General features: G+C 38.8%; 6 protein-coding genes across 7 annotated transcripts; 2 read left to right on the top strand and 4 right to left on the bottom strand.

Moving 5' to 3' along the window:
* Positions 1-5,093: 5,093 nt before the first annotated feature.
* LOC306883555 (protein FAM199X) lies at positions 5,094-18,008 on the bottom strand. Of its 2 annotated transcripts, none has more exons than XM_079438892.1 (7): positions 17,881-18,008; positions 14,923-15,096; positions 13,850-14,069; positions 12,435-12,587; positions 12,095-12,256; positions 11,100-11,306; positions 5,094-8,838 (listed from the first exon to the last, which is right to left on the bottom strand). In XM_079438892.1, exons 2-7 carry the CDS (start codon positions 15,087-15,089, stop codon positions 8,665-8,667), a joined length of 1,083 nt encoding a protein of 360 aa, XP_079295018.1. In that variant the 5' UTR covers positions 15,090-15,096; positions 17,881-18,008; the 3' UTR covers positions 5,094-8,664. The 2 variants fall into 2 exon arrangements, with proteins under 2 accessions (XP_079295018.1, XP_079295019.1); XM_079438893.1 differs by having other exon boundaries at positions 5,095-8,838; positions 14,923-15,153; positions 17,881-18,005.
* A 14,753-nt stretch (positions 18,009-32,761) lies between these two features.
* Positions 32,762-43,334, bottom strand: LOC306883811 (uncharacterized protein). The gene is made up of 6 exons (XM_079439302.1): positions 43,205-43,334; positions 40,290-40,508; positions 39,571-39,633; positions 39,409-39,472; positions 38,836-39,015; positions 32,762-34,047 (listed from the first exon to the last, which is right to left on the bottom strand). The coding sequence occupies exons 2-6, from the start codon at positions 40,480-40,482 to the stop codon at positions 33,345-33,347; spliced, it is 1,203 nt and encodes a 400-aa protein (XP_079295428.1). The 5' UTR covers positions 40,483-40,508; positions 43,205-43,334; the 3' UTR covers positions 32,762-33,344.
* A 12,114-nt stretch (positions 43,335-55,448) lies between these two features.
* LOC306883192 (E3 ubiquitin-protein ligase RNF128-like) lies at positions 55,449-58,658 on the bottom strand (the record flags this gene model as incomplete). The annotated part of the gene is made up of 6 exons (XM_079438314.1): positions 55,449-55,567; positions 56,383-56,497; positions 56,584-56,671; positions 57,719-57,801; positions 58,272-58,343; positions 58,434-58,658. 6 exons carry the CDS (start codon positions 58,656-58,658, stop codon positions 55,449-55,451), a joined length of 702 nt encoding a protein of 233 aa, XP_079294440.1.
* Positions 58,659-65,088: 6,430 nt separating this feature from the next.
* LOC306883161 (uncharacterized protein) lies at positions 65,089-70,646 on the bottom strand. The gene is made up of 6 exons (XM_079438279.1): positions 70,515-70,646; positions 69,777-69,803; positions 69,620-69,649; positions 69,214-69,261; positions 66,017-66,139; positions 65,089-65,809 (listed from the first exon to the last, which is right to left on the bottom strand). The coding sequence occupies exons 1-5, from the start codon at positions 70,527-70,529 to the stop codon at positions 66,035-66,037; spliced, it is 225 nt and encodes a 74-aa protein (XP_079294405.1). The 5' UTR covers positions 70,530-70,646; the 3' UTR covers positions 65,089-65,809; positions 66,017-66,034.
* On the top strand, positions 70,602-79,320 carry LOC306883160 (adapter SH3BGRL-like). The gene is made up of 4 exons (XM_079438278.1): positions 70,602-71,521; positions 73,714-73,899; positions 77,692-77,772; positions 77,949-79,320. Exons 1-4 carry the CDS (start codon positions 71,477-71,479, stop codon positions 77,982-77,984), a joined length of 348 nt encoding a protein of 115 aa, XP_079294404.1. The 5' UTR covers positions 70,602-71,476; the 3' UTR covers positions 77,985-79,320.
* Positions 79,321-80,518: 1,198 nt separating this feature from the next.
* Positions 80,519-103,724, top strand: tbx22 (T-box transcription factor 22; the record flags this gene model as incomplete). The annotated part of the gene is made up of 9 exons (XM_079438315.1): positions 80,519-80,576; positions 99,510-99,539; positions 99,668-99,733; positions 101,152-101,311; positions 101,784-101,885; positions 102,132-102,306; positions 102,409-102,576; positions 103,403-103,461; positions 103,640-103,724. 9 exons carry the CDS (start codon positions 80,519-80,521, stop codon positions 103,722-103,724), a joined length of 903 nt encoding a protein of 300 aa, XP_079294441.1.
* Positions 103,725-144,179: the final 40,455 nt, after the last annotated feature.

Genomic DNA, 144,179 nt, shown 5'->3' on the forward strand with positions numbered 1-144,179 from the left:
AGTGGGTTACACAAGCATTAAAATAAATGCTTCCTACACATTTGCTATTAAGAACATGAATCTGAATTAATTAATTTATTAAAGTACTAATATGTGCAATTTGATATTTGTCTGAAGATTGTCAAAGAAAAATGTAGTGTATTGGACTATTGAAAAATTAGCTACGACAAAGTACACCTGCATAGATAAATACAGTAGTTAGTATTATTTTATTTAATTTTTTCTGGTTTATAATGAATGGTTTGCAGACATTGATTCCTCTTGCTGTTTATGCCAACAGTACCTTGTTACAAGCAACAAAAAGCCAGCTCTTTACTAAAGCCTTTGCAGACTGAAAAATATTGTTTATTATGTGGCTCCCCATAGTGGGCTAAATTGATAGTACAGTCTTTACTGTATGTCTCTGTATTCTTTCCTGTGATGTAGGGGATTACAATCTGGGCCTTTCTGATTCTGATCACAGCCAGGAAAGTTACATACTTGTTAAGATGTGCTCACATTTTCCATTTGCTTGGCAAATGTTTGCACGTGAAATCCAGTCATTCTCATAGAATTTCAATCATTTTCAAGTTGGTCACACAAATTTGCATTAGTTGAAAGCTGCTTGGTTTGAAAATGACTTCTGCTTGAGATGTGCTTCATACTGCAATAGGCAGTGTCTCATGTTTTTGTCAATCAATCAGACTCCAACCTCTCCACTATGGGCAAGACCAAAGAGCTGTCTAAGGACACTAGGGACAAAATTGTAGACCTGCACAAGGCTGGGATGGGCTACAGGACAATAGGCAAACAGCTTGGTGAGAAGGCAACAACTGTTGGCGCAATTATTAGAAAATGGAAGAAATTCAAGATGGCTGTCAATTTCCCTCGGACTGGAGCTCCATGCAAGATCTCGCCTCGTGGAGTATCAGTGATCCTGAGAACAGTGAGGGATCAGCCTAGAACTACACGGGAGGACCTGGTCAATGACCTGAAGAGAGCTGGGACCACAGTCTCAACGGTTACCATTAGTAACACACTACACCGTCATGGATTAAAATCCTGCAGCGCACGCAAGGTCCCCCTGCTCAAGCCAGCACATGTCCTGCCCCGTCTGAAGTTTGCCAAAGACCATCTGGATGATCCAGAGGAGGCATTGGAGAAGGTCATGAGGTCAGATGAGACCAAAATAGAATTTTTTGGTATAAACTCCACTCGCCGTGTTTGGAGGAAGAAGGATGAGTACAATCCCAAGAACACCATCCCAACCGTGAAGCATGGGGGTGGAAACATCATAATTTGGGGGTGCTTTTCTGCAAAGGGGACAGGACGACTGCACCGTATTGAGGGGAGGATGGATGGGGCCATGTATCGCGAGATTTTGGGCAACAACCTCCTTCCCTCAGTAAGAGCATTGAAGATGGGTCATGGCTGGGTCCTCCAGCATGACAATGACCCCAAACACACAGCAAGGGCAACTAAGGAGTGGCTCCGTAAGAAGCATTTCAAGGTCCTGGAGTGGCCTAGCCAGTCTCCAAACCTGAACCCAATAGAAAATCTATGGAGGGAGCTGAAACTCCGTGTTGCCCAGCGGCAGCCCCAAAACCTGAAAGATCTGGAGAAGTCCTGTATGGAGGATTGGGCCAAAATCCCTGCTGCAGTGTGTGCAAACCTGCTCAAGAACTACAGGAAACGTCTGACCTATGTAATTGTAAACAAAGGTTTCTGTACCAAATATTAAGCTCTATTTTTCTATTGTATCAAATACTTATTTCATGCAATAAAATGGAAGTTAATTATTCAAAAATCATACAATGTGATTTTCTTTTTATATTCTGTCTCTCACAGTTGAGGTGTACCTATAATGAAAATTAGAGATCTCTCCATTCTTTGTAAGAGGGAAAACTTGAAAAATCGGCAGTGTATCAAATACTTATTTGCCCCACTGTACATGTTGCTGCTGATTGGGCTGACATTTTTGACACACCCACCAAACAAGAGAAAACATATCTCAAACCCCATTGCACACCGTTTCCAGGAAACATGTCTTTCAACCCGGAAACCGGAGCAAAACGTTGAACCTGAACGTGCCGCTGATCTCTTCCTGTTTTTTTGAGTAAAGAAAATGCTGCACTATTATTATTATTATTATTACAGACAAAGAAAAAGTTTTGAAATAACGTTATTAAGCTGTATTTTATTCTAGCCAAACCAGTTGCAGAACAGTAATAATAATAATAATTCATTACATTTATATATAGCGCTTTTCTACTTTTCTAAGCACTCAAAGCGCTCTACATTGTGAGGGGTGGTGTCTCCTCGTCCACCACCAGTGTGCAGCATGTCCCCGTCACTACACTGGGGCGTTAGGACCCACAGAGACCACAGGATGAGCACCCCCTGCTGGCCTCACTAACACCTCTTCCAACAGCAACCTAGTTTTCACTGGAGGTCTCCCATCCAGGTACTGACCAGCTCAACCCTGCTTAGCTTCAGTGGGCAACCAGTCTTGGGCTACAGGGTGATATGGCTGTAATAATACAGAGGAACGCAGGAACCGAAACTTAAAATACTGATTCTGCTCTGAGTGAACCGATTGGATTTATTTTTTTTCGTTTTCAAGCCCTTCATCTGTTTCTGATTTCAAATGAGAAGAAATCTAAGAAATGCAGCGATCTGTAGGTAAAATAACTGACGAAAACGTACTGTTATTTTCATCACAAACAAAATTTGCACTGCAGACAGCAGCATTTATACCTTTTAATGCCATATTAGATTGGCATGTGGTAGAAAAAAAGCTTGCACACTAGTGTTCCAATAAGCCATGTTGAAACGGTCTTATTTTATGTTCTTCTTTTAACATACTCTGATTGAGACAACATTTAGGGTAATTTGGTTGGTCTGACAAGGGTTTTTATGTAGTTTCAAGAAAATAGCATTTTTTAGTATTTGAGACACAAAAAGTTTGGTAAACTGGAAAACATGCAATTGCATTTTTACAGTGCGCTAGTGGCTAAGATGACTTGTGCTGGGCAAGCCCTTCTAGATAAATTGTCCTGGGCTGAGGAACGTCCTGAACCTCAGCTTCTGCTGGATGGGGATAGAGATGCTGAGGCAGTCCTGGATCTGGGCATGAAGGGAACCCTAGAGCATTTCTTGGCTAGCCTCATCCATTTCCAGACTTCTGACTGGATCATGATGTCCATTCTTCCCAGGGTTAGTTTGGGACTAGAAAGGTCTTAATCTCAAGTGTTTGTTAGTTCTGTCAATCTTGTCTAGTTTCCCTGTGCGCCTCACTGTTGTTTTCCCCTTCCGTGTGAAATCCATACAGCTCCTGCTTGTCCCGCACACGCTCCCTCTTCAGTGAATCTTTTAGGAAAGATGACCAGACATGTCCACTTTATATCCTTTGTAAACCCCACCAATTTCTCCACATTCAGGGACATGCTCCTAATCCTAATGTTGACACTCATTTTTTCAAATCTATTGTTTCCTCTTATTATTGGTGTAACCTTTATTACAATAAAGAATTCAAAAAGGGCAAATTACATACAACAGTATACCAACTCCTAAATGCTTAATTAGGTTAAAGCCAAAAATATCCTATTTTTCTGAGGGTTGGGGGGGTGGACACATACACTGGTTATTTGGCAAACAAACAAACAAAAAACATTTGAAAATGCTCTTCCTTGAAACTACCTGATAAATAAACGAATAAAACAAATTGGTACACAAAGTGCTGCACACGCAAAGAACGCAATGACTGTAGCAACTTTAACATTTGAAAGGACACTACGGCAAAGTTACTGCTTTCCTTATTCAAACTGATTTTTTTTTGTTCATGAATATGATTGACCTGAGAAAAGCAAGCTGTATCATACACAAACAGGCTTTAATATGACTATATTTATATATAACCTAATGTGAGGCAATAATAATTGGCTCAAATCAAGTATCAAAACCAAGTAATTACATGGTTTTATTGTTAATTACATGGTTTCAATGTTAAAATAAATGTAATATGCCTATATTATATATTAAAAAAAAAGAAATCTGTGCAGGCACCAACAGCCTGGTGATGTTTCCTGCGATTCAACGACGTTTAAATCCATTTCATTTTAATGTCTGGCCTCATGCAAAGTCAGACACTTTTATTTTGAAAGCGCGATGTACAATCAATTGCATAATTATAGGTATATAATATAGGGTATATAAAGGTATATAAATGATTTACTCACTGCATGCAGAGGAAGAGTTTAGCCCCTTTCACACATACGGTCTTTACTGGTCAATTAAAATCCTTTTCAAAACTACCGGTAAATTTGTTCTGGCAAGAGTTATTATGGAGATGACGTGATTATTTTGAGCTGTTTACAAAGCTCTGCTGCTTTTAAATAGCTTTTCTATGTAAATATGGCGCTAGAGCCATCTTTGACCATTGCCCGTCGCAGCTTTTTCAATGTGTCGCGCGCTCGAGCTGCAGCCGCTTCTTCTTGCTATAATGTGTTTATAAGAGCAAAGACTTCTGCTGGCTAGCAATGGCAGTTTGGTTGAGAGTGAAAGCTGTGTTCCTCATGAACTCGAATGTGATATCAACAAGTTTATTTAAATGTAGGACTATCTTTATTACGCAGCCAAACCCCACACGCCGGAGATCCAGCACGGTGCCGGAGAACTTTAAAGTGAAGAACAAAAGTGAAAGTGAAGTGACATACAGCTAAGTATGGTAACCCATCCAGCGTGCACACACACAGCAGTGAACACACACACACACATACACACACAGCAGTGGACACACACACACACACACACACACACACACACACACACACACACACACACACACACACACACACACTCAGTAGTGAACACACACCCGGAGCAGTGGGCATTTATGCTGCGGCGCCCGGGGAGCAGTTGGGGGTTCGGTGTCTTGCTCAAGGGCACCTCAGTCGTGGTATTGAGGGTGGAGAGAGCGCTGGACATTCACTCCCCCCACCTACAATCCCTGCTGGACCTGAGACTCGAACCCGCAACCTTTGGATTACGAGTCCGACTCTAATCATTAGGCCACGACTTGCAGAGCAAGTGTTGTAAAAAAAAAGTATTCTATAAACTTTCATCAAAGACAATTTATTTCTATAGAATAAGGTGTACTGATGAACTGAGCACAGTAAGACCAGAAATTAATTTTGTTGAAAAAAAAAAAAATAATTGAATAAGATTCTAAATAAATGTTTAGAAACATTACAAATGCACAATTATTCACAAGAATGTGTCAAGACTAGCAAAACAAAGCATTAGCTTTACATGAACTACCAAAAGAAACTAAATCATGGATTTAAATGCTTAAAAATAATGTCAAGACAGCACATCATTAACACAAAAGCAGTCTGATGTTCAATATATTTCCCATCTCATCCACGTCATACTTTGATTTAATTCTGTTAAGTCATACTTCACCTTATATATTTACGCCGGACTCATCCACGCGGTGGTCTTATAAATGCTGTAACCAATACAAACTTTATTTAGACATTTTGCAACTAAATAACATTGTTCGAATTGTACATTTGCAATAAAACAAAGCTTACATTTATAAAGAAAGCTTAAATAACACGTATGCAAGGTTAATAATGTTATCAGGATGTTACAGTTGATACTCATCAGGATGCAAACCAATGGGATGCAAACACATTCTGACCTAAACAAAACACGCAAGACAATGATTGTGTGTAGCTTTTACACTAAAACATATTCCCCTCACTTCCACAGATTATATAAATATAATCACTATAAAAATGATGAAATATTACTTTCTCTGATTTGCCAAGGAGAGCACAAGTGATATTCTGTAATATTAGGTCAATGAATGTGTTTAAAGGTATTGTGTACTACTAGATTTTCAGATGAAATTATGTCAAAAAGTTCCAAAACAATTTCATGAGATTTCAGATGAAAGTAGAGACACAACGGAGGCGATGCCTTCAGCTGTCAGTGTTCCCTCTATGCCTGAGCTCAACATGGACTTCCACAAACAGCGATTAATAATAACTTATGCATATATTATGAACAAATGATCCGGGAAGATGTCAGTGTAAAGCATGATGAAACACAAACGCTCTTCTCTGTCCTCTCAAAGCTGGTGTTGTTTGAGGTGTTGTGCTTTAATGCAGACGTCCAGCACATATTTAACTGCGCTGTTATAGAAAGGTGTCTTCTGGGTAAGAGCAGGATGTATTTGTCTTTCTACAGAATCATTGGTACCAAGTATGTTTTAAACTTTGTATCACATACGATTAGGGTTTGTCTAGTGAAGAGTGTTTAATAACACAGTCAAACCAAACGTTCTTCAGACAACAGATATTTTTACTAGTGGGTGCAGGCAGGGCCGCATCAAGACCACACTGGGCCCCGGGGCCATGACTTACCGCAGGGCCCATCACAATAATTATATATAGCTTTAAATAGGATTTTTATCCTATCAACATTTTTGATGCACTGAAATTTCATAATTCTTGTTACTAATTAAAATATCACAAAAAATAATACTAGCCTAAATAAAAGCAAGCTTAATGAAGACGAGTAAACAGTCACGAATGACAAGAGAACAGATACATAAATCAACTTGGAAAAACTTAAAGCACTGAATCAAAAACATTATATTGTATAAAGTTAATGTAGAAATAGACTGAATAAATTCAATATAGATTAGTTCTTCTTTAACACAAGTGATTCTCTTTCTGATGTTGGATTCACATTATTGACACAAATGGCCACAGCAGCTATATTAGGCTGCTTTCGAGGAAGAGTTCACCTAAAAATGAAAATGAAGTTTCTTAACCTGTATGAGTTTCCTTCTGCTGTTGAACGCAAAAGAATATATTGGGAACAATACTGGTAACCAAAAAGCTGCTGCATGACTTTCATGTATTAAAAAAATTAAACAAATATAAATACATACACTATTGAGTCAAGGGGACCAGAAACCTGCTGGTTATGAACATTGTTCACCTCATCATAAAAGAAGATATTTTGAAGAAAGACATTCATACAGGTTCAGAACAACTCGAGGCTGAGTAAATGACAGTATTTCCATTTTTGGGTGATCTATCCCTTTAAGATCCCATCATACAGTTCCAGGAATACACCGCCTACTACACCACACAGGCTTTATCTTTAACTATCAGGTTCATGTAAGACACAAATGACTGTTTATGAGGATACTCACAAGGACGGCCATGTTGCCACATAACTGTGTATCTGAACATTTGAGCTCAAGGAGTGGAAAAGAACAGAAGATTAGGCAGGTGTTTTACGAGCAGGTTTCAGGCTGTAACGCGTACATTTGCCAAAATTAACTCTGCCCCGCTTCTTAATGTCCCTGAACAGTTACATTTGTTTTTAAACCACAATGTTTAAAATGAGTTTAAATGATAAGCTTCATGACGCACAAAACGATTGACATTTCTACCGGATTATTGCTGAACCCAAAAGTGAATATAGGCCTCTAGAGTTTGTTCAAACAAGCAATATACCTCCATCAAGTTAATAATCAAACTAATCTAAAACCTGTGGCGACGATGGCGCGGTGTTTATCTGCTCATGTGTCAGGTCCACTCCATCATCAGCGCTCGTTAAACACCCTGATAGCTGGGAATGTTACTGACTAACTCCTGTTTTTCCCTCTCCACTCATTTTCCCTCTATACTCTCACTTTTTTTGTCCTTTAGAATAGTTGACATGTTTGCTTCTCGAAGATTGTTCTTTGCCTGACCATTTCCAGATTACGCCAGAGCGAAGTGAAGAGAGGCGAGTGTGGACACAGCGGTCTCCTGATACACAGCTCGTTCAAAAGCAAAATATAAAATAAATGCATTTGATTGGTAAAACAAATTCATGTCGTTCGGCGCTACCAACGACCAATCAATCTACTCAACAGCCAATCACAGGCCTCCTCCTGGCTGCAGCCCTGCCTGGCCCGATGGTTAATGCAGCCCTGGGTGCAGGACACTATTGCTCATTTCTGTACGTGAGGATAGCAAAAAGCAAACTGTGACATATTATACCCAAACATTCTTCATACATTGGACTAGCAGTAACATTTGGGATCAAAAATGATCTGGACACTTTGAGCTGATCATGTTTCGCAGAAGTGTTTTTCTTTAATTGCTAATGTGATGTTTTTCCACACAGACTGAACAGAATGAAGCATTGCTTGGTGATTGGTTGAGCTAAATTGGTTTTATCTAATTGTGTCTTAAATACCTATAAAACCCAATTCATTACATACCTTTATATAAAGATAAATTAGTTCTGACAGTTTAACTCCGTTCTTCTCATATTTTATTACCATTTTCTAAACTACAGCAAATAAACTGATATAATGTGAGAAATGTTGAAGGTGTCTGAATAAATTGTGGTTTGACTGTTTTTTGCTGTTGTGAAACGTCACTGGCATTGTGTTCCCCGTGTGTATGATGTCCAAACACTATTAGTGTTTTTGCTGTATGTTAGTCTAGATGTATTTGAATGCTTGGTTCATGGGGTCAGTGTATCGTGACAGAGGTCACCGGTGACTATCAGTGCTCTGAGGCTCCACTGCTACAATCAAACCTGCTGTGTGTGTGTGATGCTGAGGGTGACGGGTCCGGCGTAGAGGGAACACTGAAGGGTTCACTCGGGTCACATCAGCACGTCCAGGTCGTCGCAGCGGTCCTCCTCCTCCGTGACTCTGAGAGACAGCACCTCCTCGTTCAGGAACAGGCCGCTGAGTCTCTCCTTACGAGCCTGTCTCTGCTCCTTCAGCTGACGCTTACGCAGGGCCTTCTGCTGCAGCTTCCTCTGCTTGGAGCGTTTCTGCAAAACACCACACAACAATCAGTCCAACTTAAACTAGTTCTCTCAAAAGTCTTCTCAACTTTCTCAAGATGCTGCCGCCCATTCACATGCATCAGACAGACTCACAGAGATCGACTGAAGTAACGGACTCGAGCCATTCCAGCGTTAGCGTAGCCATAAGACCCCTTTAATAATGCATCATCAATATTTTTGAAATAGAAAGCAATCATATTCCTTTTAGATGTTTAAATACACTCAGTTAATGCACAAGTGAACTTGAGCGCGCTAGTCAGTCATCCCTCATCGCGGTCACTTCTGGTTACTCATCTCAGGAGCTTTCTTCTGAATGCGTTTCATAATCTTAATGATGACTTCTTGTCATTGTGGTGGGAATTTTTGGTGGAGAATGAAATGTTTTCTTTAGAAGAGTGGTGAATGCAAGTGACAGAAAGGTCATACTGTTGTGTATAAAATGCCTTAAAGTTTTCCCAGTGTGTTATCTCTAGTGTGTTTATTTTGTGTGGTAAATATAGTCTCTGGCTCATTCACATGTAATTAAGGTCATGATGAAACCGAAGTAGCATCTGTTCATTTTACCAGAAGATCGAGTTATGGCATTTTGGTTTAAATGTAACAAGGTTTCTGTTTAAAAAAAAAAAAAAAAAGTAATGCGGTTAAAAAAAAATACCAAAAACAAGGTGAATTTTCTTTTCTTGCCAACTTAAGAGATAAACATTAGTCGGCTTTGTTCTTTAAAGAGAGTAAGCAGTTATTAAAAATCTCAACGAAAGAGTATAACTGGTTGTCGAAACCTGAAGTTAATCAGCAGTCATTTATGCAAGCATCTTGAGGAATATAGAGTATGGTCTTCATTTGAATCAGTAATGCAGTCCCATGCGAAGGACTGTTCCTGACAGGAAGGAAGAAACTCATCAGGATGCAAACCAATGGGATGTAAATATTCAAACAGGAGAGTTGCTGTAAATTCAGTTCGTTTTCTCTTGTTAACTATATGCAAATATCTAAATTAGGGATGCACCGAAATAAATTCTTGGCCGAAGCTGAACAAAATTAAACACGAACACGTTTTTTCGCATGTTTTCCCCATCTATTTTTCCTTTTTGTTTTGTTTTTTACAATTGCATAAATTAAATAGCCAAAATGTGCTTTTTACATTTTTTTCCTGCTTTTCAAATAAAAAATTACAAAACAACAATTTAAAATATTTACTTGACACCAAACATTTTTTAACATTCTAGCAGACAATTTAACAAGTTAGTAAAATAATATTTTTTGGCCATTTTTGAGACCCCTTCTTGAATCAGGCATGTATGTTTTACTGCACAAATAAATGCAGCCTTGCTGAGCAGAAGACACTTCTTTTAAAACATTAGAATATATTACAAATCCCAATGTGAACACTATGTGTGAATATAATAAATGTATAGAGCTGTCGTAGGATAATTATTATTTTCATTATTATTGTCTTTTATTTTATTCTACAGAACAACAGTAAAATTACAATTATAACATTTATGAATGTTGATGGAGTTGATGTTTTTCCTCAGCTTTTATTTTGGCAGAAGCCCGCAGGAAGATCTTAGTGCTTCTTTTTGTTGACAACAGATTTATAAATTATTCTCATTATGAATTTGGGAAGATGTTAGTTGCACGCCTTTTAAAAACGTTACCGAGCAAATGACGAGTAACAGTGTTTTAGTGCAGATTTCTCTCGCGGTTTGGACTCTGAACCCTGGAACTCGTGCAGCGCTGTTTGAAGACATGCAATCTGTGTGTATTAGAAAACATAACATTCTGCAGTTTATTTACTAATCGTTTGAGGCCATTTTGGGATTTCAGTCATCATACAGTAACCAGAAACAACAACCTCTTCCTCTTCTCATCCAGACATGAGATGCAGCGCTAAACAGTCTCTTGCTGTCGGGGCTTTTAATGATTTTCTCTGACAGTATTAAATGCTTCTACACTGCAGAGTGTTTGCTGCATTAGTGCACGCCTCTATTTGATTGTGTCATGTCATTGTTCAGTACAATGTACTCTGTCTTTTCACTAATTCAGCTGAACACCGAAAGGTTTTTTTTTGCCATTTTCAACCGAACAATTTCGGTTGCCGAATATTCGGTGCATCCCTAATCTAAATCTTAAATATAAATATCTGAACACACAGGTAAATATCAGTCCTAAATAAAAATAAACTTTGCTGAAGGTTAGTGTTGTACTGGCTCATCAGCGGCTGGCTGTGTGTTTGCGAGGAGCACCTTGGAGTCTCGTATCCTCTCTGCAGCGGAGGCCAGGTTCCCGTCGCTGTGAGCGCGGCTGATGCTGGATGCTGTGGAGGCGCTGCTGCTGCTGACGCTGCTCACCATGCTGGCGTCACTGCTGCTGTGAGCGCTCACGCTGCTCGCCATGCTCCTCTTCACGCTGCGCTGCTGCCGTGGGCCGTGCTCACGGATGTAGCTCCGCACCTGCAGCAACCGGACACACCACATCAATCTCAACACTGGAAAACAACACCGCTTCCGCCCTGATTCCAGTCGACACTAGCTGCCAAAGCTCACCCATTTCACAGAAAATCACACGATGTGCACAGACTCTGATTCCATGTCTGATATTTCATGTTTCTTTGTGATTCCATGTTTGATGTTTCTTTGTGAGTTTGTTTTGTGTTGAGATCGATCTCAAACACTAGTAGTGTGTGAGCCCAGTTCTTCTCTGTTAACCAGAGTGTAATGCCTTGTGCTTTAAAGGGGTCATCAGATGCCCGTTTTCCACACATTGACATGATTCTTTAGGGTCTTAATGAAAAGTCTGTAACATACTTTGGGTAAAATTTCTCAATGGTAGTGTAAAACACCACCCTATTTACCCTGTCAAAATCAGCTCTGCACACAGCAAGCGGTTTTGTTGCATGGCTCTTTAAATGCTAATGAGCTCTGCTGACCCCGCCCCTCTCTTCTGTGGAGTGACGAGCCATTCACATCACAAGAATCTGAGAACGGCTTGATTTGAGAAAGGGGTTATTTTGAGGATTTAAAAAAAAAAAAACACTGAGTGGACTTTCATCATTATAGGGTGGATGCGTACACACACTACCAACACACATTTATGTGCAAACAACATGTAAAAGGGAATTTAGCATTCGATGACCCCTTCAGAATGTGTTTAGATTTTAAAAAGTCGTGTACGGATGAGTGCTGTTTGTTTGCAGCAGGTGTTGAGGGACTTCTTCAGAAAGCTGAGTGTAATTAATCACCTGTTTGAGTTTTTCATCGGTGAGGCAGTTCAGCTCGATGATGAACTCGCTGTCTGTCGGCAGAATCTGTGCACTCGGGTCGATTATCTTTATGATGTCAAGCTGCTCCCGAAGTCCCATCTCGGTGCTCACTTTTCGACTCAAATATTCAATATATTCCACCTGAAAACAAAAATAATCAAAGTGAGCTCACACAGACATTAAAAGACACTTCACTGCAAAGAACCAAAATAAGCAAACGCAGTGAGACTGCTGCCTTTCTTTTCATTATAGATTAGATGTTGACCATCAAGCTGTGACAGCGTCACGGAGTAAACTGAGAGGAGTGAATGTCTCTGACCTGTTCGTCGTTGGTCATGGCGCTCCAGGGCAGCTCGTCCAGGTTTCGGTGTGGTTTGGTTTTTTTCTTGGAGGCGAGGCAGGGTGAGCTGGGCACGCTGGGAATGATGTCTGACAGCACATCGCTGCCGCTGGCTAGATCACTGCCGGGTAACTGCGATACAGATTAACCGTATTAAACATTATTATCATGATTATAGTGACCAAAATCATTAGCAGTATTATCACGGTGTGGTTAAAATGTGCTGGAAATTTTCAAAAAGTAAAGACATAAATTGTTTCACCAGGTTTTATATTTAAAATCAACAACCAACAAGTAAAATGACTTTGTTTGCATAAACACAAACTATTACATACCAATGATGTTCGGATTTTTAAATGACAACAAGACTGATGACAGTTTATCTAATAACACGTACGAAATGCTCAAATAAAACTTTGAACAGGTGAGGTTTACTATTTTATGACACATTTCAGCCTTTAAAGCACTGCAACAGAACTGTGTGCGTCTTGTGGAAGAACATTGCAGCCGGATCTACTTCTCTCTGTTGATGTCTATGACGAATCACGCAGGTACTGGGCTACTCCGCAGCGGTACCTACCAGAACCAGTCTAAAATAGTCCCAATATAAACACTTATTATCGGTGTACCGTACTGAGTCAGGACAAGCCAAAAACACGGTTTGGAAAATGGATTCATGGTGTACTCGCTTATTATATAAATTGTGTACATTTTGAACACAAAAAAAAAAAAAAAAGTTACGGACTGCAGCTTTAAATAAAGAAAAGTGTTAAGACAAGATGATAATTGATTAATAAATGATTATATGTATTTTATCTGCTCCATAAATAACTCTAGATAGCTTCTCAATAGTTTAAATGAGTATAATCCACAAACGCTTGTTTTTCATCAACCGGTCATAAATTAGAGCAGGGCATGTCGATCCGGTCTGTGTTTAGTCCAGACAGAAGCTGCACACAGACTGAATGTGAATATGAGTCTCTGTAGATCCTCTCTCTGACAGCAGGTGGTGCTGATGGAGCAGCAGAATTACAGCTGTTTCCCGTAAAGAACACTACTTTATTAGGTATTACATGGAGCGAAGATGAAAACAAAATGCCTTCGAATCTTTACAGGTACATTCATACAATTAATTCATTCATATTTGTATAATTCCCTTAGCACTCGTTTTCACACAAAACTAAACTACTCCGTGTGTTCTACTGTTCCTGAAAACTCTGCTTTATGCTGGACAGTATTTATCCTCAGTTATTTTAATATGGTTTCAATAATAATTAATATGAAATGGTAATACTAACCGTGGGGAATTTTACCATGATTTATCATCAAACTGATAATGGTTCCACTCCTAATCTACAGTCTATCACACAGCTTTAGCTCAGCCAGCCGCTCACCTGCCACTCGAACTCGCTGTCGGACCAGTCCCAGTATGTGCTGATGGAGGAGGACACGTCGCTGCACACGCTGCCCTCGGGGAACAGGTCGAAGGAGGCCAGCTCCTGCTCGTCCAGCAGCGAGTAGCAGTCGTCCTGATCGCACACAGACACGGAGGAGAAGAGCTCCTCGCTGCACTCCGAGCTGGCCACGCTGGTGCCACACGAGGTCAGGTTCCACCTGTGAACAGCACACAGATCACTGTCCAGCAGCCCAGCTCACCCTCGCCAAGAGCTCACAGATCACCGCGTGCATGCTCTACATGTGACCCGGGCCGGCAGAATGAGTGTGAATGTGACCGGGATCAGTTTGAGCAACGGGCAAAAAAAAAAACCCGCAAAAAAAAAAAAAAGGAGATTTTTGCTCGAATTTGAGATGTTCACAAAAATGAGTTCATTAAGCCCTCATCTAGCGATCCCAGATCTCCAAATAGTAATTAAACATCAAAAAGTATCTTTTTTTGTACATATTTTTTGTTTTGGGAGGAGTACCTTCTCTCCGCTCGTTTCTCGCACTGATTCTCATCCGAAGTGCACAGAATGCGCTCCATACACAGATTCACAGCAGCCTAAATATATTTAAGTACTCACACAACCATAATCTGCTATATCTTAAGTGAACGTTTGGGGAAAATCATCAGATGTGTAACATTATATTTAGATCCATGCATTACACCATGTCTTAATATGCAGGTTGTGTGTCTCTGATATTAATCAAACAATAAAAGAAAAGAGAGAATCCCTCATTGCTTGATTGAACTGCTTTTGTAGATTTAATGAACACACTTAAGTGATTTTTACACTTTACTATTTGTTTTTCTTACTTGAATGCTTATGATTAGAGGTAAAATGAAAAAGTAGGTAATAGACTCGTTTCTCTCTTATATTGGTTTATTTTTTTGCATTGGTGATTTTGCTTTGGAACCTTCAGAAAACTATTCAGTTTTTCTCTAAACTGACTCCAACCTCAAACAGGTGTAGCTCAGTCATTTTTCGGCCGATTCGAAGCCTCAGCCCGTGGCTGGGTCACTGACCTGCTGCTGTGGAAGCGGTGAAGTGGATCTGTCCGGTGACACGAGGACAGCTGACAGCCGAAGTCACTGACGTCCAGCGTGGCATCTTCACTGAAGTTCCCTCGCTGAGACAGCAGCGGAAACGGCTCTTCAGGAGCCAGGAACTTCTCGTAGACGTCCTCAGACATCTGGAAGCTGCACCACAACAGACCGCTCATCAGAATGACCCCCGCAGTGTCTCTCTTTTATAAACTGTGGTAAAAGGTGTTATGGCACGTGTGATTCAAACACAAAGCATCTAAAGCAGTTAGTAAATGGAGTTTCATTCTCTCCAATCCTGAAATCAGCCTGCAATCTTAAAAAATTATCATTTGATCAGACTTGTTATTCTTTATGACAATGACTTTTGTTCATTTTAAACTTCTAAGGTTTTGCCATTCAACAAAAAGACTATTAAATAACAGCAAACATGATTTATCCCTGTTTGCATCTGGACCGTATCATTACACATGGTTAAAGACAGTAAATGTACTTGCATCAACTGGAAAACTAATACGTACCCCATTGGGCTGCTAATTAATACATTTAAACAGTGCAATATTTGATGTGGATGTTGTATACAGGACAAAATGATTGACAAGCAGCCCAATGATGATTATAGACAATAGATTATAGACGGTAATTGTTTCTCAGGGGGACGTAAGTGATTTTCTCCATATTCAGGGGGTAGTTGGTGATTTAATTGCCGCCCGAATGCAGCACGTCTGTGTTTTTCTCTCACCGCCCCTGTAAAAATCCCCGGCCGAATTACCTACTTTGACAAACACCAAGGTCGTATGATAATTTAATTGCCGTCCAAATCCACATCTCTGAGTTTACGAGAAGAAATCGATTCAAAATTCAGCGTTTAAACCCTTTTTGAACACTCCCGAACACCGTACGTCTGTTGTACTTCGGTGTAATTTGCATACATATTTATTTCTGAAATGCTGGAAAGTATTGAAAAGAACAATACTTCATAACTGCTCCACCACAGGAGTGAGAGCAGAAAGAGAAGAAAAGCACGTAAACATTAGAAATGGATCTTTATTATGGCAGCGGCAGGTATGCAGTACAATTTTAAAATGTGTATTATAAACAGATATATCGCGCATAATTATATACAACTAAAGTGCATATTTTACTATTGTTAAACAGGAGATTTAAACAATCAAATAATAAAAAGGATTATACATTATAAAATTAGTTTGGAATAATAAGAATATATTTTACATAAGTATTTTAAAATACATTTTACACAATAAGAATAAATTTGTAAATAAAATAAATTTTATTTACAGCACACAATCATGTGACTGGCCCCGTGAGCATCACAGAACTTGCTCCTCCTCTCTGTCAATAAATCTCCATCTGAATCCATGAGTTTGATCACTGAGGTGATATGTTAATTCATTTTTACAGACGTCCATCTGAGAAACAATTACCGTCCGAATCGGGCTAAAGATGACAAGCCACTGAGCTGGAAGTTATACTATTATGAATTTAACTAACTAATAATATATATATATATATATATATATATATATATATATATATATATATATATATATATATATATATATATATATGTGTGTGTCCCTGGAGCACAAAAGCAGTCATGAGTAACACAGGTATATTTGTAGCAATAGCCAACAATACATTGTATGGATCAAAATTATACATTTCTCTTTTATGACAAAAATCATTAGGATATTAAATAAAGATCATGTTCTGTGAAGATATTTAGTAAATTTCCAACGTTATATCAAAACTTAATTTGATTAGTAATATGCAAACTTAATTTGAACAACTTTAAAGGAGATTTTCTCAATATTTAGATTTTTTTGCTCCCTCAGATTCCAGATTTTCTAATAGTTGCATCTCAGCCAAATATTGTCCTATCATAACAAACCATACATCAATGGAAAGATGATTTATTCAGCTTCAGATGATGTATAAATCTCAATTTTGAAAAAAATGACCCTTATGACTGGTTTTGTTCTCCAGGGTCACAAACATACAATGACCAAATGACACACACACACACACACACCTGTATTGTGTTATGGCTCATACACACACAAGCCTGTATTGTGTTATAGCTGATACACATACACACACACACGCCTGTATTGTGTTGTAGCTGAAACACACACACACTCACACACCTGTATTGTGTTATAGCTGATACATACACACACACATACACACACGCACGTATTGTGTTGTAGCTGAAACACACACACACACCTGTATTGTGTTATAGCTGAAACACACACACACACCTGTATTGTGTTATAGCTGAAACACACACACACCTGTATTGTGTTATAGCTGAAACACACACACACACACGCACGCCTGTATTGTGTTATAGCTGATACACACACACACACACACACACACCTGTATTGTGTTATAGCTGAAACACACACACACACACACACACACACCTGTATTGTGTTGTAGCTGACACACACACACACGCGCGCGCGCCTGTATTGTGTTATAGCTGAAACACACACACACACACACACCTGTATTGTGTTATAGCTGAAACACACACACACACACCTGTATTGTGTTATAGCTGAAACACACACACACACACACACGCGCCTGTATTGTGTTGTAGCTGATAAATAGATGCTGATCCGCATGTAAACAGACTCCAGGCCTAGCTCTCATTCACAGACTCTAATCATCTGTTAGAGCTAAAGATCATCACTACATTCTCTGCTGAACAATCAGTAACGTGTCGTTCATTTAGTCGGACTATAAAGAGTAACGTTACACATATTTGTTGTGTTTCTTCATTATGTTATGATCGGATCTGATGATAGCAGAGATTAGCCTCCTCCGTAAACTCGCTGCTAACGGCTCTCTGAGCGAGATAAACACTGATCAAGCATCACATTAGTGTCTATATTTCACACATACCTGTGTCTGATGTGCTTCAGGAGTTTAGTGTCTGGTGTGTTTCAGGAGTTTATAAAGAGCAGCTCAAACATCGGCTCTCCCTCGATCCTCTTCCGCTGCTGACGTCACGACGTCTCCTCTTCTTCTGTGGTTTAGTGGCGAGGCGCGTCGCGTGCTGCCGGGCTGAAAAAATATACATATCACTTTTAGTGTCTGTTTACATTGGATTGATCTGAATAACTTTAATGTACTTGAATTGTGCACCAAACACTAAGAATATATATCTATCGGACCAGGACTCTTATCAGGGACACAAACACCTGATCGGGACATCCATAATACTTTCTATTCTTCACTATATAATGTTTTATTTTATGCATGTATGATTTATACTGCATTTATCCTCATTCTTCCAGAAGTCATAAGGCACCTTCCCCCAGAAATACTGTCTCAAGAAGATAGTGATCAGTGGCTCAACCATAAACTCCAGCAGAGAAAGATGAAAGGGAAGTGGTTGTGCTCTGCATTTAACCCATCCATCGTGCACACACACAGCAGTGAACACACACACACACACACAGTAGTGAACACACACACACACAGCAGTGAACACACACACACACACAGCAGTGAACACACACACACAGCAGTGAACACACACACAGCAGTGAACACACACACACAGCAGTGAACACACACACACACACACAGCAGTGAACACACACACACACAGCAGTGAACACACACACACACACAGCAGTGAACACACACACACAGCAGTGAACACACACACACACACACAGCAGTGAACACACACACACACAGCAGTGAACACACACACACACACAGCAGTGAACACACACACACAGCAGTGAACACACACACAGCAGTGAACACACACACACAGCAGTGAACACACACACACACACACAGCAGTGAACACACACACACACAGCAGTGAACACACACACACACACAGCAGTGAACACACACACACAGCAGTGAACACACACACAGCAGTGAACACACACACACAGCAGTGAACACACACACACACACAGCAGTGAACACACACACACACACAGCAGTGAACACACACACACAGCAGTGAACACACACACACACACACACAGCAGTGAACACACACACACACACACAGTAGTGAACATACACACACACACAGCAGTGAACACACACACACACAGCAGTGAACACACACACACACACAGCAGTGAACACACACACACACACAGCAGTGAACACACACACACACACAGTAGTGAACATACACACACACACAGCAGTGAACACACACACACACAGCAGTGAACACACACACACACAGCAGTGAACACACACACACACACACACACAGCAGTGAACACACACACAGTAGTGAACATACACACACACACAGCAGTGAACACACACACAGCAGTGAACACACACACACACAGCAGTGAACACACACACACACAGCAGTGAACACACACACACACACAGCAGTGAACACACACACACACAGCAGTGAACACACACACACACACAGCAGTGAAAACACACACACACACACAGCAGTGAACACACACACACAGCAGTGAACACACACACACACACACAGCAGTGAACACACACACACAGCAGTGAACACACACACACAGCAGTGAACACACACACACACAGCAGTGAACACACACACACACACAGCAGTGAACACACACACACACACAGCAGTGAACACACACACACACAGCAGTGAACACACACACACACAGCAGTGAACACACACACACAGCAGTGAACACACACACACAGCAGTGAACACACACACACACAGCAGTGAACACACACACACAGCAGTGAACACACACACACACAGCAGTGAACACACACACACCGTGAACACACACACACACACACACAGCAGTGAACACACACACACACCGTGAACACACACACACACAGCAGTGAACACACACACACCGTGAACACACACCCGGAGCAGTGGGCAGCCATTTATGCTGCGGCGCCCGGGGAGCAGTTGGGGGTTCGGTGTCTTGCTCAAGGGCACCTCAGTCGTGGTATTGAGGGTGGAGAGAGCGCTGGACATTCACTCCCCCCACCTACAATCCCTGCCGGCCCGAGACTCAAACCCACAACCTTCGGATTACGAGTCCGACTCGCTAACCATTAGGCCACGACTGCTAAAGAGAGAATACTCACACACTGACATGAGACTCAACATCAGACATGGATTATTGGAATAAAGTGACTTTCACAAAAACAGCTTCATCATTTCTGAATGTCTTTTAATGCATGGAAGCTTATTAAATGTAAATAGATAATATTACCAGAAAGACTCTATATAGATCACATTTTCTTTACACATCTTAATTTTGGGTTTCTAAATGATAATTTTTAATAAGTTTTGATGACCTTTGCCCTCACATGGAGTTCAAAGTGACATACCCTTACGGAAAGAAAATATATTTTACTATATATGAATGGTCAGTATATTAAAGAATTCTCAGTATGTTGGTAATTATATAGAATAATACATTGTGCTAATATATTACAATATACTGAATAATACATCAGGAATTGGCGCTTTCCATATATTGGGGAATATATGTCAACATATATGGTGCTCATATAGTCACATTTATGTATTACCAATATATGACCACAATTCAAGGTATATATTTATTTTAATTAGTGCTGTCAAACGATTAATTGTGATTAATTGCATCCAAAATAAAAGTTTTTGTTTACATAATATATGTGTGTGTACTGTGTATATTTATTATGTATATATAAATACACACATATACGGTATGTATTTATATTTATATTACAGATAAATATATTTCATATAGAAACAACATATTTTTCTTAAATATTAACATGTGTGTGTATTTATATAGACATAATAAATATACACAGTACACACACATGTGAACAAAAACCTTTATTTTGGATGCGATTAATCACGATTAATTGTTTGACAGCACTAATTTTAATATATTTTCATATATGGAATTACATATTTGTAAATATATAAATATTGGCTACACATAATATATATATATATGTAAAAATTGATGCAAAATATATGTATCCAGATATTAACAAATTTATTGTGTCATGTATGTGTGAATATATATATATATATATGTCACAATCTGCTACTCTTGTGTCAGAAACAAGGAGCGCGGAGATGAAGGAGATTCAGAAACAGTCTTTATTAATCCACACTGGGAAACACAGGGAGGCCAGGAGTCACACACATAGCACAAGGACATTTAGACATGTAACAGCAGACAAAGGAAGCTAAACAGAACACTCTTTAAATACACTACACACAAGGACTAACTGAGACTGATTGACAAGAAACAGCTGGATTCAAATCAACACAAATGGAAACAGGAATGGGAAGAACCAAATATGGTCATGGAGGGAGAAAACTAGGTAATTAATTAAACCCAGCTGAAACAGAGGAACAATCAAACATGAGGGAACAAACTAGGTCAGGGGGATCACACAGAGACAGAAAACTAACTCAAAACATACTGAACATGTGACAGTATTTATCTATCTATACAGTATATGTGTATGTGTGTGTGTGTGTGTGTGTGTGTGTGTGTGTATGTGTGTGTGTGTGTGTGTGTATGTGTGTATATATACAGTGCCCTCCAAAAGTATTGGAACAGTAAAGACAAAATTGCTCTGTTGGCTGTGGAGTCAAGACATTTACAAATATGATTAAAAGATGAATATGAGCTAAAACTACAGAATGTCACATTTTATTATTGGGTGATTCAACACATAGATGTTTTATCAGCTAAGAAGTTCAGCACTTTTAGAGTTCATCCCTCAATCTGATGTGAGCATAAGTATTGGAGCAGTTGCCTCTCAGGTCTTTCTAAGTGATCAGCTGTGTCCTGTTGCATTAATTCTTCAGATATTAAAAGCAGGGAATGTGTCGTATCAGTTATATCCATTACTTCTGTATTCTGAATCTTGCATTCGATGATGACACACAAACCAGGATGAAGACGAGGGAGCTGACTTTGAGAGAAAAGCAAGCAATTTGGATGCTAAAAGAAAAGAGGAAGTCAGTTAGAGCTCTAGCAAAAACAAAGAGCATGGAGAAATCAAGAGTTTGGAAACCACCAGCAACCAACAACGACCTGATCGACTGAGAAAACAACAGTAGTTGATGACAGACAAATCATAAAAGCTGTGAAAATGAACCCTAAAAGACGTGTCTGTAAAATCAGCAACAACTTCCAGAAAGCTGGATGCTCTGTATGCATGTGATTAATTGGCTCATCTTACACCAGGCTAATATTAAATTGCTCCTGGTCAGTAATTAAGACTAGCCAACTGATATATTTCAGTAAAGCATACACATCAAATATTTTTTTTATTTGTTATTGATATTACACATTTTATTTAAGAACAAATTATTCTGGAACAGTCTTCAGATCTGGGGAATTTAGCATTTTCTACAGACCATCTGTCCTCCACATCAATATCTCACATTGCAGTCTTTGCAGGGCAGGACTTATATGGGGCTGGGGGCCCTGGGCTTCAGGTTATGTTTGGACCCTATACCTATACACTACAAATGCCATCAACTAGAACATCATTATGGAGTAACACAATACACAACAATTCAAATATGCTTTGAGGTTCATACATAGTACAATTAATATGCCTCATGCTTTTCCTAGTCAAAGATTAGATGTAATATTAAAATGAGATTATAATACAATAAGCAGGATGTGTTCTCTCAGTTGAGAGAGCAAAGCCCTGAAATAACACTGAACAAAAAAAGCCAGATATATTATAAAAATTGTACGTGTCCTCCTATCTTATGTCAGATTCTTAAATTTAATCAATAAGTTAAATCTTTAAATACACTACACACAAGGACTAACTGAGACTGATTGACAAGAAACAATCTTTAAATTTTTGAAAAGATGGCGCCGGTGAGGTCGGCTGCCGTCACGACTGCTCCGACCACCTTTTCTTTGTTTTTGTCTTTTAAGTTAGTTTTCAGTGTTTTAAAATCGGCAAAATTATCACCATTGCGTACATTAGGTATGACAGAGACACTCTTGTTTCTATTGGTGTACAATGTACTCACAATTCGACGTTTTTAACTCCGGATCCGAGCTGGCCGAGTGAGATCCTGAGGGAGAACAATGGACGCGACGCGGAGCGGCGGCCTCGAGGGAAACGAGCCGGCGTCAGGAACAGGCTGAGAGCCCGTGCACACCGCACGCCTCTGTCTAGCATCCTTCTCGCCAACGTCCAGTCACTGGAGAACAAGCTCGATGACCTCAGGGCCAGGATAAAGTTTCAGAGAGACATTCGGGACTGCAATCTCCTCTGCTTCACCGAGACATGGCTGAACCCAGCGGTGCCGGACCACGCCATCCAGCCGGCCGAGTCCTTCTCGGTTCACCGCATGGACAGGACGCGAGACTCGGGGAAGTCAAGGGGAGGCGGCGTGTGTTTAATGGTGAACAGCAGATGGTGCAACAGCGCGAGCGTTGTTCCTCTCACACGCTCCTGCACACCAAATCTGGAAGTACTGTCCGTCATGTGTTGTCCTTTTTATCTACCTCGGGAGTTTACATCGGTCATAATCAGCGCCGTTTATATTCCACCACAAGCGGACACGGACACTGCCTTATGCGAGCTGCATGAGGCACTCACACAGCATCAAACACAACACCGGGACGCTGCGCTTATTGTGGCGGGGGACTTTAACAGGGCCAACCTCAAACGCGCAGCGCCAAACTTTCATCAACATATCTCCTGCCCCACCAGGGGTGAAAGGACACTGGACCACTGTTACACTACAGTCAAGGACGGCTATAAGGCACAATCTCACCCTCCGTTTGGCAAATCCGACCACGCCGCCATCTTCCTCATGCCAAAATACAAACAAAGGCTGAAACAGGGAGTCCCGGTTCAGAGGGAGGTCGCGCGCTGGACGGACCAATCGGTGGCCGCGTTACAGGACGCACTTGATGACGCAGACTGGGACATGTTCCGAAACAGCTCCGATGATGACGTCAGCGTGTTTACGGAAGCGGTTGTGGGATTCATCGGGAAACTAGCGGATGATACCGTGGAAAAAAAAGACTATTAGAACGTTTCCCAACCAGAAGCCGTGGGTGGATAAAACCATCCGCGACGCTCTGAGATCTCGCACCGCTGCCTATACAAGGCTGCATCATACAACGTCCGGAAGGCGGTGAAAGAGGCGAAGCAGCGCTACGGGAGAAAACTAGAGTCACAGCTCCAACAGAGTGACTCTAGGAGCCTGTGGCAGGGATTAAGGACAATTACGGACTATAAAACACCAACAACCGGTATGACGAACGTGGACGCGACTCTGGCAGATGAGCTGAACACCTTCTATGCTCGCTTCGAGGCTGCAGCTAAAGCCGCTAGCAATGCTAATGCTAACGACGCTAACGGCTACAGACAGGAAGACTCTGCCAGTACCGGAAACGCGTTCATCATCTCCGAGCATGACGTGAGGAGAGCCTTCAAGAGAGTGAACACCAGGAAAGCAGCAGGACCAGACGGCATCTCAGGTCGTATTCTCAGAGCCTGCGCAGACCAGCTAGCACCTGTGTTCACAGAGATATTCAACATCTCTTTATCTCAGTCGGTGATCCCCACATGCTTCAAAGAGTCCATCATTGTTCCTGTCCCGAAGAAACCTCATCCTGCTTCTCTCAATGACTATCGCCCTGTAGCCCTCACCTCAGTAGTGATGAAGTGCTTTGAACGCCTGGTCAGAGACTACATCATTTCTTCACTACCGGACACACTCGACCCACTACAGTTTGCATACCGCCAGAACCGTTCCACAGACGATGCAATCTCACATCTCCTCCACACATCACTTACTCACCTGGACACTAGGAAAGGGAATTATGTTAAAATGCTCTTCATCGACTACAGCTCTGCATTTAATACCATAATTCCCTCCACACTCACCACCAAGCTGGAGCACCTGGGACTCAGCTCATCAATGTGTCAGTGGATCTCCAATTTTCTGACTGGCAGACCACAGGCAGTAAGGATGGGCGGACATGTCTCAGCCTCACTCACTCTCAGCACTGGAGCACCCCAGGGTTGTGTTCTGAGCCCCCTGCTGTACTCTTTGTACACCCACGACTGCGTGGCCACTACCAACTCCACCCTCATCATCAAGTTTGCTGACGACACTGTCGTGATGGGCCTGATCACCAACAATGATGAGTCGGCCTACCTAGAGGAGATTGTAAATCTGGAGAACTGGTGCCAGAGGAACAATCTCCTCCTGAACGTCAGCAAGACAAAGGAGCTGATAGTGGACTTTAGTACAAAGCAGGAGAGGAACTACCAGACCCCCATCATCAACAGGAGCCCAGTGGAGAGAGTGGACAGCTTCCGATACCTCGGTGTTCACATCACGCAGGACCTGTCATGGTCCTGTCACATCAACACCGTGGTGAAAAAGACCCGGCAACGTCTCTACCACCTCAGACGCTTGAGAGACTTCAGACTGCCCTCTAAAGTGCTCAGGAATTTCTACTCCTGTACCATAGAGAGCATCCTGACGGGAAACATCACGACCTGGTTTGGAAACAGCACCATGCAGGACAGACGAGCTCTACAGAGGGTGGTGCGATCAGCTGAGCGCATCATCCGCACCGAACTCCCTGACCTGCACTCAATCTACAGCAAGCGGTGCTGGACCAAGGCCAGGAAGATCGTAAAGGACCTCAGCCATCCCAACAATGGACTGTTCTCTCTGTTGCGGTCTGGGAAGCGATTCCGCTCCCTGAAGACCAACACAGAGAGACTGAGGAGGAGCTTCTTCCCGCAGGCGATAAGGTCTCTCAATCACACCATCACACAGGAGTAATATCTTTGAAACATTGACATTGACTGGACAATCATGGACACATTCATGCAATACATATTTATATATCTGAACCATTGCACATGACACTTCATAAGTCACTTTAACGTTTCATAAGTCACTTTTGCATTGCCACTTTAAATTTTTTTTATATATATATATATGCCCTTATTTGTACAGTTTATTTACTAGTTAAATTTATTTTCTTTTGTATTTCTTCTTATTAATATTTTTTAAGGTCACTGGCTGCCGTACAAGCATTTCACTGCATATCGTACTGTGTACGACTGTGTATGTGACAAATAAAATTTGAATTTGAATTTGAAATCCAAATAAAAAGAAATGTTAACTATTATCAATCAAATGAAATCACTATCAACAAAATCCATAGATTGATTTTGCATAAATTGTGTTGTTTAAATATAACATTTTAATGTAGACAGTATATTAAAAGATTGCAAAAATGAAAATATGAAGCTACAACCACCAGTAGGTGGCAGCAAGGGACTGTCTTAATGAGTGAGTTTAATACTTAAAGGGGTCATCAGATGCCCATATTCATTACGATCACCGGTGACTTGACTCGACTCTTTAACATCGACTGTGACTTTACTGAGCTCTTTAAGATCAGCGGTGACCTTACTTGATTTATGAATGGCAGTAATGACGTGACCGGTGGTTGTGACGGCCATTTTGTGAGTGCGCTCTGGTGCCGTCACCATTTCAGTCATAGATGCGGTGTTGCGATCTTCATCCGTGACACCTACAGTGAATAGAGAGCCAACAGTCAACAAAGCAAAATACCACTCAGTGACGAACGCGGACCCTCGCGTCTAAAATGAGATTGCAATGGCGGATTAATGCCATCACAAAATATCTCAATCAAGACAATGTCAGGTAAATCAGAATAATGAGTGATGGCTAAAAACTCTCTAATATGGTTCTCCAGTGATCGTGGGCCTTGTTTAAGGACAAACAATAGTCTTGTAGTGTCCATACCTGACAAATGTCCGTCTGAAAAGTAGCTGGATCCTTGTGGGGCCGAGTATTCTGTAACGGGGTGAACGAGACGTGAGACGTGCGGATCCAAGTGCAAACTTTTATTTATAAACATAGTCAATACACAGGCAGGGTCAAACAATGGCAAACAGATATGGCATGGGCAAGACACAAGAGTGATCCTAGAGCAGGGCAAGGCAGAGAGATAATCCTGGTACACGAGCAATGATCCAAACGAGGGGCAAAGAAAGTCCGAACGGCAAGGCAATGGGTTAATCCAGGAAACACGGGCAGGAATCAAAACACGAGAAAACTAGCAAGGAAAGACTAACAACTGAAAGGGCTCCGTAGAGTAGCTATCGCTAAGATATAGGCTAAACAATACTCGGCCGAGAGGAAGTCTATGTAGAGTGTGTGATCAGTGCAATCAGCTGTGTGTGTCGTCAGTGCAATGGATGATGGGAATTGTAGTCTGACGCCGGTTTCGTAAGAAGCGCGCATTTTTTTCGGCGCCCATGTTAACGGATGAGAGTGTTCACACAGCACGCAGGGGCGGCGCGGCAGCGTGTAGCAGGAGCGATCGTTTCGGCGCCGAGTCTATTTTTGCTGCGCTGCTTACGCTCAATTAAAGTGACAAAGCATTGATTATGGACAAAATACACACGAAAAGTGAAATTTTTCCCCAGAATGTAAATTAATGACATCTACTATGTTGTAAATAGAGTATAAACTGCAGTAAAAAAATAATACTATATATTACAAAAAACTAAATAAAATAAAGTTTTTGCTCTAATCCAGGGATGGACAACTTCGGTCCTGGAGGGCCACTGTCCTGCAGAGTTTAGCTCCAACCCTAATCAAACACACCTGTTTGTAGCTTTCTAGTGATCTTGAAGACATTGATTAGCTTCTTCAGGTGTGTTTGATTAGGGTTGGAGCTAAACTCTGCAGGACAGTGGCCCTCCAGGACCGAAGTTGCCCATCCCTGCTCAAATCACTAAAATTAGTTTAAATAATTTATACTATTATTTCAGCTTAAGTCACTGGTTAATTGTATTAATTATGTTATATGTGTTATAACTATATAGTAAGTTGCCGTAAGAACAGGTGTCATGTTGACATCATGATGACGGTACTAGTGCTAAAGAAGACAATCATGGACGACACTCGTCTAATCGTGGAGGCTGAGAAGCATACAGTTATTTATGATCCTCATAATTTACTAAAGACTTGCAGGCGAAGGAAAAAGCATGGGAGGATGTTGCATCAGCACTCGGTGCAGAAAGTAATAACCTTTCTTACTTTTTTGTTTTCAATTTTTAGCATGCCCACGTACAAACAAATGAATAGCTAATTAACTAAATACAATAGACAGAATAAGGTCACACATGCTACATACATCTACGCTGTAGACTACTGTATGTCTATTTCAGACTTAATTCTCCATAAATTTATCATTATAAAACGTGTCTATTAAGAAGATTAATGTTACTTATTACAGACATTTTTTGGATTTTCTATGTTTTTGATGGGTAATGTATGTACATTTTCTGTTTATAAGATAGATAAAAACTACAAATGATTTTCTTAGTAATGTTTTTTTTTGTAATGAAATAGGTCATTATACCATAATTCATATATCAAAATATTAGCATTTAAATTATTCTACACATATATAAAATATGTAAAAGCAATTACTGTGCAAGGTTAATGACAACCTGAAAAGCACTGTCAATACTACAATAATAATGTTCAGGATAAAGCATTGTGTTGGCCTCAGCCATGCAAATCCAATCAGTACAGTTTCTGAAGTATTACAGTCAGTAAAGAAACAACACTGATGAAATAAAAACATTTATTTAAAAATGGATACTTTTCACACAATAATCACACATGTATAAGAAATGATATATGTATACAATTAAATGTTTCAAGTTTCAAGTTGAGGAGGAAGGTAGGCTATTCTTCCTTCATCTTATATTGTGTGTAAACTGCATAGAGTACCCAAAGTCTGCGTCTCATCCTTTGTCGTAGTCTTCTTAACAACATATATAGCGCCATTGCCTTCCTTCTGTCAACAACTCTCACTACACGCAAACAAAGCATAAAAGAAAACTGAAAACAAACTTATAGAGAACTTATAAATACCCATTATTGAGAAATCTGTAGGCCTACTTACAGATGTCTGGGTTAGACGAGCTCACCTGCGAGTGTGTTCTTTCACTGCATGATTCAGTATTATAATGCATGAAGAATGATCAGGAAATTCAGGATATGGGAGAAGAAAATGTATATATAATTTCATATAGTTTAACTCGAAGATCGAGCGACGTTTTTTTTTTTTTTGCTCCAAAAAGCATCATGATTACAAATGTGATTTATAACAGTTCAATAAACATTAAGTTAACATTAAGAGACTTATGTTTTAGACACCATATGTCCTGTTTTTGCTCTGTTTCACCAACAAAAATAACTCCAAACACAGCCACAGCACTGTTCTGCGTCTCGGAACAACAAGACAGTGTTTCATTCCTTTAATCAACCGTTTAAATGATTCGGTTCAGTCTCAATTAATCACGTATTAACAGTGACTTGCTGCCACCTGCTGGTGGTTTTAATTTCACATTTACAGTATCTTTAATATTTAATTTCAAATATCAGTATTCCAACGTTTTATGAATCAAAACATTATTTATTGATTTGTAACTGCAGATAAAAGCATCCCATGTCCCTCAGAGCTGCATTAACAGAGGATAAATATATATATTCCACTTCAGATGCAGTTTCTGTGTTTCCTCTGCAGTGCAAAGATTTTGTTTGGCAACAACTCTAATTAAAAAATTAAAAATTTAAGTTTATATAAAGAAGTAAATATTAGCATTGAATTTTTAAGTTAATTGTAAAATAATTGTATTTGTAATTAATACTCCCTTTTTATTTTAAAATACAACACTTTTATCACACTTTATTATTTTTTTCATTATTTTATTTAAAACGAAAATCTAACTAAATAAACTAAATGTGTTAAATAATTATATTTATAACTCAATTTAAAAAAAAAAAAAAAAAATTATCTCTCCGGGCAAGTAACTTTTATACTTGGACAAGTAAATGACAAATTTACAACCACATGAGAATGCTTAATGTCAAGCCCTGCTTTTGAAATAAGACAGCTAATGTTACTCAGCCCAGACATACAACAAACTATTTAAAACATCTACACTTGCAGGAAGACTGAAAACGACTACTGCAGTTTTTAGCTGGAGATCTGAAGGGAAACATCCAGTGTGTGTGTGTGTGTGTTTGTGACCACATGACATAAAGGCAAATGGAAATAACATGTCAAATGTTGTCTGGGACAGTTTGCAGCAATTTTGCAACCTCACGTGAAGAATAAAGCAAAGATGAAATAAGTTTCTCTTTACTAGATGTGTAGACTGTTCGGTGTGTTTTCTACAACAACGGCTCCATCTGTTGGAAGAGTACAGTTATTGCACTGATAAATCAAAATATTACAGATATAACATTAACGGGTTAGTTCACCCAATAAAGAAAATTACCCCATGATTTACTCATCCTCAAGCCATCCTAGGTGTATATGGCTTTCTTCTTTCAGAGGAATACAGTCAGAGGTATATAAAATATGTCCTGGCTCTTCTAAACTTTACAATGGCACTGAGTAGTGGTCGAGACTTTGAAGCAAAACAAAGTGCGTCCATCCATTATAAAAAGTGCTCCACATGGCTCCGGGAGGTTGATAAAGGCCTTCTGAAGTGAATCGATGCATTCATGAGAGAGTGGAGTTCAGCAGATGTAGGACGGCGTAGCATAAGCTCTGGAGAGAAGTGATAAATGTAGAAGTGCAGAGGAGAGAGCAAAACCAAACACCAGAATTAGAAGTGCAAAACGAGTATTTGTAAAGAAAAATGTCAGAGGATATCGATATAAACCAAGAGGAGAGTGGTTTTCCTTTGCTATAAACAAAACTTGGTTCTCATGAGACTAGCATATTCTTACCGGAGCTTACTTCATCCGCTGAACACCACTCTCGTGTACGTGCGTTCAACAGTTAGCAGAAGCTAGAGAATACGTTTTAAAAGGTTTTAAATATGGTTATTATTCTCACACAAATGCATAATTTCACTTCAGGAGGCCTTTATTAACCTCCAAAAGCCATGTGGAGTAGTTTTTATTTTTATTTTTATAATGGATGCACTTTATTGGACTTCTATTGGACTACAGAATATCAACAGCCAATCACTGCCATTATAAAGCTTGGAAGAGACAGGACATTTTTTAGTATAATTCCAACTGAATTCGTCTGAAAGAATTACTGTAAGTCATATACACCAAGGAAGTTTAAGTGTGAGCAAATCATGGTGTAATTTTCATTTTTGGGTGAACTATCCCTTTAATTGTTTAGATTGTATAATGGATTATCTTCTTGTCAATCCACCAGTTAACATTTAAAAAATATGGGTCAATTTTATCCTTGGTTTGAACAAAAACAGCAGACGGGCTTATTGAAAATGCTAAGTCATCCTCTGCCAGTTTGGAATGGCAGAAATATAGAAATTTTCTGGGTAACAGCAGTACACAAAGCAGTGCAGCACCTGACTTTGAAGTGTGCAGTGCTCATATTTATTCAATGAAATAATACCCTTTTGATGTCTGATTATCACATTAAGCCATATCTCAATTCTCGTCTTTCCACCCCTACATTTAAGACGTCTTGAAATCATAACTAAGACTTTCTTTCTTTCTGCTATCTAGCTACTGGGGTGCCTCAGGGCTCAGTGCTTGGACCACTTCTCTTCTGTGTCTACATGACATCACTAGGTTCTGTCATTCAGAAACATGGCTTTTCGTATCACTGCTTATGCTGATGATACTCAACTCTTTCTCTCATTCCATTCTGATGATCCAACAATAACTGCTCACATCTCAGCATGTCTAACAGACATTTCCTGCTGGATGAAGGATCATCACCTTCAACTCAACCTTTCCGAGACCGAACTGTTTGTGGTTTCAAGAAGCCCATCACTTCGTCAAAATTTCTCCATCCATCTATAGGCACAACAACCATAACTCCTTCCAGAAAAGGCAGGGCCAATTTAGTGATTTAGGGGCCACAGACAAGATATAGGAATGGGGCCCTATACAGTTGCACACATTTACCTGAATCAACCTTGAGGTTCCTTTATCTGTTGTGATGCTTGCTGCTGCACAACGGTGCCCCATAGTTGAAAGGTTCAACAGTCTTCATGTATGTTATAAAAGCTTTCTTTCATGTTGTAGACCACAAAGGTGAAATCACACATGAAAATGTCAGAGCGATGTGGTGTGGCTTAGACTTGCCATGTCATCATTTTTATCCCATCCAGTGTGGTAATCACAGTATTCACATTTAAGCAGGTTATGTATTAGAGTAGATTGGACACTAGGTGGTGCTTTGGTGTAATCTTTTTATGGTACAGGTTTTTTAATGTTTAATGTTTTTTAAAAACTTTAGTTTTTAGTTATTTTAACTACAAATTTAAATGAAACTGAAAAAATATTGAAAAAGCTTAATAAGCTTCTTGTATATGAAAATAATTTTAGGGGGTCCTTGACTTTTGGGGGCCCAAGGCAGTTGCTTACCTTTGCCTAATGGGTAAGTCCACCTCTGCAGCCAGGAACCTTGGAGTTATGATTGATGATCAGCTAAGTTTCTCAGACCACATTGTTAGAACTGCCCAGTCCTGCAGATTTGCTTTATATAACATTAGGAAGATCAGGGCCTTTCTATTGGAACATGCTACACAACTCCTTGTCCTACAAAACTCCACAACCCCAGACACACTAAAAATGGAAGTGGAACAACTGTCACTCAGAAATTGCTAATAAATGTAACAAATTAAAAAGAATTGGCAAGTAACATTGAATTAAACATGACATTTTAAAGTAACAAGACTAATACAGTTTCTTGTAAAAGTATTATTTGTTTATTTGCATCTTTAAAAAATATATGTTTTACAGTGCACAAGCGTAAAGGATCTGGATGATTATTTTATTAGACTGTATATACACTTCCAACGCACTAGGATCCTTTAGAGCTGCATTAGGGTGTGGTGCAATGGACTCTTTGCTTTAACAGCATGAATTTTCCTGCTTTTATTGTGTTGTTTTAAAGTTGCATGAGGATATTATGAATACATACTGTGTATCGTTATCTCTGTTGTATGTCTCATTCTTTTAACAGCCACAACCTCACACAGTACGATCTGACCCTGTTTCAACATAGGTAACATCAGCCGGTTTAGAGACCTGACCTGTGTGGAGGAAGCCGCTGTACTCACTTATGTTGAAGCTGTTGAAGCTGCTTTGTAAAGATGTGAACAGAAAACCATCAAAGTGTCAATATAGTCTATTTTATTTTTCAATTGGGCCCCTCGTATATAGATTTAATATTCAATGAATTCACTTATAAATTGTATTACTGGTAAAAGCAGTGTTGTGGCAAATTATAAGTTTTCCAATTGAGTCTTATTCTCAAAATACACCAATTTGTTCATTTTGAGGTTATGTGCTGATTGTCTATACTCTCCTGACTACCTTGTCCAGTTTTAAGGTCATCACGTGTTGTCGTATCATCTCTGTTGTCAGTGTTAGCTGCGGCTGGGATGATAGTCTCTTCCACAGTCCGTACCACAGAAAACCTAGAGCAACCATTAGAACCATCACCAACAATCCCTGTTGTGTTTGCACTTATTTTGTCCTGTGGTTTCTCATTTAAAGTGGCTTCATCGGTCTTCTGGTTCTCTGGGCTGCCCTCTCTCACAGTCTCCTGTAATTGACTACCGGAGGCTTTATTGGAGTTTTCATCTAAAGCGGTTTTGGTGGGATCTGTGGGAGATGCTGCGCTGGAGCTCCAGCATTCAGATAACTGATCTGCAGTGCTTGACTCCTCCTTGTCCTCCACAAACACCTCCTGTCCCGCTTTAGTCTCCACAGCATTACCAGCCTTATAGAAGCCCAGCAGTGTCACACTTTTCTTGCGTTTGCTGAGGTTTGGGACTTTGCCGTTCACTGCTCCAGCTTCTTTGAACATGTTGCGGATGTTGTATTCCTCCTGAGATTTTTTGGAAGTGTCTTTAAAGCCTGTCCTGCTGTCTGAGAGCGTTGTGTCATTCGATGTGTTTCCAGGCTTTGGTGTAGGAAGATTCATCGAACCCTGCAGGCTGTTCCTCTTCTCCATGTGAGTGACACGAAATCTGTCAATTTATGCAAGTACAAAGATGGTATTCAGCTTGGCTATAGTCTTTAAACTTACATGCACGTAATGCACATCTTAATTATAGTCTACTATTAATACCTCCCATCCATAGATAATATTCTGTAATACTTACAGGTGTAAACAGTAACACACAGTCAAAAGTCTGGACACACTTTTCTCATTATCCTAAAATGCTCAAAACCATCAAGAATAATCTTTAAATGCTTGAAATTTATTTTTTAGACTAATATAAATCATGATCAACTTATGAATTTATTTACAAAACCGGGTCAGTTTTAGTGTATTTTAAAGGGGTCATGAACTGCCTTTTTATTATTATTATTATGTACAGTTTTCTTAACTTATAATGTTATCAAGATTTTTACATAAAAACATCATAATTTAGAAGTAATAGACTATTTTCTGTCCTGTTTTTAACCCCCCCTCATCAGGACGCTCAGTTTGAATAGATGTGGAGGATTGTAGACTCAGAAATAAACGCCCCCTGCTGTGATTGGGCGTTAGTTGTGTATGATTGACAGTCTACATTCCTCACAGATGGACGCTGCTGTGATTTATGTTAAAAATGCATAAATACTCAATACATATCAAACGAACTGTAAAAAAAAAAAAAAAAAGTGAACAAATGACCAAGTTCTTACTGACGCGATATGGATCTTCATTAAAAATAAAGTTCATCCACTCTTTCCTAACTTTGGGATAAGAAGGAAAGCAGCGCAAAGACTGTGTTTTTCCATAACTTGGCACTATACAGCATCTCGTTGTCTTTGGAGCTATCTTTATTTTTTGGTTTCTGTGTAGACCTGCTTTTGCCAGTCTCGTTATTTACACTACAGGCGCGAATTGGTGGGTGGGGCTAAACCGGCAGTGCTGTAGAATCGGTGGGCGGGGCTAAAGAGGCAGTGCTGTAGAATCAGTAGGCGGGGCTAAAGAGGTAGTGCTGTAGAATTGGTGGGTGGGGCTAAACAGGCAGTAATGTAGAATCAGTTGGCGGGGCTAAAGAGGTAGTGCTGTAGAATCGGTGGGCGGGGCTAAAGAGGCAGTGCTGTAGAATCAGTAGGCGGGGCTAAAGAGGTAGTGCTGTAGAATAGGTGGGTGGGGCTAAACAGGCAGTAATGTAGAATCAGTAGGCGGGGCTAAAGAGGCAGTGCTGTAGAATCGGTGGGCGGGGCTAAACAGGCAGTAATGTAGAATCAGTAGGCGGGGCTAAAGAGGCAGTAATGTAGAATCAGTAGGCGGGGCTAAAGAGGCAGTGCTGTAGAATCGGTGGGCGGGGCTAAACAGGCAGTAATGTAGAATCAGTAGGCGGGGCTAAAGAGGCAGTGCTGTAGAATCGGTGGGCGGGGCTAAAGAGGCAGTGCTGTAGAATCGGTGGGCGGGGCTAAACAGGCAGTGATGTACAAGCAGGCGTTGATCTTCTGCAGACCTCTTGACATCTTATATGTCAAAAGATGAAGGAAATTTTGATTTCTCAGTTCATGACCCCTTTAAAAAATGTTAGGGTGTCCTGTACCAATATTATAATGAAGGAAAAAAATACATAAAAGATATTCTTTAAAATAATTGGTATAGCATAAAAATAAAAAATAAAACAAAAAATAAAAACTGCTTATAAATATGAAACTTTTGAAAGAAACCCTGCTGGACCTCATGTGATACTATATCATGATTGTTTCTCTCAAAATATAACATTAATTGGACTTTTTATGAGAAAATTATATTGATATGAATTTATGATATTTATACATTTCAAGTCACATTTATTTACACAATGTTTTCTACATCTGAGCTGTTTTGAAGCAGCTCCATAGTAATAAATTATATTGGAAATAGTGTTAATGTTATGAAATTTATCATATATATATATATATATATATATATATATACAGTCCCCTCCATAAGTATTGGAACAGTAAAGACAAAATTGCTCTGTTGGCTGTGGAGTCAAGACATTTGCAAATATGATTAAAAGATGAATATGAGACAAAACTACAGAATGTCACATTTTATTATTAGCCGTTTCAACACATACATGTTTTACCAAATAAAATGAACAGCACTTTTAGAGTTCATCCCTCTATCTGATGTGAGCATAAGTATTGGGACAGTTGAACATAAGGCAGATATAAAAGATTAAAAGCTATTATTTAGTTGCAGATCCCTTGCACACAATCACAGCAGTGAGTCTGTGACCCATAGACATCACCAGACTCTTGGTCTCATCCTTTGAAATACTTTTCCCAGCCTTTAATGCAGCCAATTCCAGTTGTTGCTTGTTTTGGGGAGTTTCTGCCTTTACTCTCCTCTCCAGCTGGAGAAATTCATGTTCAATCAGATTTAAATCTGGAGATTGACTTGGGCAATATAAGACTTTCCATTTCTTTGCTCTTATAAATTCCTTGACTGAACTGGCAGGGTGTTTTGGGTCATTGTCCTGATGCAATATGAAGCACTTCCCAATGAATCTGGTGGCATTTTCTTGAATATTGGTAGGCAAGATGGTTTTGTACCCTTCCAAATTCATTCTGCTACTGTCATCATACATTGTCATCAGTAAAGTTGAGAGGGCCTGTTCCAGAGACAGCATGCATGCCCATGCCATGACACCACCTCCACCATGCTTTACAGATGAGGCTGTATGCTTGGGATCATTGCAGTTCCATTTTTTTCTCCACATTTTTGCTTTCCCATCACTTAGATAAAGGGGCAGTCGTGGCCTAATGGATAGAGAGTTGGACTTGTAACCTGAAGGTTGTGGGTTTGAGTCTCAGGTCCAGCAGGGATTGTAGGTGGGGGGAGTGAATGTCCAGCGCTCTCTCCACCCTCAATACCACGACTGAGGTGAGACCCTTGAGCAAGGCACCGAACCCCCAACTGCTCCCCGGGCGCCGCAGCATTGGCTGCCCACTGCTCCGGGTGTGTGTTCACTACTGAGTGTACACTTGGATGGGTTAAATGCAGAGCACTAATTCTGAGTATGGGTCACCATACTTGGCCACACACCACTTCCCTTTCATCTTTGTCTCATTGGTCCATAAACATTTACATTTATGCATTTAGCAGACACTTTTATCTAAAACGACTTACATTGCATTCAAGTTACAGTTTTTTTTTTACATTTTATCAGCTTAAACACAGTTCTGGCTCACCTTTGTGCTTTCTTGCAAACTCTAATCTTGCCTTTCTATGTTTGGTGCTGGTCAGAGGTTTGCATCTTGCTGTGTAGCATCTGTAATTCTGTGTCAAAGTCTCCTGAGGACAGTAGATTGTCAGAGCATCACCCCAGCTTTCTGGAAGTTGTTGCTGATTTTACAGACACGTCTTTTAGGGTTCATTTTCACAGCTTTTATGATTTGTCTGTCATCAACTACTGTTGTTTTCTCAGTCGATCAGGTCGTTGTTGGTTGCTGGTGGTTTCCAAACTCTTGATTTCTCCATGCTCTTTGTTTTTGATAGAGCTCTAACTGACTTCCTCTTTTCTTTTAGCATCCAAATTGCTTGCTTTTCTCTCAAAGTCAGCTCCCTCATCTTCATCCTGGTTTGTGTGTCATCATCGAATGCAAGATTCAGAATACAGAAGTAATGGATATAACTGATACGACACATTCCCTGCTTTTAATATCTGAAGAATTACTGCAACAGGACACAGCTGATCACTTAGAAAGACCTGTGAGACTCTAAAAGTGCTGAACTTCTTAGCTGCTAAAACATGTATGTGTTGAAACGGCTAATAATAAAATGTGACATTCTGTAGTTTTGTCTCATATTCATCTTTTAATCATATTTGTAAATGTCTTGACTCCACAGCCAACAGAGCAATTTTGTCTTTACTGCTCCAATACTTATGGAGGACACTGTGTATATGTATTCAGTTTTAGCTCTAATACAGCTCTATAAAAGTTAATAGTGTCATTATTCAGATTAATTCAGATAATTATTTCTGTTAAGTCTAATAACTGTTAATGTTGCAAAGTTCATGAACTATGAAACTACTTCAACAGAAAACTAACCTGTCATTGTTCAGAGCAATTAAGTTTCGATAGTGCAGTCAAATCAAGAATATTCCTGAAGATTAATTGTCTTTCACACCTTCTTATTTGTCATCCAACTCATATTTAAATTGCTGAAGTGTCACGTTTACATGGGAAGTCCTGTATAATGCTGTTACAGGTGCTGTTTACATGACACCATTTTCAACTAAAAGCTATTTTTCCTTGTTTTGGTCGTTCAATTACATGACAACAGCGTTTTTAGGGCCAGAAAACACACAAAAAAACGTGTTTCAAAATGCAAGTTTTTGAAAAACAATACCATTATTGTCCTCAGTGTAAACTACAAAAACCTAAAATTGTGAAAATAGTGAGGTCATGCACATGTGTATTACGTGTTCTACTGGCCTGGCATAAATAATACAGCGCTTCTAGCTGTTCACAGATCCGTTTTGACAGCACTGTCATCTGTATGCAAAACTTTTCAAAAACACAAAGGAATAACTTTTCTATTTTTAGTACAATCTTTGTTGTGTAAACATACCCTAAAAAGCATCCTGGGTTCTCATCTTTTTTGGCAGTGTGGTTAGCATTTAGGTTTTCTACTGAATGTATTTCTCATCTATTTCTAAGTCTTTATATTTGTTTTCTATGTGTTGTGTTTGACACGTGACAGTTTGATGTTCTTGATGAGTTTAGTATTGTTCTAAAGTGCAGGTCAGTAATAAAAAGTGAGTTTGACTGGTAGTGCTGTTGAATCAGATGAAGAATCTCACCTGCCCACAGAAAGCACGGTCTGCTCTCCCGGCCGGGCTCTGCTTCGAGATACACGGCTCCTGCGGCGTGATTTTAACACGCGACTCTGCATACAGTGAACACACGAGCTGATCTCGCCTCCCAGATGAACGGTGTGATGGTGAAGGGGAAGACCTCCGACGCTATCTTTGTGACGCAAGCTTTGTGAGAAGAAAGAGCATTAGAGAAATATCTCCAGCCTGTGCTCCTGTATTACATCTGCACTCATTCAGAGATCAGTGTGGACACTAATTCTCTCAATTACATGCCTTTGCTTGTCCTACATCACTGTGGGGGGTATACAGGACCGATGCTGAACTCAGTACTCAACAAAAACATTGCTTTTTAAACTTTACATTGTACTTCAATATATTACAACTAAAATATTTGCAAACAAACTGGAAGATAGTAAATCATCTCAGCTTGTGTCATATCAAACAACATGCAGACCTAACAAAACATTTTAAACAATTCTAACAAAACATGTTTATGAATTGGTGTTTCTCCGTTTATCCGACAAAATATTTAAAGAGTCACAAAATTAATGATCATACCGTGGATCGTGATGTTCGCAAACATTTTGGCCAACCAGCATGTCATTGAAAGCCTCCATATTGGCTGTAACACAAAAACAACAGCATTTTTCAACCACAAATATCATTTAATGCAGTGCAATAGTAAATACTGCAGAACAGAACCGAGTGAACGATCAGTACCTTCATTCTCAATGATGCATTTCAGGATTTGTTCCACTGTGTCTTGACTGTCTTCTGATTCATCTGAGGGGGAAAACACAGTTTTCTAATTTGATATTTCAATTATGGTAATGATGATCTTACAAACAGTTTCTTCCACTATTTATGTAAATAGAACTATAATTACAGCCACTGCCATGTTTTATTAAAGTCACAAAATGTTGCAGATGTTCTGTGTATCAATAATGAGAATACAAAAATGAGAGTGAACCTCATATCCTGCACTGCAAGGTCAGAAATCATTAAACAAGTCTAACTGTTGTTCTAATATCCCAGTTATCCATAAATGTCTGCTCAGCAGTATGGTGGGAAAAACTTGAAAGGTCAATGGAAAAACAGTGCTTATTTTTGGATCCTATGACTAGATTATACAAGCATATAAGAAAAAAAGTGATTCTGAGGGATTTCTTGGTATTTCGCCAAGGAATCTGAAGACAAATAAAAACCTCCATGGGATACAGATGCAGAATATGTTTTCTTCAATCTCTCAATATTAAAGATGTGTGCCTCAGCAGTTTTAGGGACCCTTAAAAAAATGTCACAACGTTCCCCTCAAATTTAACCTGCTGGCATAGGCATCAAGTGCATGTGTCAAACTGTAAACTAGGATTTATAATGTATTGTAATTATCTTTAAACAAGTATGGATTTCATTTAAAAAACTAAGGTTGAAAGACTTGCCATCTTGCTTTGCCCCCAGCTTGTCTTCACAGTCTTCTTCATCCTCTTCCAGCTTGCAGCGGTAGCCCTTCTTCTTCAGACAGTGACAGATCAGGAATCCCAGAAGGCCTGTGGTGAAGAAGAGAAACACCAGGAGGAAGATCATGTATGATGGAGGTGGATCGCCCACGCTGAATGTCTCCTGGTCTGTCATCACTGTCTTCTTCACACAGCCGGCTGCTGTAAACGAGGCAGAGGGATGCCAGTCAGGTAATGAGCACACCACCTAAAGCTGCTTTCTCTGCAGCGCTCAGCAGCTTGTCTCTGTCACGCCATCACACTCTCTTGGCTCCTATAGATAATCAGACACTGAGCTGCATCAGGGTATATTTCCTGTGAATGTGTGGGGTTATCTTTCTGTGCAGACATATGTTGAGAGGATCTCAACCCACACCCTCTGACCGATGCACACACACACACTGCAACACACGCGTGCACACACACACACCGCAACACACACACTCACACACACCGCAACACATGTGCACACACACAAACAAACCGCAACACACCACAACACACACACACACACACACACCGCAACACACATGCACTGCACAGCACTTCAAATGATTCACGATTCATCAACAACTGCCAACGTACAGTACAGTCCTTTTTTGGAAATAAAAAACTAAGAATGCAATAAATGCATTACGTGGACTGAAACCCGACGCAAACCATGTACTGTTCATAATCTGCTTATATTGTTCCGATTCAGTCCAGTTTACTGAACAGGAAGTGTGTGTGTGTGCGCTAATGATATGTGATTGCTTATTCAGCTTTCTGCTTGAAGTTCTTTTATTGTAATTATCATTAGTCAAATTATGACATTTGGTGGTTTGCAGTTTGTGTTCCAGTAGCCAGCTTCTCAAGGTCTTTCTATGGAAATTGCTGAATTAGTTATGACACTGGATCATCTTACAGAGCGTCTCACCTATTGAAAACAGGAGAGCGTGAGTGAGATCCTCTGCAGAATGACTCAGCATTCTCATGACCTCCAGAGGAAAACACACAGGAATCATTCTCATCCTCGACCACTGAAACACCATCTGCCCTCATCTTCAGTGTGTTGTTAGTCTGTGCTCCTAACTCCAACTCTTCATTCAGACACAATGCATTCAGTGTTTTCATGTGGGTCGTGAACAAAATAATAACACAATCTAATATGTACATATCCTGCATACAGGAATCTAATACAACATATTTTATTAAAAATGTCTCTTATCGCAGGAAAACTATTCAGCTAGTGATGGTGAAATGTACACAACAACAAGGACTGGACATTTTTTATATTCAGCATTGTAAAACCTCTATTGGCCTACCTGCAGAATTCAGCTTTATGATCACTGTTACGTCCATAAATGTCCTTGTGGGAGTGCTTGTGTGTGTTTTTTAACTCTGCGCATAGAAACCCCAGGTAAGAGGTGAACACCACCCCTGTATGTTTAGTTTTTTTGTTAGTTGAGAGTAGAGAATATACGGCTGAAGATTTCTTTTCTTTTTCTTGCTTTAGTTAGGTTAGAGGTTTAAATAAGGTACAACTGTTTTTCTTTCTTTGTTTTTGGCGTCACTAGCGTCTCCTTTCTCTCGGGTTGATTTGTGTAGTTTTTGCTCATTTTCTTTTTTTTCTGAATTGCAAATTTGTACAAATTGGTGTTTACTTTATTGATTTATATTTCGTAAATATACTTTGTAATTATTTGGATTCTATTTCACTTGGTATATTAAATCACCTTTGTTGGCAGTTTGTTGTATTTGCTTTTTCTCTTGCCTCCATCACTTTGCAATTTGCCACAATCTCAATGTTACTCCTTTTACCCGCTAGACCATCTTAAAAGGGTCGTAACAATCACCTACTGAATTAACTTGAATCAAAACCTTGGAAAATGACAGACAGGTACTGGATATCAGATACAGCCCTGCTGAAAAAAACAATAGAACCCATCACAGCAATTCTAATGTTTTCCACCATATATACCATTACAAACATTACAAACCATTAACGTTTAACCATTCAAATCGTTAAAAATGGTTTTCTGTTGTGTATTTTGGGACATACTCCATAATGATTTATTGGTTTTAACCAGCCCTGGACAGAAGGTGACACATTCCCAATAGAGACCCACAGGGACATTAGTTTCCATTAAAACCACTAAAACCATCACAGATGTGGTGTCTTTTTGTTTGTTTGTTTGCTTCAGCAGGAGTTTGAACTAAACGTACTGCAGCCAAAAAATATGCAGATGCATCTTCTCATGCATTTTATTATAAACGATCAATTAAATTATTCACTGATAATCAAAAGAGACAAATAAACCGCTCAAACAGAGAATATCGTCAGTGCACGGAACAATACATGTGAAATATCTGATCTTCAGCTCTTTGTTGATGTTTTTGTGACGCGCAGATGAGGACAGCACATTTCATATTTTCAGCACATTTAATATTTTCAGCACATTTCATATTTTCAGCACATTTCATATTTTCAGCACATTTCGGACTTTTAAGAAACGGCGCAACTATATTTATTTTGAGACCAAACCTAATGGGCTGCTCTTTGCTGCAACTCGAGGACAGGATATATATATATATTATGACCAGCGTTCAGAGGTTCTTAGTTCGCAGATACAGCTCTTTATCCCCATCTCTATAGCGGTCCGCTGTTATTAACACACACGTTTCTGTTAAACACGGATCAAATAAGCGTGTTATTGATTTGTTTCATGATGACTTATGATCATGATTATTGTGGCGTGAATTCGCGTGCCATTTAAATGTCTGTATTATTCCGACTAATAATATTAATCCGACTTTATAACGCAGAAAAGTCAGAGAGCGTAAACAAGAGCGTTAATGATGCGAGGATGGTCACTCACCAGAGCTTCTGAGCAGAGTTTCTGATGCTCTCAGGATGACATTGAGACTGAAACAGCAGCAGCTGGACTCGTGCAGGCCGATACTATATTTAAAGCAAGATGACACGAGAATCTCTCTGGAGCAGCTCCTTCACTTCTGCACAAAAACAGTTTTCATCAAACAGATAAAGATATTTAGAAACAAATATTCTGTCTCCATATAATGTCTATAATCCACATAATGTGCACAAACAAACACATAAGCAACTGAATGAATGACTAATGCATCTATTGGAGTTATGACTACCAGCAAACTACACTACGGGTTGTTTGTTGTCTGTCTCTGGTTCAGTGCCAGCATATTGTTTAATATGGGTGCTCAGAAGTGGTTCTTAAGATTATTATCAGTAGATGTTGTTCTAATCACAATAGAAAACATATTATTCGGCTACATTCAAAATCCACTTGGCTCAAAATCTCAAATCGATCTGAATGTGCCTGATGCCTCTGACCGCATGGTATTATGTTATAGTTTCTACGATATTTATTAAACGCTGGAACTGCTTTCAAGTGCTCAGTAAAAGTGTTTTATTTTTGACCAACAGGTGGCAGCAACCTCAATACATGATTTAAGAGGCTTGCTGCTTCAGAAATCTTCAATAAAACTTCTATATTCTATTGTATATTATTATATTATTATTCAATATTTTAATTTTATTATTCAATATTTAATGTATTTTTTTACACCGCAGTCCTAGAATCTGGCTTTGGCTTTTCCAATAGAGGAGATCTGATTCAAAACGGAAACAAACAACATAAATTACACACACTCTATAGAGTAGCTCCTTAACAGATAATCAGCTAAATAGCTGACAGAAAAGGGAGATTCGAGATTGTTCTGTAATTAATTAAATCTTTGGGGTCAAGTTGTGTTTTTAATGAGAGGCTTAATAACAGCCAGTTTGAAGGTTTTTGGGACATATCCTAATGACAATGATGAGTTAATAATATTCTCTCTTTTAGGAGCTTAGATGGAACAGGGTCTAAAATACAGGTTGTTGGTTTACATGATTTAACAAGTCAAGTCAAGTCACCTTTACTTATATAGCGCTTTTTACAATGCAAATCGTGTCAAAGCACTGCACAATATCAAAAAAGGAAAATAATGTGTCAAGTTTAAATAGTGTCTTTGCAATCAGGTCGACGATATCGCTGGAAATGAAGCGTCCCCAACTAAGCAAGCCAGAGGCGACAGCGGCAAGGAACCAAAACTCCATCGGTGACAGAATGGAGAAAAAAACCTTGGGAGAAACCAGACTCAGTCGGCGGGCCAATTCTCCTCTGGCCAAACAAACCAGCAGTTCAGTTCCAAACTGCAGCAAGTCAGATTGAATGGGCTCAGCTGGTTCCAGTGGTCTTTTCCGATGGCTGTCTAAGTGGCGGGGTCCTCAATGGGGATCTGTCTCTGGCGTTCATCCAGGTGTCTGGCCTCTGCCTACGATCAGGGACACATACGTCATCTCCTGGCGCTGATCCTCCATCTCAGGTGTTCGGTCATCTCAGATCATGTAATGGTTGGATCCAGACTGACGCATCATTTGTATTATCAACGTGAATGTTAAATTCTCCGACAATTAGCAGTTTATCAACATTAACCAATAGATTTGAGAGGAAATCTGCAAATTCTTTTAGGAAATCTGTATATGGCCCTGGCGGTCTATACACAGTAGCCAGAGCAAGAGATAGGAGAGATTTATTTTGCATATCTGACAGTGTAACATTAAGCAGAAGTATTTCGAATGAGTTAAACCTCCTGTATCCTGTTTTCTGAGTAACATTGAGAATATCACTATATATTGTTGCCACACCGCCGCCACGACCAGTCTGACGGGGCTCATGTTTATAACAGTAGCTTGGTGGAGTAGACTCATTTAGACCAAAATATTCATTTGGTTTAAGCCAGGTTTCAGTCAGGCAGAGTAGATCAAAATTATTATCTGTGATCATTTCATTTACAATAACTGCTTTGGGTGCGAGTGATCTAATGTTTAGGAGCCCACGCTTTAAAAATTGTTTTTGTTCATTTATTTTGCGTTTTTCTGGTTTAATCACGATCAGATTTTTTCTAGATCCTGCATTAAATGTATATTTTAACCTCGCTATTCGGGGAACAGACACAGTCTGTATAGATTGGACAACGCAAGTACTTCTATCTTTTAAGTGGGTAGAACAAAAGTCATCATAGCAGTTATTTGAGAGTTGTCTTACTAGTCAGATGGAGCGTAGCATCCTGGAGATGTTGTCCGACAGGAGTTCCGCTCCGACTCTGCTGGGGTGCATGCCATCTCTTTATCTCTAATAGTTTTGATCTTGAAAGTAAAGTAGTTCATAAAGTCATTACTACTGTGCTGCTGGGTAATGTCTGCACCTGCTGATGTTATATTTTTTGTTAATTTAGCTACTGTATTAAATAAATACTTGGGGTTGTGTTTGTTTTCTTCTAAAAGAGACGTAAAGTAAGCAGATCTAGCAGTTTTTAATGCTTTTCTGTAGGATAGGGTACTTTCCCACCAAGCAATACAAAATACCTCTAATTTAGTTTTTCTCCAGCTGCACTCCATTTTCCGGGCTGCTCTCTTTAGGGCCCGAGTGTGCTCATTATACCACGGTGTTGGACTCTTTTCCTTAATCTTCCTTAAGGGAGGGGGGATGCGGGGGGATGGTATCCCCCTGGTCGAAAGAAATGACAAAAAGCATCCCCTCTGTAAAACTACTATCCCCCTTACCATCCCCTTTGGATTATTAATTTTGTGTATTATGTAAAACTTACAGTGTTGTGCAAGTTACTTCCAAACTGTAATATATGACAGATTACTTGTTACTGTTATTTAAAAGTAATCCCTTACCTTACAATATTACTGTCTCAGAATTGTAATGCGTTACATGACTCCTGTATTACTTTTGATATCTACAGAATATCTACAGAAGTAGAACTTAACATTCTAAAAGGACAAAATGTACTAGAGCCCTGCCTTAATTTCAAAGTGTTTATATTTTGTTCCGGCTTTTTATTAAGTTAATTTCGAAAAAACGTTTGGAGCATTTTTTGTTAATTAAATAAATTTTTTCTTTCTTAAAGTAACGACCAAGCGGCCAGCGGCAGACCGGCAGGCTGATCATAGCTTATGCTTGAATTTAGCCTTCTCAAATCATCATGACTTGCCTAAAATAAAATCTATAGATATACTAAAACAGTTCAAGCATATAACAATGTTTAAATGTTAAACCTAGATAAATGTGCGCTGCATCAGTAGTTTGTGCGGAGAGTGGAAGCTAAAGCGCAGGACATGGAGGCGCCAGCACAATTTTTTTCAATGGAAACAACTTACGCCATCATTTTTCCTCATAAAGGTAAGAGTAATACATCATTCTGAACTCTAAAGTGTCTACTTTTATTTGTGTGCACTCACAATATCAACAAAACATTGTGCTTTTATCTTAAACAGGAGCGCTTCACATAAATGAACCTAAAGTCAGCGACTACATGCCTCACAGACATGATAAATATATCTATAGAAAGCTTTAAATTACTACTTAACAAAATAAATAAAAACTAAAGCAAAAACTATTTAATATAATCGTTATCAATGAAGATGCTCTTCTCTCTAAAGGTGCATCTAATGAGGAGATGGCGAATCCTTACTATTTCCCCCGGACACATTCATGGTAATTACTTTTGCTGGGGTTTTTCTTTATTGCGTGTATTTGAAGCAGAACTCTTCATCTGTTGTAAAAAAATGTTTTAAATTAATTATCCTTTTAGACAAAAAAGTGTTGTATGTTTTAATTCTCTCCTCATTAATTCATATATATTAATATATATATATATATATATATATATATATATATATATATATATATATATCAGAATCAGAATCAGAATGAGCTTTATTGGCCAAGTATGTTTACACATACAAGGGATTTGTTATAGTGACAGAAGCTCCACAGTGCAACAGAAGGACAGTAACAGGACAGGACACAGATAATAAAAACAAAATAACAAGAAATAGCCAATAACCAATGTACAAAGCAGAAAAGAATAAATAAAAAACGAAATATAATGTAGACAACTATGTATGTACAGGTCAGGTATGGGCAAATTAGAAATGAGAAAAATAAAAATAAAATAAGTGAGTGTGGTGAATGGATAATGTATTAGTTGTGTGTTCTACGTTTATTATTGAGTGTTCATGAGATGTATTGCCTGAGGGAAGAAACTGTTCCTGTGTCTGGTCGTTCTGGTGCTCAGAGCTCTGTAGCGTCGACCAGACGGTAACAGTTCAAAGAGGGAGTGTGCTGGATGTGAGGGGTCCAGAGTGATTTTACCAGCCCTTTTGCTCACTCTGGATAAGTACAGTTCTTGGAGAGTGGGGAGGGTTGTACCAATGATTCGCTCAGCAGTCCGGACTACCCTCCGTAGTCTTCTAAGGTCAGATTTGGTAGCTGAGCTGAACCAGACAGTTATTGAGGTGCAGAGGATGGATTCAATGATGGCAGAGTAGAACTGTTTCAGTAAGTCCTGTGGCAGATTGAACTTCCTCAGCTGGCGAAGAAAGTACAACCTCTGCAGGGCCTTGCTGACAATGGAGTCTATGTGAATATCCCACTTCAGGTCCTGAGAGATGGTGGTGCCCAGGAATCTGAATGACTCCACTGCAGTCACAGTGCTGTTCATGATGGTGAGTGGGGGGAGAGCAGGGGGGTTTCTCCTGAAGTCCACGATCATCTCCACAGTTTTGAGCGTGTTACGCTCCAGTTTCTTAAGACTGCACCAGACAGCCAGCTCCTTAACCTCCTGTCTGTAAGCAGACTCGTCACCGTCCTGGATGAGGCCGATCAGTGTGGTGTCGTCTGCAAACTTCAGGAGCTTGACAGAGGGGTCTTTAGATGTGCAGTCGTTGGTGTAGAGGGAGAAGAGCAGTGGGGAGAGAATGCAGCCCTGAGGAGCTCCAGTGTTGATGGTTTGAGTGCCGGATTTGAATTTACCAAGCTTTACTAACTGCTGTCTGTCTGTCAGGAAGCTGTTGATCCACTGACAGACGGAGGTGGGGACGGAGAGCTGAGTTAGTTTATTTTGAAGGGTTTCTGTGATGATGGTGTTAAAAGCGGAGCTGAAGTCCACAAACAGGATCCTCACATAAGTCCCTGGTCTGTCCAGATGCTGCAGGGTGAAGTGCAGTCCCATGTTGACTGCATCATCCACAAACCTGTTTGCTCTGTAGGCAAACTGCAGGGGGTCCAGTAAGGGTCCAGTGATGTCATTCAGATAAGCCAAAACCAGTCTTTCAAATGGTTTCATGGCTACAGACGTTAGAGCCACAGGTCTGTAGTCATTAAGTCCAGTAATGTTGGGTATCTTTGGGACAGGGATGATGGTGGAGCGTTTGAAGCATGCGGGGACTTCACACAGCTCCAGTGATCTATTGAATATCTGTGTGAAGATGGGGGCCAGCTGGTCAGCACAGGTTTTTAGGCAGGCTGGTGACACACCATCTGGACCAGGTGCTTTCCCTCTTTTGTTCTTCCTGAAGACCTGGCACACATCATCTTCGCTGATTTGAATTGTAGATGTGGGGGAGAGAGGGGTTGCTGGAGGTGTTAATGGTTGTGTGAAGAGGTGTTCTGGGCGGGTGTGGGGTGATCGTTCAAAACGACAAAAGAACTCGTTTAAGTCGTCTGCCAGGTGTTGATTCTCCGGAGTGCTGGGGAATGGTGACTTGTAATTGGTGATATTCTACATTCCTATCCACACTGCAGGATTACTGGAAGAGAGTTTAGTTTGTTCCTTAGCTTGTCAGAATAATTCCTCTTTGCCACTCTGATCTCCTTTTCCAGTGTGTATTTGGCCTGTTTCTACAAGACTTTATCCCCCTTTCTGTGAGCATCTTCTTTGGCCTGACGGAGCTGTCTGAGTTTGGCAGTGAACCATGGTTTGTCGTTGTTGTAGATTAGATGAGTCCTGGTAGGAATGCACATGTCCTCACAGAAACTGATATAAGTTACAGTCTCTGTGAACTCGTCCAGATCATTTGCAGCAGCTTCAAAAACAGACCAATCAGTCAGGTCGAAACAGGCTTGTAGATCCCGCTCTGTTTCGTTAGTCCATCTTTTAACAGATCTTAATACAGGCTTTGCAGACTTATATATATATATATATATATATATATATATATATATATTCGACCTGACTGATTGGTCTGTTTTTGAAACTGCTGCAAATGACCTGGACAAGCTCACAGAGACTGTAACATCTCATATCAGTTTCTTTGAGGACATGTGCATTCCTACCAGGACTCATCTAATCTACAACAACGACAAACCATGGTTCACTGCCAAACTCAGACAGCTCAGTGTGACAAACATGCAGAAAAATAAAAAATCTGGAAGGGGCCAACACCACTGTATGTGTGTGTATATATATATTACACTTTAATGTTTCAGATCATAAAACAAATTTAAATATTAATCAAAGATAACACAAGTAAACACAACATGTCTACTTGTGTACCCCCCCCCCCCCCTTCTCCCTGTTAAAACATAACTGTGGTTTATCACACCTGAGTTCAGTTTCTCTAGCCACACCCAGGCCTGATTACTGCCACACCTGTTCACAATCAAGAAATCACTTAAATAGGACCTGCCTGACAAAGTGAAGTAGACCAAAAGATCCTCAAAAGCTACACATCATGTTGAGATCCAAAGAAATTCAGGAACAAATGAGAAAGAAAGTAATTGAGATCTATCAGTCTGGAAAAGGTTATAAAGCCATTTCTAAAGCTTTGGGACTCCAGCGAAGCACAGTGAGAGCCATTATCCACAAATGGAGAAAACATGGAACAGTGGTGAACCTTCCCAGGAGTGGCCGGCCGACCAAAATTACCCCAAGAGCACAGCGACGACTCATCCAAGATATCACAAAAGACCCCACAACAACATCTAAAGAACTGCAGGCCTCACTTGCCTCCGTTAAGATCAGTGTTCATGACTCCACCATAAGAAAGAGACTGGGCAAAAATGGCCTGCATGGCAGAGTTCCAAGACGAAAACCGCTGCTGAGCAAAAAGAACATAAAGACTCGTCTCAGTTTTACCAGAAAACATCTTGATGATCCCCAAGACTTTTGGGGAAATACTCTGAAATACTGAACTTTTTGGAAGGTGTGTGTCCCTTTACATCTGGCGTAAAAGTAACACAGCATTTCAGAAAATGAACATCATACCAACAGTAAAATATGGTGGTGGTGGTAGTGTGATGGTCTGGGGCTGTTTTGCTGCTTCAGGACCTGGAAGACTTGCTGTGATAAATGAACCATGAATTCAGCTGTCTACCAAACAATCCTGAAGGACAATGTCCGGCCATCTGTTCGTGACCTCAAGCTGAAGCGAACTTGGGTTCTGCAGCAGGACAATGATTCAAAACACACCAGCAAATCCACCTCTGAATGGCTGAAGAAAAACAAAATGAAGATTTTGGAGTGGCCTAGTCAAAGTCCTGACCTGAATCCTATTGAGATGCTGTGGCATGACCTTAAAAAGGCGGTTCGTGCGTGAAAACCCTCCAATGTGGCTGAATTACAACAATTCTGCCAAGATGAGTGGGCCAAAACTCCTCCACAGCGCTGTAACAGACTCATTGCAAGTTATCGCAAACGCTTGATTGCAGTTGTTGCTGCTAAGGGTGGCCCAACCAGTTATTAGGTTTAGGGGGCAAGCACTTTTTCACACAGGGCCATGTGGGTTTGGATTTTGTTTTCCCTTCAAAATAAAAAACTTAATTCAAAAACTGCATGTTGTGTTTACTTGTGTTATCTTTGATTAATATTTAAATTTGTTTGATGATCTGAAACATTAAAGTGTGACAAACATGCAAAAAAATAAAAAATCAGGAAGGGGGCCAACACTTTTTCACACCACTGTACATATATATATATATATGTGTGGCCGTTGTGCTGTGGCTGCCGTCGCATCATCCAAGTGGATGCTGCACACTGGTGGTGGTTGAGGAGAGACCCCCCACATGATTGTAAAGCGCTCTGGGTGTACAGCAATACACAATAAAGCTCTATATAAATGCATAATTCATTAATTCATATATATATATATATATTTGGGATGGCATGAGGGTGGAAAGGATGGAGTTTCCTTTTAATCCCTTTCCCTGCAATTTTTGTGTGTGTTTGTGTTCCGCTGTGCTGCATTTTAATTGTTATCACTGCACTAGATGTGTGTTTGACCTGTGCCATTGCATTTTGTTTCGTTTTCTCCCTTTAACCAAACCTCTGTCTGTCAGAAAAAAAATAAATAAATCCTACTTTTTTAATACTTGAGTACAATTTAAAGTAGTACTTTTTTACTTTTAGTCAAGTATGTTTTTGGCCAGATACTTGTACTTTTATACTTTCACTTGAGTACAATTTTTGAGTACTTTTTACACCTCTGGGGGTGGGGGTGAGTTAGGAGGTGTGCCCGAAGCATGAATCCATAATCAGAAAGGCATGGAAACAAATAATGACAATCCACTGACAATCTAATCTGGTCAAATGTGTTGTAAGTACTGCCGCTCCATAGTATAAACACAGTACGTGCCATACATCTCCTAATTATTCAAACTGATTGCACTACCATCAAAACCATCTATGATGGTGATAATGCTAGTTCCAGACACAAACACCTGGGCTTTCTAATCTCATCAGTGAGGCTAGCTGCCAATGCAAAACTGCAATACAGAAAATGCAAATAGCGAGGTTACTGACAGTGTGCAGCAGGTCGAAGCTGGCGACGGGAAAAGTGTCCTTTGGATGCTTCTCGGATATAATTACAATGAACTGTGCAGCAGCGACTCGGACAGTGGGGTAAAACAACTTTCTTAGAGAACAGGCTCCTTTGCTTGAATACACTAGATTGGTGGATTTCCACAAAATTGTCACGACTGTTAAAGGGGTTCTTGTGCAGGGCTTCTGATCCATCAGAACTCATCCATGGCTCCCAGCATGCACAGCAACGAATGTTCTGAAAAAAAGTCAAGGGTCAAGCACTCTACTAATCACCAATAATTATAATAGTAACTCTAGATGTTCGAACTTTACATTTCAATAAAACATCAACATTGACTAGAGCTAAACCTCTCTTAATCCTCAATAAGAACATTTATAGACATATGAAAGCAATAATAAAATCAAACTGTGTTATAGCTTAGTTGGACCCCGGGATGCTGTCGGAGAAACTTATTCCTTTAGTGCAATGTCACTTTTATCACCATATCGGCACACAAAACTCAAAGTCAGACAAACCATTTGTGTTGTTCAAGTGACTGGACCGACAAAGAGAAAATGTCAGTCATTTGTGTTGTTGTGCTTGGTTATATATTTTATCTTGTAAGTGAAATGTTTGTATTTTATATTGCCGTGAAGATTTGTTTAAATGTGTATAAGTGATTGAATGTTGTATTTACCTGTGAATAGTACATCTTTAGAACAGGCAGAGTGTGACCTATACAGAGGGAGGCCAGACTCACATTCTGTGCCTGTTTACCAAGTCAATGCGAGCTTGCAACTGCGGTGCCATGAGCAAACCCTTCCAAAGTGTGTCGACTGAGGACACCCTTTGTGTTGATAGTGTGTATATACTGGACATCTTCCATCTTTATTTTCTAGTTTGCTGTTTCTTTGCTACTTTGATTGTTTTTAAGTGTTTTGTGTTTAATTTCACATCATCACTCATGGAACTTTAAGTATATTTTCAGTGCTGTAAATAAATGAAAACTTGCACAACAGTGCTATTGTGGGTAGAGCCATCTTTTTTTCTCTTCCCACAAGTGAACCCGTCACACTACTCAAAGCTGGTCCTGAAAGGTTCATTTTGTGACATCAGGACATTACATTTTTCTATGGTCCTCGAACAAATCACACTTGGCACATTCCAACTTCCTTTAGAATTCCCATCAAAGAGATCAACTTCCTGTTTGCACCTCTTTGTCACTGGTCCATTCTCATGACACATCATATATACCAAACATTTAAATTATATCTCAGCCAAAATGAATTTTAACAGCTTTAGTCATGTTTTAAGATACCATTTTAGTCAGAGATGCTTTAACTTATATAATATCTTCACTAACTCATGTGCACTGACTGAGAAAAGGACAAATAAAAATACAAAACCAATGTAGTATTTTATTTATTTATTTTCATTTATTGCCACTGTAAAGATTAATGTATAGAAATGATGTGTGAATAGATTAGATGAATGTTATGGTGTGTTTCCCAGTGTATTTCACTTTGTCCGACTCCATTTGGGCGATCAGATATGATTTTTCTCATTCCTGTCTTACATCATCACCGACTCTCACTATCATTTTAAATGTACTCTACCGATTATTAGAAATGTTAAGAAATGGTCTCCTGATGCAATCAAGATGTTAATGGACTGCTTACAGAACACTGATTGCTCTGTTTTTGTGGAGTTATGCCATGATTTGGATGTGTGCAGGGATGTGGACGCCTCCATATGCATTTCTCTGAGATGATGTGCATTCCTTCCAAGATTGTTACCTTATACAACAACAACAAGGCATGCTTTAACAAGAAGATACAAAGTTTACAGAGAGAGAAGCACAAGGCTTTTATGACCGGAGATAAAGGGATGTAAATGAAACTTTGTAAAAGCTGTCAAAAAAGCAAAAGGTGATTGTAAGTGTAAGCTGGAAAATAAATTAGGGGCCAAAAACACTTATGGCTTATGGTTCAGAAACATCCTCAGCAGACCGCAATCAATAATAGCCAATTTAATAACACAACTGAGGGACAGGTAGGTCTGTTAACATTGCTAGTCCCATGACTCACCTCTTTATGAATGAGGAATATCAAATTAGAAACCTGCTGTGTATGCAGAAAAAAAGCAGGCCAAGGCTTCAAATCAGCTGCATTTCTAAAGTGAGATGCTAACACCCTTGCACCAGTATGATATTTTCAGCTGGCTCTTAAACATATGCAGAGTTCCAGCATGTACAGCAGCTCGTCACTGGGGCAGGACCCTCAAAATGACACCTCTGTAGCTTATTTACCCCTAAAGGTACAGTATATTAGTATACTTACAGTAGTAATGTGAACCCTTAAGACAGTAATATGTACTCTTATGGTACTATTATGGGTAGTGCCCCAGTGACAAACTGTTGAAGCCCAGAAGGTTTGACATATTTTTATGACAGCGATATGTACACTAAGAAGTGTATCTCATACTCTGAGCCTGTTTTGTTTTTTTTGAGTTAGCGGATGACAAATTGAGCAGCCTGATAAAAAACAACAGACAATAATGAATCAGAAGGGAAGTGTTTACATTGGTTGAATGACTTTAAGGGGACATAACACACTGATTGCTCATTCACTACCTAGAGAGTAGTGTTGCATTCTTCATATCTCCAAAGAGTCTCTAGTTTTATCAGATTTATAAAAGAAAGATACAGCTTTATGATTCTCTCCGAAAACAGCTGAGCTCCTGGAGGCTGTGGGCAGACTGTCCATTGACATAATATATCACAAATTTAAATAAAATAAAGCCGCTTAGTTGGCTTATGCCTTGAGCCGGCTCTGGGGCAGAGCTAAAGAGTAATGAGCACTGGAGCACCGACTGCCAACAAAACACAGACATTTGATGCAGAAATGTTTGACACAGAAATTTTACTTGTGGATCTTGCTCTCGCTCTCGCTCTGGAGTGCGTCTCCCAAAAGCAACCGTGGAAAGTTCTGTCGTTACCAATAGAGTTCAATGGAACTTACGACCATAGATAGCTAACGATGCTTTTGGGAAACGCACCCCTGGTCGATGTGTGTGTGTTGTATGGGATTTAACTATGGGATAAATGCCCATACAAGGATTTCAGCCCTTCATGACGTCATACAGGGCCATGCCTGAAAAAAAATCGTTGGCCATGTTTAGCATGAGAATCCAGCTCTTTAGCCGTGTAAATAACTCAGAATGCATGAGTTAGACATCCCATTTAAAAACAAAGGAAATGGTGTTTGATTTCCAGCAGACTAAATGTTGTTCTGCTTTTAATAAACAACGTTCAGAATATTGAAATGTACATCGCTTCACTTTTGTATTTGGATATGTCTATTGTTTTGACACTTTGCACACATTTTGCCTGTTGGTGATGTTCAAATGCAGAAATATTTGAAACAGTAGTGTTACAGTATATTACAGTAGTGTTAATCCTGGCTGTTGATGTCCTGATGCTCTGTTCTCTCTGCTTCTTCTTCAAATGCAATGTTCTCATAAATATGTTGTGTCTGAATCTCCGGCTCACTGTCTGATGGACGTCCAAGAGCTGCGGTCATAAAGATAAATCATTAAGCACCAGCCATCAGTAAACAGCAGATACACATCAGTCCAGCACGCCACTGATAACAGCAAACACTGATCAGCTACTGCTGGATCTCTTCTTGTTTTATTCATTTAGATTTTCTTATTTATGTATCACCCTTTCTCTACAGCACAAATACATTTTTTGTATTAATTTCAGAATCAGAAAATCTATTGCCAAGTGTCATGCACACAGAATATTCATCATTCAGTGGATAATGAAGCTTTCAGTCCACATTATTAACACTTTAGTTTAGGGACCAATTCTCACTATTAACTCGTTGGTTATTAGCATGCTATTATTAACATAGTGGCTGTTCAATCGTTGTTTTTAGTATAACTGCATAATATTTCTGGAAGTACTATTTTAATTTGTCTTGTTTTATTGTGTTTTTACTGAATTAATAATAATAATAATGAAATAATAATAAAAAGAATAAAAGTATAGATGTCCACACACTGAACTTCCAGAAAGTGTATTAGTAAAATAGTGCAATATTTACTACACTGTCTGATGAAGAGCTGACTGGTTGAAAAGTTGTGCCGTTTTACTAATAAACTTGCAGGAGCTGTAAGAACATCTACTTCACTGCTAAACTACAGTATGTACTACTATGCAAGAAAACTAAATATCTGTTAGAAAAATTGGTACAGCTTGAATACTTATTTAATTGAATGTGTAAAGAAAGCGTATTTCCATGCAATGAAAGTGTTTTGTTGTTCATCGTAATCCACTAATCATCACAGACCTGAAGAGAGAAGAGAGCAGATGTGACTCACTGTCTGTGTTTTCTGATGTGAGGAGCTGCTCTGTTCTGATCACAGCTAGACGGAACGTGTCACCCGATGATGATGATGATGATGATGAAGGTGGCTCATCGCTCTCCTCGTCAATCTGAACACGTACAGCAACAAACCATAAATACCACAGCATCCATCATTCCTGAATGAAGACGACTCTGCAGGCTTTGCCAGACGCACCTTGTATTTGAGGATGTGAAACGTACACATGGGGCAGGTGGGGTGTTCCAGCAGCCACGGCTCAATGCACTTCTTATGGTAGAAATGTCTGGAAAAGAGAATTTTCAGTAAAACTTTACAATAAGGTTCATTAGTTATCAGAGGTGGGTAGAGTAGCCAAAAACTGGTAATAAATCAATATATTATAATGATTTCTGAAGGATCATATGACTCCGAAAACTGGAGTAACAGCTGATGAAAATTCTGATTTGCATCACTGAATTAAATTATATTTTAAAGTCAATTAATTATGTATTATCCTATAACCTCTGACACTGAAACCTCTGAAAACACCTCACATGACTGCTCTGAACATAACGAAACAAATGCATATCGACGGATCTTCTGTTCTGCAAAATGTAAGTGTAATAAATGCATTGTTCATTCATGTTAAATTAATACATTAACTAATGTTAACAAATTACACCGTATTGTAAAGTGTTACCGAATTTTCATTCGTTTTGTTTTTCTCATTTAATTCATGTTTTAAAAACAAAATTAATTAAAATTAAATAAAAACAAACAAAAAACCCATAGAAAACAACTAGTGCACTGTGCATTTAAAATACAACACAATAAAGTTTAAATAGTTAGTGTTAGTTAAAGATACTAAACAAAATATGAGTAATATGTTTGTTACAGTATTTACTAATCTTTGTTAATGTTAGTTAGGAAAATTATTCACTGTTAGTTCATGTTAGCTCAGGTCCTTCATCTAATTTGAACAGATGCAACTCTTAATGTCTTAATAAATGTTAAAAAATAGCATTAACTGAGATCAGTAAATGTTTCTAATTTGTTAATTCATGTTAACAAATATAGTTAACCAATGATAGCAAATGATACCTTATTGTAAAGTGTCACCAATAAAATAATAACGTTTTTATATTTGATGTCTTCTCCAATTATATGCCTCATGTGTGGCACAAAAAACACTCCTTTCATTCAACAGAATCTCTGCTTGATATAACATCTAATGCTCTGACAAAAGCAACGTACAATAATGAAAATAGTCAAAATGCATGGAAATTCAAGCGCTGTACTGACACTGATGTTCTGAAATGTCTGTGATGTTGATGTTGTCCTCATACTGCACCTGCAGGGTAAAACAGTGACCCGTTCATGGTGTCTGAACGAGTCGGTGCACACCACACAGCTCACGTCCTCCGATTCCACCTCCTACAAACACACAGACTAACTCAAATACAGTTACTCAACACACTCGTTTGTGACCCTGGACCACTAAACCAGTCATAAGGTTACAGTTTCCGAAATTGAGATTGATACATCATCTGAAGCTGAATAAATAATCTTTCCATTGATGTATGGTTTGTTATGATAGGACAATATTTGTCTGAGATACAACTATTAGAAAATCTGGAATCTGAGGGAGCAAAAAAATCTAAATATTGAGAAAATCTCCTTTAAAGTTGTTCAAATGAAGTTCTTAGCAATGCATATTACTAATCAAAAATGAAGTTTTGATATATTTACGGTAGGAAATTTACTAAATATCTTCATGGAACATGATCTTAATATCCTAATGATTTTTGTCATAAAAGAGAAATGGACTTATACCCCAGCAACTTAAGACTGGTTTTGTGCTGCAAGGTCACATATCTCTCTGATCCGTCTGTAAGGCACAGTACCGGGTCGCCCGTCCGCAGAGTCCGCACTTCTAACTTTGCTATGGCCTTCTCATTCTCTCTCTTCATCTCCCTCTGCACAGAAATGAATGACACAACAGAATGAGTGAGATTTCTGAATTTGACTCTGAACTCCAGTGACTTCAGAGCGGCTGAGCGCTGTACCTCTTGCATCTGGAGCTGCTGGTTTCTGTAGATTCGTTTGATGAAGACGAAAGTGAAGTAGAACATGGTGCTGGCTGTTACGCCGATGAAGGTGAAGGACAGCGCGTATGCCCATCTGCTGCTGTGCCACAGGCTGTGAGGATTGGCCACTGTGATCCCCACGTACACATCTGAGCCATTCTTCACCAGGTTAGCCATTTCTGTGCCTAGAATATTGCCAACCATGATGGCAACTATGTATCTGGTATCTGTAGACACTGCAATATTAACCACGACAGTTCACTGGAAAACTCTAGTATCAAGGATCAAGTTCATGCATGCTGTTGGACTCTTTGTGCATAATGTACCAAAAATCTCACTAGATGATCAAATAAAGTGTTACCTATAATTCTCCATCACTATGACAAATTCCTGTCGGTTGGACTGCAGAGAGGCCGTGTTGATTATTTGTATGATTAAAATGTTTGTCAAGCACTGCAAAACGTATCTGTTTTATTTCATAGATTAAAAACATATTTAAAACTATATTAAATAACAATAGAAAATCCATACTAAAACACCTTAGCTTAAATGGTACTGGTCTGTAAAACACTGTTGGTCAAAGGAATATGACTTCATGGCATATGGAATATGTTGTTGTTGTTGTTTTGCTTTAATCTCTGGGATTTTGACCATGTTTAGAAGTTTGTAGATGTAAACTGATATTGCCAACACGTTTTGGCTGATGAAGTCTGTCGGATTTAGTCTAAAAATTACAATTATCTAACATATATAACACTGACTGTATAAAAATTAGTTGCCAGATATACAGTTTTTTTGTTAACCTAAAGTTTAAGCTAATTGACAGTTATTTTATGATATGATGCCACTGAAATGTAAAAAGCAGAAAGTAGATTTAGGTTAGGAGTTATTCATACAGTAATCACATGCTCCCAGGGTTGTCATGACTGTATATGGTTAGGTTATGATCATATGAGCAGCTGATAGTCCTGCAATCATGTAAAAACAAAGCTCTTTATAACCCACTCAGAAGGCATCAAACACTGAACGCATTGCTTGTCATTACTAATGGTGCATTCGCTAGTTCTTTAGCTAGCGTTAGCATTGCTGTTCTTCATGTACTTTAAGTGCCAATAGCACAAAGATCAAGTTTTATGTAAATTACACTGATACTAGTGAGTTTGGTAACACTTTATTTTAGGGTCTCTTAACTAGTTGCTTATTAACATGCATATTACTAGAATATTAGCCCTTTATTGGTAGCACTTTTATACCATTCAGATGACTCTTTACATAATCACACACTATATATATACTGTATATACACACAGTATATATACATTTAATATGCAAAACTTAGGATCATACTACTGAATGGACCTTTAAGATGCAAAAAGGTATCTGTAGACATTGCTATATTAATTATATTAGAATTTTATAGTCATGAAATTGGAGTAGATAATTGTTGTCATTATGACATTAAGAGAATAAGATGGGAGATCTTAATTAATTATTTGCACTCAATTAGCATGTAGCTATGTTTTTAATAATTAGCAAATACATCTGAAATGTATGTTTAACTCATTGAATTATTTAATAATAACACTCAAATGACTGCCTGAAGAAGAAGCTTTGAGGTGAAATGTGATTGGCTGACCAGCTGTCACATGATAAAGTTGGGATTTATCACGCGTTCACTGAGCAAAACCCCTTCATTTCAATCTGATCCTCACATAAAGATGTCATATGACTTCACAAGAGTTACGTTTGTACTTTTTATAGACAATAATTTAGCAACAGTAAATTGTTGTGACTATATTTTTTTATCTGCCTGTTGTGCGTTTTATATTGTTGAGAAATGGTTAGGTTTATGGTATGGCCAAAAATAGTTCTGAACGCACACAATATATATATAAAACTAATTTTAGCCATGTATTTAAGGCAAGTAATAGGCTTTAGTCAGGTTAATGCAATGTTTAATTTATACATTTTTTTAAAGAATGAAAATGAGGTTTGAGGGACAGATGCGTTCAGTGGATTGTAGTTTAACCACATACCAATTATTCAACTAAATGTTTTTCCAAAGAAAAAACCCTCCATAAAACAGTTTTGTAAGTTGTTGTAAAAATGACATGATCTATGACCTTTATCCAGAGCATCTGTCCCTCACAGCCTCGCTTTCATCCGCGCTAGATTCAATATGGCGTCTAAACTGATTAAAACAAAGAGTCTGTTAAAAACAATTCATTTCTCAGTTGATATAGCGATATCTTCTCAAATGAATACTCACTCGCAAGGTGCTTGACCATGCTTTTATGCCTTGGGAGTAAGAATAAGTCATCATTTAGAATGAGGTTATAATAAGATTAAACCTCTCAAGGTTATTTTCTTCCACTATTTAAACATCTAATGGAGTTGTTTACTTGTGAGAATGACCTTAGCCTTGCTCTCTGCGTGCTGTAAGACACTCCAGCACAATATTCTGTAAGATACTTTAACACAAACTGACTTGTCTTGGATTGCCAGACAGAGAAACTCTCATACCTGCATGGGCCATCAGGTTAGTGTCGTTGCCCGTCCCATCTATGTTGTAAATTACCACCGCAGAGGCTCCTTGTTGCTGGGCAGCTTGTATCTTCTGTGAATGTGTACAGTGTCCTTTTTTGATCAGGGCAATCCATGGCTGGTGTTTTGCGGTGAAAGTAGTGTTCTTCGCGCACGCCAGAGGATCTGAATTGGGAAGCACAAGAAGCCCAGAAGCTGAATCCAAGAGTGAGTCCGGTTCAAACAAGCCACACTCACATATACTGCCCACTGTTTCATTAGATACTCTGTCAAAGTATCTGACTTCAACATAGGCAGTCCAGTAAATCAAGGAAGCGCTTAGTTGGAAGCAGCACTGGAAAACAAACACCGACAGCCAGATACATGAACGCCCATGTATTGCTCTAAGCTTCAGGTTGGCTTTCATTGTCTCAGGTAAACACACCTGTGTTTTGACATTACTCTGTGGCCATCAATAGTAATCAGATGCCTTCTTGGTGGTAATATAAGATGTTTTTATGTCAGGTGAGGTGTTATTATCGCAGTGGACCTTGAACACTGGTTAAGATAATATTCATTTCAGAGGGTTGGGTTTTAGTACTTTCTTTTCAGGAAACTGCTGCTATTTAAGCCCTCTGTAACTCACAGTCAGGTTTACCAGCTTGCAAATTAATGAGAATCAGTTGACATGTAGTTGCAAAGTTACTTATAGTTAGTAGAATGTCTAAAGTCGACCATCAAAATAAAGTGTAACAAAATATTATTTTTTCCCCACCCTAACTCCTTATATCAAATTTCTAATCTAAAGGGGGCACCCTAAATCAGTTTAAAAAAAAACACTAATAATTCTAGTAAAAACATCTAATAAAAATGCTCCAAAAGCTTTTTCTAGAGGCCGAGTTTACTCCATCTCTTTACTTGTAGTCTTAGATCATTTGACTAGATGGCAACAAACACTAGAATTGTTTTTCTCTTCTATACAGATATGAAGGCAGGGGCTGCAACAATGTGTTTTGTGAAACTGACCTGTCTATCCGATTGTTTTGATGTAACAGAAGGTAAAAGAAAAAAAGAAAATCTAGTGTTTGCTACCACCTGAAGGAATCCTTCCTTCAGGTCTTTTGAAGGATAAAAGAATGGTAAAAATGGGTCAATTTGTCCCTATAAGTACAATAGTGGGACCGGACTAAGAACAATGGAGGATTTAAAGAGAGAGGCTTTGCCGCACAATGTTCCATATGAGTATTGATATTGAAATTGATATAAACCAGTTGTAGCTGGTCATAGAAATAAACGATAAACTATAAACTAACTGTGATCATTGTATCTCACTTCCGCATTCTGAAGTTTGCCATTAGCCATTACATCATAACTGTCATGCCAACACCAGGCTCTTCTTCTCCACTCATTCTTCCCAGACTACTGATCTTACACACACGTTCCTCATTCACCTTCAGTCTGTCTGCATCTCTCTGACTACAACAACAAGTAGGGAATTTGAGCGTTTCTTTCAACTGTCTGGGTATCACTGTGGCATGAATCGCTCGTTGCATGAAAATGTGTTTTTTACTGTGGAGCTGGCATCCATATCATCTCTGAATGCTGTGCGAAACCTCCTCATCTTCTAATAAGGGGAGGTGCTAGTGTGGGGAGAGACCTGCTTCCAGGAGGAGGTGTTGAACCAGGAATACATATATATCCCTTGCCACTTCAAATTTCTTCTTCGTGGTCAAGAAAGGTTTGAGGCCTTGCATTGACTATAGAGCTTTTAACAACATAGCCATCTAATATCCTCTTCCTCTGGTCCTCCACAGCTCTCAAGCTACTTTGAGGAGTGACAGTGTTCAAAAAGCATTAGGATTGCTCAGATAGTATCGTGTATCAATGATCTATCAGTGTTTTGTTGTTCAGTGCCCATGCTCGCTGACTGAATTCAGCTCTCTTGCGAATTCTCTCATCATAAACAACAAAGTGCAGATGTACGTGCGATGAAAGTATAAGAGATGTATTCATCATACAGTGTAGAAGGCTTCACTGATTATAATGGGAGTGTTTTTTAAAGTGCATAAACTTGCGCTAGATTAAAGCCAGTGATTATGTTCTTTGGTAATGTAAATGTTCTTTGCTCATTTTCTGTAGCCGCTTTTTGAATAAATAAGGAAATGTAAGCATAATTGGTAACTTACAATGTTTCTTTTAAATTGCTGTCAATGTCAAATACAAATTCATTCATAAACATATTTTATGACAAGACATCCATATGCTACTTGATTAATACAATATAATGATTCCACTAACATTAGGCTGTTTTTATCCATACTCTGGAGTTGGTTCACTATCCGGCTATGAAACTAATTAAGTAAATAATTAAATAAATGATCACGATAATATTGTGTATTGCCGATCTCACAGGCTGACGATAGGACGATATGACCATGGAGTATGTCGCCAAACACTACAAAGCAGGTCTTAAACAGTGCCTTCAACCGTGACAAGATACAGGAGGGAGATGGGTGGAAGACCATTTCTGTGACCTGCACTGGCCATTATGAATATAAGATCAGGTCGTATGGCCTGACCAACGCTTGCTCTGAATTCCAGTGATTCATGAACAACTTGTTCGGGGGGAACCTTGTCATCATCAACATTAACAGCATCCTCATCTACTCCTGGAATGAGACATGGTCAACATATGGTGCTTGTACTGGGAAAGCTGTGGGAGCATTCTGTGTTTCATTAAACTGGAGAAGTGTGAGCCCCTTCAGCCATCTATCCAGTTTTTTGGATATAACATAGGTCCTGAGGGGAATAAATACACCAGGGGAAGGTCCAAGCCCTTGTATTTTCCACTTGGTTTGCAACTTGCATCACTCTAAAGCTACCCCTTATTGAAACTGTTTATTAAAAAACAAAATCTAAAACCAGCTGTTTTATCACATTTTAGGCTTTTGTCAAAGATTCTTGGAAGGAAATAACATATTTGAAGTATTTCATTCTGGTTTTATAAAATATCCTTCTACTGAGACTGAGTTGGTTACTGTCCTAAATGATCTGTTTCTGACTTCTGACACTGGTTACCCTATAGTTCTTGTTCTTTTAGATCTTAGTTCTGCTTTCAAAACAATGAACCATAACATTTGTATTGCTCGATTAAAGAAGTGTGTTGGTATGTGAATAAAGACAAGCTTCTCTAACGTTTGGAGAATACTCCTCAAATTCAGCTCTGCTGTTGTGTGGTGTGCCGCAAGGATCGATTCTTTCCCCAATTCTGTTTTGTTATTTTCGTCATGCCTTTGCTCCCTTCTTTTTATGTTGGTTTTCAGTTTCATTGACCCTTGGGACAAAGTGTGTCCTTCAGAAACATCAGTGCTGATGCATTACTCTTCCATATTTGGAAGAGTAAAGCAAATTCTCTGTTTCAAAGCAGTGAAGTGTGCATTCCTCCTCTCCATGCATTGCCAAAATGTAGTTTTCAGTCATTTGTGTCCATGTTCCAAACAGAACGGTAGGTTCACAAGGACATTGTTAGTATGTATGAGAAAGATGAACTGCACTGTAAAAAATAAAAAAAACAGTTGAGCCAACTTAAAATTCTTAGGCAACCAGTTTCAGCAGATTTTTCTCAACTTTTTTTTAAAGAAAATTTCTCAACTTGTTTTTCTCAAAACTCTGCTGAAGATGGTTGCCTTAATATTTTAAATTGGCTCAACTTTTTTTTTTTTTTTTTAGTGTGCCATGGCATGATCATAACCAGTTTGTTGTGTAGTCAATGTAAATCAGCAGAGATTACACACAAATGATGCACATGTCAAACATGGAAAACAAACTTACTCTCTCTTGCATGTCTATTGCCCAACATGATACAACTCCCCCTAGTGGCCATTTCCCAATCTAATCAATGTTTTGAGTTAACATTATGCTTTATTAGGTTAAGCAATTGCAAAACATGCAAGCTTCAGTCTGTCTCTTTGAATGACAAAGTTCTGTGTGAAGGTCAGTGAGACTAGAATGCCCAGTGTGAGCAGAGATCAATGACTCTTCAATGAATCTCATAAAATGTATTGCTGTAGTTTATAATGTCTGAATTAAAAAGGGAGATGCAAAAGTGAGGAAAATTCCACCCTTTTTTTATTAGCAGACACTGCAACATCGGAGAGTGTACATAACAACCTGCAGACTTCAACACGTCAATCACATGGTAAAAAAAAATAAAAATACAATTTGCATGAAAAAAAAATCATTTAATAAGCTGCCATTTTAAATTTTTAGATTTCTCTTCAAGATACAGTGAACTATATCAGCCCTGTCAATCTCTGCTTGAAGGTTGTGACCCCCCCCCCCCGTTATGAATAATACACCAAAATCTAGGACAAATGACTAAATAGCAAAGAAAATATACAAGGATAAAAAAGTCAATTTCCCCCAGCCATTTATAACCAGTTTTTAAAAACAAGTGTGAGGAAGGAGGATAAAGAGAATGTGGAAACACTATAAGAAAACACTCCAAACTCTAGAGGCAGGTATGATTTTTCTAGACCAAATAAGTTATCAATACCAATAAATGGCATTTAAAAATACCTTTAGCGTGGCGTTCTTGCAGAGACAATCGCTGCAGATCTACAGGGTGCTCAGCATTTAGCTTAATTTTGTGCTAAAAAATCTGTGCTGATACTTATAAAACCATTGATAAAAATATTTCTCTGTGAACAATATGCCTTGGATGTTGGACAATGACACAACACTAGGAGTGATGAGGAGCGGTGACGTGTTGATGGGAGGCAATAGTGCTACTCAGATTTCGCTTCCTTCGCTGCTTTTTGAGTCTTTGTGACCTGAAGATGGGTTGAGAGGAAGAAATCATTAAGAATAATGAATTTTTCATTTCAAAAGATATGAAGAACATCCTAGTGTAACAGCATTTCCATGATTTTATTCCACAGTCAACACAAAATGAAAGTAAAATGTGCTTATTTAAAAAAGCGACATGGTTCTGCAGTGTTTCTATGGAAAGTTTAATGTGCAGTGATATTATAACACACCGCGTTGGTCTTGGCCTCTCAGTTATCGGAGTGGTTCTCCTCGCTGGCTGCAGACTCAGAGCTCTCCTTGGCCTTCACCTTGGTCTTTTTATCCTCCTTTTTGACATTGGCTGCTTTGTCTTTCTACAGAGGAAGTGAGTCATTGGCAGCAATGCGTTAAACAGAATATTTGCACATGTGCAAACTCACAATTACAGTCCTTTGAATGCTGCAGCACCGAAACTATTTATTGTGCATGGTGTATGTTTATATATGCTTATTGTGATTTTGCCTGTGAATATGCTGCAAACTCACATATGGGGATAAACTGACTAAGTAACTAACACCAGTATTTCCCCTTGGTTTACTTTTGGGGGGGTTTGGGCCACTGGCGTGAGTGTGATCACCTTTGTAGGGACCTATGAAATACACTTTTTTCTGTTTTAATTTTTCTGTACTCCTTATGAAATTAAATTTCATTAAACAAAATGCATGTCTAATTAATTACAATCATGAAACGTCACATCAATGTATAACCCCCCCCAAAAAAAAAAAAAAACGAACTTTTATTTTGATAGGTTGCCATGAATACCTTTAAATTTCTTTGTGATAAGATGCTAGTTTTACTCAAATGAAACGGTAAAATGCTCATGAAGTGACTCCGAGCAGTTCTGGAGATGTTGTTCATGTATTTATGTCCTCATTTAGAATGACATGCCATCGTGTAAATAAGATGAATAACATAAGGCTATATAGTTTAATAAAACGACAAGGTATAGATCTGGGGCCTCATTTATAACCGTTGCGTACACACAAAACTTTTCCTGTGGTATATTATATCTTAATGACAGCAAGGAGTGCTATAGGTGCACGATAATTTATCTTTAAACTAAACTGCAGATCTCATGTTATGAGGAAATATTTTAGTGAGAACAATGATCAATGATGCGCACTTACTTTGATATTGTGGCGGGCACTGCTGGATTCAGTGGATATTATAATAGCTTACTGTACAACCGCAGCTGCACGGAGGAGTTAATGTTGTTTAAAGCATCCCCACAACAATATTAAAAAAACACTGTATTTGAAGGATACAACTTGAAGAAAACAGATTTGCATGTTTCCTTTTTAAAAATACTTTATCAATGACACAGAGTCAGATAATTGGATTTACACTGCAATATTTTAAGATGTTCACCTTATCAGCAAAACTGCATTAATATAATTTATGTTTTAAAATAATTGAAATACTATTTCAATATTTCCAGTGGAAATTAATGAGAATCTCCATTTTTTCTTAGAACTATTTTAAACAGTTTATGGATATTTTGATATATTTACTCTAAAACACAAGCATACTGGATGATTTTTAGCAATACAAATGAATGTGTATGGCTCAAATGGCATTTATAGTCCGTGTGTTGCACCTTTGACAGTATTAAACATGGTGTCACGTGGATGGGAATATGAATGGAAATGATATGCAGATGAGGTTAAGCATAGTAAAACGAGGTGTTGTAAGCTTCATATATGGTGATTTGAGGGAGGATACTGGGTGGAGATGCACGCACACACAATCTTCCCCTGACCAGGATTTATGAAGGGATTTTTGTGCAGGTTCTGCATGGTTTTATAAATCTGAAAACTTTTGTGCGTACACAAAATCGAGCTTTTGTGCCTACGTACACTTTTAGGATGAAATCTACAGAGAGTTTTATAAATGAGACCCCTGTTCTATAGGAAAGGTAACCTTAAATTACTTAAATGATCTGGCGCTATAGAGAATATAAAACTAACTTGACCTTCAAGGGGGGGGGGGGACACTGAATACAATGGGGAGGATATAACGGCAGGGGAAACACTGAACACCGTTCTAATATTAAAGTTTAATTGCTGGTTTGTTAGGTATCTGGTAGAGATGCACTGATTGATCGGCCAGTGATAGGATGATTTTTCACATGACCGGCCCGGATCGGTGACCGGCTGGTCAGTCTCATGTCTTGCTGATTCCCGTCACACACTCAGTCGTGTGTAAACACGTCGTTCCGCCTGAGAATGATTCTAATTTGAATGGCGTTCAGTGTAAACGGCGACTGATACTGTATTCATGTCGTGCCGGATGAGGCTTGCACAGCTTGAGTGAGTGTGTGAGAGAGACGGCACACACACAGTAACTCACAGACATGTACAGATGCATACTGCGGTAGAAGAAAGATATTTACAATATATGCTTTAGATATGCAACATTATACGGCCGTGATGTTTCCCCGCAATACCAAAACGATTGCAACGGGACTCTGATTTTATACAATAGTATTTAAACAAGAAGTTCAAATTAAGTGACAAAATATTGTCTGTTTTTGCTCAATTTAGCTGATGAACATAGTTCCGATCAAAGCCACAGCAGAACTGTTGCGTCTCCGAGCAGCACACAGCGGTGTTTCGTTACGGAATGAATCCACGTTTTTGAGCGAATCGAGTGAGTCGTGATTCAGTGGCCCGTTCATAAGGACAGTCACAGCCTCGTTTCTGAATGAATCAGGCGTTTGAATCAATGATGCACTCATTAAAACAGACACTTGCCGCCACCTACTGGTGGTTTAGTCATATTTAAAAGTATCACTGCATTTATTCAACATTTATTTGTACGTTTAAAAAATATGCAAAACATTAATCTTCTAAAATGATTTCTGCATTTGAAATGTTGCAGTGTAAATGCATTTATGGCAGCTCAGCTTCATCAAACTGTCTGTAAATACATCTAATGCCTCTTCAGATGCAGCTTCTGGTTCCTCAGCGGTGGAAAGATGGAGTTTAATACTCATTTACAGTTTATTATTATGCTAACTGAATTACTTGAAACAAAGTAAGAATTTGATGTGAAAGATGACACATTTAATAATGTTAGGGGGGAAAATGACCATTTATAAACGGTAAGAAATGACATCTGATTTGTTACATACAGCAACTCATTTTAAGTTCATTATTTCGTCCTCTTTCCAGTCACAGAGCACTTTATTTTGAGAGTTGTTTAAATCTGTGACTTAGTCCAGGGTGAATTGTATTATTTAATCATTTATTTTATTATGTAAATTGAAATGTGCATAGATTTTTGTTTGTATATGCTGTCAATTATAGTTCTTAGAAAGAAAATCGGTATCAGATCACACTTCCAAAAAATCAGAATCGGTGCATCTTTAGTGTCTGGTAGTATTTACCTTGGTTGTCTTTTTTGGTTTGGGCTCAGCCTTCACATGAGCTGGTCTCTATGAAGGAAATACATGCTTGATATGTGTTGAGACACTGTTCAACTCATATTACAAGAAAAAAATTAAATTTATAACAGTCAAACATTTTAATGAAAAGTTTTTGTTTTTCTTAAGTTGAATTTGTTAAAAGTAAACTAAAATTAAAAATTCCAGTATTGGGTGTACTTCAGTATTTACTGTATTTTCTACAGTAAGATTTCGTTTTTAAAACTTCAATTAACATTTCCATTAATGATTTATACATTTATATTAGATTTGGTGGGGAATTTCAAATACACGTTTCCTGTAACCAGTCTATTAGCAAACACACACACACACACACACACACACACTCTGAAAATGATAACATACGTACTGCTGATAACCGTGCAGATCTCCTCTGAGGCTGAAAAGAGGACATGTATAAGTAAAAAGCACACAACTATAAATAAAGGAGAAATATTTCAATAAACAATTAACCTAACAAAGTTACCAAGTGACATTTTAACAGTTTACATATGAAAATATTTTACCTCATCCTTGGCATCCCTGTCTGCTTTCTGTGAAAAAAAAAAATAAATAAGTAAAAAAAATAAAATAAAAATTATATATATATATATATATATATATATATATATATATATATTACACATACAGTCAAACCAAAAGTTATTCAGACAGCAGATATAATTTTTGATATTTTTTGCTAGTGGGTGCAGGGCACTGTAGTTGATCTATGTAAGTGAGGATAGTGGATGCACATATAAAGCAGTAAAGGAAGCCAGTGGCCTGTGTAATGAACCCAGCTGAGTTCAGCTCAACCAACCCTTACCCGCGAGCTGCGCCATTACACATCACAAGAACAAAGACTATACAATAATAACACTGTTATTCTCCATATCCGTCTGTTCTCCATCAGTGAAGTCTTTAACATCGCACAGCTCGTATTTATTATGAGTGGATGTTTCGGGACTGATTGTGTTGGGTTTCTTCCTGCACAGCATGGCTGACTCCATTAATGAACACCAGCAAAACAAACTGAGCGCGCGACCACAATCAACACACTCAACATAGGATTTCTGGCTTAAATCATAGAAATCATATTGTATTATATAATATAAACGTATGCTGATCTATATTTTGCAATGCGGTGAATAAACATGAATATGACTATTATCTCCGAACAACGCCTCCCTGATGCAGGAGTGTGTGTGTGTGAGAGAGAGAGAGAGAGAGAGAGAGAGAGAGAGAGAGAGCATGCATAACGTTACCTTTCTTTTAGGCATGTTGGGTTCCTAGAGAGATTCTGCCAAACACGCGGAGAATCAGCTGCTTTAGAACAGAACTCAGCTCGACTCACTTCTTAAACACAGCAGTAAACACGCAGGACCTCTACAGCAAGGGACTGAATGGGTTAAGAGGAGGGGCTTAAACTCGACTGATGCCTAGATAGACCAATCAGCGCTGAGAACTGAGAGCCAAACACCAAGAGCCGGTTTTTATGATAAATGTCGACAGTACCATAAGAAAATGTTGACTGAGTATTCATTCCTCTACACTTATGTGTGCGTCTTTATTAGTTTACTCTTCACGAGGAAAACAATCTGCGACCCTTGTTTTGTTTTTAATCTTTTGCTATTTCAGTGCCGTTTATGTACGGGGTGATTTATTTCTGCGAGTTCTGTACTCAAGATGGCGCCCTGGAATCGAGTCGGGTTTAGGGGTTGTTTCGCAAAACCAGATTATAAAAAAAAAAAAAAAAAATGAAGACAAAAGAGCAGCGCGCTAGTCGCGCGCGAGCGTGTATCAAGCGTCCTCCACTGACTGATACTCTGTCGCGTCGCTCGCGCGGTGTTACAAATTAACATGAAGCTGAAACTGCAACATTGTTCGCTGGAAACAACACACACACACACACACACGTGTCACAGAGTTACAGATGTGGCATGATGCACATGAAACAAACTATATTACACCAGTCATATAACACTGAGTGAATCATACTGAGATCATAACGCGACTGTCGATGCATTAAACTTCATCTTTCGAGTGCACAGTCACTGTTTGCTAGAAGTTGTTTTGAGGAAGCTGAAGGTGTCGGAGCAGTTTGATCAGTTGTGTCTGTGATGAAACAGAGGCGGGGATTGAGGAGGGCTGAAGCACACATTCTCATCGGGACTGAGCTGAATCTGGAGTTTGATCATCGCTCTTAGCTTCTGAGGAATCTGTCATTATGGTGATTAAAGTTTACATCGCTTCATCCTCCGGATCAACATCGGTAAGAACTTCAGATGCACCACATGCGACTGTAACCAGACATTTACCACAGTTACGACCAAAGACAACAGTTAGTGTTACCAAAGAAAAGTCATTGTGAATGAATATAGAAACAAACCGTGCAAGAAGAGTCCACAATTAATATCTTTAGATTTTTATGATTTACCACAGTTTTAGTGAAGTAACAACAAAACTGTGACTATAAATGTGTAACATTTTTGGTAATCACGAAAATGTTTGGTTGTAGCCTAATATATTATTCTTATTTGACTTCTTCCTATTATTATTCTTATTATAGGTAGTTTGAAAACATTTATTAGCAAATGTAATGTGAGCACGGACTATAGTACAGCAGTCTTGTGTAGGCATGCAGAGAAACAGACACAAACTCTCATATGCTGCTGAAGTTACCACTTCCTCTGACATCTAATCACTTCTGCTCAAGACTTCTCCAGAGAAACAGTAGCTGCATTGATCTGGACTGTAACTGCATGAGCACAGACTCGGGGTGTTTAGCTGATAGGCCTGTTGTATTTGCATCCTAACTGTAGAAAGTGAAATAAGTGTGTATCTAGAGGGAGCTCTTCCTCCAGCAGCTCGTTTGGCTCAAACTCTTCCTAATTTGGTGAGTTAGAGAACACAGTTGTGTAAGTTATGTAACTCTGGAACGACACTAGTCCAGACTTCAGCCAACAGCAGACTAAAGCCATTACGCTTTTTCTTTCTTACTTTTAGTCCATTGCAAATTAAAATTCCAATTTTGTTCTGTGTTGACACAGTTTAGTTGTTATATTTCAAGTTTAGTTGTTATAGTTGGTAAATTATTAAATAACTTTAGGAACGCACAGTTCCTCAGCGTTATTTTTATTCCTGTCAAAAATGAAACATGGTGCTACCCTGACTAATGTCTGCTTGTAGAGACCCTAGTCATAAAATGTGATATAAAATACATCTTTGTGTTTGTGTGTCTCCAGGAAAAGTGTTGGGAAACACTGCTTGAGTTTCTAGTTAGTCCTTGTGTTTCCACCAAACTGACCCCTTCAGGCTGATTTGTGGAGCATGGGAAGCGTAATAAGCAAATCATATTGTAATGGAGACATTTACATTTATGCATTTAGCAGACGCTAAGCGACTTATATTGCATTCAAGTTACAGTTTTTACATTTTATCAGCTCTTGCTTTCCCTGGGAATCGAACCCATGACATTGGCATTGCTAGCGCCATGCTCTACTGTTTGAGCTACAGGAAAGCCTGTGACACTGCCTCGTTTCACAGAGTTAGGCGAGTTGAGCTCCAAGCCTGATCAAACTCACCTGATGGGGGTGCTCGTGATCTCTAGACAGTCACAGACAGGTGTGTTTGATCAGGGTCGAAGCTGAACTCTAAAGACACTGGATCTCGAGGGCCAACAAACTGAATGGGTGAGAGATCCAGGAAATTTCTCAGTTCAAAGGTCATTCAGCTGAATTAATTATGTAATGATATGATACAAAAAATGTGCAAGTTTTACTTCTCACACAAAGAGTACCAAAAATAGTCTGGAGAGTAAAAACTTTAACGTGATTAGAACACAAGAAACATATACAATTAAAAAAAAATACATACAGACACTCGCTTCTAAATCTGCAAAATGGTATTCATTTCAACAGAATAAAGCCGCGACAAAGCGACAAGATCCCATTGATTTCAATAGAGAGCTGGTCGATTTCCGGCGACAGCAACCATTGGCAACCGGATGTGGGCGTGTCGCTCGACATGACAAAGTTGAGAATCCTTCAACCTTATGCAAATGAAGAGTAAATAGATTCAGTTCTAGTTGACATAGACTGATTCTTAATACTGTGTGTTGTTACTGGGATGTTCCACAACTGTTTTTTTCACCTGTGATAGTTGTTCACGAGTCCCTTGTTTGTCTTCCAGTTCTCTCCAGCATTCTTTGCTTTTTCAACATCTTCTGCATATTTGAACCCTTTCCAGCAGTGTCTGTATTTGAGATTCACAATAAAAAAAATTATTAACACTTTAATTGAAACCCTCCCCAGAACAATAGTTATGCTCATAATATCCTATTTTTCTGAAAAGGCAGTAACTCAACAAAAACTGATACATGTGAAGTCCACTGTAAATAATACTGCTTTCACACATGAAACGCCCATCGCTTTATTGTGTGCTTTAATATTCTGTGTCCCTCAGATCAAGAAACAGCAGCAGGATGTGATGGGCTTCTTGGCAGTCAATAAGATAGAGTTTGAGGAATGTGACATCGCAGCTGATGAGGATAACAGGAAGTGGATGCGAGAACACGTCCCCGATGATTTCCGGCCGGCCACAGGAAACCCTCTGCCTCCTCAGATCTTCAACCAGGACACATACTGTGGGGTGTGTGCTCATGAGAGATATTATACTCTCCTTTCTCAAAAGCATCGCAAGCCTAAGTACAGTGCCCTCCAAAAGTATTGGAACAGTGAGGCCAATTCCTTTATTTTTGCTGTAGACTGTAAACATTTGGGTTTGACATCAAAAGATGAATACGAGATGAGAGATTAATATTTCATCTTTTATTTACAGGTATTTTCATCTGGATCTGATACACAACTTAGAAGATAGCACCTTTTGTTTGAACCCACCCATTTTTCATGTTACCAAAAGTATTGGAACATGTGACTGACGTGTGTTTTGTTGCCCTGGTGTGTCCTATTAACTGATTATTCAAACAATAAATAGCACTGAATGTCTGCGCTCAGTTTCAGATCCGTGCAGACTGCATTTATAGTTAGTTAGACGTGTAACCAACATGAAAACCAGAGAGGTGTCTATGGGTGAAAAACGAGCAATTGTGAAGCTGAGAGAAGCTGAAAATCAATCAAACCATTGCACAAACACTGGCAATAGCAAGTATAACCATTTGGATTCTCCTGAGGAAGAAAGAAACCACTGGTGTACTAAGTAACACCTCAAACGGGTCGATCAAGGAACACATCTGCAGTCGATGACAGAAACATTGTGACAGCTGTAAAGAAAGACCCTAAAACAACTGTTAGTGACATCAGCAACAACCTCCAGAGGGCAGGAGTGAAGGCATCACAATCTACTGTTCGCAGAAGACTTCATGAACAAAAGTACAGAGGCTACACCAGAAGAAACCACTCATTAGCAAGAAGAATAGCAGACGAGCCTCAAAAATTGTGGGACAATGTTTTATGGACTGATTTTATGGACCAAAGTGATGGAAAAGTCAAGTCAAGTCACCTTTATATAGCGCTTTTAACAATGTAAATTGTGTCAAAGCAACTGCACAATATCCCAAAAAAAAGGAAATAGTGTGTCAATAGTGTAAAATGAAAAAAGAAAAAAAATTGCAATCAGGTCGACGATATTGCTGGAAATGAAGTGTCCCTAACTAAGCAAGCCAGAGGCGACAGCGGCAAGGAACCAAAACTCCGTCGGTGACAGAATGGAGGAAAAAACCTTGGGAGAAACCAGGCTCAGTCGGGGGCCAGTTCTCCTCTGGCCAAACAAACCAGCAGTTCAATTCCAACTACAGCAAAGTTAGATTGTAAGGTCTCAACTGGTTCCAGTGGTCATTTGGTAATTCTGTATGTTGTCTGAGCGTTGGCATCCTCCGAAATCCTCTGAGGGGTTGGCATTATCTTTTCTCAGGTGTTCGGGCATCTCAGAAAGGCTAAAGTTTGGAGAAAGAAAGGATCTGCTCTTGATCCCAAACATACAAGCTCATCTGAAACACAGGGTACACAGGTGTACATTATAGTACACATTACACAAATAATGTAATGGCTTGGGCTTTCATCGCTTCTTCTGGGACAGGCTCATTAATCTTCATTAATGATGTAACACATGATGGCAGCAGCAAAATTAACTCAGAAGTCTACAGAAATATTTTGTCTGACAATTTACAGAAAGATGCAACCAAACTGATTGAGAGATCCTTCATCATGCAGCAAGATAATGACCCAAAGCATAGTGCCAAAACAACACAGGAGCTCATCAGGGGCAAGAAGTGGAAGGTTTTAGACCGGCCAAGTCCATCTCCACACTTAAACCCTGTAGAGGATGCATTTTACCTGCTAAAGAAGAGACTGAAGGGAGTAACCCCCAAAACTGAAAGAGGCTGCGCTGAAAGCCTGGAAAAGCATCACAAAAGAAGAATGCTAAAGTGTGGTGATGTCAATGGGTCACAGGCTTGATGCAGTTATTGAAAGCAAAGGATTTGCAACTAAATATTAAGTCTTTTTCACTTTAATCTGTTAATTCTATCTGTTCCAATACTTCTGGTAACATGAAAAATGGGTGGGTTCAAACAAAAGGTGCTCTCTTCTAAGTTGTGTATCAGATCCAGATGAAAATACCTGTAAATAAAAGCTGAAATATTAATCTCTCATCTCATATTCATCTTTTGATGTCAAACCCAAATGTTTACAGTCTACAGCAAAAATAAAGGATTTGGCCTCACTGTTCCAGTACTTTTGGAGGGCACTGTAGGTGGTAAAACCGTTTCCACCAGTGGTCTCTACGATCAACTTAACTCACAATGCTGTTGAGAAGCACAGCATATATTGATGTTTAGTGTTTATTCACTTTCAAATCAAACTGAAACATTCATTGACACAATCCTCAAAAATCTAGTCATGTCAAACATCACTAGTTCTCGCATATATCTTACCAAACATGTCAGTTGGCCATGCAGCTATTCATTTTTTCAGAATTGTTAAAATGGCTTTGTCCAAATACCCACACTTGCAGTCTTTGCACTTGACCACTTGACTACTTAAATGACGTATTTCCAGTGTTTGGCCCAAGTGTTCAAGTGAGGAAGAAGACCACAAGTGTGTCGAACTTTTCATTACCTGATGGGACACACTTATATTGTTGTAAAAGTGTTTACATAGCTTTATTTTAATTTTAATCTGAAATACTTTGCATTTTAAAATCAACTTCTAAATGTCCGTTCAGTAGTCCCTATAACTTGACATAATTTAATTTGTGGTGCTTGTAATTAAATGATAAAAAGCAGTTGCAATATCTAATTATTATATTAATATTTAACTTACATTGGAAAGGTTTACGTGACCTCTCGTGATATCTTGGCAAAAAGTCTCACGATTTATTTCCAGAATATGATGCATGATGGGATACACTTAGCCTCAAACAGCGCTCCGGAGCAGTATTGGAGATGTTGTGGATTTAGTGTGTGTTGAGGGCACTGCGCTTTGGCATTCTGAAGACCTGGGACAGTCTTGCGCACTTACTTCCTGTTGCGCCCACGCGCTCTCAAGTGGCCAAGACCACAAGTGTGGGTATTTGGACAAAGCCAATATAGCCCTGAGACTGCAGTGTGAACCATGTAGATTAGTTTAAGCGTGTGCTGTATCTGTGTCTTGTTTAGAAGGCACACTTGAATCAGAGTAGAGGCTTGCAGCCGGAAACAGTACTGAATATGTCACGATTTATCAAGTGACTGGATCTGTGCGTTTGGTCCTAAAGTGGCAGCTGCATAATATACACCTACTGCAGTATATGTGCTTTGTTAAAGTGCCTGTATTATGCTTATTTACATATTCATATTTTATTTTTTGTTGTTGGGAAAAGAAAATGACATACTACAGAAATTTAATAATCAGTATTTTGAACCTGAATTGTTTGTAATTTGCTCCATTCTTATGTTCAAAAATAAAATTAAATTACAAAAACAATTATATTATAATAACTATACCATAAAATAAATCATCTCATGAACTAAAATTTTGATCATCATTTGGAGCATGAAAGGTCCCACTGGCAAAAACGACTGAAAGATTCTTCATAATATCTTCTGTTGTGTTTCCCAGTAAAAACAAAAGCCGTACAAGGTTAGAAAGGCATGAGGCTGAATAAATGATGATATAATCTTATTTTCTTGGTGACTCCTTTAATAACATATTTAACCCAGACTATTCCTTATGATATTTTCAGGTTTAAAAACAAAAAAGATTTTAAGTATGAAGTTTACACTAATACATGACAAGCAATCAAAATGAATCTATATCAGTCTGTTTTCACTGAGCGGCACGAGTAATTTGACCAGTATCCTATTAAGTGATGTCTTGTGTTTTGTCTGACTCAAAGCCAGACTGTAAGACTTGAGCAGTGCTTTCCTTTGCTTCTGTGCTCCAGAACTACGAGGCGTTCTTCTGTGCTCGTGAGGACAATGCTGTGTATGCGTTCCTGGGCTTGACGGCGCCTCCAGGCTCAAAGGTATGTGTCTGAGGGACATAAAGACTCCTTTATTCCCAGCGCATGCGTCCGCTGTAGGAATGTAGTGCTGATGTCCATCTAATGAGCACACACTGCTCTAGTCTTCTTCTGCTGTCCTGAACAGCTTCTCACAGCTGACTGGAACTGACTCTGGGTTTCTGTGTGTTTCTTCACAGGAGGCAGAAGCGCTGTCTAAGAAAACGCAGATGTAATCTAGAGAAGCGGCTCTAGCAGAGCTCAAGAACTCCTGCACTTTCTGACGATCGAGTTTATTTTCATGTTGGTTCTTTTTTCTTTGCATCCATGAAATTGTGATGTGATGAATGTTATGAGTTATTGGTCCACTCAAAAGTCCATCTTATTGATTGAACTGTTCAAACTGAATTGAAAGTATTTCTCCAGCTGTCCAAATAGCCTAGATGTGCAAAGTAGATTTTAATTGTTGTCAGGATTTGACAGTTTATCATTAATCATACAGTTTATGTTAGGTTTATGCTTGAATGTTCTTCATTAGGTATGTGGTTCAAATTACATTTAATCTGTGCATATATTCGGGGTTTCTGTGGGCCTTAAAAAGCCTTGATTCGGCCGTACACAAATTAAAACCTTTGGTCTTAAATTGGAGCAGAAGGTCTTAAATTCATGAAGTCTGACATGAACATCTTCTGTAATTGAATATTAATGTTAATGTTTTAATTTTTTTCTTCTTTTTTCCAATACAACTATCATTCAAATTTAATTGAGATGCAACATGAAAATATTGTCTTATTTTTTTATCTTTGTCTGTCTATATCTTGTTTTCCTTTTGACATAATTAGATTTTTCTGAGCCCATTGGCATATATTTGGCCCTTTTTTAAACCATAAATTCAGTTATTTTTGATACATTTCTCAGAAAACAAGACTACTTATCAAATGTTATTTTTGGCATCTATCTTGATTTAAGACTTTTTAAGCACTGGAAAACAAGACAAAAATAATGCAGTAGTTACTGTATTCAGAATACAGTAAAACATATATATATGTGATCAGGTACAGTAAAATGTTTTTATTTTTATTTTATTTTTTTATTTTATAAAATGAATGAAAAAGTATTGGAGATCGGTTGGAAGTTGTATTTTCAAACGTTAAAGTGCTGCGAACACAAATCATTGTGTTCTCCTTACACATTTACATTTAGAGAACATATTGGCATATTGTGTTCCCTTCAATTTATTTCTTAAATTTTCTTTAATTGGGTCTTTAAAAAGGGTCTTAAAAACTCTTAAATATTGGTAATGACAGTTTGCATTTTTGTATGTTTAAATATTCTTTTCAGCTATACTTTAGGTTTTTTTTTCTTTCATTATTTTTACTAAATGTGTATATTTCAAACTGCATGTTTGCCTTATGTATCCTTCACGTACTAATAGAGTTAATTTTCTATTTTTTAGGGCAAATTACTAAAAAAACATTAGATGTTACTTATTGTTATTGCAGTCTTTTTTCACTATTATCAGTGTAAGGTGCAGATTTTCAAAACTCTTAGTACAAAAATCCAAATGACCACACCAGTTGTCATTCTTTCAGATCCTGAGCTCATACTTTCATTGCAGCTGTACACATTTTCCACACAAGATTATTGTAACATAATGAGAACATTTGATATGAATCATTTCTGTACAAACATGTACAGTACATTTGGCAGTCTCTGCCATGGTAGGGCCATTGTTTACAGTATCACATAACTTACTTTGTTGTACACTGCCTGTATTTGATATGACACGTATCTGTCATCTGTCTGTCTCCATCTCATCTTATTCATTTGTTTAAAGTCACTTTGGCACTAATTTCAGAACACTGATGGCATTTTTCACTAACTCACAGCAGTCATGTGTAACGCAGGCTGTCCAGCATTCACATTGGGCTTTCCCAATATCACTCAAGAAACCTCAAACTTGCAGAACCGTTTGATCAACTCGCTCAACTCAAATACCATCGAAACATTCATTTAGATCACACACACACACACACATCCTTGTTTGTACTACTTTGTGGGGTCCTTTAGTTGGACAACATCTTAAAAATGATAAGAAATAATGTTTAATAGAATATTAAAACTCACTATATTGGACTTAATCTACACCAACCCTAAATGTATCAGTCACAGAAACCGAACTTAATTTGAACATTTATATATATGTGACAGGTAGGTTTGTGTGAGTGCTGGTGTAGGTTTGGACTATAGTAATATATAGTCATGTTATAGTCTTATATAAAAGATCATGTCAGATCCCATAAAGTCAAACTTTCCTTATTTTACTATCTTTTTGGTTCTCACAGAGTAGTAAAAATAAGTTTATACACACAAGCAACTGTATTTTAAAAACTCTTAATACTATTATCATAACAGATCATCAAAAATGCCCTTTTTTCAAACATTTCAGGATGTTTTCAATTGCTTGAGTAAAAAACAAAACAAAATCACAACGTATCCTGTTCACAACAAAAAAATGTATATAAATATCAAATATAAATTTGTTCAGTTTACAGTTTTTTCAAAATGCTTACACTTTTTGAAACTATGGCTCCATTTCTCAAAACTCTACACACAGAACACACACAACTTGCAAAAGTGGACCTATAGCCAAAGGACAACCATCGACAGCATGACACAGGCTGTAGAGAACACCTGCTAGCTTTCTAAAGGGGTTTGAGCGGGCTGTCAGGGGGAAGATGGCATCTACAGGATGTTATTGTGTGGAACAATGTCAGTTTCCATCATGCAGAGCTGGTTCAGGAATGGTTTGAGGCTCATCTATGAAGGTAAGTTTGGTGCACAACAGCTGAGCGGCGTCTGTGACAGCAGAATTTGTAGTTGTAGAGAATAGCCACACGTGTATCAGTAAATTTGAAGCCACAGACAAAAGTCGCAAACACAACAAAATAGTTACACCTTCTCGAATCCTTCATTGCAGAGACACAAATCCTATTCTACGAATCACAAATCAAGAAACTCGTACTCTCACGTGTTTTGCTGCTATTGCTGCAGTGAATATGGTGCAAAAATTATAGACGAGTAACAGACATGTTCAGATCATCTTTTTTCCTGACAAAATCAATATAATGCAATATTTCCATCTGCTGAATGTAAGCTTTTCCATATTCCAAGCTTGGCCTGCTGCACTGGGGACATCACATGCATGAACATTTATGAAAATAAATCTAGGGATTATTTGATTGTTGGATTTTAAATCAGCGGGGTTAAGACATAAAAAGTAACTAAGCTGTTTTATGGACAGTAACTGTAATATTATCACTGAAATCTTATTAGTAATTAGTTACTAGTTACTGCAAAAAGTAATATTATTACAGTAACTAAGTTACTAGTAACTAGTTAGTGCCCAACACTGATAGGACTACTAGAAGTCTACAGGTAGGTGAGTTTTATCAGGGTTGGAGCTAAACTCATTTAATATTTAAACTATAAACAAATATACTTTACAGTATAACGGTGAGTGATTTCAGAAAAAGAAAGAAAAAAAACTTTATTTGTTGCCGCTCTCAGCTCTGGAAGAAGTTTTTGTTCCCTCCCTGCTTATAGGCGCCCAAACTAACTCTTCTGATTGGCCGAAATCCTCTGATCTCTGAAGAGTGCTCGCCGTTGCCTCTACAGATCCAATCCACTTGCATTATATGGACTTACAGAGATGGATCATTTTTTCTAAAAACCTCTGATTGTGTTCCACAGGATAATGAAAGGCATACACATCTGGGATGGCATGAGGGTGAGTAAGTGATGAGAGAATTAGCATTTTTGAGCGAACAATCCCTTAAAAAGGAATAGTTCACTGAAAATGTTAAATTCTGTCATCCTTTATTCGCCCTCATGTTGTTCCAAACCTGTATGCACTTCCTTCTTCTGTGGAACACAAAAGAAGATATTTTGAAGAATGTTGGTGACCAGTGTTGGCGTTTCGGTTCCTGTTGACTTCCATTATATGGAAAAAAAAATACAATGAAAGTCAATGGGAACCGAAACTGTTTGGCCACCGGCATTCTTCAAAATATCTTAATTTTGTGTTAAACAGAAGAAGGAGATGCATACAGGTTTGGAAAGACATGAGGGTGAGTAAATGATGACAATTTTCATTTTTGAGTGGGCTTTTCCATTTAAGGGATTGTTCACTCAAAAATGCTAATTCTCTCATCACTTACTCACCCTCACGCCATCCCTGATGTAAACGGCTTTCATTCTTCTTTTTCCCTTTAATGTTTACTTAACATTACAGCATACTGCAAGATGTACTTACATCTGAATAAACTCCAAAGTAGTGGCTGCTTCCACTTGATGTTATGAACATAATAGCAACCGAAGAGAAGAGCAAATGCAAGGGGCATATCTGGTAGGTCAATCACAGGAAAGAAGACTTTGCCTTCAATCGCCAGCATCGAAGTTAATCACAGTTTTTTTATAGTGTTATTTATAGCTTTGCAAAAACATTTCACATTTGATTTTGGTGTCAGTAAAAATATGTAGATGTTGGAGCCTTTCTCATTAGTTCAATGAGATAGTTCATCCAAAAATGACAATTCTATTATCATTTACTTATTATTGTTGAAATTTGTTATTCAAAGCTTATTTGAGGAGATGTTAGGTAGAAAGTTAGACATAGAGAGCCAAGAATAAAGTGTGACAAAATGTTTATTTTTAAAAATCATCCCTTTAACATCACTAAATCATGTACTAAAAGATCTTACCAAGCATGATCAGCCTTGGAGTAGAAAGAAATCAAAGCCTGGGCCCGTATTCATGAAGAATTGTAATGCAAAAAGTAGCTCCTAGTGACAAAATTCTAAGAAAATTCTTAGAAATGTAGGCGTTTACTCTTAAAATTAAAGAAAAAAATCCTAGTAAAGAAAAAAGTAATTCAGAAAGCATCTTAACCCTTAAAAGAGGTCTTAAGGTCAAACTTGTTAGGAGTACGGACGAGGACTTTTAAGGGGCTTAAGAGTTTCTTTAACAGCGGAGAAAATGGACGAAAATGAAGAGGGAGAAGAAATGTGTTGCACACAATGATGACAGTGAGTTAATAAGACACTACACATTAGTTCGTGCAGGGATCATGTTTGTGACCGAACTTATTAAAGACATGCTAACATCTCAGACACCGCGCAGAATTGCCATAGCGCCAGAAATCACTACATTAACATATTTGGCAGCTGGAAAAATGCAACTATGCAGCAGTGATGATTTGGGTCTGTTACAGCACTTATTAGGCTATGTCTCTGTTCATTTCCTATAAAACACGGTAAATATGCAGGGCCGGCGCCAAGGGGCGTCGCGGGCCGTGCCCCCCCAAACGAGTTACTGTGCCCCCCCCACTTTCCATCCTCTCCCCTCCTTGCTGAACGCAATCGATTTTGAAAGCGAAAGTACCGATAAAACAGCGCACATAATGCAATTGCACGCTTTAGCGAGCGTCAGCAACTGCATGAGATCACAGATTGCAGCCCCCCCCACCCCCCCGACACACACACACACAACGTGATTTGTGCCCCCCCTAGGAATTTAAATGCCCCCCGATGGAGGTGCCTTACCTCTGTAAGTATGACAGCATGGTAAATAAAAAATTATGAATATATATATACATATATAATGTGTGTGTGTGTGTGTGTGAGAAAGAGCGAGAGGAAAAATTCCGCCTGTAATTTCAAAGTGAAGGCTTATAATATACCCTACTCTTAAAAGCACTCTTTTATTTCCTTCTTGACAACCAACCAATCACAGTCTTCAAAAGATTGTGTCATACATAGCAACGGGGTCAACCCCGCCTCCTCACTAAGATAAAAGATTTTGTCTTTTCCTTACTCAGAGTTGCTCTCAGATCGGTCCCGAATCGCTCTTAAGCTAAGACTCCTACGTAGACGTTTTTAAGCTAAATTAAGAGTTTTCTGAGAGGATTCTTAGAATCTTTATGAATACGGGCCCTGGTCTTTGCATCTGCCAGAGTTGCTATGACCTACACACACACACCATTTTTTCTAAGTGTCAGTCAAGTCAAGTCACCTTTACCTTTACCGACAGCGGCAAGGAACCAAAAAAAAAACCTTGGGAGAAACCAGGCTCAGTCGGGGGGCCAGTTCTCCTCTGGCCAGGAGATAATTGTTTATTTATTGTTTACTTATTGTTTTAATTAAAATTTTCAATGTATAAATGTATTTATTTCTATTTTATATCGTTGCAATTTCTAACAATAATAGTATTATGTAGTTAGGTATTTTATTATATTTTTAATTATTTTCTTTTATTTTTAGTTTTATTGCATTTAAGTTGAGGTCTTCACTGGGGATATGTCCCCGGGGCTCATCCAGGTGTCCCGGCCTCCGCCGATGATCAGGGAGACATCATCTCCCAGCGCCAATCCACCATCTGATCCGGACACGGACTGAGAAACAGAATAAGAAAGAAACAGACAAATATTAGCGTAGATGCCATTCTTCTTATGATGTAACGAGTACATTGTGTGTTATGGGGAGTGTTCCAGGTTCCGGTTGATCTAATTAATGCAGCCTAACAATCCTTTAACGGATTTGAAAAATAGAAGCGTATTAATGTATTGTGTGTAAGCCAGGTTAAAGAAATGTGTCTTTAATCTAGATTTAAACCGACAGAGTGTGTCTGCCTCCAGAACAGCGGTAGGTAGATTGTTCCAGAGTTTGGGTGCTAAATAGGAAAAGGATCTGCCGCCCGCAGTCGATTTTGATATTCTAGGTATTATCAAATAGCCAGAGTTTTCAGAATGCAGCAGACGTGGAGGACTATAATCTTTGACAGAAAAGGGATATTTGAGATCGGTCTGTAATTAACTAGATCTTTGGGGTCAAGTTGTGTTTTTTTAATGAGAGGCTTAATTACAGCCAATTTGAAGGTTTTGGGGATATATCCTAATGACAATGACGAATTAATAATAGCGAAAAGAGGATCTATGACTTCTGGAAGCACCTCTTTTAGTAGTTTAGATGGAATAGGGTCTAACATACATGTTGTTGGTTTAGATGATTTAACAAGTTTATACAAGTCTTCCTCTCCTATAGTATGAGTGGAATTGGTCCTCAGGGGATCTGTAGTGCTGTAATCTGTAATCTGATGTGATACTGTAACTGACGGCTGCATGATTACAATTTTATCTCTGATAGAATCAATCTTGGAAGAAAAGTAGTTCATAAAGTCATTACTGCTGTGCTCTTGGGGAAAGCCAACACCTGCTTGATTTTTCGTTAATTTAGCCACTATATTGAATAAATACCAGGGGTTATGTTTGTTGTCTTCTAGAAGAGATGAAAAGTAATCAGATCTAGCAGTTTTTAATGCTTTTCTGTAGGATAGGGTACTTTCCCACCATGCAATGCGAAATACCTCTACACTGAAAAAAAGGAAAAGCAGTTTTACTGAATTCACTTAAACAATACACTTACAGTCTACTTAATAAATTTATGTTTGAGATGCAAAGTCTAAATGAAATTCAACACAGTCATCAAAACATGATATAATCACTTTGCAAGAAAATGTTCAAATTGATTCAGATTTCCAACAAATGGTGTTCACGTAAAATTATTTTTTCTGCTGTTTGATTTACTTAATTAAAATGAGCTCATGTCACACGATTACCTTACATTTTCTTCTCAACTTAATTCCATTGCGTAAAATTAATCTAATTCAGTTTTGTGAAGTTCTCTTATCATTTACGCGGGAGCAACGTGCACGAGAGCATCCGCTCATGCGCTTTGAAAAGCAGAACCGTTGGTCTGGGAGAGGACACTTGAGGGGACTGACTGACATGTTTCCAAAGCTCCTTAAAAGGTAAGAATTTCATTTTAAAAAATCGTATGATAATTCTAAAAATGCATTCATTGTCAGATTAAATGCAACAATAGTGTTTTAAGATAGCTCCACATGCTTTTAAATCATATCGACGGCATATTTCGTCGAGTGTAATCGCAGAATTTTTTTTTTGAGTTAACGTTAACGTTAGGCCTATAAGGTTAAATATTACTCGTAATTTTCCAAACTGCAATTAAATCACTCACAAATGGATACTAAGTTTTCATCAGGCGATTAATAGGCTAATGCCCGTCAACATTGGCTAAAAAGTGTTAATTTCACAGCGTTTAGAGTTAACTTAGATTTTCAGAATCAGTGATTATAAATATTTAACGGAATTTTGTGCTGAGGGTTGATAGGAAAGAATGCATAACGTTACGTATAACAAGGGGAAACCTAACTGAATTTATTAATGCTTCATAAGAGCAAGGTTTGATAATACCTTATGACAAAGAATAATTATCCAAGTCTTAACTATATCGAGATGGAGATTGACGTTAAACGTTTTTGCACTTTACATGGAACGCAAAGCATTGAAATCGGTTAAAAAAAATCTCTTAAATATGTCAACGTTGTTGTGCTTTGTAGTCAGAAAACCCGCTGCTTCCAAGTTCACTGATATGTGTTTTTAGGACCAGATTCGACAATCTGTGTTACCTCTGAGCTACCCTCCACTGACTTTAGGTTTGTATTTAGGGGGAGGGGTTCGTCGCCGTTGTCTTATCACAGCAATGGACAAAAGCGCTCGATGCTCCGTCAGTGTATGTCTATGAGAGGAACAATGTGAAGCTGACTGATTTACCGACAAATAAACATCAAGTTAAACATACAGTATGTTTTTTTTTTTTTAGTACAGTGACCTCTTTTATCAAGTAAATGAATACTCGATAGCCCCGCCCTCATCCCATAACTCATAAAAAGTTATCTCAGGCAGGTTTTAAGATTATAATATTAAGATTTCACATCTACTGTTAATGAGATTTTGGTAGAAAACTAATTTCTTTGTGTTAACATTCTGCTTTCAGGTGAATGTAGAGTGCAAACGAATCACGACCATTCCTCTAAAGTCAAAATTTCTGTCACAGCTTGACCTTCACTTTGAACGCTTTCTGAAGATTTTTGAAAGGCGACCAGGGCAACAAGGCAGAAAGCTGAAAGAGATGATGTCAACTGTAGTTCAAGTAAGTGAGCAAAGTTGCACTTGCATATGGTGATCATCTCAACATCATTCATATAAGCCCCTTTCACAAAGTCTTTTGTGAAGGTTTTCTGACTCGCGCCCATAGACAGCAACGTAACTGACATTCTTTACTTACTACTTTTACTTTTGTCATTTAGCAGATGCTTTTGTCCAAAGCGACTTACAAATAAGAAAAAGTAACTAAAACTAAAAAGTTACAACTCTATAAATACTATATACCCACATATTTAAGAAAATAAAGAAATTAAATCAAATTGACACATGCATATAACAACATTTCAATAATAAACATATCAATGAAAAAATTTAATAAAAAGCGATACTACTATCCCTTGCCGGTGTCCCTGCCCGGTGGAGTCGCACGGTAGAGTCGATGGTCTTTACACTCTTTACTTTTTTACTTTTGTCATTTAGCAGACGCATTCTGTGCTTTGAATGTCAGTTACATTGCTGTCTATGGGCGTGAGTCAGAAAGCTCGTTCCAAAGGTGAATGGATGTCCTAGGGTTGTCAAACGACTTGAGGGTGAGTAATTCAAGGGGAAAGTTAGGTTCCAGCTGGTTACCTGCCATTCTCCCACTGTGTCTGCACAGCATATGGACAAGTTTTTACCAAAGGTTTTAACTATGCTGATAGCACTGATGTTAACATTTGGTGATTCAAATGACCCATGTGAGGTCTCTCTTAAAGTTTTTAATGCATTTTTTATTTTTAGTGAATGATTTTCCATTGGGTTTGCCTGTCAGACTGCTAAATGTATGGGTCAAGAGTATTTCATTGAATCACACAACATGATATGATAAGGTGTAAAGCAGTCAGTCTAGCTGTATTTTCTTCATTATTTACCCCACCTTAACCCATTTTGCATCAGACATGACATTAAATTTTCAGTAGATTAAACTGATTTTAAAAAATGCATTGTTTAGCTTCAGGTTAGCACACTAGAAATTATTTGCATGTATTCATACTCTATTTTTTGTACTTGATGTTAATTGCATTACGTTTCACATCATAATATCAAGCTATTATCTGTTTTCTAGAATATAACATGCATGTTTGCCATACTCCTAATATAAATTATGAACTTTTAGTGAACGAGACCTATTGTGCTCTTTTGTTTAATTGTGTTTTGAGTAATGTCTGTAACTAACCTTTCTTTTTCTGCTCTGGCTTATTTTTTTAAGAATGACATTGATGCAGCTCGTGAACTTGCCATCAAAGGACTCTGTATCTATCTTAATGAGGACCCTAAAGATCTCATTCAGGAGACGTGGTGAGTGGTTATAGTACAGATTCCATCGGTCAAGCTATGTTCAACAAGCAATACATTACTACATCTAAAAACCATGGTTTCATCTAATATGCACTTTTTTGTTTTTGGTTCTAAAAAAACTACCCTTACCAAAAAGTATACTTTTAAATAAATTTTATTAAGTATACTTAAGTAAAGTTCAAGTATATTTTAAGCATACTTGTAAGTGTACTATTTCAATACTTCTTGATACTTCTTCAATACTTATTTCAATAGTTTGTACTTCAACTATACAAAAAGTGAACTTTAAGGTATACTAATAGTTTACTAATTAAATACTTGTAGCATTTAAGTGCACTTTGAAGTATAGTCTCCGTAAACTACTAGTTTAGTAGGTGTCAGGAACGAGAACCAATAGCAGGTGAATAAACTCAAATATTTATTTGCCAAAAAAAAAAAAAAAAAAAAAAAAAAAAAAAGAAAACAGAAAGAGCTCAGTCCAAAAAGTCAGCCGGACGGCGTTCTCCGCCAGCAAACAGTCCGTTAGCACAACGTGAAAATCAATCCAGCTTCAGCCGAGGCAGCGGGGCAAAGTGGCGGCGAGACTGCAACAACCAGCCGCCGCTGAAATCCAGAGTAAGCGCCGGGCGCGAACCGAGATGAATCGGAAGGAATTACTGTGACGAGGCGGGCATTCGGGCAGAAAATATCCAAGGCAGAGAGCCAACCAGAGTCCTAGAGATGCAGGCGAGTACAAAAAGTGAAGGATGCAAAAAACAGGAGCGCCAGACCGACAGGACTAGAAAAATAAACAAAAACGATATTGGGTCAGCATACACAACCAGCAGCGAGAAAAACATTCGTTCAGAATCACGCATACGGACTGACACAGAACGACAGACACGAGGGCAAGATAAAGGGGAGATAATGAGGACAAGATAGAGTGCAGGTGAGTAGAGAGAATTAGCAAACAGGATAACAAGAGGGGCGGAGTCGACACAACGTGACAGCGGAGCACATGGCAAGCTGTCAAAACAAAGACCACGTGCTCCAGGACAACAAAACAAGGCAGCCCCCACCGAGATCCTGACAGTAGGTTTATACTGCAAGTATACTCATAAGTTTTCTTTAAGTGAACTTTACATCATACTTTAAGTAAACTTCTATGTCCCTATTTAGGTATTAATTTGTATATATTTTATATGAATATCTGAACACACAAAGACCCGGCTAGAACAATTGGAGGGATTACAAAATTGTGAAAGGGCATTCCTGTAGCGATACCAGTACAATATCTCACGGTTCTCAACCAATCAGATTTGAGAACCAGAACGAACTGTTGTATAAACTATTATATACAATATATTTAGACTTTTATAAGTCTAAATATATTATATACTAAGTATAAGTCAAGTATACTTATGTCATTTTAAGTATATTTCTGAGAAGTACATAAAACACATTTCTGAGAAGTACACAAAAAGTAGACTGAAAGTATACTTTCCTATTTTTAAGTTTAAAAGAAGTATACTAATAGCACACTTGTATAAACTTCTTTTTCGTGAGGGTAACCCCATTTTTGTAGTTCTTAAGTCAAAATATAATGTAAAATAACAATTTGATGGTCCTTTCTTTAAGTAATATTCCATTATGCCTTTTAATATAACAGGATAGAAGATTGGGGTCACCGCAAGCACTGGCATTTTCTAAAAATGACTTGCCTAGTAAGATACAAAAAAGCTACCCCTCATATTTCTTGTTTGTGTGTTAAATACATATTCATCTTGTTTTCTATCTTTAGGACATGGAAGAAGATCTTTTACAGAGTGCCACTGAGAAGACCACCATGGGCATCTTCGTGATAAAAGACGCTGTTGTTTAGACATGTCATTTAAATGACGCATTGTTCAAATGATTAAATAAAGGCTTTACAGAAGGTTTTTGTGTTATTGAAAATGAAACAACAATAATAATTTGTATTAAAATTTAATTTTAGCAAAGTTATCAAAATTATGTTAAGATAACTTAATTTAATTGCACAGGATTAACATGATCAAAGCATATATAAAATAATGTTAAGCTAACATAACTGAATTATGTTAGGATAACTTAAAAAGACTATGTACACATTACTTTTTGAAAATACATCTGATTAACACAAAGGTATTATAATGAAACAACATAAATGTGTAGGACACTGTGAACTTAAACTAAATGTGTGGAACCAATGTCCATAATTCAATTGAGTAAATCCAACAAATCTTTTTTTTCAGTGTAGTTTTGTTTTCCTCCAGCTGCGCTCCATTTTCCGGGCTGCTCTCTTTAAGGTGTGAGTGTGCTCATTATACCACGGAGTCAGACTGTTTTCTTTGATCTTCCTTAAGCGTAAAGGAGCAACTGTATCTAAAGTGCTAGAAAAGAGAGAGTCCATAGTTTCTGTTACATCATCAAGGTGTTCTGAGCTATTGGATATGCTGAGGAATTGAGATAAATCAGGAAGATTACTTACAAAGCAGTCTTTTGTGGTAGAAGTGATGGTTCTACCATACCATGCTATATGTGATGATTTGGGTCAGTTACAGTACTTATTAGGCTATGTCTCTGTTCATTTCACGGTAAGTATGCAGGGCCGGCGCCAAGGGGGGGTACTCGCGGGCCGTGCCCCCCCAAACGAGTTACTGTGCCCCCCCACTTTCCATCCTCTCCCCTCCTTGCTGAACGCGATCGATTTTGAAAGCGAAAGTACCGATAAAACAGCGCACATAAAGCGATTGCACGCTTTAGCGAGCGTCAGCAACTGCACGACATCACAGATTGCAGCCCCCCTCCACCCCGACACACACACAAATCAGAAATTGAAATGCCCCCCGATGGAGGTGCCCTGGCACCGGCTCTGTAAGTATGACAGCATGGTAAATTAAAAATAAAGAATATATATACATATATAATGTGTGTGTGTGTGTTTGTGTGTGTGTGAGAAAGAGAGAAAGAGCGAGAGGAAAAAGTCCGCCTGTAATTTCAAAGTGAAGGCTTATAATATACCCTACTCTTAAAAGAGATCTTTTATTTCCTTCTGGACAACCAACCAATCACAGTCAAAAGACTGTGTCATTCCTAGCAACAGGGTAAGCCCTGCCTCCTCACTAAGATGAAAGTTTTTGTCTTTTCCTTACTCAGAGTTGCTCTCAGATTGGTCCTGAATCACTCTTAAGCTAAAACTCCTAGTTAGGAATTTTTAAGATAAAATAGGAGCTCTCTGAGAGGATTCTTAGAATCTTTATGAATACGGGCTCTGATATTCAGTAAGCCAAGTTTTATAAATTGTTTATCTGTGTTGTAAGCATTTTTTATTTGTTGAACATCAATTAGATTGTTACTCTTAATTTGGTTTGGATGTTTTCTGTATTTTCTAGTTCGGGAACAGACACAGTCTCTATAGTGTGATATCTAGGTGAAAGAGTCTCTATGTGCTGAGAATTAACTGACTTCTGTGACGTGAGGCGGCTAGCAGACGGTCGGTTTAGCCAGTCTGTCTGCTTCCTGACCTGGGCCCCAGTTAGTCAAGTATGAACTCTAAGACTATGTGCCATATTTCTAGAGAGAAGAGCGGCACCACCCCAAGAGGGATGAACACCATCTCTTTTCAACGGGTCAGGTCTGCCCCAAAAACTCGTCCAATTGTCTATAAAGTCTATGTTATTCTGCGGGCACCACTTAGACATCCAGCCATTGAGTGACAGCAGTCTGCTATGAATCTCATCACCCCGGTAAGCAGGAAGGGGACCAGAGCATATTACAGTGTCTGACATCATACTTGCAAGTTCACACACCTCTTTAACATTATTTTTAGTGATCCCCGACTGGCAAAGTCGAACATCATTAGCGCCGACATGAATAACAATCTTACTGAATTTACGTTTAGCATTAGTCAGCACTTTTAAATTTGCCAAGATGTCAGGCGCTCTGGCTCCCGGTAAACATTGGACTATGGTGGCTGGTGTCTCTATTCACGTTCCGTACAATAGAATCGCCAATAACTAGAGCACTTTCATCAGGTATCTCAGTGGGTGCCTCACTGAGTGGGGAGAACCTGTTTGATGTTCTAATCGGAACAGAAGAGTGGTGTTTTGACCCGCGACTAGGCCGCCTCACATTCACCCAGCTGCCCTGCTGCATGGTCTCTACCGGAACCGAATAATGTACAGGACTCCCTGAGCTAGTCGCATCCAAAGCAGTATCTACAGCCCTCACATTCTTACTGTCCTCAACTAAAGTTTGGATGCGTGTCTCTAGTTCTAAAATCTTCTCTGTCAGCCTAACTATATCCCTGCATTTGTCACATGTGAATGCCTCGTCGCTGACAGAGAGAGATAAACTATACATGTGACATGAAGTGCAAATAACGAGAGAAGGAGAAGCCATTACTCACCGTGATAGAGGAATGATTACCACTGTTGTTTAATGAACTTGTGAGTTCAAACGGAGCGAGAGAGAGATGAAAAGGAGCGAGAAAAAAGAAAACAATAATAGGCGTGAATAGAAACGCGAATGACAAGCTAACCGGCTAATGAATGCTAATGCATGGCACACACGTTGCACTCACGGTTTTAGATTAAAAGCGAAGGATCAAATTAGTCAGATCAGTTTGATAGATAATATCAGAAATATGGAGGGAATTAAGTTATATTTTATCACTTTAAACAACAGAGAGTGATTGTAAATTTCAGCAGAAAGCGAAGCTACACGGAGCTACAATCGCAACCTCTCAGCAGAACGGCAGACAGGAGCAATCGAGCAGACAGACACACACATTATATAGTCAGTTATACAGTATAGCAATCGTCAGTTGTCAGATATTTAAATGAAAAACACATACTAAAAGGAACATCTAATCCTGTTTCTTTTAAGTGGGCCATCAACAACAGGACAGATTCACATCTGGCACAGCAGCAGAAAGCGCAGTAACGTTAATCTACTCAGATTTCTCAAAATCACATTTATGCTTCCTATAAGGTGTGCTGAAAATTATTATTTCACTCTAAAATACCTTTTACAGTTACTAACTGGACTTTCAGTTTTATTTTGTTTTACCATCTCACCATCTTAGGTGTTCACAAAGGCTGGAGAATTTAGTCGACACGAAAGTAACTTACAGCTTTCCACGGTGCATATAGAATTCAGATTGTGTTGTTCGGATCTGTTCACTATTTAGGCGGGCTTTCTGTGTTTGCGGTAACGTTACGTGTGTGACTGAAGAGCGGAGAGGCTATAAGAAAGTGCATGCATACACGAAAACCTGAAGTTCGTGCTTTGACATGATTAATAAATGCATAATATCTCCAAAGAGGCGCCACGGGTTTCATGCTAGCATTAAATGCATGCTGTACATTTATACACTTATATAAGCGATTACATAGCGATTACATAGCTGTACCATTGAAAGCTCAGTTTGTTAGCCAACAATTTCATACAAGTTCACATAAAAACTCACCTGCTACCGACGTGGTCAAAACCAAGACAGAGACCTGTTTTTGTTCACACTTTGATGGTGAAACTTTCTACAAAAAAAGGACAGAAAAGACAGAAAGATCTTTTTTATTATTATTTGCGCAAAGTTCTCTTCAATTGCAAATGAGTTTCCGCTCTCTAACGAACACCGTGAGGAAACTGCGCGTCGTGTCGTAATCTGTGTTTAGATTATTATTACTATTATTTTGTTTTTAATTAAACCAACAACTACACTGACATAAAACATGTAATGAAAAAGCAAAAATATTGGACATACATTTGCAGCTGCGAGGTGTGTGCGTCGTCCTTTTCTTCTTCTTCTTCTTCTTGTTTCTCCGAGCAGAAGAAAAAGCCTTTCTGTCATTGGTCAGGTTTTGCACTCATTTTTTTTTTAACTGTATTTGGATTTACAGTCAATGAAAAATACTGTATTTTAATGGCGCCAAGCGGATATTTCCCATAATGCAACTTGAAAATACAGTAATATACTGTGTAACTGTTTTACAGTAAAGTACAGTTCATATTACAGTTAAATACTGTGTAATTTACAGAAATCGCTAACAGTGTACCAAAGCAAATAAAAAATAAAATAAAAAACCCTGTAATATGAGCTATAACATCTTGAAATTTCATTTCATTTACACATTTTAACACAAATTACTACAAGATGTAACCTAAAAATAAAAACAAATTCCACATTTAACAGTTAAATGCATGACAATAAAAACAGTGACTTGTGACACAGAATGACACATTAGCAGGACTCATGTCATTGAATTCAATAATGAAATGCCTTTAACTGAAAATTGAGTGTTTAATCTTGTCATGTTACATTATTAACATACTATTTTGATATTTGAAGTTGCTTTGACACAATCTGTATTGCTAAAAGCGCTATATAAATAAAGGTGACTTGATATTACTGTCACTGCACACAGCAGGGAGGATCAAGGACACGCAGACGAGGACGTAAACTCAAACAATAGACTTTAATGTCGACATCAGGACAAGGCAAGGCAGACACAGACACAGACACAGACACAGACACAGACACAGACACCGGGGAGTAACGAGTAGACCAGATGAAATCTAACAGAAGAGACAGGACTAATATACTCAGGTAAATCAGACAATTAAACAAACACGGCTAGACAAGAATTAACCAATAATCACACTAGACGAGGACAGGAAACAAACCAAATAAGGACACAAGAGGCAGGAACACATGACACACAGACAGAGGACTGACAATTACTGTCTATATATATGAGGATTTATCACACACATTTATTCTAGCATCTTCTCTCAGTGACAGAAGTTCAGCTGCAACATTGCAGCTTTTAAAATTCTTTCAAAACTATTTTAACTTAATGAAAATGGTGTTTTTGTATAGTAACTACACACAGACATCAAATGATTAGTACATCAAACATTTGAGGGGAAACAAATAAATAAATAAAAAGACCTAAGCATCATCTCTTGGTCTAGTTGGATCTGGCCATTGCACTTCGTCCACATTGCAGGCTGTGTCTTCTCACAAGACAGTGAGGGAAGACTCTTCTTGAAGAAACCAAATCTTGATGTGTCTGATTTAGGTAATTTTAGACCAATCTCGAATCTCCCTTTTATCTCAAAAATCTTGGAAAGGTTGTATTCACTCAACTACACTCTTTTCTGGATTCGAACTCATTATATGATCATTTTCTGTCTGGATTTAGAAAACTACACAGTACTGAATCTGCTTTACTGAAAGTTACTAATGACATTATGCTGGCTACAGATAACGGGAGTGCTGTTGCTCTGGTCCTTTTAGATCTCAGCTCAGCATTTGACATGTTTGATCATTCTACTCTTATCTCCCGTCTGGAAAATCTTTTAGGCTTTCAGGGTACCGTTCTGAATTGGATCCGGTCTTTTTTAACTAATAGGACGTTCTCTGTTTGTATGGGAAAATACACTTCCTCAATTGCTCATCTTTCTTGTGGTGTCCCGCAGGGATCTATTCTTGCACCAACATTATTCTCTCTATACTTACTGCCACTGGGTTCCATCTTTTCCAAATTTGAAGTTTAATTTCACCTATACACTGACGAAACCCAATTATACATCCCTTTTAAACATAATGATTCAAGGTCCATAGAGGTTTTGCTAGCCTGTTTTCCTGAAGTGAAAACTTGGCTTTCACAAAATTTCTTAGCCTTAAATGAGAATAAAACCGAGGTTATACTGTTTGGTCCAAGTGATTCCTATGACCTTGGTGATTTGGACCTTGGCTACTTAAACCCTTATGTTTCTCGTAAAGAGTAGGGATGTAACCCCGGCGTCCTGGCCAAATTCCCTCTACTGGCCCTTGTCTATCATGGCCTCCTAATAATCCCCATACACTTGATTGGCTCTATCTCTCTCTTCTCTCCACCTGTAGCTGGTGTGTGGTGAGCGCACTGGCGCCGTTGTACTGTGGCTTCCCTTGCATCATCCAAGTGGATGCTGCACACTGGTGGTGGTTGAGGAGAGACCCCCCCCCCACATGATTGTAAAGCGCTTTGGGTGTACAGCAATACACAATAAAGCGCTATATAAACGCATCATTCATTCATTCATTCATGTTACTCCTTGTGCAAAAAATCTAGGTGTCTTGTTTGGATCAGGTCTTAAGTTTGACAAACAAATTAATTCTGTGGTTAAATCCTGTTTTTATCATTTAAGATGTCTTGCAAAAGTCAAACCTGTTCTTTCTATAAAGAACTTTGAAATAGTCATCCATGCATTCGTCACCTCACGCCTCGATTACTGCAACTCTCTCTATTATGGAGCAAATCAATCATCTATCAGTCGTCTTCAAATGGTACAAAATGCTGCAGCTAGGTTGCTGACTGGCAGTAGAAAATTTGATCATATTTCACCCATTTTAACCTCTTTGCATTGGCTTCCAGTAAAACTGAGAATAGAATTTAAAATTCTTGTTTTTGTTTTTAAATCACTACATGGCTTAGCACCAACGTATCTTTCTGACATTTTAAAGTATCACAATCCTTCTAGGTCACTCAGATCAGGCAGCCTTGGATTGCTCTCTGTTTGTAGATCTAGGTTGAAATATCGAGGAGACCGAGCTTTTGCGACAGTAGGTCTTAAACTCTGGAATAGCCTACCGGTTTCAATCCGAATGGTGTCATCACTTTCTTTATTTAAGTTAAAACTTAAGACTCATCTTTTTAGTGTGGGTTTTTAATTTACTATCTTAGTGTCTTTGTTTTGCTATTTGTGAGATTGTAAATTGTACCTTTATTTGATGACTATGATCTGTACAGCACTTTGGTCAACCCTGGGTTGTTTTTAAATGTGCTTTAGAAATAAAAAATGAAATGAAATGAAAAGAAAAGTATGTTGCTTTAAACACAAATGAGCTGTTGCTCCTAGAGAAGAGCCTTTGTAAATAAACATTCCACTATTAATACAAGCCTGTTATCTTTACAGAAAACTACTCCGTTTCAAAGTCAGTCATCTGATTGTACTGTGCATAATAAACTCGTGTTTATGAATTACACAGACAGGGAGCACAGCGTGATAAAAATAACAACATAGCATGCCATGCACCATGAGACCAGCTATCACAAACTTTATAAGACCCACTCGTGATTATGGTGCTCAACAAACTGAAGCGATCGACTCACATTGCTTTCATATGCATCTTTTAGAATAGTCTTAGAATAGTTTATGGCATTTAAACGTTGTTGATTATAAATCCATACTTGTAGCTGTAATAATAACCCGGTTTAGTTATTTTTATTATTTGAATGAATATAAGCATAAATAAAGGCAATTTTCCAGGGAGAAGGACATCTGTCTTTCTTTCTGTCTGTCAAAAGTCAAATGTGGTTCAGTGAGTGTAATTTTTTTCATGTGTAACTCCATATATTCACCACTAGATGTCCTACAAAGTACCAATAGTTTTCTCTTGTAACCATTATTCTTTATTGGTTATTCATGTGTCTCTTATTCCCATATTCCTCAGCTGTCTGCAGTGTAAGCTGTGCATTTCATAGCTGTTTATTTATTTATTCAATATGTAACAGGTTCTGTATTTCACTTTGGAACTTATTGATCATTGGCCTCATTAATCTGAGGTTATGCACCTCAGCTTTTGAGTGAATATTGCCAAAATTATCCGCAAATAATGCTTTATTTTTCACTCAAAAACTGAGGTGCTTCATGTTTTTTTTTGGTTTTTATTTTTGTACTATCGAATTCAGTGGCTACCGTCAAAATACAAAATGCATCATAATATCTTATTTCGCTTGTTTCTTTGACTCTTACCAAGACAAGGTAAATGAGCTTGAGTATGTGATATCTACATCTGACACAAATAAAAAACTCTATGCTCTATTAACATGCTTAAGCCATACTTTGAGAAACTGCCAGAAATGTCTGGATGGATTGACGAAGGAGAAGACGCTGTCCAGTGCTGATTTACCTGAAAATAAGATGCTGTCCAGGGCTGATTTACCTGAAAATAAGATGCTGTCCAGTGCTGAAGTTTTGACTTGCCCATTGTGTTCCAATGTTACTGATAGAGCTGTTAGTCACTCTTGAGGGAAGTTGAGGCTGATGTTTTTCCAGTTACAGTACTAGTGGTGAGAAAGTTGAAAAATCTGAAAATAATAAATCTGTAAATAAGTCTAAATCTTAACTCTTACCTTTTTATATTTTACCACTGCTGAACGTGTTTTCTGATGTTCCTTCTTCTTATACTTCACTGATAGAACATGATGTGGTGATTCTTTGCCCATAAACCAGCATGTTTAGGAAAAAATATAAATTTGGTGAAGACTTGATAACATATTCACAGAAAGGTTGTCAGTGGAGGGGCAAGTTCAGACTGTTGACTGTAAAGTGGATGCTATCACTCATTTCCCCAAGCCCAATATGCATTGTGATTTTTCTTCTGTGACATCACTGACTTCCTTAGCTGAAAGGTAGAAATTAAAAATGATCAGATCAGATGATTGATGTAAAGTTTTGAGAATATCTAAGTACTTCACATCACTTTCACTTTCTTTCACTTTTCAAAACAATAACAACCTGTATTATAACTTAAATAGACTTAAATTAACTGAAAATAAAAGATTTATGAATCATTATGAATCATTATGAATACCTACGTATAAAAAATGAGACCAGACTGTATAATCTATGTCTGTCTGACAGTCTTTTTTTCTTTTCTCTTTTTAATTTTCATTTCTAAAAATCCTACTGTGTGACTATATTCATAATATAGAATGACTGTGTAAATGTAGTGTAAATAATTTTGCAAAACATTCTGAATTTGGGTGAAAAGAGCACCTCTCAAGCTACTAGACCATGCATAAAGTAAATAATTATGCAAATCACTAAACACTGGTGATGTATAGCTGTGAAACTTATAGCTTGTGTCTTCATCATATCCAGAGTAACCTTCAGTAACTGTTGATTCTGAAGTCTGGACAAATATATTTCAAGCCTGGATGTCATTGCTGTTTTCATGTTTACTAATGTCTGTTCACGTAATGCACGGATTTCCAAACATATTTGTCAGCTAAACCACATTGTCATAAAATGTTTACTTGAAATATCTCTGAGAAAGTTAATATTTCAAAATTTAACAACACATTTGCATGTTTGCTGTTTGGTATTGGTTAATAGTCACATTGACATGCATGTATACAAATAAAATAATTCTACTTTTAGTGTCCAGGTATTTAAATTATTTATTTTGCATTTTATGAGCTTAATTAATAGCTTTTTATAAACTCACAAGCCCACCTAAGTTATAACATTTAGACCAGTTTGGGAAACCCTGGTGTAATGTAATGTTTAATGCAAATTATGATGTTAATATAAAAATGAATTGAATGTGTCTAATTTAATGTTGTCACAGAACAGAAGGAGACCATGAGGAGGGTAACAGGTAAGTGAAGGTCTCTTTATTAACAGGATAACTGGAGGCTGAGAAACAACAGGTGAGCAGGTCAATCTCAGATTAGATCAGCCAATTTAGCTTGTGTCGCTATCTGGTGATCTTTCCTATTTCTAAAGATTTTCTGGACAGGCTTGACCGAGTCTTGAATGACCAAGTAAGGATACAGATGTTTGGTGAGTCAGGTAAGTCTTTGGTAGCGACTTCACTTGAAACGAGACCAGACAATAACTGAAGGTGATGTGTGTGCTGAAGTAGGGTGGCTGAGTGGTGATAATCAGTTTCAGGTATGGGTGATTGGAATTCAGGTGATGGTGATCATGGACTGTGAGCAGGTGTGAGCCGGGGAGGATTCTGGGAAACGTAGTGCATAGAGGTGACTGTGACAGGCATGAAGACAGATGCTGGTGAACTTGTGACAAATGTTCTTCCTCTTTGCTTTTTTTCATAAATATGGTATTTAATATTAAGTTTAAAAAATCAGATAAAAAAAAAAAGGTAATGAGAATACATCACTGAAAATGAGTAACCTAGATTATGTTACTAACTACAGCTGTCATCATGTAATCTGTAATCAGAAACGGACTAACATTTACCCAGCACTGCTGATCGATGGGTTCTTCTTCTTCTATTATTAATATTTTTTAATAGTTTTCTTGTCATAAATAATGTGACAATCAGATTAACATTATCTGGTTGTTAAAACTTCTACCCTACAAAAAAATAAATAAAAATAAAAATAAATGCTTACACTTTATTTTATTTGATAGTCCACTTTAGACATTCTACTAACTATAAGTAAATTTGTAACTACATGTCAACAAATTCTCATTATTTTTTAACTACATGTCTACTAACTCTCAGAGTGGACTGTTAGGGTAGGTTTAGGGTTAGTGGAATGAGTTGACATATACTTGTAAAGTTTCTCATAGTCAGTATGTTGTATGTTGTGGACCCATCAAGGTTTAGACGTTATTAAGCAGACAGTCTACTAATACTCTAATGACTGCTAGTTGACATGTAGTAGCAAAGTTACTTACTGTTAGTAGAATATTTAAAATGGACTATCGAAATAAAGTGTTACAAAATAAATAAATAAATAACTGTTGCTGATTGTATGTTAGGAACTGGGCGTTTCATTCTTCCAGTCCTCTGAGGTCCTATTGGTGCCAGTAAATTTGCGAACAAGAGCATCTCCTTCCCATCGGCCAACGAGCAGTTAAGAGGATGAGAAATGAAGAGGTGAATCATGAACACAAACCGCTCAGAGGAGAGCGAGCAGGACAGAGAGCAGAGAAAGATGTGTGTGCTGCTGACAGACCCTCATCTCTTCAGCTGATCTGCGCTCAGAATGCAGGCGCTCTCCGCGGATGCTTCACGGGAAAGTTTCAAGAGGATGAAGGTGGAAAATATGAAGAATGACAAGTTGCAGTGCATCTAGGATTATGACAGAGATGCACCAAAAGCAACTTTCATTGACACGCAGGGTTAGTGTAGCATAATTCAGAGGGAGAAGAAAAAATATCAATGTCCGGCTACTGTTTTAAGTATTTGTGTTGCATTACCATTTATGTAATCTATGTCATTTTGATGGCTTGTGAAGATCAGCGAAACGACAAGAAGAAGAAAAGCGTGAAGTCCAGCAGACCTGCAGTCACAGAATGTGAAGCCGTGAGAGAAGTTGGAGTAGATCTTCAAGGATCTAACCTGTGGAAGAGATTTCATGAGATCGGCACAGAGATGATCATCACCAAAGCTGGGAGGTAATCACAATTTAACCTCAATATTAGCCTACACTTGTGTTGACCTTTAAGGCTGGATTACACTAAAATGAGGCATATATTTCTGTGTGAGTTTGCTGTGTTTAGAACGACAGTCTATTAATATGTGATCCTTGTTTAATGTATAATGCCCAGTTTTTCTCTTTAACCATTTACGAAGTCGGCAAGTGTATGACGCCTACTGAAAAAAACCTGCTTTTTGATTCTTTTGACATCCTCTCATAGTCTGAAGCTAAAAATAAATAAAATCTGTGATACGTGTAAACTCTGACTGCCCCAAAATTTTACACAACTAGTGTCAGCTTGCCAGTCTTTATTTTGACTTATGTTTTAACTATTGGAAGTAGGCCTATGCTAACTGTATTATACTATTCAGTATTTTACCTGTAACTAGTCAAACTGCAGTACTGATGTTATAATGTCAGTGTTGATCGTGTATCTATCCTCTCCTCAGGAGAATGTTCCCCTCTGTCCGAGTCAAGGTGCACAATCTGGATCCTGACCAGCTATACTCCATTGCCATGGACATCATGCCTGTGGACTCAAAGAGATACAGGTCCTTCAGTCTGAACTGATTATCAAACATACAATTCAATTAATGAATGAAGATGGTGAGAATAGTAAAAGATTAATGCCGGCAATTTAATATAATCTCATCTCAAATAAATGCATAGTCAGTTAATTCATAGAAAAAATCTATTAAGTAATTACATACACTTGTTTCAAATGCTTAAATCGTGTATTGAGGAGAACAAGGAACAGCACTAGAAATCTCAGTTATTGTTATTATCACCTGTGTCAGGTATGTGTACCACAGCTCTCAGTGGATGGTGGCTGGAAACACGGATCATCCCTGTGTCCCTCCTCATCTGTATGTCCACCCGGACTCGCCGTCTTCAGGACAGACCTGGATGAGACAGCTCATCAGCTTTGATCGGGTCAAACTCACCAACAATGAGATGGATGACAAAGGCCATGTGAGTTCCCTTCTTCAACATGAACACCTCTACACTAAAACAATTAACAATAACAGTTATATATATATAAACTAAATATGTCCAATGTGATTTGAAATTCAGATAATCCTGAAGTCCATGCACAAGTACAGGCCACGCATTCACGTTATCCAGCACAGCGCTCTTGAACGGCTGTCACAGACTCTGGTGTCTCTGCCGGCGGATGGCGTCTACACCTTCTCCTTCTCTGAGACTCAGTTCACCACTGTCACAGCCTACCAGAACCAACAGGTCACTCATCTCAACACCTAACTCTGCAGTTTATCTCAGATTAATACGACACGCTTCTGCATTTATGTTGGAAAATTTGACAAAATTTGAATGGGTCCAAAAGGCTGGGACGATACTGAAATTCTAAATTAGACTGACCTGGATGTAGAGTGCAGATGAATACAAATAATTATTGGTAGCTTACATAATAAAACCTGTTCTTTTACACATGCTTCATTCTACAGATACTATAAAACCTGGAACATGTAATGTTGTGGCAAGTCATTCTGATTTCAAGCGTAAGATATTAAAACACAATTTATATCTCATAATTGTGACTTTTATTTGACAGTTCTGCTTTTTTCTCACAACTGTGAGTTTAGTTATTTTCTCATAGTTGTGAGATTACAATGTGCAACTGTGAGTTATAAAGTCAACTTTTTTTTTAATCAGAACTTTGAGTTTATATCTTACAATTCTGACTTTATAACTCACAATTGCTTGTTATGAAGTCCGAAATGTGAGATATAAACTTACAGTTGTGATATAAACTTGCATCTGACTTTATGACCTTTATCTCAGAATTGCAAGTTTATATTTCGCCGTTTTAATTTATTGCTCGCAATTGCAAGTTTAAATCCCACAATTCTGAGAAAAAAACATCAGAAGAGTGAGAAACTTGCAATTGCAAGAAAAAAAAAGCCAGAATTGTGAGAATTTTGTTTTTATTTTATTTTTTATTTAGTGGTGGAAACAGTTTTCCATACGTGTAAAATTATAGGTCTGTATGGAGAAATATATATTTCCAAAGTGTTTGACTGATTGTGTATTTTCTGATACCTTTAAGATAACAAAACTGAAAATCAATAGGAATCCTTTTGCCAAGGGCTTCAGGGAACGAAATGGGTAATGAAAGTTACTGTCTGTATGAACTATATTATGTATGTTTGCCAAGCTATAAAAAGGTTTTACAGTGGCGGAATAATCTGAAATAAACACATAACAATAGATGACGTTTATAACTCTTGATGGTGTTGTACATGTGTTAGCAGATTTCTGAAATCTCACCATCTCATTCTTCTAGAGGCGTGCTGGATGGGATGCTGGAGTCGTATGCATGGCACAGTCCCTTTAACCTCGACTTAAAATCTTTTGCTATAGAGCTATAGGGTTTGTTTCATTTTGTTATTATTTTAGCTAAAATGTTCATTAACAGTAGTTTCCATTAAGAGCCATCATGCATTGATTTGATCTGACTGCAGGCAGGTGTTATGGACCTCCAGCAAGCTTGGGTATCACCTCCTCAGGGCCATGCTTCTTGCCCAGCTGCTTCTCTCCAGCAGCTCATCCCGTCACGTTCTCAAGCCCTCGGTGCTGCAGGATGCTCCCTTCACACAGTGTTCTCTCATATAGAGCCTACTGCAGTATCTACCTGGGCAGACTCAGCACTTACGCTGGGCTGCCACCCGTGTCAGATCTGCCCTTCATGACATCAGAGAGCCAGCCTTTGTGTCTCCCTACAGCTACAGCCGCCGCTTCTCTACTGGTACTCATCATCTAAAGCTGGCTCATGCTGAGAGCCTGTTTACCAAATGCCCCTGATCTCCTCCATCAGTTACTGCCCCGACACCAAACCTGCCAAAACATGTACTCTAGTGAGAGCACTTGTAACCCAATACAGCATGATCTCATAAGCACGCCTACGTTCACTTACATTTACACAGGAACTAAAATGTAAATATTGACAGTGTGTGAATAGTACCATTTTTGTATGAACAACTTTAGAGAAATAAAAATGTTTATGAATCCTTATTGAATCTATGAACATTAAATTCATGGAATTAACCAGTTGATTCTGTTGTATTTATAATCCATGAGAATGTTTTCAATGCTGTTTGAGAAAAAATACAAATAAATTGGCACATTGAAACGGTAACGTTTTATTTTGTTCAGTGACATTTTGTGCCATATTCCCCAGGTGAAAAACGAGTGCACTTCCACAGTGTACTTAAAGTGCTCTGTTTTTGCGCACTAATTTTGTACTTAATATACTAAAAATGACTCTTTAGTACTTCTTAAGATAAACTTAAGATCATCTAAGTGTACTCAACTGTGCTATTTTGGGACAGCACGGATATGAACTAAAATGCGCTTTTAACATACTATCTCTGTTTAAAAATATATATATATATTTACCACTTGTAGTACATATGAACCATCTTTCATTCACTAGTACACTCAAGTGTACTATAAGTGGTGACCAAATACATTTAAAAAAAAGAGATAGTGTGTTAAAAGCACATTTTAGTTCATATTCATGGTGTCCCAAAATAGCACAGTTGAGTACACTTAGATGATCTTAGGTTTATCTTAAGAAGTACTAAAGAGTCATTTTTAGTATATCAAGTACAAAATTAGTGCTCAAAAATAGAGTACTTGAAGTACATTATGGAAGTGTACTTTTTTCACCTGGGTCAACTTGTTTTAAAAGAAATGCACAATTTTAAACAAGACTCCGTCTTAAAATGAATACAAATTCTATAATAATTTAACCGTTTATTATCATGATTAAAAAAAATAATAATAATTAAATACCCCATTAAAATTAAATGGGGGGGCCATTATTATTTTCATAAGTAACTGTAATTAATTACACTGTAATAAACTATTTACTCCCAAACACTGGTGGTTATTGCGAGTCAGTGACTGGGTGTGTCAGATAAGAGAGACGTCCAAAATGTGTACGGTCAGGGTTACATTAGGAGCAGGTTTGGGAAGCACTGCCCTACTAAGACACCCTCCTGCAGACTTCGGTCCCACCTGCCTGTGATTCTGAAGTAATCGTGAAGTCAGACCTCCACCAGGCTCTTCTTCTCCAGCCACACACTCGCACCTGTTCACAATTACAATCAAGCGCAGCTCCCATAATTCCCACAGACCTCCCTGCTCCCTGTAGGTATAGTTACATACCTCCTGTGATTGTGATCATCATCATCATCATCCCTCGACGAGAGTGTTCTCCATTAACTCTGTGTCTGCTTCAATACCTGCTGTCCTCATTCATCAAGTCAGGTTTCTCAAGTTAAGTCATACTGCTGTCACTTACCTGTCTACTCACCTTTTACTAACCTGGGCTGCATTTCCCAAAAACATTGTAAACCTAAGTTAGGTTTAGTTAAAATAGTGCTTAGTTGAAAGTGGTACTACTATTTTTCATATATCCCTGAGAACTACTATATACAGGTTCATAATTAATGTGAAGTATGCATAATGCATAATTCTGAACTGAAGATCATGGTAATCCACTAGTAATGACTCACTTGTTACAACATTTAGCAAAATGAATTATTATGCAGAACCTTATAAAACCCCAATCACTTACAATAATTTTAGTCATTGCGAAAGAGTTACCATGTTATTCATTTTATAATACTGATCCAAATTATTTGTTATTCTTTAGGAAGATTTTGGTAATATTTGAGTCATTACTAGTCAGTTACCATGACCTTTACATTAGAATTACTTATACATTAAGCATTAATCATATAAATTATGGACTGGTATACAGTACTTCTTAGTAGTTATAAGGGTGGTATGAAAAAATAGTAGTTACTTATTAGCTAATAATGAACTACTGTTTTGGACTAAGCACTATTACTTACTAAATCATTAATAAAAAGAGTTTATTGTTAGCTACGGCTTGTTACTTACGGACGGCAGCTCCTGTACGTGTTTTGAATACTTGGTCGCAGTTCTGTTGTTTAAATTATTTACTTGCTGCTAGGAAGGAATAGTTTGTTTCCTACCTATTTCTACTCTACATTTTCGTTGAGGTTTATATGTTTGATTGCACTTACTGGTAATTAGAATCATTTGCGCCTCAGCTGAGAACAAGCCTGTGTGATTGTGCGAAGTGTCAGTTTCGTCTTGAGCTATTAGCAGTCCTTTAACCTAATTGGCTGGGCTGATCAGAAGCCGGCCACAGCTGTTTTCACTCTAGTTTCCTACACTGTATTTATTTGATGTCAGAGCGCTGACGCGGAAGTGTTCAGCTGTTGTGCTCAGCCTCCTCGTGTGAAGACCAATGAGTGTAAAGACAGACGACTTTTTCCTGCGCGACTTTGACCGAGCAACGGCACCGAGCACAAACTTATGTATCGTTTTTATCCTCCCTCACACTTTCCTATCCTCTATCCTTCCACGTCTATCATGTGTTTCCAAACCATTCCGGTTCTCTCTCTACCTCGCTCTAAAAACACACGCAGAAGGCTACGTAACCCTGCTAACCTGCGCCCTATCTCTACATCTTCCACTGCACCTCTTTCTTTCTCTGTGGGTCTTTGGAATTGCCAGTCAGCTGTCAACAAAGCCGACTTCATTTCTGCTTTTTCCTTACAATCCACACTCAGCATCCTGGGCTTGACTGAGACCTGGATTCGTCCAGAAGACTCAGCAACCCCAGCTGCTCTCTCTCACAATTTCTCTTTCTCTCACACCCCTAGGCAAGTTGGCCAGGGTGGGGGCACTGGTTTGCTCATTTCTAACAATTGGAAATACTCTACCCACTCTCCCCTAGGCAATCTCAACTCATTTGAATCTCATTCCGTTACTGTAACAGCTCCTATAAAACTCCAGATTTTGGTAATCTATCGTCCGCCGGGCCAAATACCACCAACCTTCCTAGATGAGCTGGACGGACTGCTGTCCTCTTTCATGGAGGATGGCACTCCACTCTTAGTCTTCGGCGATTTCAACATTCACCTAGACAGGCCTTATGCTACAGACTTCCATTCACTCCTAGCTTCATTTGATCTCAAACGCCTCACCACTACTAGCACGCACAAATCAGGTAACCAACTCGACTTAATTTACACACGCAATTGTACTACAGATAACATTCTGGTACAACCACTACATATCTCTGACCATTTCTTCATTACATTTACTTTACATTTTGCTACCCAGATGCCACCATCTCCCTTACCGGTTACTTTCAGACGCAACCTACGCTCCCTTTCCCCCTCCCTTCTTTCCTCTGTAGTATCCTCCTCTCTTCCCTCGCCTACCCATTTCTCTTCTCTGGATGTGAATGCAGCTACTGACACTTTATGCACTACCTTAACCTCTTGTCTAGACGACATCTGTCCTCTCTCCTCCAGGCCAGCACGGGCTGCCCCTTATAACCCCTGGTTATCCGATGTTCTTCATGACAATCTGACCAAACTTAGAGTGGCAGAGAGAAAATGGCGCAAATCAAACGATCCGTCGGACCTGAGTAGGTATCAGTCTTTGCTTTCATCTTTCTCTACTGAAGTCCACACTGCCAAATCCTCACATTTCCACAACAAGATCAACAGCGCTCCAGACATGCGCAATCTCTTCAGAACATTTAATCCTCTCCTCTGTCCCCCTCCTCCACCTCCCACCACTTTAATAACCGCTGATGACTTTGCCTCTTTTTTCACAAACAACATCCACTGCTCTAACTCCCATCTTCTCCTTAATTCTCCTTAACTCCCATAATTCACCGAGGCAGAAGTATCCAAACTTCTCCTCTCCAGCCATCCTACAACATGTCCTCTCGACCCAATCCCCTCACACTTTCTCCAAACAATCTCTCCCACACTCTTACCGGCACTCACACACATTATCAACACATCTCTCCTCACAGGCATCTTCCCCACAGCATTCAAGCAGGCTCGGGTAACGCCACTGCTCAAAAAACCTACATTAAACACTTCTCTTTTAGAAAAATACAGACCTGTCTCTCTCCTTCCATTCATAGGGAAAACACTCAAACGAGTTGTCTTCAACCAGCTCTCATGGTTTCTTTCACAGTACTGCAAACAGCATGCTAAACAGTCAGATTTTAGGAGTGGCCATTCAACAGAGACTGCGCTACTCTCAGTCACTGAAGCCCTGCGAATTGCAAAGGCCGATTCCAAATCATCAGTCCTCATTCTGCTAGATCTTTCTGCTGCTTTTGACACTGTCAATCATCAGATTCTCCTGTCTACCCTCTCATCACTGGGCATCACTGGGATTCCACTTCGCTGGTTTGAATCCTATCTCACTGGTAGATCCTTCAGGGTGGCCTGCGGAGGGGAGGTATCCAAACCACATCAACTGGTCACTGGAGTTGCTCAGGGATCGGTTCTTGGACCCCTCTTCTTCTCCACATACACTACATCACGGGGTCCCATCATACATGCACATGGCTTCTCCTATCACTGCTACGCCGATAACACACAGCTCTATCTCTCTTTTCAACCAGATGACCCAACGGTATAGCTGCACGGATCTCAGGCTGCCTGGCGGACATCTCGGCATGGATGAAAGAACATCACCTACAGCTCAACCTGGCAAAGACGGAACTTCTTGTCTTCCCTGCCACTCCGACTCTACAGCATGACTTCACGATTCAGTTAGGCTCATCAATGATTACCCCATCAACTTCGGTCAGAAATCTTGGTGTAATCTTTGATGACCAGTTGACCTTCAAAGAGCACATTGCAAAGTCTGCTCGACCCTGCAGGTTTGCACTACACAACATCAGAAAGATTCAAGATTCAAGATTTTTATTTGTCACATACACAATTATACAGAGTATAACCAGCAGTGAAATGTAGGTCCGGTCCGCTCCAAGGACAGTGCAATTATAAAGTATACAAATATTAATAAAAATAAAAATAAAATAAAATAAAGATAAAAAATATAAATATAAATATAAAAGATCAGGCCCTTTCTGACAAAACATGCTGCACAACTTCTTGTCAAGGCCCTTGTCGTTTCTAGACTGGACTACTGCAATGCTCTTCTGGCTGGTCTGCCATCAAACACAATCAAACCTCTACAAATGATTCAGAATGCAGCGGCACGACTGATCTTCAACGAGCCCAAAAGAGTGCATGTTACACCTCTCTTCATCTCCTTACACTGGCTACCAGTGGCAGCTCGCATCCAGTTCAAGTCACTGATGCTTGCGTACAGAACTACCACAGGCTCAGCACCCTCCTACTTCCACTCACTATTACGTACCTACATCCCCTCCAGAAGTCTGAGATCTGCTAGTGAGCGACGCCTTGTGGTACCATCACAGAGAGGCTCAAAATCACTCTCCAGAACATTCTCGTTCACCATTCCTGGCTGTTGGAATAATCTTCCCACCCCTATCCGAAATGCTGGATCCCTGTCAATCTTTAAGCAACAACTAAAAACTCATCTCTTTCGGCAGTACTTGACTTCACCCTAAACTCAAAAAACAAAACAAAAAAAACGTACTCTTTCCCTCTATCTTTCTTTCCCTCCCTTACTAGCTTGTACTTATTTGAACAATGACTGAGACTTGGTGTTACGAGCAGTTCCTCTGTCTGATTGCCTCTTCAAGATGAATCGCTTTTTTTATTCCCCAATTGTAAGTCGCTTTGGATAAAAGCATCTGCCAAATGACTAAATGTAAATGTAAGTTACTAGAGTGAAATTATTGTATTAGTCATTTGTTCCTGTGTAGTTATTCATTAAAGTGTTAAAGTGTTACCCTCACAGGTTATGGGTATATTGTGTAATGTAAATCGCGTTTGGTCTCATACTGTATCGCGTATCTTGTCAGTGTGTGTACTTGCTTGGCCATTTTTAGTGATTAATAGGAAAGTGGGTTCAGCCGAATTCTAGTAGTGATTTGTTAGATAGGTATAAAAAAGGTTATTATACCGCGGCAGCCCTCGTGTGAAGCCCTCTTAGTGTGAAGACCAAAGAGTGTAAAGACCATCGACTCTACCGTGCGACTCCACCGGGCTAGGACACCGGCAAAGGATATAAGTATCGCTTTTTATTTTTTATTTTTTTTTTTTTTTTTCCTTTATATGTTTACTATTGAAATGTTGTTGTTGTATGCATTTGTCAATTTTATTTAATTTCTGTATTTTCTTAAATGGGTGTCTATAGAGTATTTACAGAGTGTTAACTTTTAGTTTTAGTTTCTTTTCCTTATTTGTAAGTCGCTTTGGATAAAAGCGTCTGCTAAATGACTAAAAGTAAGTAAAGTAAAAGTAATGGACTGTGAGCTTATAAAACTATGTGTTAATTGTGTTGTGTGTAATGGTGAATAGCAGCATGCATGTGTGGGAAGCTTTTATATCTCTACCTCAATGAGAGCGAAAACTGTCTGAATCAGAAGCCGCTGTTGTGTTGCTCATTTCACGTCTTCCCCATCGACTCCCAGTACAGAAAGAACACTTTTTTATTTTTTTTTTAGCATTTTTTAAAAGCTGTGTTGAGAGCTGTGCTAGAACAGCTGTTTCATGACCCTATCTCCATGTTTTATGGTCCAGTTTAGAGCTGGATTAGCGATTAGATTTGCCATATAGAATATTTTGCTCTATGTGAGTGTACTGTATGTATGCAGATAAAGTTTACTTTACTTTACTTTTGTCATTTAGCAGACGCTTTTGTCCAAAGCGACTTACAAATAAGAAAAAGTAACTAAAACTAAAAAGTTACAACTCTATAAATACTATCTACCCACATATTTAAGAAAATAAAGAAATTAAATAAAATTAACACATGCATATAACAACAACATTTCAATAATAAACATATCAATGAAAAAATTTAATAAAAAGCTACTACTATCCCTTGCCGGTGTCCCTGCCCGGTGGAGTCGCACGGTAGAGTCGATGGTCTTTACACTCTTTGGTCTTCACACTAAGAGGGCTTCACACGACGACTGCCACGACCGCTGCCGCGGTATAATAACCTTTATTATACCAAACCAACAAATGATCATTTCAATTCAGCTGGACCCACTTTCCTGTTTATCAACTACAAATGGCCAAGCAAGTGCACACACTGACAAGATACACGATACAGTACGAGACCAAACGCGATTTCAGCAACTCTCATCCTAGTAAACAAAATAAGCTTGAAAATAAAGTTGAATGTTCTATGTATACAACTTTTCACATGAGCGTACTGTATGTACAGTATGTGGGTGTGTATTTGAAGATGTGTATCACTGACACTTAAATGATGCGTATAAAGGGTAAAAGTTTATCGAATTGTATCATATTTTACACAGCACATTGTACCTAATAGTCTTGTTTAGTCCCCAAGTGTGAAAGCCAAAGGCAACTGTGGCAAAAAATGAAAAACCTAATTTGATCTTGGATACTGGAGACAAAACAAATTGGGAAACACCAGGTGGCAAGTTCCCAAATAATGCCAGTAAAAAGTTGGGTGCCACTTCATAGCAGGTGGCCTTAACTACTATGTGCTTACATTTAAATTAATCATTTGATACAATGCACTTATTGTGTACATACATGTTCTTACGTTGTACTTATATTTAAAAAAAAATAACTATATGTAGTTACATCTGTTATTGATTTCTGTAATTACATTTATAATTACACTGTTGACCCATCCTCACACCTTAACCCACCCTTAAACCTACCAAGACCACCAAGCCTGTCCCTAACCTTACCCGTGTCACACCTTAATAGCAGCAAAAGTGTTTTACAATACAATATGACCACAATAAGTACATTGTACTCATTTTTTTAATGTAACTAAGGCCACCTAGTATAAAGTGTGACCAAAAGTTGATATGTTACTGTAAGATGAAGTCTTTGAGGTCCATCCAGAATTGAGTAGTACAGTGCAGGCAAATTTTGCTTTAAAGTGGGTTACACTTTATTTTGATAGTCCACTTTAGACATTCTACTAACTATAAGTAAATTTGTAACTACATGTCAACTAAATCTCAGAGTAGACTGTTAGGGTAGGTTTAGGGTTAGTGGAATAAGTTGACATATACTTGCAAAGTTTCTCATAGTCAGTATGTTGTATGTTGTGGACCCATCAAAATAAAGTGTGAGAAGATATTAAGCAGACAGTCTACTAATACTCTAATTACTGCTAGTTGACATGTAGTAGCAAAGTTACTTACTGTTAGCAGAATATTTAAAGTGGACTATCAAAATAAAGTGTCACCATTTAGTGTTGTACGTTGTAGACAGTATTAGTATCATTTGTCATATTGAAATTTCTTTGCCGCTGTGGATAAAAGGGAAATTATTTCTCCTGAGGGCACCTCGGCCCAGGAGTGCCTTTAACCAGTCTACCCAGAGCTTGTCATCTTCCTGTGTGTGACACTTCTCCATTTGATCCATCTGATCCGTGTGGCTCTGACTGGCCTCAGGATCAGGTGGCTGAGCCAAACAGGTGATTTAGAGCCACTGCTTTTTGAAGCTGGTGTGTGAGGTCAGTGGCATCAGGTGCCTGCAGATGCTGCTGTCCATCTGAGAGCTGATGTTCAGGATGTGTTCAGCGTGGCCCCACCGCCCCGGGCCCCTGTGCAGGTAATTGATTTCAGGGCGCTTGCCCCTCCCGCCTCGACCGTTGAGTGTTTAGATCCACGGCCGGCCTGTGGTGCGCTGTCAACGCTAATTCAATTAGAGACGCAGGAGTGTGACTAACTGCAACCTGCCAAGCAACTTTCCATATGTGTGCCTTAACCCCTCTCACCACACACACACACACACACACACACACTCACACACTCATGCTGATGTGCATGTCCTTAGACACATTTATGCAATGCTGAACATCTTATCTTTTGTCGAGCATTACAGTTTATATTTATTTATTTTATTTAGTTTTTTTGCATTGTGACATTATTTTAGAAAAATAACACATTTACAAACACAGTTCTATTACAAAAAGGAAAAAAGAGAAAGAAATATGACCTAGATGTGTATTCATCCAGTTGTTTTTCACATGACATGTGACGTGAAATGCTATCATGGTCTTGTCTTTAATATCGATGAATCTGCATGGGTTTAGACAGGAGGATCATCAGGGCACACATGTTCAGAAAGTTAAATCTGGATCAGAATCATCTGGGGCCAGTTGTTCAAAAGTAAGCTGATCAGATTGTGGCTCGGATTGGATCAAATCTTGAAAATGGTGTTCAAAAGAAAAAAAAAAAAAGGATTCGGAATAGATCATAAAATCCAATCTTGGGTTTGATCTGGATTAAACACTCAATTTGTGTTGTTCAAAACGTTTTAGTAAGATTTTGATACTTTTGATCCAAAAAACGGGATTATTCTGATTCCAGCAGCAGGGTGGATTTCAGGAACAAAAATGTAATACAACTTTAAAACTGGTCCAAAAAATACAACATTTGTAACATGTAATATATCCCCAAATCCCCAAACATATCAATCTCTGTCAATATCAAAAAAAAAAATATTATATTTAATTTAAAGTGTTTTTTTGTTTTGTTTTTTAATCACTGATTGTATACTATATTGACACAATCATCAGAGATGTTTTTTTTTTTTTCATCAGCATGTCCCTTTAGGGGCTCCGTAGAGCACTAGTAATCCAGATTTGGATATCTGAAAGTGTGTATCTGGATCAGGATGATCCAATCCAATGTTGCTTTGAAAAACCAGCACAAAAGTAAGATGGGTTACCTGATCCTGAATAGCAAAACATGGGATTTCCAAATCCAGATCATCTTGATCCTGATTAAACTTTTTGAACATCTGGCCCCTGGATGTGAAATCCTGTGTTTTGCTATTGTCACTTTTGTGCTGTTTTTCTTTGGATTTGACACTTTTTCAGATGACCAAATCCAGAGGGTTAGTTTACTTCAGATTTGCTAAAAACATATATAAAAAATATTTAAAGCTATTATTGAGTTAAATGAGAAAGTATCAAGTAGACATACTATAGTAGCTTTAGAAATAAATATTTTATTCGATTCAACATAAAATTTATTACACATAAACATTTAGGCTACAACGGCCTAACATAAACTATGGAACATAAAAGAAGATAATTTGAGAAACAGTAATTTTTTATTCACGCAATGAAAGTCACTGGTAACCAAAACAGCTTTGTTACCAACAGTCTTCAAAATATCTTATTTTGTGTTGCACAAGTCATTCATGTTTAACACGACATGAGGGTGAGTAAATGAGTTAATGTTTTATTTATGTATGCATGTATGTATGCAGGGCTTGACATTAACTTTTTTGGTTTTCCAAATTCACTAGCCACTCAGCATTTTCACTGGCCACAATTTTGTTGTTGGGAAATTATGTTTTATATAACTTAATACTGCATACAAATTGATTTCCAGTTCATTTTTGACCTATTTAAAGGGCATTTTCCCCTAAACATATTAAATGCATGAATCATCTTTCATATCAAATTCGTACATTTTATTAATAATTTCACTTAATAAGATAATATAGGGCTGTTACCAATCATATGAAAACAGTATCTACAAAATCAATCTTTACACCCCAGAAGAAACATAAGTGACTGGATCGGCATTCAGATGCATTTACACAGACAGATCAATGTAGCTGAAATACAGCATGAATGCATTTACACTGCATGCAAAACTATAACAGCATAAATAATGTTGTGAGCTCTGTGTTTTAAAATATATATTTTTTTTATTATACAAATATGAAATGTTGTAAAAAATGCAAAGATAGGCTACTATGAAAGTAACCCGCCAGTAGTTGGCAGCAAGTGACTGTCTTAATGAATGAATCATTGAAGAATGCATTCAAACGATTTCTTCAGACGGCTGATTCATTCAAGAATGAAGCAAGTGCCTGTCTTTGTGAATGGACCACTGAATCTTTGACTCAAATGATTCAAAATTCAAAAACGCGAATCTTTCAGTAACTAAACACTGCTGTGTGTTGCTCAGACATGCACGACTGTTCTGCTGGTTTTCATTAACCAAATGGAGCAAAACAGTCAATGTTAACAATATAGCCTTTTAATAACTTCAAATTCAAATATTGAACTAAAATGTATATTAACTACTCGTCCTGGTTTTCAGGGAATTTCCCTCTCTTGGTCGTGTCATGTTGCTTAACTAGGCTGTATGTTATAAATATAAAAGCTAAGTTACATTTTTATGTTTCTTCTGTGTGCAGTTGCGTAAATTTTTTTTTATATCTCCTCGAGATTCTCTCACATAGACAGGCTGTGTAAGCCTCAACTGGTTCGACCATTATCAATCGCCGTTTACACTGAATGTAATAAAATCAGAACCATTCTCTGCAAAACTTCGGTGCAATTAGATATTTTAATCAGATTAGTTGTCCGGTCCGGCAAGTAAAATTCTCTTCTTTTATTAGTCCCTTCAAAAAAAATCTACTTGTCCCAGATAAGCATTAACGTCGAGCTCTGTAACTCCATATAAAATTCAACCCACCAGAGGGGCTATTGGGAGTGACTGTGGTAACCGCCACTGCTGAAATCTACCCACATTTGGCGGGTGTTAATGTCAAGCCCTGTATGTATGTATGTATTTATTTATGTGTTTGTTTTACTTTCTATTTTTTTTTTTATAAATTAAATGAGTCATTCATTCATTCGATTCGTTCAAATGGCTGATTCATTCAGGAATGAAGTAAACAGCTCTCTTTATGAACGGCCTTTGAATCATTGGTTCAAATGATTCATCCAAAATGAGGATTCAATCTAAACAACGCAGTGTTACTCACAGATGCACAACAGTTCAACAAATTGCGCAAAAACAAATAATATTGTGTTTAAAATATAGTAAAATATTAAATTCTTATAAACTAAACTAAAACCACATTTAAACTCATGATGTTTGGGACAAAAACAGCAGCATTGATCTTGCTGTGATATTGCTTATATGATATGATATAAATATGTGATGGCCAACATCTTCCCATCAGACATGCCCTGTCTGTCAATGAGTCGAGAGAGATCCTGACACCACCTCTTATAACCAGTATCCAGAAAAGTTTGTTAAACCACATTTATAATAGCATGCAGAAGAAATCGTCAGACGTACTTAGAGGCTTTTGCATCTGAACCCTTCTATTATTATTATTATTTATTTTATTTTTTGGGGGATATTGACATCAATTTCAGGGATTACAGGTCCTTCTCAAAAAATTAGCATATTGTGATAAAGTTCATTATTTTCTGTAATGTACTGATAAACATTAGACTTTCATATATTTTAGATTCATTACAACACAACTGAAGTAGTTCAAGCCTTTTATTGTTTTAATATTGATGATTTTGGCATACAGCTCATGAAAACCCAAAATTCCTATCTCAAAAAATTAGCATATCATGAAAAGGTTCTCTAAACGAGCTATTAACCTAATCATCTGAATCAACTAATTAACTCTAAACACCTGCAAAAGATTCCTGAGGCTTTTAAAAACTCCCAGCCTGGTTCATTACTCAAAACCGCAATCATGGGTAAGACTGCCGACCTGACTGCTGTCCAGAAGGCCATCATTGACACCCTCAAGCAAGAGGGTAAGACACAGAAAGAAATTTCTGAACGAATAGGCTGTTCCCAGAGTGCTGTATCAAGGCACCTCAGTGGGAAGTCTGTGGGAAGGAAAAAGTGTGGCAGAAAACGCAGCACAACGAGAAGAGGTGACCGGACCCTGAGGAAGATTGTGGAGAAGGACCGATTCCAGACCTTGGGGGACCTGTGGAAGCAGTGGACTGAGTCTGGAGTAGAAACATCCAGAGCCACCGTGTACAGGCGTGTGCAGGAAATGGGCTACAGGTGCCGCATTCCCCAGGTCAAGCCACTTTTGAACCAGAAACAGCGGCAGAAGCGCCTGACCTGGGCTACAGAGAAGCAGCACTGGACTGTTGCTCAGTGGTCCAAAGTACTTTTTTCGGATGAAAGCAAATTTTGCATGTCATTCGGAAATCAAGGTGCCAGAGTCTGGAGGAAGACTGGGGAGAGGGAAATGCCAAAATGCCTGAAGTCCAGTGTCAAGTACCCACAGTCAGTGATGCTGGTGTTGGTCCACTGTGTTTTATCAAGGGCAGGGTCAATGCAGCTAGCTATCAGGAGATTTTGGATCACTTCATGCTTCCATCTGCTGAAAAGCTTTATGGAGAGGAAGATTTCATTTTTCAGCACGACCTGGCACCTGCTCACAGTGCCAAAACCACTGGTAAATGGTTTACTGACCATGGTATTACTGTGCTCAATTGGCCTGCCAACTCTCCTGACCTGAACCCCATAGAGAATCTGTGGGATATTGTGAAGAGAAAGTTGAGAGACACAAGACCCAACACTCTGGATGAGCTTAAGGCCGCTATCGAAGCATCCTGGGCCTCCATAACACCTCAGCAGTGCCACAGGCTGATTGCCTCCATGCCACGCCGCATTGAAGCAGTCATTTCTGCAAAAGGATTCCCGACCAAGTATTGAGTGCATAAATGAACATAATGGCCATTCTTTTATTGGTCGGATGAAATATGCTAATTTTTTGAGATAGGAATTTTGGGTTTTCATGAGCTGTATGCCAAAATCATCCATATTAAAACAATAAAAGGCTTGAACTACTTCAGTTGTGTTGTAATGAATCTAAAATATATGAAAGTCTAATGTTTATCAGTACATTACAGAAAATAATGAACTTTATCACAATATGCAAATTTTTTGAGAAGGACCTGTATATGGGACCAATATAACCTACTGTCATTGTTAAACAATGATGTAAACATTTTAAGTAAACAAAACAAAACAAAACAAGTACACTGTCATGAATCTGGTCCATGCTCTCCCTGTCAACCACCACTAGAGGTCACCCGTTCACCACAGTGACTTTTACACTCACAGCACATTGGACTCCATTTCCCACAATCCATTGCACAGATCACAGCTGTCACCATTCATGCATCACACACACCTGATCACCATTTTCCAATCACCACCACACACCATATAAGCCTGGGACTTGCTCTAGCTCAGGGCTGAGTATTGTTAGCGTATATCACTCGCATAGCGATAGCAACTCTACAGAGCCATTATCCTAGTCTTGCCTTGTTTTCCTGCCGTGTCTGACCCTGCCCGTGTTTCCTGGATTAACCCTTCGCCTTGCCGTTTGGACTCTGTTTGCTCCCCGTTTGGATTATTGCTCTCGACTCTGGATTATCTCTCTGCCTTGCCCCTTTGGATACTGTTCGCTGATCGTTGACCCACGCTTGCTCCACGGATTGCTCTGTCTTGCCTCTGCCATACCTGTTTGCCGATCTCTGACCCTGCCTGTTTTCTGACCATGTTTTTTAATAAAGCTTTGCACATGGATCCGCACGTCTCACGTCTCGTCAGCCCCGTAACATACACTGTATAATGCAACATACATACACATTAACAGTTTACACTTGATTTATCTTGATTTGATAGAAATATAGTCTATTAATCCTTTCAGTATTAAGAAAAAAAGTACATACTATTGTGAAATGGATAACCTGACCTTGCATATCAAAACATAGGATTTCCAGATCTGCAACATTCAGATTCAGATTAGACTGGGCTCAGGATAATCCTGTTTTGTTGTTGTTGTTTTTTTGTACTGTATGTATTTATTTATTTTGAGCAACATGTTGAACAACACATTCTGAATCCATACCAATGCCAAGACTGAATTGCGTAATATAATTAAATTTCAGAAACCCTTACTTTTGAACAGTTGAACTTTGTATAACAGCAGTTAATAAACTTATCACAGCAATGTGCAGCAGCTCATGCATCATGACTGTTGATTGTAATTGGGACGGACAGATGATTTGTGGGAGCAGGAGGTTGTGTGTCAGTGTCCTGGCAACACACGGCGGCAGGAACTCAAATTGGTAGCAGATAGCACATAATGGTAATGAAGGCTTGGCATGCAAAAGACAACTTCCGTCCTAGATGGGATGTTTGATTTTCATCTGTTTCTTGTTGAGGAGCTGGAACAGAGGAAGGAATAACTGAATAGGAGCTGTTATCAAATCTGACCATTTCAGCTCCTCAGATTTGTGAGAACAGATATATAACAGGAAAATAATTAAAACTTTTAGAAACATGTATAACATTCAGTGCTAGAAATACATAGGCAACATTATTATTATTATAATTGTTTGTTACAGTGGGTTTATCTGAGGAAATAAAATACAAAAAAATACAAAAAAGGTAAATATAAATCATATGCATTTAATAACATAAAAGAACATGTGACAGTAAAACCAAATTAAAAACTGATTTGCTGAGTAGAGAGAAACCTTTTCTGACTCTGTTTTATAATTCTGTAAAATTTTACGTTTATAGCACCATCATGAGGTGAAAGGGACCATATGCATGTCTGTTGAGGATTTGCACATTTCACATTCATATGACACGGGCGTTTGATGCAAGCACACAAAATTGTACAAATGTTTAAAAAAAAACACTGACACATTTCAAGCAAACAAAATTACAAGAACAAGACCTGGACTTATGATCTGGTTTAGGTGAGACCACCTAAGAAAAAATAAAGCAAACTGAACATTTAGTAAATTACAACAAGCAGTGTTTCCAATACATATTTTAATGTGTTTGTGACTCCTCTTTAAACACACTGTGCACTTTAATATGATCACAAACTGATGATTGTTGTATGCATCTCAATGTTTTGGCATATGCCTGAGCATCAGGCTCCTTAGCTGTGACAACTGATCACATTTTCATTAATACTTTTTGAGAATCACTCTTCCTTAGAACAAACCTGACCAATATTTAATATCTTAATTAAATATTCTCTTAACATTTTAGGACAGTGCATAATCCAGTAAAATGACTATGAAACCACAATTTCCATGTTTTTCATGACTGTGGGAATCATGTATAAGTGTAATTATACTCATACATGGAATCTTTTTTTTTTTTTTTTTTTACAATACCAGTACTTTGTGATACACAAGATCACATGAGATACTTGAACTATGATGAAGGTTGAAAACTTCTCCTGATGTGAAAAGTGAAACTGCATTTTGTATGAAATCAGAATAGACCGTTATTTCTCTCACTTTCAAAATATTACCAAGCTGTCTTTTATCTCAGTCTACAGTCTAATGAGAGTTAAAGAGTAAAAAAATAACCTGTTTCTGAATATTTCAAGATAGATTTCTTAATTTCTAAATAGTCTGCATTATGAATAAAAATCACATAACACAAAGTAATTTGAGACAGTATTATCCCTGACCTCAAAATATCCATGTCTGTACCAAATAGCCTCCCTCTAGCACAATATTATTATGAAAAATAATGGTTGGAGGAACATTCATTAACCATGGGCCAAACAGGTAAGCAGACCATAGCCACCAAAGCATCTCAAAAAAAAATTCCTGCTAAATTGCCCCCAGCTGGCCGTTTTCAGAAGAGTGCCTGGAATTTTCAGCTGGATAAAAACAAGTTGGGAGTGACACACAAAAGTACAGTGACAGTAAATTATTGTAAAGAAAAAACAAACAAACAAATAACATTATAAATACAAAATACCTATAAAAGTTGTAATCACTGAAATTGAGCACATTTATCTTGTTCAACAGATACATCCCAAACTTTACCATGTTACTGTTAGTCACAAATATACAGCAGATGAGACAGTGATCGGATTTGGGCCTGTTTCTGATACAAAGCAATTGTTTGGCCTTGAAAGACTTGGACATGAAATATTAGTAATTTGAAATTTCGTCAGTGTTTTATATATATATAGTTATGATACTGGGTTGGGTTAGGTCAGGGGTGCCCAACCCTGTTCCTGGCGATCGACTGTCCTGCAAAGTTTAGCTCCAACTCGAATCAAACACACCTGAAGCAATTAATTAAGGTCTTCAGGATTGCGTAAAAATTAAAGGCAGGTGTATTTGATTAGAGTTGGAGCTAGACTTTGCAGGACAGTCGATCGCCAGGAACAGGGTTGGGCACCCCTGGGTTAGGTGCACAAAATTTCTAATGAAATCTCAAATAAATAAAATAACTGTGGCGGTTCAAACTGAAAATCATTCCCCAATGTTGTCATAATGATAAAATTATACCCCAACATATAATTTCAAGATAAAATGAAATCAACATCTGTGCATTGACAGCAAAACATTTATTTCAAATGGATGCGGAAACTATAGTGCCTTGAAAATCTCAGCTTTATAAATATTTAGATGAGATGTCTACTTACGGGTTAAACATAAGCATAAACATAACCAATTAGCATGCTAAGCTAACATAGACAACAAACACAGAATGTCAAATCAGTAACAGTAGCAAAAATCAGAAACCTGTTGAGTCTTTTCTGTGCAGCTCAATCCAAAGTTTACCTCAGCAGATATTAGACTGAATTGGACAAGAGTTGTAAGATGACAAGCAGGAAATAAAACATTCTTTATACACATGGAAGATGTCAAATGAGATATCATTGGAAAGTTATACACTTTATTATTATTTTTTTTTTAAATCCTTATATTTTCTGAGCTAAGAGGCACTGTCTTCCAACATTTCAGGTACCTTGAGAATATGCTGCTGCTGATACATCAAAAGGTTTTAAAAAATATTGCAATTTACGGCAAAGTTAAAAATGGCGAAAAGTCGATTCATAGAGTCTGACATAATTGCTATTGACATGATTAGCATGAACCAAGGAATTTGTAGACAACAAAATAATTTTCTGATTAACATTTCAAATATCGTGAGCAAAAATAAAAATTTTCAGATCTTATGACCTATAGGTGGTACTTTTACCAAACTGGGCATGCACCCAGATCAAGGTGCTGATGAGGTGCACCAAGTTTCGAATATTTTGATCAAAGTATTGCTGAGCTATAGCATCTAATGGGGAAATGGGGAAATCTCCCTAAGTTCATATCATCATATCTGTGCAGCTTGGTCCTTGGATCATCTGAGACAATTTTGGTAAGAGTCTGACAAAATTTAAAGGAGGAGTTTCTGTTTCAAAATGCTTCATACTTTTCAAAATTGTGACTACTGAAATGGACAGTCTTAATATAAGATAATGAACGTTCTCACCATGAAGATACTAATTACATTTGCATTTAATCATTTAGCAGACGCTTTCATCCAAAGCTACTTTCAAAAGAGGATAATAGTAGCAATCAAAGCAACAAAACAGCAACAATATGTCAGTATTTTGACATGTCTAACACAGTACAATGTAACCATTTTTTTAATGATAAGAATGAAAAACAGATTGAACAGAATAGAGAGGACTAGTGTTAGAAGTCAAGTTATTTTTTATTTTTTATAATAAATATAAAAATAATAAAGAGTGCTAGTGCTAGAGGGTCAAGTGTAGGAAGAAGTGATATGTCTTTAGCCAATTCCTGAAATTGCTTGGTAAAGGAGTGCTGAGCCAGTGTTTTTTTTTCTTTCTTTTTAAGTTATATTTATGCACTTTTATGCCTTTAATGGACAGGTCAGTAGAGAGTAGACAGGAAAGCATTGGGTGGAGAGAGGGGAGCGGGATCGGCAAAGGACCTTGAGATGGGAATTGAACTCGGGTCGCCGCAAGCACGGTTGCGCTATATGTCACGCACTAACCACAAGGCTATTGGCGCTGACAAGGAGTGCAGAGCCAGTGGTTGTTTTGTAGGCAAACATCAATGAATTTTATACGAGCAGCTATTGGTAGCAGCTAATGCAAATTGATTAACAGAGGTGTGACGTGCTCTTTTCGGCATGGCACTAATCTTGCTGCCACGTTCTGGATTAATTGTAGAGGTTTGATAGACCTGGCTGAAAGACTTGCCAAGCGAGCATTGCAATAGTCCAGCCTGGACAGAACAACAACTTGAACAAGGAATTGTGAAGCATGTTCTGAAAGAAAGGGCCTGATCTTCTTGATGTTGAATAAAGCGAAACTACAGGACTGGGCAGTTTTAGCAATGTGGTCTGAGAAAGTCAGCTGATCATCAATCATAACACCATGGTTTCTGGCTGTTTTTGAAGGAATTATGGTTTACATTTACATTTGGCAGACACTTTTATCCAAAGCGACTTACATTGAATTCAAGTTACAGTTTTTACATTTTATCAGCTCTTGCTTTCCCTGGGAATCGAACCCATGACCTTGGCGTTGCTAGCGCCATGCTCTACTATTTGAGCAACAGGAAAGCCTAGTTGATGTTCCTAAAACCTGGTTGATGTTCCTAACTGGAAGGTTAAATTATGATGAATCGATGGGTTTGCTGGAACCACAAACAGTTCTGTCTTGGCAAGTTTGAGTTGTCTGTTAGACAAGCTGAGATCGTCGGATCAGATGTAGAGTTGAGTGTCATCAGCATAGCAGTGATATGAAAAGCCATGTTTCTGAATGGCAGAACCTAGTGATGCCATGTAGACAGAGAAGATAAGTGGTCCAAGTACTGAGCCCTGAGGCACCCCAGTAGCTAGATGTTGTGACTTGGACACCTCACCTCTCCAAGATACCTTGAAAGACCTTTCTGATAGGTATGACTCAAACCACTGGAGTTGCGGTTCCTGAGATGCCCTTTGCCAATAGGGTTGACAGGAGGATCTGGGGGTTAATCTTGTCAAAAGCAGCAGACAGATTCAAGTATTGAAGATTTGGGAGCCGCTCTTGCCAGTCTTAGGGCTTCAACAACCAAGAGAAGGACAGTCTTGGTTGAATGTTTACTTCTGAAGCCAGACTGGTTCCTGTCCAAGAGGTTTTTCTGTGTGACAAAGGCAGAGACTTGGTTACACACAACTCGTTCAAGTGTTTTTGCAATGAATGGATGAAGGGATACTGGTCTGTAGTTTTCTAAAAGTGCTGGGTTAAGAGTGGGTTTCTTAAGAAGCCTGTTTAAATGCTGAGGGAAAGACACCTGTGTGAAGGGATGTGTTAATGATGTGAGTGAGTGCAGGTACAACTGAAGAAGAAGGAGAAGAGATGGAATAGGATCAAGTGGACAATTAGTAGAATGAATAGAACAGATGAGTTGTAATAGCAATACGGGCTATGCACCTTCAGTTTTTGGTCCCTATTAAACAAATAATATTAACTTCTTCAGCAAAACAAAAATGAACCGATATTTCAGTGTAGCAAGTGTGAGAACATTCACTCTTGGCTAAAACTGCATAATCGTCACTGTATGAAATAAATATAGACTGATCCTTATCAAAGCTACAAAAGTTAATAAATCAAGAGAATGGAGGATTGTATCTTTTCATTCTTTGATTATATTACAATCACTTGAAAAGCTAATGCACAGATCCAATACACTGACACAAATCTAAACAGAGTGCAAGTACAGAATGTGTGACTTTGGTTGCACTTTATTTTATGTACTTACAGTTTACTTACAGTGCACTTACCTAAGAAAGCACTGGTAATATAATGTAACTACATGGGGTAGGGTTACGTTTAGGGGTAGGTTCAGGGTTAGTACCTAGTTATTACCTAGTTATTGTAATTACTAAAATAAGTACATAGTATACACTGTACATGAGGAACAGGACTGTAAACTTAAGTGCTAACTTGACTTTTTATAGCATATGTTACCACTAATAAACAGTATTATTGCTTGTCATGATTATTAGATCCATTTTTCTGAAGTCTAATATAAGGCAGAGCTGGAAGCCTAAAAAAGATTATATTGATTATATCACTGTAAAAAGAACAAGGAAAACCAACAAAGGGAAGTCACTTAAAGGAAGTTGGTCGTTTAAGTAAGCCTTTGCAGAAAATCTACAATGCATCAGATTTCTAAAATGTCCATTTTATGTCATAATTATATTGAAACCCAATATTGTCAATACTTAACTAGCTATGCAAACAAACCAGTGTGACATACTGGTGTTATAAGCACACTGCTTACTGTACTGGATACTGTACTACTGGCACACAACCCTTAACCCTTGCAGCAGATCCAGTGCCTCAGAAACAACATAATCTGGGATTTTCAGCAGGGAATGTGTTCTTAAATGATCTTAAAAAAGATGATGTGCACCGAAAAAAGTGACATTTATATGATTTTTATTAATATACATTTAAATGTATACAATATCTAATTTGGCCAAGTAGTCTCTCAATAGTCAAGTATATCAAAGGGATGTTCCTTTGTATATTTGTGCATGTTCCATCAAATTTACACTGCTTTAATAAAATACGATTTTGATAAAGTTTTTCATAAATAAAGTTGTGACCTAAACTACTACAGAATATGTATTAATGATGATATTATGTTTTTCCTACGGAAGAACCTTACTATATATTTGAGATATTATAGCTAGCTTCGACTGTAATTAGCAGAGAACAAAAGCATGTTGGTTATGACTATGCTTGTGCAGAACATGACTAATCATATAAAATTATAGGCCTATTCTTTAAAGCAATTATTTAAATAATTCTTAAACAAAAGCTTGTGGGAGCTAAGGACTTGTGACTTAAACAAAAGAGATGACATTTTAATGGTAGCTTTTTAATATTTTTAAACGTCCATTCACACAGATTGAAAACAAGAAGCAGGCCTCTCTCACATATTCGTATAACCCCGCCGAATTACACTGTCAAACAGCAGTGGAAGAATTGCAATTACTTGCTTTATGTTTAATTCTAAACGCTTGTTTTGGTTTCATCGAGCAGAATCCAGCAGATAGCTACGTTCCATCCGCGTCACCGACGGCGTCCTCCGTGACGTCACAGCGAAAGACATTTCTAATACACTGTGCTGGAGTGCATTTAGCTACGAGCGTAGTGACGTCGGATTTATTTATGGAAATTCGCAAATTGCCATCATCTACCGAGAGCGCTTGCTTGAAACACTCATAATGTCCAGCCATGAGCCTATTAAAGAATACTGTAACTGGAGGCAAAATATAGATATGAATTCTCTCCTGATGGGGAATTTCTTATTTTCTAAAAAAACAAAAAACAAACGGCATAGTCTCTGTTTCGTTACAGTATTACACGTTTGGCCAGGCTATAAATGTAACTAAACTAGAGTCCCAGTGTGTCTAATGCATTGGACATGACAAGTCTGTCCAGTCTTTCACTGCAGAGATCTATCCTTGACGTGTGCAGGAGGGAGGGGTTGATTGATGCTTGCTTTTGCGTCTCTACATCATGAGAGCGAGAGAGGGATGAGTCACTAACCGGCTGATATAACATAGCACTGCAGCGCCTGTGCACAGCATCTCTGAGCTCACTGCCAGGAAAGCGCACGCGCATCTGTGCGAGCAGATTATTACTTATACTTGACAGTGTGACTCATATTAAACTATATCAAGGAAGTGATCGTTCAGATTTTAGCTGAAGTAAAATAAAGTGGGGAATTGCAGTATAATCAATGGCAGCGTGGGTCCAACGAATTGCGCACAAATGTCAACTGCATCAATGCTTTGTAAAACAAGATGTTTAAAGATGAAAGATTTAGCCTTTATCCTCTGAACTCCCTGAACATTCTATTTGCCTGAAAGAAATCAGTCTTATTTGTGTAATCATCTCTAGATGCGCACAAGTCACCGAGGCTTGAGTCATTATTATTCACTTGATATAACAATCACATTTTCGCACGAAGAACTATTAACAAATGTAAACTTTGAGTCCTCCTAGATATTTTTCACAGGCCTTTCATGACTCTCACCTGCTGTTATTAAATGCATTTTTTTAGATTAGACAAGCTGTCTCAATTGCAATTGTCGCGCAATAACACAATATGCACATGCATGAGCGCGCGCTTGACACCTGTTAGCTCTCGTTGCGCGCGCTTCTGATGCGCGCAACGAGCTGTTGTGACTCGCGCTACGTGGACTACCTCAAAACTCTGACGCCAGGTCGCCATGGAAACTGCTTTAAGCTGCGGTTCTGAGAGAGCAGAAGGTGTGGGATATTTAAGAGTTTCAGAACCACGATCCGCCTGAACAGCGACCGGCTCCTGCAGCACTGCCCAGCGTCGGAATACAGCCTAATGAACCCTAAACGACTGAGCCAACGACCAGATCACTGTCGGATTAACCCTGGAGATCAACCCTGACGCGCCGCCACTCCGATTCTGCTCATCCAGCGGTGAGTTGAACAAGTCCATCTCTGTGTGCACTTGAACTCGTTCGACTTGGCTTCTAACCCCACCACATGACTAGATAAATAATCGTCGTTTAATGATGCATCTGTACTAGTGTCAAGCTTTGACTTGTGAATCGCTACAGTGCACTGTTTTCATTGGCAAAGTTTGAAAACCCCTCGAATCATCATGTTGGACTAGCAACGTAACTCCGATGTGTGGAAATAATGAAACAGTCAGTAAGTGAATGCTTTTAGTGTAGCCTAGTGATGACGACACCATGTTTACTATTAAATCAGTGAATGCACACATAATTTGTATACACTCATAATAAAAACGGGTTGTTTGGTCTAACGTTTATGCCACGCATTCTGTGATTTGGGATATCTGTTTTGCCTCTGACCGATCAGAACTTTAAATACACTTTGTCTGTAAGCAACTGTGAACAATTTGATGCTATTCAACCCAATACAGGCTACATGTACTCTATGCATAAAGAGGCATTATGCATTAGAAGAGTCAGTTTTTTCTGGAAGCTGCTGGCGTATATCTGTGAATGGATGAGCAGAAGTACTCGGATGACTCACAGCGGTTTATTTGCGGGAGAGAGCGCGCACGAGGGGCGGGGGCGCTGCAGCGTCACACTCTCCACATTTATGCGTGTGTCTGTGGACAGATGGCACCGAAAATACTAATAAAGCTCTTTTGCACAAGTGCATAATCACGGGGACAGTTATTTGAGGTTTTTGACTTTATATCTCCATGGGATTGAACTGTCGTGACGTGTCGTTCTGTGACGTCATCAGGCACCGGGCCGGCGTCACGACGCCCCCTCACCCGGTCTATCCCGCCCACTCAGTCGAGATGGACTGCCAGGTTCGTTGGCTGTCTGGTGTTAATAGGCTACAGAAGCAGATTTTAGTTGGGGGCAGTTGGGTTCATTTTGGTCAAGCATGTTCTCACACATCAGGTTACATTGAACTTCCAGAGATGACTGCAGCTCTGTAGAGCATTTCAAGCAAGTAAACAATGATAAAGAAACTATAATGCTACTGCGCATGTCTAAACATTTGTAGCAATAGCCAACAATACATCGTATGGGTCAAAATGATCAATTTTTCTCTTGTGCCAAAAATCATTAGGATATTAAGTAAAGATCATGTTCAATAAAGATATTTAGTAAATGTCCTACCGTAAATATATCAAAACTTCATTTTTGATTAGTAATATGCACTGCTAAGAACTTCATTTGAACAACTTTAAAGGAGATTTTCTCAATATTTAGATTTTTTTGCTCCCTCAGATTCCAGATTTTCAAATAGTTGTATCTCAGACAAATATTGTCCTATCATAACATACCATACATCAATGGAAAGATTATTTATTCAACTTTCAATTAAAAAAAAGTTTCAATTACAGCAGACTGTAAATATAAATTAGCATAATTTGGTGTTGGTTTTTAGCATATGATAAAGCTTTTGGACCCGGAAACAGTGATGTGTGACATCAGACTTAACAAGTGGATAGTGATGGCAAGATCGATTCATTTCTGCAAACCAATGAAGAAAAAATATATACTTTATGTTGTCACAAAATAAAACTTATTTTATTTTTCTTATTTTAGTCACTGAAGTTAATGGTGTTTGTTAGTCACAGTTTCATTCTGATGTTGAATAGCATATATAACAGACTAGCAGTCAGAATTTGATGCACAAAAGCGGAAATGTTTATTCTAGTCTTACAAGCTTAGCAACCTAAAACATAACATGCATGCCTAAAAAACTTATTTACATATTTCAACAGAAATGTTTTTAAATGTTTTACTAAAAGTTTATTTAATAATACTAGTTATAATAAGCATATTTCCAGTATGCACCTCAGGCTCACATGTGCATGTATCATCAACCTACTTGTCAGACTCCTTGGTATTCCTTGGAAACCTTGATATTTACCTGCTCATTCAGTTTTTCGTGAATAGGCTTGATTCATTTATTTAAAATCATTTTTTTGGTTCAGTAACCAGTCTGGTGAGAGCTACTGTACATGATAACCTGCCTGTAATGGTTAAAGTGGTTCATTCTGAACTCTCAGGCTCTTGAGAGACAGAGGTAGACAGAGGTTCGTCGTTGTTGATACATGCATTGAGGATTTCAATGTGAGTAGTCAAAACAACAAACAGTCTTGTGTTATCAATCTAGAACTAAAGTTCGGTTCAGTTGGTTTTTGTGAAACATGTTTCAAATTAAAATGTGTTGATCTTTAAATAAGGCAACAATTTTTCTTCAAGAAAACAAATCAAATGTTTGGGTTGCAAACTTTAGTTGCCTGGCTTTGATGATGTCACGAATCTGGTCCATGCTCTTCCGGACAATCACCACCAGATGTCACTCACTCACCACATTGACTCTCACACCACACTTCTCTGGACTGCAATACCCATCATCCATTGCACAGATCACAGCTGTCACCATTCACTCATCACACTGAGCACACACATCTGATTCTCATTATTACACACACTATAAAAGCCTGGGACTTGCTCTTGCTCGCTGCCGAGTATTGTTAGCCTGCTACCTTACAAAGCGTTCTTAGTTTTCATAGTCTTGCCTTGCCTTGTTTTCCTTTCTGTGTCTGACCCTGCCCGTGTTTTCTGGTTTTACCCTTCGCCTCTGCCGTTTGGACTCTGTTCGCTCCCCGTTTGCACTATTGCTCTCGTTTCTGGATTATCTCTCTGCCTTGCCCCTTTGGATACTGTTCGCTGATCGTCGACCCACGCTTGCTCCACGGATTGCTCTGTCTTGCCCTTGCCATACCTGTTTGCCACTGTCTGACCCTGCCTGTTTACTGACCATGTTTTATAATAAAGCTTTGCATATGGATCCGCACGTCTCGTCAGCCCCGTGACAGATGACATGGACTAAATCAATGACAAACATAAATGATAATTCATAATAATGAATAATCCAACAATTAATTTTTAAATTTTTATCATCATCCAAGATTGTCAGGAACAAAACTCACGTGGGTTTAACAGGTAACATCCATCCATACATACATACATACACACAGACAAGATAAATAAAATGACAAATTCTAAAATAAAAATATATAATGAAAAAGGGAATTTAATACATAACTAAATCAGACAAAGCATCTTCAATAAGATGTTTCTGTCTCAAATAATTTAAAATCACTCAAAAAAAACTTCCAATGAGACCAGCTTCCAAATTCCATCTTATTTAGCAAATTATTCCAGGCTGAGGGAGCAGCAAACTGAAATCCCTTTTTCCCCAGTTCAGTGTGCACCACTGGAACTAACCGGAAGAAACATTCCTGCGACCGAAGACTATAACCTACATTTTTTTTTTTTACAGATGTAGATCTGAAGATAGGAAGGAAGCAGTCCCAGGATAGATTCATAAATAATTAAAATGATCCAGTTACTCATAATGTTGTACTAAATGCACTTTTTAGAAACTGGCCCAATTAACTTTTCAAGTTTGTTTTTATTTATATAGCACATTTAAAAACAGAAAACATGGCTGACCAAAGTGCTGAACAAAGACATAGAACACAGGGCAACCCACAGATTCATACCATAAACTCACAATGAATTAAAAGCCAAAGAAAAGAAGTAGGTTTTAAGACATGATTTAAAAACAGTTAAAGACTGTGCCGATCTGATATAGGCTGGAAGGCTGTTGCACAGCCTAGGGCCAGCAACCGCAAAGGCTCTATCCCCTCTATGCTGTAACCGTGATCTGGGGACAGAGAGATGCCTTTGATCAATAGACCTCAAATTTTGTGTAAAATTGTATGGATAAAGTTGATCAGACAGATAGCTCGGTGCCAGATTATTTATAGATTTAAAAACATAGAGAAGAATTTTGAACTAAATTCTACGATGCACAGGTAACCAATGCAATTATTTAAAAATTGGAGTAACGTGATCAAATTTACGTTGACCTTTGAGGAATTTAGAAGCGGCGTTTTGTAATAATTGGAGACAAGCGATGGAAGATTTAGAAATTCCAAGATAAAGAGAGTTGCAGTAGTCCAAGTGAGATGTAATGAGTGCATGGAAGAGAGGATGTAGTTCACTTTGTGTCAGAATTATTGATTTATTACCCTCATAAAAATTCCACCCCCCTCCCATAACTGGACACCTGTTTGGACACCTGTTTTGTACACCCCTAGCCCCCACCGTCTAAGCGGCCATTTTATTGACCTTATAGTGAACTTAAGAATTTATGACAATGTGTGTGTGTGTGTATGTGTGTGTGTGGGGCCAATGTTATGTGGTTTAAACTTTAAATGGTGAATTTGTGTTAAATGGGGTAAAGGGAAGTTTTTATTAAAGTGTTTTCACATACATATCAAGAAAAAAAACATCAAACATGTACGTAAAACGTACAAAGACTGTTTATTTCCCTACAAGTGGAGACTTAAAACAGGAAAAACGTAGAAAATAAAACAAAAAAGCATTAGATACACTATCTTAAAACTAGTTCGTTTGACAAAGTTAAATAGAAGAAGTGAGCGCGTTCGTTTAAACCTATTTTGTGGTTTTTAAAAAGTTGTGAGTTTATAACAGATACGAAGTTAAATAATATAGATTCGTTTTTATCTTACGATGGTACGCGTGTTTTTCCCTTACAAGTGGACACTAGTCTTGTTAAAACAGTTTTAGGAAAAACTAAAACAAATAAAAAAGCATTAGATACTCTATTTTTCCTATCATTAGAATTTAAAACTAGGTCCTTTGACAAAGTTAAATAAATAGAAGAGTTGCGAGCGCGTTCGTTTATCTATAACAAAAAAGAATCGGATGCGTTAGTTAAAGTCACATTCGAATAGATTATAAATACATTATAAATACTCAATTCTCAATTATACCTAACTTCACCAGATGTGTGTCATGAAAAGGTTCAATAGGTCACACTTCCTTTGACCGGTCTGTGAACTTTTTCCTAAACCTTCGACAGAGTTCACACACGCAGGTGCACGTCATAAAATAGATGCCATAGAGATGCTTTGATCAGTGAACTTTAGGCAAAGTTCGCATCAGACCCTGCGCGCTCGCAGGTGTATGTTGTAAAACTTTAGAGGTTTAATTACGCACTTCTGTTTCAATTGATAGATAACACACGCAAGTGTTACGGTGAGAAAATCACAGTGTAATCCTCTCTTACCACTTTTCATTCTGATATTTGCGCGTGCAACTGATATAGCACAGCGTCAAGGATTCTGCGCGCCATCTTCAAACTTCTCTCGTTTCATTGCGGTGCATGAGCGGTGATATTTTGCATATTGTGTGTTGATGTAAATGTTTAGAGGTTGTACGTCTGTTTCAACTGATAACAAGTCTTACGGCAAGAAAATCAGAGAGGTGTGCTGATTTTATTACTCTGTATACATTTCAGTTTGTCCTCACACATGTGTATTTTAACCGACATAGCATCCTAGAAGTTTTAAGATTGACAATATCAAAGAGTAAATAAATAAAAGGTGTTAAGTATGAATAACAAATAAAATAAAATAAAACAACAGTTTCCTGTGGGTTAGAGGTGAATGTTTAAAAGAAAACTTGTGTAATCTCGTTTTTAAAACGAAAAAAAGTCTGGGTTATACCACGGCAGAAGCTTGACAGATATCAAAGGTCTATTATAGGAATTAAGACGCTTAAATAAAATAAGAACATTTTTCAAACAATGTTTTTGAAAACAACATTTTTCCCCTGTGTCCTAGAGATGAATGTTTAAAAGAAAACTTGTATAGATTAACCTAATTTCAAAAGTGAAAAGCTTTATGATGAATGGTGAATGCTTTCATCCATTAAGAAATGTAAAATATTTATTAAAAAATAACTTTGTTCTAATGTTAAAACATCACTTTAATTCTTTTAACATGCAAATCTTCAGGCCGGTCTGTCCTTACAGCGTTAGGGGGGGCGGTGATGTAGGCGTGACCTGACGGCAAGCGTAAGCTCATTCTGAGTTTTGACATGGAAGGGAGCGGTTATCTCACGGAGGCTGGGTAAAATAGTCTGGTCTTTTCATTTTCTAACTTTCTGTCAGTGCAGCTAATGGTAGACCACAAGATAGACTTCGACAAGTATCTTATGCTGGTGTTTTAACGATCGCCGTAGATAGACATTTGTTTAACTTTTCTAAGTTGGGACAAAGGCTAGGTTTTCAATTGTAATGTCAGAAGATTTTTACAGGTATCTTATACTGTTGTTTAACGGTCTGATATTTTTTATTTCACACCACGGTAAGAGACATCGTCTCTATATTATTTAACTTTGTATCTGTTATAAAGTCAAACTTTTTTTAAAAAAAAGCAAGACATAGTTTTTTGATAAATATCTTATTGTTTTAACTAACGCATCCGATTCTTTTTTGTTATAGATAAACGAACGCGCTCGCAACTCTTCTATTTATTTAACTTTGTCAAAGGACCTAGTTTTAAATTCTAATGATAGGAAAAATAGAGTATCTAATGCTTTTTTATTTGTTTTAGTTTTTCCTAAAACTGTTTTAACAAGACTAGTGTCCACTTGTAAGGGAAAAACACGCGTACCATCGTAAGATAAAAACGAATCTATATTATTTAACTTCGTATCTGTTATAAACTCACAACTTTTTAAAAACCACAAAATAGGTTTAAACGAACGCGCTCACTTCTTCTATTTAACTTTGTCAAACGAACTAGTTTTAAGATAGTGTATCTAATGCTTTTTTGTTTTATTTTCTACGTTTTTCCTGTTTTAAGTCTCCACTTGTAGGGAAATAAACAGTCTTTGTACGTTTTACGTACATGTTTGATGTTTTTTTTCTTGATATGTATGTGAAAACACTTTAATAAAAACTTCCCTTTACCCCATTTAACACAAATTCACCATTTAAAGTTTAAACCACATAACATTGGCCCCACACACACACATACACACACACACACATTGTCATAAATTCTTAAGTTCACTATAAGGTCAATAAAATGGCCGCTTAGACGGTGGGGGCTAGGGGTGTACAAAACAGGTGTCCAAACAGGTGTCCAGTTATGGGAGGGGGGTGGAATTTTTATGAGGGTAATAAATCAATAATTCTGACACAAAGTGAACTACATCCTCTCTCATGGATAGCAATCTTTAAAGTTTCCACAGAGAGAAAATATTAAATTTTTGGAGAGAAGACTTTCAGGGATCCATTACAGTCATCAGCCCAGTCACGACACACACCTGATCACAATCTCCTCGTCACTGATCACTAGCACCTGTCAGCACTCATCAGCTCCACTATATCTGCGCACTCTCCACACGCCCTCCTCGTCCGTCTACCATTCACATCCCTGTACTGTGCCCAGACTCTATGTGCACGACTTACCAGTGTGTACTTACCTCTAGATCTCCTGACGATTCTCCAACGATTCTCCAGCGTAGTACTCCTTTGTTCCTGGTCTGACGGGCACTGTTAGTCTCTGGTTCAATCTGCGACAGAAGACCGGACCAACACCGACACTTCTATGGAAGTCAAAATTCACCAGCCAAACAGACCTAGAACAGTTCCCGACCCGTACCCGTTTTGGGGGATCAAACACTCACTCCTGCTATTGTTTTGATTGAGTTTGATAGCTAGTTCCAGGAACAATGACGTCACTTTCCAAACCAATCAACACCAGTATGGGCCTGACCCAATACCCACACTTGTGGTCTTTGATTCTCATCACTGGTCTGCTTACATGACATGTTTCCAGTATTTGGCCCAAGGGTTCAAGTGGTCATAAAGTAAAGGCCCCAAATGTGTATAGAACGTTTGGTTAACCAATGGGTCACACTTAAAACAGAAAGCTGTAAAAGTGCAAGTAAAGTTTTACCGAGCTTTATTTACACATTTTCATATTTAATCATTTGCACTTATATAAATAAACTTATAAATGTATGTTCAGTAGTTTCTATGTAACAGATGTCACAATTTAATTGTGGTACTTTAAGTGATTAAAAGCAGTTGCAGACATTTTACAAAATACACATACTCATCTCTGCACTAATAGAATGTGCAACACTTTATGTTTTACTGCTAAATTACATGTAAAATCTAATTCAGCTGCAAAATATTCATTGAAATATTACAATTTATTGGCACATGAGTTCGTGAACATGAAGAATAATAGGATAATACTGCTCCAGGGCAGTCTTAGAGATAGTGTGGATTTAGTGTGTTAAGGGTACTGAGATTTGGCATTTGTCAGACCTGCTTGCACACACACTTTTTGTCTTGTGTATTGCGCTCTCTAGTGGCCAAGACTGAAATTGTGGGTATTGGGACAGGCACTATGAAATGGTCTATAGCAGAGGAGGGCAACTCTGGCCCTCCAGATACACTTTCCTACAGAGTTTAGCTCCAACTCTAATGAAACAACCCTAATCAAGTTGTAGTAGCTGCACGTTTGTTTACAGCCCAACTATCACATTCAGGAATGGGCCACATATGTTTCACTAGCTGGGAATATTTTTCATAATGTGATCGCCTCCTGACTGAAACAGATAAATACACTTGAATGTGTGTAAAATTGCACTTGAATCACACTTCATTATGCTGACAATAAGTCATTTGGCTAAAATCTTAAAGCCAATTCAGAGTCATCTGAAAGCCAATCAATAGCTCTGTGAAGAAATTTTTATTTATTTTATTTTTTATATAAATGTTTTGTTTCACTTTTACTATCGGGGGCAGGCGGCTCCTCTGGTTATGGCCACGGAGGCCATTCCCAGCCTTCTGCCTCCCCTGTCGTAGAAGTGGAAGCGGTTTCTGAGGAACCCTGTGAGGGCCCCTGACTCCTCGTCATGCCCAGAGGAAGCCTCAGCTTCCGAGCTTAGCCATGGCCTCCTGTGCTCCTTGCTACGCCATGGTCACCGGTGCTCCCTGCACCGCCATGGCCTCCAGAGCTCCCAGCTCCGCCTTGGCACTCCGAACTGTCTGTCCCAGACAGTCTGTTCTGTTCTGCTCCAGAGCGCCTTCCGAGATGGGGGAGTTATGTCAGTCCTATGTCGTGTGTGTCGTGTTCCCGCCTCATGTTTCCATATTTCGTTTGTTTGTCCTTGTTAAGTGTCATTAGTTAATACTGTTCAGCTGTGTGTTAGTCTTTGTCTGTAATTAACCTGTGTATTTAAGTTGCTGTCTGTTTAGTTAGTGTTGTCTGGTTTACTCGTTACTCCCTGTGTTCCTGTGTGTCTGCCCTGCCTTGTCTTGCCCTGCCTTGTCAATATTAAAGACTGTTATTTTGAGTTTATCCTCGTAGATCAACTTGCCCCGTTCGTCCACCGCAGCTCTTGGTGAGTGCCATTCAACCTATCTCTCAGAATATGAAGCCACTCACTGCTGAAGTAATGCTTACTGCTTCTGATATGTCTATTCCAGTACAAGCCCTACTCGACTCCGGCTCCGCCGGTAACTTTATCTCCGGAAGCCTCTGCCGCCAACTCAAACCATCGCTAACCAAACCACCTACTAAATTAATTCGATAACCGGGAAACCCATTGGATGTACCATCGTCCGATATAGTGTGGGTCCGGTTCATATAAGGTTTGGACAGCTGCATGAAGAGGACATCACACTATTGGTTCTGGAGGGAGCGCACACGGATATCGTACTCGGGCGCCCCTGGTTTGTGCAGCATGAACCTCACATTTATTGGCGCACCGGGGAAGTCCTGAAGTGGGGCACCCAATGTTTTCCTGGTTGCTTCCCGAGAATCCCGCAACCACTCAACCCAGTTATTTCCAAGATCCCTGTGAATTCTACCTACGTTGAAATTCCAATCGAGAAACAATCTGTTGACATACCAACCTGTTACGCCTCCTTCAGTGACATATTCAGCCTGAAGAAGACCTCCTCATCGGCCATGGGACTGTGCGATCGATCTTTCGCCAAGTGAGCCAGTGCCCAAGGGTAAGATTTACCCGCTCTCACTTCCGGAGCAGAAGGCCATGGAGGAGTATATCGACGAGGCTTTAAAGCAAAGTTACATCCGTCCGTCTACCTCCCCTGCTGCTTCGAGTTTTTTCTTCGTGGCCAAGAAGGACGGAGGCTTGCGGCCTTGCATCGACTACCGGGCTTTAAACAAGATCACTGTGAAATTCCGATATCCTCTTTCTCTCGTCCCAGCAGCTCTGGAACATCTTCGTGGTGCCACCATCTTCACGAAGCTAGACCTCTGCAGTGCGTACAACCTCATCCGGATATGCGTGGGGGATGAGTGGAAGACAGCCTTCGTTACACCAACCGGCCACTACGAATATCTGGTAATGCCGTACTCCAACGCACTTCCATAATCCGTTCAATTCACGATTTTCTGGGCACTGGCCGCCCAGGGACCAACAGTACCCTCTCGCTATTGAAAGATCGATACTGGTGGCCCAGCATGGCCAGGGACGTGAGAAGGTTCGTCCAGGGATGCGCAGAGTGTGCCATGTCCAAAAGCCCATGCCATCTACCAGCAGACAAACTCCTCCCGCTGCCCGTTCCCAATCGTCCATGGTCACATCTAGGAGTGGATTTCGTCACCGACCTACCAGCATCAGACGGAAATACCTGTATCCTTGTAGTAGTGGATCGATTCTCCAAGTCCTGTTGACTGATTCCCCTGAAGGGTCTACCCAGTGCCATGGTAACTGCGGAACTCCTCTTAAATCATGTGTTCAGATATTTTGGTATTCCCGAAGACATTGTGTCAGATAGAGGTCCACGGTTTATCTCTAGAGTCTGGAAAAGATTTTTTAAACTCCTAGATGTGACCGTGAGTCTGTCGTCCGGCTATCATCCCCAGACCAATGGGCAGATGGAGAGGAAGATCCAGGAGATCGGCTGCTTCCTGCGAACCTTCTGCCACAGCCATCAGGACTCCTGGAACCAGTTTATTGGCTGGGCCGAGTACACCCAGAACTCGCTGCGACAAGCTGCTACTGGACTCACTCCATTCCAGTGCGTGCTCGGTTACCAGCCACCACTATTCCCTTGGTCAGGGGAACCCTCGGAAGTGCTGGCGGTGGACTACTGGTTCCGGGAGAGCGAGAGGATCTGGGACGATGCTCACCATCAGCTCCAGCAAGCATTACGCAGGCGCAAGATGACAGCAGACCTTCGTAGGTCCGAAGCCCCGTGATACCAACCGGGACAGAAGGTCTGGCTGTCAACGAGGGACATCAAGCTGCGCCTGCCCTGCAAGAAGCTGAGTCCCAGATATGTTGGTCCCTTCACCATAGTCAAGCAAATCAACCCAGTCACCTTTCAGTTGCAGCTTCCCCCACATTATCGAATAAATTCTACCTTTCACGTATCACTCCTGAAGCCTTACCATTCTCCTGTTTCTCCCTCCACAGAGCCTGGTCCAAGTGAGGAACCCCCTCTCCCGTTAATCCTGGAAGATGGAGTGATTCACAAGGTGAAGGAGATCTTGGACTCCCGGCGCCGTGGTGGCCGCTTGGAGTACCTGGTAGACGGGGAAGATTATGGGCCAGAGGAGAGATCATGGGTCCCCAAAGACGACATCTTGGACCCAGCTTTACTGGAGGAGTTCCATACCACCCATCCTGACCGTACAGCTCCCAGAGAAAGGGGTAGGTCACCACGACGTCGGGGCTTTCGGCACTCTGGAGCGGGCCATGGAGAGGGGGGTAGTGTCACAGATCGACCAGGCTCTCACTCCAGCCAATCACAGCGAGCACCATCACCAGAGTTCTAATGAGCACACCTGCACTCCATCATCACCTCATCAAGTCAACCCATATAACCACACACCTCACAACGTCCGGTCTTGTTCATGCGAAGTGGACTCCTGTATGTTATCTCAAAGACCTACCTGTTACTGCTTGTGAACTTACCTCTTGTGTTTCCTTCAAGTGTTGTGTCCATCCGTGTCCTGGATCCCCGTCTGTCTTCTCTGGAGCTTCACGACGAAGCATCGAGGTGTGTGGTTCCCGAACATCCACGAGCTCCTGTCAACAAACAACCCGGTTCAGTAAGATTCCAATCTCATCGTCCATCTACTCGACATCAGATACTCACCGCCACGTTCACCTGCCTTTGCTCTCCAGCCAAATAAACGTTACCTGTTTTATACATCTCACGTGCGAGTCTGCTTCTGTAACAATATGAATAATTTGTGTTGATTTAACAGCTGTGGTTACGGCATCTCGTAGCTACTACTCCTCCATCTGGCATCCTTCCATTCCATACAGTAATTAGTTTCATTTTCAGAAGGTGCGATGGTGGAGATATGCTTGTCATCAATGCATCCAACCACACTGGAAATCCTGAAGGAAATTCTGATTATTAGGTTACTTCCAGAGGTCACAGAAAGATGTTATCAAGTGAACATCATTTATCAGAGTAGCCTCATTTAAACCGATTTTTACACCACTGACTTACAGTCCTGTGAAACTCCTCTTTGACGGGTTTGTGCCCAGGAAAAAATTCTCAGAATGAGTGTGAGAGGGATGCACACTTTCCTTTAAATCTGCATACAGCGGACTTATAATGTGCTCTGCTTCTCCCATGTTTTAAAGTGCATTTTTCTTATTTTTCAAATGATCTGTCAATGGGGTAAGAAATTAAAAATATTCTTGTTTCAGTTTGCATTAAGATTATTTTTCTTACCCTATGGAGGACAATTTTACTTATTTTACGTAAAATGCACTTTAAAGGAATCCCCTCAAAAACAAGACCTAGACCATCCATAAATATCCTAGACCATTCTATAAAATGCATATACAATATTAGATACTTGCTGTACTTGAAATAAGACAAAAATAGTCAGTAAGAAAAACTTTTTTGCCATGTGAATGAATGAGCTTACGCTTTAAAACGGGGGTGGAGACCGAAAAAAACTCTGGGTTTAGCGAAGAAACCAGGGGTGTATTCCAGAAAGCACGGTTAACTTACCTTCAGCTAAACCCTGATCTTTGGGTTGATTAACCTCAAACCTTGCTTACTCTAGGTATGTGGTTCCAAAAACGCATCCGGGAGTAAGTTCATTCAGCAACATAGAGTATGTTCCTGGTTAAGACTCAAGACATTCTCAACAGAGCGACGAATCGACGAGTCACTATGGAAACGGACACTAAGAAAAAGCGCACCATGCTGTTTCTTTCTTCTTCTTTTGATCAATGGTCGTTTACATGCTTAGTGCATGTCGCCACCTAATTGATGGTTTTGTAATCATTTTTTTTCCCGTTTAATCTTTAATTCTTGGGAATATGACTTATATTTTTAGTTTGATGCTAATTATATATTAAGTCATATCAGATATGTATTTTATTATAGAAATACATTATAGAAAATGCCAATCCATGTGTGAGATAATAATATAAAATGTAATAAGTATATATAATATAATAAATTAAACATTACCTTGTCATAGTGTTTTATAATTTATAAAGATAACTGTTATATATGCCAATAAAATAAATAAAATAACCATATTAGAATAATATATTACCTTATTTATTACTTATATTAGCGCTTTATATTAGGGATGCACCGATACCGATACTGGTATTCCTGTGCGCCTTTTTATCCATATTTCGCGAAGAATGGATCTGCGAGGGAGTGTTTGATAGTATTTTGGGTGCTGTCATATCGCTACACCATACAATTTGCAGAAAGAGAAAGCTGAAAAGGTTTAATATGTTACAAATAAATCAAGCATAAAGTTTGAGATATTATTTTAACCTGGTGAAATGTAAATGACACAGGGCACAACACTATATTAGTTTCTTTTTTTTGTAATCCATCTAATTGAACCATAGAACGGGACTCTCAAAGCCTTGACATCCGGGTATCCGGGAGATAAGTCAGTAATTTTGAGTAAAATCACAGGCTTCGCTTATCCCGTGCGAATGCACCACACGAAATTCAGATGTGGGGAGGTAATTTCAAAATCAGATAATACTAATCCCGTGCAAATAGGGCTTTTTCTCTGAGATGGGAAACTCTGAGTTTTCGGTTACAAAACAGCTGAACTGAGTTAGTTTACTCAACTCTAAGTAGGTTGACTCTGAGTTAAGCACGTGCACCATGACTGAAAAGTCATGATCAGCGGAGCGCCGAAATTACGATTCACCATGGCAACAGCTCCCACCAAAAAGACGTCAGCGCGCGTACTTGTCAATGCGTAACTTTAATTCTTAATAACTGCCAATAACTGCCAATAGACAATTTTTCATATATAAGATGCATATTAAGAATTGTTGATATTTGTACTTGAAATAAGACAAAAATACTCATGCAGGTTAGCAGGTTAATAAAATGCAGGTTAGGTTCACAGAGTAAGTTACTACGGTAACTGACTCGGAGTATAAGTTACCTCTCTTTCAGAAATGGGCTTGACTTACCCTGCTTTCTCTGGTTTGATAAACCTCCCATTTTGAAACGGAAAACCCAGAGTTTCCCTCATTTCAGGGTTAACATACTCAGCGTTTTCACTTAACCTCCTTTCTGAAACAGGCCCCTGGACCAAACCAATATTTCTAATGATTATATGACATAAATATTTACCAAAATATTGATGGTATGTCAGAGTTCAGGTAAATTAACATTAACACTACAATTAGATATGTCAGTTCAGCAGTGTTCGGCAGAAGAGACCAACACTCTCCTTCTGCGGTCACATGTTGGACACATAGAGGGTTCTGCTCCCTGCCAGTGGAAATGCAAGCCGGTTCTGAAGGATTTCCACTCTTGGCCAAACACTGGCTCCAGCTCTGGCACCAGCCCCAGTGGAAAAGCAGTACGTGTGATGCAATAAAAAAGAGTTAGCAAAATAATGGCAAATAAACTGTCATAGAATAATAATTCTATGGTAATTATATCTGCACACACATGCAGATTCATTGATAAATGACTCCTATATGATTTATTATGGTGAGTCCAAAATTCTTACTGCTGCTTGGATAACTCAAGAGGTTCTCAGAGAAATTTAATCCATCCGGATTAGATGTCTGAGATTGCCGCATTATTTTCCACAATGCTTCTCCTCGTTTAGTGTGACCTTTCTCAAGTACACTAATTATTTTCTTGTTGTGTGGCTTGTGAAGGTCTTGATCTTGTAAATTAATAGCAAAATTAGGTAAGAATATTCATATATTCATAATTTGCTATTTATTCTAAATAATTAACAAAATAGATGATTACTTTGTGGTAAAGCAACTGTTTTGCATATTCATGGACATGGATGTGTATATCAGGCCATAAATACCTAAGAACTATGCATGGATTCTTGCTGTGTTGTTACCACCTCTCATGGTCCTCATGCCACTCCCTTGCTTTATAATTTATACTTTCTAATAGTAAAGTGTACAATGTCAAAGGATTAACAATACGGATGTATTCACACACACAGATGCATGCAATGTTTGGAAGAGGCCTAGTGCCCTTGCGTAATTCGGCCTAAGGGCGGCACTCTAATATTAATTGAGCAAGTGAGGCAAAGTAGACGCACACCTGTAGAGGTGTAAGTTGAAGAAAAAAAAAAATAGAGTCAGTTAGAGGAGAACAACTGCACACTTACTTAAGCATAGGCTGTTTTATTAACCAAAGTTTCAGCTAGTAGCCTTTCCCAAGGTATAATTTCACAAACATGGAGAACAGTATAAATAACAGAGATAATTATCCACAGCTGAGAGTGGTGAGATCCAAATCATTCAATTTAGCTCATTGACAATTAGACTCTTAACATGGAGAATCATATAAACAGATTAATCTGTACAGACAGAAAAAAAAATAAAAATAGGTCACCTGTAGGCCCGTACCATGGACAGATTAGATCTGCACTGGTGGCACAAGAAATGGGAGTTCACTCATGGAAGGCTCAATGAGTGTTTTCTGTCCGGACATAACTGCCCTGCTCCCATGAGTCTACCGTTCTTCCCTAATATCCATGCTGGGGTAGAGAGATTGTGGAGGAAACCATATTCAGTTTACATTTATTCTTTTCAGCACACAAATTATGTGAATATGGAGGGATTGCACGAGCACGGATGTGTGTTGATGACTCTTATTGATAAGATACTTGCGGGATATCTCTCAGTGAGGCATCCGCTTGGAAGTTTCTGACTCTGCCATCCAAGCCCTTATGTATGCCATCACATTTGAATGGGAGGGCATATGGAGCAGGTCAGGCTGACTTGCTGAAACATTTGGATCAGGGCCAGGGTTTGCCCCAAAGGAGGTGGCTGAGCTGCACAGCACCACGGATTTAGCTAAAAACAGACGGTCGCCGGGATCAATCAAAGGCAGTGATTGTGTCCACAGAGAGACATCTGTGGTTGAACCTAGCTGTCATCACAGAGGAAACGTCAGTCTTGCCTTCAGAGCTTTTTGGCACATCTGTTGAGGCAATGATCGGGAGGTTCAGAGAGGTGTGTGCGTGGTTTGCAGGCTTTAAGAAATATTTACCACACCGATCCAAATCTTCACCGAAAGCCTCTGGGGAACCTTGCCTGTTACAGTCTGAGGACTGGAGGAAGGGCCAGAAGGTGAGTGCTGCCTCTTGGACCCATTTCCTGTGGTATCTGACAAGAAGAGATTAGCAGTTCCTTTAAGACAAGTCAAGTCAACCCTGCTACTGAAGAGCTACCGTCATGCAAATTTCAGCTCCAACCCCAATCAAACACACCTGAACCACCTAATCAAGGTGTTAAGGTTGATTCATAATTACAGACAGGTGTGTTGAAGCAGAGTTGGAACTGAAGTCTGCTGGAT

This window comes from Barbus barbus (genome assembly GCF_936440315.1).
Source record: "Barbus barbus genome assembly, chromosome: 17".
In the NCBI taxonomy this organism is placed as follows: domain Eukaryota; kingdom Metazoa; phylum Chordata; class Actinopteri; order Cypriniformes; family Cyprinidae; genus Barbus; species Barbus barbus.

Excerpts from the sequence above, each read along its gene's own strand:
- LOC306883555 (XM_079438893.1), bottom strand. The coding sequence starts at position 15,119 with ATGAGCGGTCTGTTGTGGTGCAGCTTCCAGATGTCTGAGGACGTCTAC. Across the intron at positions 12,588-13,849 it reads ACAGCGAGTTCGAGTGGCAG|TTACCCGGCAGTGATCTAGC; the intron begins GTGAGCGGCTGG and ends TCTGTATCGCAG. Across the intron at positions 11,307-12,094 it reads CCGATGAAAAACTCAAACAG|GTGCGGAGCTACATCCGTGA; the intron begins GTGATTAATTAC and ends CGGTTGCTGCAG.
- LOC306883811 (XM_079439302.1), bottom strand. The coding sequence starts at position 40,482 with ATGACAGACCAGGAGACATTCAGCGTGGGCGATCCACCTCCATCATAC. Across the intron at positions 39,634-40,289 it reads GCTGGGGGCAAAGCAAGATG|ATGAATCAGAAGACAGTCAA; the intron begins GCAAGTCTTTCA and ends TTTCCCCCTCAG. Across the intron at positions 39,473-39,570 it reads ATGCATCATTGAGAATGAAG|CCAATATGGAGGCTTTCAAT; the intron begins GTACTGATCGTT and ends TTTGTGTTACAG.
- LOC306883161 (XM_079438279.1), bottom strand. Across the intron at positions 69,650-69,776 it reads ACAGGGATGCCAAGGATGAG|CCTCAGAGGAGATCTGCACG; the intron begins GTAAAATATTTT and ends TCCTCTTTTCAG. Across the intron at positions 66,140-69,213 it reads AACCAAAAAAGACAACCAAG|AAAGACAAAGCAGCCAATGT; the intron begins GTAAATACTACC and ends CTTCCTCTGTAG.
- LOC306883160 (XM_079438278.1), top strand. The coding sequence starts at position 71,477 with ATGGTGATTAAAGTTTACATCGCTTCATCCTCCGGATCAACATCG. Across the intron at positions 71,522-73,713 it reads CATCCTCCGGATCAACATCG|ATCAAGAAACAGCAGCAGGA; the intron begins GTAAGAACTTCA and ends TGTGTCCCTCAG. Across the intron at positions 77,773-77,948 it reads CGGCGCCTCCAGGCTCAAAG|GAGGCAGAAGCGCTGTCTAA; the intron begins GTATGTGTCTGA and ends GTTTCTTCACAG.